Source organism: Thamnophis sirtalis, unplaced genomic scaffold (genome assembly GCF_051295495.1).
Source record: "Thamnophis sirtalis isolate CommonGarterSnake01/CBP01778 unplaced genomic scaffold, rThaSir2_p1.2 scaffold_1, whole genome shotgun sequence".
In the NCBI taxonomy this organism is placed as follows: Eukaryota; Metazoa; Chordata; class Lepidosauria; order Squamata; family Natricidae; genus Thamnophis; species Thamnophis sirtalis.
Genome location: NW_028261381.1, coordinates 18,409,585 through 18,553,763, shown reverse-complemented (window position 1 = coordinate 18,553,763; position 144,179 = coordinate 18,409,585). Strand labels below are relative to the sequence as shown.

The 144,179-nt window shown below is 38.5% G+C and overlaps 2 protein-coding genes across 2 annotated transcripts; one reads left to right on the top strand and one right to left on the bottom strand.

Annotated features, from left to right (window-relative positions):
• The first annotated feature begins 30,186 nt into the window (after nt 1-30,186).
• Nucleotides 30,187-83,481, top strand: ITGA4 (integrin subunit alpha 4). The gene is made up of 28 exons (XM_087708297.1): nt 30,187-30,353; nt 31,587-31,708; nt 40,444-40,550; nt 40,802-40,928; nt 42,080-42,147; nt 43,411-43,540; nt 45,483-45,568; nt 46,758-46,820; nt 46,922-47,059; nt 48,751-48,862; nt 49,724-49,818; nt 51,390-51,480; nt 54,866-54,911; nt 55,942-56,096; nt 57,868-58,025; nt 60,393-60,542; nt 61,982-62,058; nt 67,982-68,132; nt 70,400-70,498; nt 72,401-72,480; nt 72,802-72,891; nt 74,186-74,276; nt 75,133-75,240; nt 77,417-77,536; nt 79,924-80,043; nt 80,338-80,436; nt 80,906-81,025; nt 81,681-83,481. The coding sequence occupies exons 1-28, from the start codon at nt 30,193-30,195 to the stop codon at nt 81,780-81,782; spliced, it is 3,066 nt and encodes a 1,021-aa protein (XP_087564423.1). The 5' UTR covers nt 30,187-30,192; the 3' UTR covers nt 81,783-83,481.
• A 3,528-nt stretch (nt 83,482-87,009) lies between these two features.
• Nucleotides 87,010-128,120, bottom strand: CERKL (CERK like autophagy regulator). Its single transcript, XM_087708287.1, has 13 exons — nt 127,730-128,120; nt 117,107-117,349; nt 108,049-108,180; nt 104,203-104,266; nt 101,961-102,103; nt 98,027-98,101; nt 97,410-97,587; nt 94,416-94,484; nt 93,680-93,705; nt 93,497-93,605; nt 91,015-91,111; nt 89,339-89,511; nt 87,010-87,901 (listed from the first exon to the last, which is right to left on the bottom strand). The coding sequence occupies exons 1-13, from the start codon at nt 128,007-128,009 to the stop codon at nt 87,820-87,822; spliced, it is 1,671 nt and encodes a 556-aa protein (XP_087564413.1). The 5' UTR covers nt 128,010-128,120; the 3' UTR covers nt 87,010-87,819.
• Nucleotides 128,121-144,179: the final 16,059 nt, after the last annotated feature.

Genomic DNA, 144,179 nt, shown 5'->3' with positions numbered 1-144,179 from the left:
GCATCAGAGGTGGTATTCAGCCAGTTCTGACAGGTTCTGGAGAACCGGCAGCAGAAATTTTGAGTAGTTCGGAGAACCGGCAAATAGACTGACCCCATCGCCACTGCCTCCCACACCCCCCCCAGGTGATTTTCTTTTGTTCCCCTGAAAAGGACAACGGAGCTGGAAAGCAGGTTAGTGGGGTGGGTAGTATCCTTCCCCTGCCATGCCCACAAAGCCATGCCCACAGAACAGGGGCGTGCAGTCAGGGGAGGCAGGGGAGGCAGGGCCTCACCACTGTCATCATGAAAAGAAAAAAATGTAAAAGGAAAAAGGCTGAGGTAGTTGCTGCCAGAGTCACAGTGGATGACTCTGCTTAGTGCTTAACTGTTGAAAAAAGCCTCTAAAAAAGTGCCCTCTACAGGGGACAGCAGGAGAACGAGGTTCCTCATTTAGTCTGACTTTATGATCACTTGAGCAGAGCTAAGCAAGGGTTAAAAGCCAAAAAATTCCTTATGTAGATGAGGCACGTGGTTCTCTCGCCTCCTGGGGAGGGCGTTTTTTAGAGGCTTTTTAGAGGCTCTGGGATCAACTAGCTCAGTCTGACCTCAGAGCTCGTGCCTTTCTCCTTTTACATTTTTTTTTCTTTTCATGATGGCAGGCAAGAGCAAAGTTGAAATCCCCTCTGAAACAGCTGGAAAAGGTTTGTGTGTGGGGAGGGGGGAGGAATTCAAAAAGTTTGATTGCATGTAGAGCCACATTGCCTTTTCAAACAGACACACACAACTGGATAAAAGTATATAAGCCCAGCTTCACTGATTACAACTTTGAAAAGGCAACGTGGCTCCACCTGCAATCAAAGGCTCGGATCAGAAGGCAGCAGGGGAAGGGTGGGGTAGGGCAGAGGAGCTGCTTTCAAGCCATTGGAAAATATATCCAATCCAACTTCTGTGTTTGTGTTTGTTTGAGAGTGAGTGAGTGAGAGAGGGATCCAACTTCTCTGTGTGTGTGTGTCTGTTTGAGAGAGGCGGGAGGGAGGGAGAGAGGAAGGAAGGTGGGGGAGAAGAAAAAGAATGAAGGAAAATTTATTTTGCAAGGGGGAAAAATGCTGTCGCTTTAAATTGGAACTTAGCATGCCTGGCTGTGGAATTCTGGGAGTTGAAGTCCACAAGTCTAAAAAAAATTGAAACCCCTGTGTCAGTGCCTCACCAGCTATAAACCTCACTGCACGTCACTGCCACAGAACCGGTAGTAAAAAAATATTGAATCCCACCACTGGCATCCTCCCTACTCATTGCTAACATTATGCTGCTGTACAACACTTTTGACTTTTTCACTAGTTAGGTGGGCATTTGAATTGTTAGTATTTTGCAAACCATAATGTCTCTTTCTTGCGATTGGAGACACAAGCTTCCAGCCTTTGTTGACCTATTTGCTTGAGAGCCACCCCAGAGGCTTAGAACCAATAGTCAATGAAAGGGAAATTGAAGTAGAGTTATAGTCTTTGCATGTCAATATGCTGCTGCAGAAAGATTTTTGAACCAGTTCTCATTTTCTAACAGCTTTGCAAAGCTGCCTTCATATCAAACACATACAATGCATACTTGTTCAGCATGTATGATGATGGCCAAAGTGATACCACGTCACATTTTATGATCCAATCTTGGGTTTGGTTCTTTGCCTATGTTTCTCACATGCAGACATGCCATCATGACATGGGATTTAATGCAAATCAAAATGTCCAATGTTTCTGCCAGTGATTTGCACAGGTAACATAGAACAGGTTTAATTCTTCTTTCATTGTACGGCCCCTTTTCTGTCCAAATTCAGCCACCACCTTTGGAGGGATATAAGTCTCTAGGGGGCCAGATGTAGCATCTCTGCTCAAAGGAGGTGCCAGATAACCCAAGTTTTGGCTTAATAGAAAGTTAGATGATCCAAGGCCACAACCATTTCATCCAGCTGTAGGGTATAGTGAGAGAGAAGTGTAGCTGTTCCATGGACTCTGCTAGGACAGAGTAACTAACTAATTCCTTTTTTCCCCTCTTTTTCCTCTTGTCCCATATGCTTTTCTTGTCCTGGCTTTTAGATTGCAAGGAAGAGACAGGATTTACCTTCCTGCTCTTATGAGTAAGCTATTGAGACAAGCATAGAGGAAAATTAGTTAAAACAGGGGTGGGCTTCAAAAATTTCAGCAATGGGTTCTCTGCCCGTTTGCTAGCTAGATGTGGCCATGGCGGGCATGGCCTAGTCGGTCTCCTCTGCCATGGCTGGGGAGGAGCGTTTTCACCTTCACCAAACTGAGGAGGCTTTCCTCGAGACTCTGGGAGGACAAAAACTGCCTCCCCGCTACAGAGGCTCTCTGGAGACTGGAAACGGACCCATTTCCGTCCTTCCAGAATTTTTTTCCCATCCCCAAGCGCCCATGTGGGCTCTGCACTTAACTGGCATCCAAAATGGGCCGCATGGACTTCTGGGAGGGGCAGGAGGGGTGGGCCAGGATGGGAGGGGCAGCCAGGGATGGGATTTGGAGGTTCTCTGAATCAGCTATAACATTAGCTGTGTGTTCTCTAGAACCCGCGCAAACCTGTAGCAGTCTACCCCTGAGTTAAAGGCTCAAGTTACTGCTGTTTAATTGACATTATAAACTAGTGGTTTTAATTTTCAATTTATGTTTCATGGTGTACTATTACAAAATAACTGTACAGTGTTTAGAATATCTTACAATGGTCTTATAAATAAAAAGAGTAGCCAAAACATGTATTTTGTCTCTCTTCTATCGTTCCTTTACTATACCTAGTAAAGACTTTATTATTGCAGTAATCCCATCAGAATTATACTGTAATACTAAATAGTTGTCTGCATGTAATTTTATTTATTTTCCACACTTATCAATACTTTTATTTGTAGTTTCTATTGCATTGCTTTCATAGACATAAATTCAAATGAAATGGTCCTGGAGATACCTTAGAGATATTGTAGCTTGCTAAAGCGAAATTGGTGTTTGTTTGTTTTCTGAAATATTGGTTTTCTTAAATACTGTTTCTTGGACCACATTTCTAATCCTCCTCTCTATTTTTAAATGCTTGCCAATTCAAAGTGTTCACAGAACTTGTCTTATTGAAGAGAGGGAAGCTTGCACAAAGGTATCTTATTAAATAATGTCGCCAACATGAAGTTCATTATTATGCATAAGCCATCCTCGGAACAGATTTGTTAATTGCTACACATTTGCATAATTAATGAACTCTCTGATGAATAATGCCTTTGCAGATTTGTGCAGCATTGTTTTAAAATAAATTATAAAATACATGTCAAATGAGGAGTGCTTTTTTAGAATCCCATAGCATTCTTGGAAAATTAATTACCAAGTGCTTGTCACATTAAAATGAGTTTGTAGTTTTTGTGCTCTTGGTCTAAAATTAATCACAAAATGAAATGTCAGTTAATTAAAATACATCACTGTGTTGCTTTAAAAACTAAAACTGAGGAAAGTCTGGCAAAACTTTGAATACTTTTGTTGGTTATATGGATTTCAGTTTTTATTGCACTACAACAATTATAGCCTTGGGAGTTGTTAACATATTACTATTTCAGCAAATGAAATTTATTTTATTTCATTGCACTTTTATTCTTGAATAATGCTACTGACAAATAAAATATACAAAGGAATGATATGGGAGAAATGCTACTTCAAGTACTGTTGTGTTTTGCATTTGATCTTTTTAGCTAATAAAAATATAAATTTTTAAAAAGTTCATTAGAATGTAAATATTTCTTTGAATATAACATTTCCTCTCTCTAAATGCTCTGATACAGTCTCAAAAGCCATAATTCATGCACAGAGATCTTCGTGAAATTTGATCAAGGAACAGATGGGAATTATTCAATGATACAAATAAATGACATATTTATTGCTGTCTTATAAGTTCGTTCGACCTCAGATTTTCATACAGTAATTCTCTTTCAACATGATTATGGGAGATGTAATCTCTATGTATCCGGAGGGCACCAGATTAGGAAAGTTTACTCTATTAAAATTTTTAACAGATCTTTAAATTTATTTTTTAATGAACACCTAAATAATCATCAAACCGATATAATTTTTGAAAGCATTTTCCTGGCTTCTTGTCTTGAAAAAATAGGTGTAATTTAGCATTAGTAGAATTGATATGATAAAAAATAATTATAGCAGCAGCACTCCAGCAAGCATTACTAATGCACATTTCAAAGTATATTAATGTTATAATGCTTGAGATGCCTTTTAAAGTCACGCAATTAACATATCACATGGATGTTACTGACTGCTGCATAACTCCATTCAGTGTTTTTAGGATTAGAGATTTATGGTCCAAAGCACTTTTTGGTTAAATCCATGAAACCAGATCTTACCTTCTTGGTTGGTGAAGGACCATGCAGGAAAGCTCATGCACACACATGCTTTTGGATATTATTCCAGCAGCATATCCATCAGGCAAGGAATGGAAGGGGGAGTTTGAGTTTGAGTTTTGAGTTTGAGTTTATTGGGATTTATAGGCCGCCCTTTTCCCTGAGGGGACTCAGGGCGGCTTACAACCACAAGGGAGGGGGGTGCAGTGTCAACAAAACAAAACAAAATGTGAACAAAGAAAAATAGTAAAAACACAACTTTCGTTCAGCAATCAAACACTCGGGCGGGTGAATTGGAAACCTATCCCCAGGCCTGCTGGGAGAGCCAGATCTTGAGGGCTGCGCGGAAGGTCTGGATGGTGGTGAGGGTACGGATCTCAACGGGGAGATCGTTCCACAGGGTCGGAGCTGCAACAGAAAAGGCTCTCCTCCGTGTGGTCGCCAGTCGGCATTGACTGGCAGATGGGATTCGGAGGAGGCCCAGTCTGTGCGATCTAATTGGTCGTAGGGAGGTGATCGGCAGAAGGCGGTCTCTCAAGTACCCAGATCCACTACCATGGAGTGCTTTAAAGATGGTCATCAGTACCCTGAAGCGCACCCGGAGACCAACAGGTAGCCAGTGCAGCTCGCGGAGGACGGGTGTAACGTGGGCGAACCGCGGTGCGCCATCACTCGCGCAGCTCCAGGGGAGCCTGGAACCCCCCCCCACACACAGTGTGTCCCCGGGTGGCAAAGTGGGAGGCCCTAACTAGTTTAGCTTTTATGCTATAATGGTCGTTTGGAGGAATCAAATACCTCCTGTGGAACATCAGGCCTGGTGAGTGGCAGCTGCCTCATCAGTATCGACTGAAGGCGGAGACCTCATTGGTCAGAACGACTTCAGAAGAACAGCACATGATGTGGTGGCAGCCACTTGAACAGTGTGTGCATAGCGGTGTAGAAACCAAAGGGAAGACTACTATACTATATATTTCCCTGGAAAATCATGTTAATGGTGGCAAAACCTAACAGTGGCCCCTAGTACGGGCACCCCTTAAATGGGGCAGGGATGCTAAGAATTTCCCGGTCCGCTTGGTTTGGACAAAACTCAGCAGCACTTTTTCATGTGGCTGTTGACAAAAATAGGATTGTCAACATGATTGCTAATGTCCAATGATGGATATGGCAGAAGAAGGAGAGGAGGAGGAGGAGGGGGGGAGGGGGAGGGGGAGGAGGAGGAGGAATGGAAAGTCTAGATTCATAAACCTGCACTCTTTCCTCAATGTTCTTCAGTGTACATGGATTCACTGGAGTTTGCTTGTTGCACTAAAACTAAAATAAGCAAGTTCCAGAATAAATAATTTTGTCACAGGGATAGCAGGCGGTGGTCTTAAGAGGGAGCTGAATAATGCAAGTATACGGCCTAGCTATTTAATTCTTCTGCAATGCTCTGGGTTCATTGCCTCAATCAAGCACTATGGATAATGTACCATAACAAAGAGTTGCAACATTTTTCATATCAGCACATTGTAAAACATTCATATGGGGTTGTTTCAAAGTTTGAAGCATTTTTGAACATTTAAAATGGGTTGCTCTGAGCTTAGAATCAGGGTTCTTATCATTCAGGAGCCATTTTGTTCACAATTTCTTTCTTTTACAGCCCATGCTCAGGACACTCTCCTCCCTCACTTGTCTATTTCTTGGAAAATCGTTACCTCATCTACTCTCCTGCTTTTGACATCACTGGGTCTACCAACTGAAGAATAACCTTACTTAATTCTCTCCATAGTCAAGGCTATGGTTTTCCCAGTTGCAATGTATGGCTGTGAAAGTTGGACCATAAGAAAGGCCAAGCACCAAAGAATTGAGGCCTTTGAACTATGGTGCTGGAGAAGATTCCTGGGAGTCCCTTGGACTGCAAGGCCATCAAACCGCTTAGTCCTTGAGGTGATCAACCCTGACTGCTCTTTAGAAGGCCAGATCCTGAAGATGAAACTCAAATACTTTGGCCACCTAATGAGAAGGAAGGACTTACTGGAGAAGAGCCTAATGCTGGGAAAGATTGAGGGCAAAAGAAGAAAGGGGGACAGGGAATGAGGTGGATGGATGGAGTCACCGAAGCAGTAGGCATGAGCTTAAGTGGACTCCAGAAGATGGAGAGGACAGGAAGGACAGGAGGAGCATTGTCCATGGGATCGTGATGGGTCGGATACGACTGTGCAACTAACAATAATTCTCTCCTGTCTTAATCTGCCATGGAAATATTTCTTGTCAACACTGAGTTTAGCATCAGGGATTGTTACGCCCACCTTACACCCAACTGCTTCATCTCTTTCTGGCAAGTCAGTTGGAAGAATTTTGTCAGCCATCGACTGCCTCCCTAACCTCCCCCCACATCCAAAAATCCCCACTTTGCTGCAGAAAAGATTCATCAGGCCTGTTTTATTGTTTGTCCCAGTGATAAGTACCTGCCTGATTGGAAGACTAGAGCAAATTCTCAAGATTTTTCCAGTAAAGCTAGGAGCCAGAAGTGATACCCATTCTTTCTGACAGGTTCCCCTCGCATATATGTGCTAATTGTTCCCGACTCTAGGGGGCGGTGCTCATCTCTGTTTCAAAGCTGAAGAGCCATGTAATCATGTGGCCGGCATGACTAAATGCCGAAGGTGCATGGAACGCTATTATCGTCCCACCAAAGATGGTCCCTATTTTTCTACTTGCATTTTTTTAACGTGCTCTCGAACTGCTAGGTTGACAGAAACTGGGACAAGTAACGGGAGCTCACTCCATTACGTGGCACTAGGGATTCGAACCGCCCAACTGCTGATCGACAAGCTCAGCGTCTCTACCCACTGAGCTACCGCATCCCACTTTCATGTAAGAAGGCTTTAATTCAAACAGACACATTGAGTTCAAAACTTCTGGAATTATTGAAACAGCCTAGGAACAAACTCTTTGGAGCTCCTTTTATTTTGAATTTGAAACATTTTGTACATCCCTACTACCATAGGAACAGATGCAGTGGCAGATGTCAGCCATGGAATCTGGCATAATAAATGGCTTATTATCTGCCAAAAGATATTAAATAGATACTCTTGGCCTGTTCTAAACAAAGTATGCATGAATATAACTTGAGGTAATCCTTAATGAACATTATATAACAAACTCTATTTATTTTAACATAATTATACTTCATTTCATTACAGCAGACTTTAGCCTTTTCAGTTCCCATTGAACGCTGGCCAAATTATTTGTTTTTTTTTTTGTTGTTTTTTTTTGTTTTGTGTTTTTTTTTTTTTTTGATTTAGAAATATTTTTACTGATGCAACAGAATTACACATTTTTATTTTCTTTAAAAAAAAAACACAAATATGTCATCATTTGTCAATCATTAAAACATTGAAGTACATTTTTTTTTGTGTACCCCTCCCTCCCTCCACCCCCCCACCCCCCCTCCTCCTTCCCCCCCCCCGACTTCCCAGAACCCGTACACGGTATAGAATTTTAACTAACACAGTCTAAAATCTATTGAGAAAAAAGAAATAAAGAAATTAATGACATTCTAGATTGACCTTAGCTTCTTCTTACTGAACTAACTTTAAACAATTTAAATCATTTCTGATCTTAAGCATAGGCTAACTGGAATTTCTTAGTCCCGTATTTATTTTGTATATAATCAATCCATTTTTTCCAGTCTCGTTTATATCTCTCATTTGAATGATCTTTGAGATATGCCGATATTTTAGCCATTTCAGCTAAGTTTGTTACTTTCAATGTCCATTCTTGAATTGTAGGCAAGTCTTCCTTCTTCCAATATTGCGCCACCAACAGTCTTGCTGCAGTTATCAGGTGCAGAGTCAAATTGGTCTCTACCACTGTAAAGTCAGTACATATACCTAGTAAAAATAACTGAGGACTAAACTTTATCCTTCTTTTAAAAACATTTTGCATGACCCACCATATTTTTATCCAAAATGCTTTAACCTTTTGGCAGGTCCACCATATATGATAATATGTAGCATCGAGAGAACCACATCTCCAACATTTAGGCTGTACATTCGGATACATAGAAGCCAACTTTTTAGGATCTAAATGCCATCTATAGAACATCTTGTAAAAATTTTCTCTCAGATTTTGAGCTTGTGTAAATTTCACATTTCTTACCCAGATTCTTTCCCATGTATCCAACATTATTGGTTCCTCAATATTTTGAGCCCATTTTATCATACAATCTTTAACTAATTCTGTTTCCGAATCCATCTGTATCAATACATTATATATCCTCTTTATATGCATTAAGCTTTGATCTCTTATTTGTTTAAACAAATTATCCTCAACTTGAATAAAACCAATTTTTTGATCTATTTTCCACCTAGCCTGTAATTGCCCATACTGGAACCATGTTTGAACTACCTTCTCCTCTTTTAATACCTCTAAAGATTTTAATTGTAATACCCCCCTTTCCGAGGTAAGAAGCTGTCTGTAGGTAATTCTGTCCTGTTTTTGTGCTGTATTCATATTTTCAATTGCGTGTCTAGGAATTGCCCACATGGGTATCTTGTCATTTAATTTATATTGATATTTCTTCCAGACCCGCAATAAAGCATTTCTTAAAATATGACTTTTAAAGTTCTTATCCAATTTTTTGTTGAATAACAGGTAAGCATGCCAACCAAATACCAGATCGTGTCCCTCAATGTTCAATATTCTATCATTGGTTAAGTGAATCCAGTCACTAATTACAGATAATACCACTGCATCATAATATATTTTTAAATTAGGTAGTTTCAGTCCTCCTCTCTCACGTACATCTTGCATTATTTTCATCTTTACCCTCGGCTTCTTTCCTGCCCACACAAATTTGTTGATACCCTTCTGCCATTCTAAAAGGTTCGCATCTTTTTTAAGTATAGGTAACATTTGGAAGAGAAATAAAAATTTTGGTAAAATGTTCATTTTCACTGCCGCTATCCTACCCAGCAAAGATAAGTGCAATTTCTCCCATTTTTTCATCTCTGTCTGTATGCTATGCCAAAGTGGTTCATAATTATGCTTATATAATTTCCCATTTGAAGTTAAAATGTTAACTCCAAGATATTTAACTTTTTTAACTACCTCACATCCTAGCATCACTCCTAATTCTTCCTTTTGTTTAATATTCATATTTATAGCTAATATTTTGGTTTTTCCTAAGTTTATTTTAAAGCCCGACACTTGACCATATTGATTAATCATATTCATTAAAACCATACTAGATTCCTGCGGTTGTTCCAATATTATGACCAAATCATCCGCAAAAGCGCGGACTCTATATTCTTGCTGCCTAATCTTGATCCCTTTTAAACCATCCAAGCCCCGTATTTTATTCAACAATACTTCCAAAGTTATAATAAACAATAATGGGGACAAAGGACAGCCCTGTCTTGTACCTTTTCCAATTTGAAAAGAGTCTGTTAGACTTCCATTGACTATAATTTGTGCTGTTTGCTGTTGGCCAAATTATTGTAGTTCCTTAGCAGCTAAAGTGTCAATGGGTCCCATGATAGGTTTAAAAACGAATAAATATTGGAACTTTATTTTTTTTAAAATCTGATCATAGACTATTCTGAAAGAAAGAAAGATAGTAATCTGCCCAGATTTCATCTATGAATTGACTCCGTGCTTCTGTGTTTTCTTTGACAGCAGTGAGAGCCCAGATTTTGCATTAGCTATCCATTAGTTTAAGAAACAAAAATTAACTTAATGTTCCATATTCACAGATTATTATTGTGCAAGGAACGTGTTCTCTCTTTGTTTTATAAATCCAATAAATCTTTACTAGAATATTTCAAATAATTTATAAGAAATTTCTTTTGCTGCCCTATGTGTATTTGATATATCAATTCCAAAAGAATTTTTATTTAAAGTTTAAGAGGCATTGCTATTATTAAAATCATATAAAAATAACTCATTACATAAAGTCTCCTCAAACTAGGAAATGTTAGGACCACAATACGAATTGAAATAAATAAATCTGTCTTTGTAATGTTGCACGTAACAATAGCAAATATAAAAAGCTTACCAAGGACTTTGTTTTGTATTAATCCCCAATTTATTATAATTTAATTTCTTTTGGATTAGACTCTTTCCATTTCATTAACCTGCAGGATGAGTCATCATCTCCCTCACCACCGCTGTCCTTATTCTTTAATCCACTCGAGCCAGATTGGCAGAGATTACTGTAGATTGACATTCCTAAAGCCTACATATCTAAGTAGAATATTCAGCCTTGAAACAGATGATACAAGTTATCAAAATCTTTTAGCTTTATTTAAAACAACAACATATACTTTAATTTTCTTGAAAATATGCTCTGTATATTTTCAGAGTATTTATACTCTGTAAGTATAAATGTAAATCCTTGCAGAAGTAGGACAGTAAATTCTCCAAATTACCTAAAATAGGAACCATGAGTTCAAAGAGAGTTTGTCCACTCCTTTCTCCATCTGGCATTTTAAAAATATTAAACTTACCTTGCCTTTTACTTGTCTTTGACAAGAACTTTGTATTTTTGCTAGCTTATCTGAATGGATTGGAAATGAAGTGTATGAGTGTAGTCCCTTCAACAGTTCAGAATTGTATCAGTGACAAAGAGCTAGAGATAATACTAATGAAGGAGGATACCGTATTTGGAGCTCAAGGTTGAACTGTGCGGTTCTTGATGATCTCTGAGCTTGGTTCTTTTCTTGCAGATGTTTCATTACCAAACTAGGTAACATCATTAGCTTGGCAACCTAGTTTGGCAATGAAATATCTGCAAGAAAACAACCAAGTTCAGAGAACATCAAGGACCCCACAACTAGAGGTAATGCTTGTTAAATTGATAAATGACACAAAGTGGAATGGTAATAGCCATTGTAAATTAACAGAAGACAGAAATAAAAGTAAAAAGAAAATTGATTGGTTGGATAAATGTGCTGGAAAAAAACGGAATGAAACTCAACAGAGACAAATGCAGAATTCTTCAGTTCAGGCAACGAAAATCAGATCCTCAGTTATACCGCAAGACAGGAGATATCAGAGTCAGCAATAAACCTTTGGGATAAAGATCTCGGATTAATTGTTGTTTGCAAATTGAATATGAATATGTAGCTGCAAGAAAGAGGAGCAACAAGAATTATCAGGAGATTAGAAATTAAGTCCTATGAAGAGCAATGAAATATCTGGAGAATGTTTACTTACTGAAGACTGATTAAATAGTAGAAAACTTTCCTAACAATGAGAGCAATTCAACAGCAGAACTAGTTACCCAGTGAGGTGGTGGGCTCCTCTTCAGTATATGTGCTCAAGCAAAAGCTAAACAATTGTCTTTAGGGGATGCTTTAATTGGAATTACTGCAACTAAGCAGCCTTTTCCGCCATTATGGTTCTATAATTCTATGAACAATGACTGATACAGTATATTAAGGTATCAAGAAAGGTGACAAAGGAAGAAAGCATAAAGAGAAACAAGGCAAACAGCAATTTTCATTGGTCTGTTAAGATAATACATTTATTTGTCTCCAGGTTTTAATGACACACTTTCCATTTTGTAGGAGATTTCTAAATATTTCAATCTAAAAATATGGAAAATATAAGCCTTCTGATTATGATTGGCATTCACTATTCAGTGAAACTAGGCATTTTACATTATAGAGACAGAGACAGAAGAAAAGGGGGTGGGGAGACAGAAAGATAAGGGAAGTATGGGACCTTTTTCATGTTTGGACTTGCAAGAAATTGAATGACACTCCAAATCTCTAATAATAAGGGGAGACTGCGGGGTTAGTTTGCCCAGGCAAATTATTAAACACCACCACCCCGCTATCAGAGGATCCTGGGGGCTGCGCTGCAATGGAAAAATGGACAATGGAGCAGCTGGCACAAGGGAAGAAGGAAGGAGGGAGAAGAAAGAGAGAAAGTAGCCGCCTCATTTCCTCATGCCGGCCACCCCACCGCCCATTTCTCCATTGCACTTAGATAGCAGGGGTTCGCTACCAATTTAACAACTGGTTCACCTGAACCTGTGCGAACCGACTGAATATCACCACTGGTTTATTTGCTATGTTTACAGATACAGGGGGAAATAGAAATGAAGGAAATTCTGAGATTATTGACTTCTAATTCCAAACCATGCAGAACTCTTAAGCTTTTCACCCAATCAGAATGATTTTAGCTAAAAAAATTTCTATCTGCCTTAGAAATCGCAATCTTTCCACAAGCAAAAAGATGGCTGCTTTTGTCCAGCTGTAGTTTTGCCACAGTGGTTTTTTGACCATGGCTACGTCCTTCCATTCCCAACCCAGGGTGAGAAATGAGGAAGATTTTGACCTGAAGTCAAACAAACACAAAGGCCACCATATAGAAAATGAAGGAAAGTTGGTAATCAGGCCTACAACTGATCACAATCATTCGTTTGGACACTGGTCTGCAGATGATACCCTCGCGTTCCTTGGTTTCCCTCCCCTGAAATTAATTGCAAAACTTTCACAGATGCCAGCAGCAGTTGACCAAAATTCTTGGGTTATTGCTTGTCAGACTATTAATGGATTTGGCTAACCATGACAGTCATTCCATTTCTCCCTCCTGTGAGTTACTTTCTGTGAAATTTATGCATAGGTTTTGCCAAGATTTGACAACTTTCAGGGCATTAACATAAAATTAGACTTCAGAGCTGAACAATGGGTGGCATTAAAATTACCAGCAGGGGAAACCAATTGAAGAGAATTGATTTCCTTTTGCTCTTTTAGATTTTCACTTAGCCTTTTAAAATTATCTTGCTGTTATACTTTCATAAAGATTCCCTGTAGAGTAAGGTAAAAAAAGAGAGAGAGAGAGAGAGAGAGGACCATTTGCCTGGATGCTAGATTCTTCTCTGCATTTGTGTAGCGTTGGTGAGGCGTGTGTATTGGGGAGGGGCAGGGAGGCATGATAGTCTCTGGCAAAATGGTTGACAGCACCTTAAACAAACGTAACTAAACAACAACTATCCCTGCAAGGTGCCCGAGGGAGGGGAATATTTTCTGAGAGACCTATTTTGCGGAGGATGAGTCTGCTTCCTCACAGATTGCTCGCTGAATGCCATTACAGGATACGACTCGTGTGTTAATAAGCTGGGACATCTGGTAACCAGCTTTTTTTTTTCTGATTCATTAACTGACTCCATTTTGATGACCAGAGGGTATAATAGGGTGGAAGCTGGAAGGCCTCTTGGTCTTCACAAATGGGGGGGGGGGGGTTTGACCTAACTTTGTTGGCTCAAACGTGGCCTATTTCATTTTTGCCTCATGTTTGACATTATTAATCTACACATTTGAAAAATGATCTGTAAAAGTGCAACATGTTGAGTGCCTCTTTTCCTCTTCTGATTGTCGAAAGAATGATGTTGGTTTGATGCTCCAGCTTTGTTCAGAGTTGAAATGGTTCAATTTGCTGGTGAGGAAATGACTTTGTTCAAATGAGGTTTACACGTTTTGGACCAGAACACATTAGCTTATTCTCCTCTGAGGCGCAATAAGGCTGGCTTTAATGCATTCCAACAAAGTAGAATTTAACTTAAATTGAAGCTGGGAAATCAAAGCAGCGTCCCCGCTTCTGTTGAGCTGCCTGCTTATCCCTTGAATGCATACAGAAAAGGCTCCAAAGGGCTCCGGAGAGAATGATTGAGCAAAAAAAACCCTGAATTGATGGTACATGTTGAAAGATGAAATGGACAATGAAGTTTCCATATGTTCTCCTGATGCAGTAATTAGGAACTGTCACATACCGTTTCATTTTTTTTTAACCTTCCTTGGAATGAAGTTTTCTTTAAGGCACATTCACCCTGCACCCTTAAGCTGCTCCTCTTCTGTGCTGATGCCAGCTTGACACTCCTCTATATGGACAGAGGTGCTTGGAAAACAGTTTTCAAGGTATTCAGTTTAGACTGTAAGCCAAAATACTCTTGCAAGCTAAGCTTGGATAATTTCCTGCTGCTGTGCCCATCCCACTTTGTGTTAAAAAAAAAAAAAAGCAATTGTCAATTGCATTCCTTTCTGCACGTGGCTCTTCCTGGACATGCGTACTTTAATATAGATAGTCCTCGACTTATGACCACAATTGAGCCCAAAATTTCCGTTGCTAAATGAGACATTTGTTAAGTGAGTTTTGCTCCATTTTATGACCTTCCTTATTATTAATAATAATAATAATAATAATAATAATAATAATAATAATAATAATAATGACCTTCCTTACCAGAGTTTTAAGTGAATCTCTGCAGTTGTTAACTTAATAACACGGTTGTTAAGTGAATCTGGTTTCCCTGTTGTCTTTGCTTGTCAGAAGGTGGCAAAAGGTGATCCCATGACCCCGGGACACTGAAACTGTCATAAATATGAGTCAGTTGCCCAAGTATCTGAATTTTGATCACATGATTCTGGGGATGCTGCAATGGTCATAAGTGTGAAAACTGGTCATAAGTTACTTTTTTCAGTAACCCCAAACAGTCACTAAACAAACTGTTGTAAGTTGATTACATTTATTTTGGGCTATTTGGAAATTGAGACAATTAAAAAGAATCTCAGTGACTTCTATCTCAAGTGACCATAACTCAAGTGATTGGGGGTGGGGGGATCAAATATTATACAATTAGATTTATTTATTTTTTAAAGTGTGGGGGAGAGTGGATGGCTCAAAAAAAGAAGAAGATAATAATCCAACAAAACATAGTGCAATAAATTCATTTGAACTTTTAAAATTTAAGATAATTTAATCTAACATATTATAATCATAAAGCATTCCAATAATTGGATCTAAATGCCTGAAGACCTTGAACCATCAATTTAATTGCCTTAGATCAGGGTAAAGACATAAGCAACCTGCATGGTGACAGAGCAATTTGTCCAAAGAGCAACTTCCACTGTAGAGAATCATAGATTTCCTACTTTCTCCTGTATCTCCCATAAGGAAGAAATCCACATCATATCTACCTTGCTAGGAATTGCTTCAGGCATATAATCTTCCAGGTATCCTGATCCAACCCATATACTTCATAGGTCAAAACCAAAACTTTAAACTGTACCTGGAAACCAGGGGTGAAATGAACTTACCTTTGCTAGCGGTTCGCAAATGTGAGAACGTGCAGGACCTTCTGTGCATGTGCAGAGCATCAAAACGGGACATGCCTGCTACTGAGCGCACCTGCAAAGGTAAGTGAAGAGGGGAATCTGCTGTGCCAGATGATTTAGATGAGCTAGAAAGCAAGAAATCTGACGATTCTAGCTAATATAAATCACGTGTCACAGCTGATCATCAGAAATACCGGTTCACCTGAAATGGTAGCATTTTTTTTTCACTACCAGTTCGGGTGAACCTGTAGCATTTTTAGTACTGGTTCAAGCAAACTAGTCTGAACTGATAGCATTTCACCCCTGCTGGAAACCTAGTGGTAATTAATGTAGAGCCTGCAGCCCTGTCAGAGTTGGGTTCCTACCAGTTTGCACCTATTCGGTAGAACCGGTTCGTCAAATCTACCAAACCGGTTAGAAAAGGTTCCACCAGTGGACCCGGAAAGCAGGCCACACCTACAGAAGAGGTTCCAAAAAATTTTGAAACCCACCACTGGTCCTTGGATAGGATTATTCTACACTATCATGCTCATATTTATAAAACTCAGTGCCTCTGTGAAAGGTAAGGATGACTACTGTGTTTGTGGTGCAATCAGAACATTGCATGTGTTGAAGTTGTTTTAACGCAAACCAAAGATGCCTTTTAAAAAACAAGTTTACATCATCTTCTTATGCATGCCAGTGCTGTGTGTGAGGTAATTTAAGGTGGTTCTGACAAGTGTCGTCGGCATCTTCATATCCGGTCACATGGGCGGCAAGCCACTCTCATCCGGTCACATGGGTGGCAAGCCACTCCCACAAAGGAGGCCACACCCACAGAGTAGGTTCGAACAATTTTTGAAACCCACTACTGAGCCCTGGGGTGACATGCAGGGGTGGGTTCCTGCCGGCATTACTACCGGTTCGGCGCCCGAAAAAATTTGCCCAACACACAAACCAGAAGTCCGTTTCTGAACTTCCGATTTGAACATTGGGCTTCAGGGAAGCTGAAAATCAGGGCCGAAAATCAGCTGGCTGACAGGGCAACGCCTCACATGCCCTCAAAAATGGCTCTGGGTGCCACCTGTGGCATACGGGCTATAGGTTCACCATCCGGGGTCTAGGTCTTGGTTCTTGCAAGTTTTACCTAATGTGAAATTCTGGGAAGGACTTTTATGTTTTGGATATCCAAGCTGCAACAATTTAGAGGAAGTGTGTTATAGAGAGAATTATATTAGAATTGATTTAGAGACTACAGCTTTATTGGTGAGAACAGGAGAATGGCATTGTCCTGGTTGATGGCACAGCTGTTGGCGGTGCCTGTTCTGGTATCCGTAGCAGGTTGATGTGCAGAGGGCAAAAATGAGCCACATTTCTCAGGAGGACCCTGCATATGTCAAATATATTGTTTCATTAAGCTGATCCATTTATCACACAACTGAATGCCAATTAAATTGCACAGGATGGCTCAGGTATTGAGCAGGCAGTTGGTGCCAAACTTCATCACACCTGAGCTTCCTGGCTTAACACACTGAGCCACCACACAGAGTAGTAGGCACTGACCACACACTTAAGGGAATTTTTTTTAGTAAAACCACCCCCTTTTTAAGAGGAGGAAGAGGAGGATGAAGAACAGGCTATTAGCTCAGCTAGACAACTGGTTAACGTTGTCATCACTTTTAACATTTCGATGAAGATGTCAAGGCTAGCATACAGCTTGTGCCAAATATCTCCATAGCGTGCAAATTAGATCAGTGTAATTTCATCAGGTTGATCACCAGAGTTATGTAGCGAGCTTTTCACAGCTTCTGCTACAGGCAGCCAGCACAGCTGAGCTAATATTTTTTATTGTTCCTTCAATGTCAAGGTTCAAAAAGCACAGCCAAGTTCTCTGCACAAAATGTCCATGGCATTAGCATTAGTTCCAGAATCCCATCCTTGGAGCGTTTCTCTGGCTTCTACAACAATTATCACTAAAAGTAATAATTGAAACAATGTTTTAACATGATATGTATGATATTTCCCCCAAGTGTTGCTGTGCTACCTAATCATGACAAGGGAGGAATGAACAAAGAATGTTAGGAGCCTACGACAAGAATATACAATCCCAGTGAGTCACACTGTTTATATGGACATGAAAAATTGGCATTGCTTTTGTAATTAACAAGGGTATAGTAGGAATAGTACTAGGCTATAATGTAATTAAAGACCAAATAATATAAATTACATGTCATGTAATATGCTCGAAATATTGATAAGAGGAAAAGAGGAGGTTGATGAATTTTATGATCAAGGTTAACTTGAAACTGACAGAACATTCATGCAACATGTGTTGTTTATGATTGAAGACTGGAATGCCAAGTTTGGATTTATTAAGGAAGAAAATGTAGCTGGACTGTACGGCCAAGGCAACTGAAATGTGGCAGGAGAGTGACAGATCAATTTCTGTCAGATCAATGCTTTCCGCATTGCTAACACAGTCTTCAAACAACCAAAATAGCACCTATTTACATGGACATCACCATATGGAGTTCACAGAAATTATATTGACTATATATTATTGGTAGAAGGAGATAGAGCTCAGTTATATGATCAAATACTGGTAAAGATAGAAGAAATAGATTGAAAGTCTGAGATGTCAACATCTAAGATACTTTAGAAAATATTCCCTATTAACGTCCATTACTAGAAGATGAAGTTACATCTGGTCCTTACCAAGTCAAAGGCTATAGGAACTGGCATTATACCTGGGAATATATGGTGAGCAACAGAAGAAGAATCAGCAAAGATCTTAATCAAGCTATGCCAGAAAAAATTTAGAAACCAATACAGTGGCCAATAGATTGGGAAAGGTCAATCTACATATCTAACACCAAAGAAAGGAGACTTATCAGAGTATGCAAATTGTTGCACAACATCCTTATTTTCATACACTTGGAAAATAATGTTTAGGATTATCCAACACTAAAGCTCCACATTTCAGATGTCAGATATTCAAGATAGCTTTTAAAAAAGCTACGGAAGATGAGAAATTATAATTATAGCAACTATGAGTACCTTATTGGAAGACCTGAAGGATCAAGTTGGGAGCAGATCCTCCTGGAGAATATTTATCTATGTGATCATTAAGAATCAACATTGACTTAATAATACACAATCAGTTGATCAATAGACCTTCATGGAGAGATCTTAGGTTTCTTAAGAATTAAACTCATAAGTCATTACATATCATCCCTACTCCTGCAATTAAATTATGATCCCTACTTCTGCAATTAAATTAAGTATTGAGTTTAGATTGCAACATAGATCTGGATTGGAAGGAGAGATGGGAGAATGACAGAGACTTTTTTTAAATAAAAATTTACATCACTGTGTTGTTACCATCCTTCAAAAATACAAAAGGGATGGAACTGTTAGCTGTAGTTATTCTTTGCCACCAGGCTGAATCTGCAAAATTTGGAGTGCCAACAAAATATATTTTACATCATTCTTTCATTCAGTCATTTCATTCACTCCATCCTTTAAATCACAGTAAATGTATAATTGTATAGCTTAACAATATTTTGTAACATTCAACTTACATATATCTCTTTGCTATGGATTGTTTTATATCAGTAACATTTATTGCATTAATTTTTTTAATTAAGCTTATGGTAGAATTCAGCTCTTACTCTGTGATTTCATCAGATGCTTCTACACCTACATCATGAATGAGGTTAGCACCTAAGGAATTTCTACAGGCATACTGGGCCACAGATGCCAAGCTTCAGGAAGGCTGTGGCAACAGCATCTGGTATTTGAAAGCGATGTAGGCATTTGTGCTTATGGAACAAAAATGCCTCTGGGCATATCACAACTCAAACTGTTCATCTGATGTCAAGGAGCTCTTGTTCTGCTCACCTTTGGATACATCGGATGGGTATTTTATTTTGCTCCATCAGAACCCATCAAAGCTGTGCATAAATACACAATGCTGTATTGTGAATCTTCTCACATAATAACCTTTACTTTTATTAGATAGCTAAGCTGACCCTGATTATGTGCAGCAAATCGTTTAAGGGAAAAATAGGTTAGCCTTTCCCGCCCCCCCTCAAAACCCACCCAAACAGCAGATGCTGTTTCTAAGTGTTAAATATTTGCCATACATTGTTATAAGGACATGGTTTTTATTTTCAAGTGCCTGAACACTATCTTTGTGCGTGTGCTTGCATGTGTGCGCATGTGTGTATGTATGCTATATGTGTATGTGTGTGTATGTATGTATATTTATATATGTGTGTGTATGTATACACACAGAGAGATACATACACACACACAGACATCCTGTTTCCCCGAAAATAAGCCCTCCCCAAAAATATTGCAGCACAGCAGCAGCCATGAGGTGACCACGTTCGCCGCCTCCTGCACCTCAAAATTAATAAGAACTCCCTCAAAATAAGGCCAAGAGCTTATTTCGGGGGTCAAAAGAAAATAAGACCCTGTCTTATTTTGGGGAAAACATGGTAGGTATTTTATATATATATTCGAATCCCAGTAAGGATATGGCTAGCTGATGAGAGCTAAATAGCTTGAAATAGATCTATACTAGTCTTCCTTTATTTATTTATCAGCACAAATAAAAACACACACACACACACATATATATATATATATATATATATATATATATATATATATATATATATATATATATATATATATATATATATATATATATATATATATATATATATATATATATATATATATATATACTTAAAGTCACAACCCCTGGTATGCCCAAGTGTGGGAGGAAGGTCACACTTCCACTCTCTGTCATTAGGCTCGTCACAAGAGTCCATCCAGACAGAAACCCAATATTTTTACTGTTGCCTTTGTTATATTTGTGTTTTTATTTGTGCTGATAAATAAATAAAGGAAGACTAGTATAGATCTATTTCAAGCTATTTAGCTCAGCACAGGTTCGAATCCCAGTAAGGATATGGCTAGCTGATGAGAGCTAAATAGCTTGAAATAGATCTATACTAGTCTTCCTTTATTTATTTATCAGCACAAATAAAAACACATATATATATATATATATATATATATATATATATATATATATATATATATATATATATATATATATATATATATTACACGCATACATACATACACACACACACACACACACACTGTACATATATATATATATATATATATATATATATATGTGTGCGTGTGTGTGTATGTATGTATGTATGCATGAATTAAATTTAACAGGATTTTTAATGCTATGCTTCTAGAATACCATGCTAGTATATATCATTGAAAAGTGAAATGTACGGTAAGTCCTATGCATGTAAAATTGTTATGGAACACCAACTTATAAGAATCATCCTTTCAACTTGTGTAATTTCAGATAAATTTCAATCAAAGAATTTTTTTTTAAATGTTCCAAGATCATATTGGAAGCTGGCTCCTTCTTTTAATTGTGGCAGAAACAGCAGAACTTCTTAAAGCAACTTGGGGTCCTAAACACGGTGGGGTTCTAGGTTAAGACTGCGTAGGCATCAGCCTAAAAGCACCAAATTTTAGGGGGCGCCAAAATTGAACAGATTTTTGGGAAACACAATTAATAGCAAAAAGCAGTAACAGTACGCTTTGTGAGCTACCATGCCTGTTTGAGGGTTAAATATATTTTTTGCAGTGTAAATAGAGTGAAAATATCTGTGAAAAGAAAAAAAATGTAACTGGACATTACAAGTGCAAAGCTAAAAAAAACTTGAAGGGAAAAAAAAAAGAAACAAGAGGCACCTTTTTGAAATCAAAATCAAAAGATTAGCTAAAAGGGTAAAGCCGGCCTGGTTCTCAGGATACATTTAGCCCTTGAAAGCCATGGATGCAGACCTCCCAATGTTTCCAAAGTTAATTTTTAAATACGTGGGGAATAATCATATTAATTAAGAACTTTTGGCTGAGCTCCAGTTCACACAATCAGTTGTGTCCGAGCCACATGGGATCACACAGTAAAGAGCAAAGCTATTCTTGTATTCCTTTCTCTGGAGCGTTGTAGTAATCCCAATCCATTTTCATGTTCTTTTTAGGTAAATTATCACAGTGGTCTAATTATATATAAAAGCAGCTAAAATATTTCTCCCAATTGTATCAGCTTTCTGCTCAGAAGTTTCAAGATGTTATATATGATCCATCATTTTTTTTTAGCCTCCCAGCAATCCCACTGAGGTAGACTACGAAAGATTGGATGTGATTGGATCAAAGTGAGCCAAGAAACCTCATCTTTACTGGGTACAGGTCAGTTTGAGCTTCTCTATGGTGTTTGATGCTTTAAGTGCTGATACTCACACTAGCTTGCACTTATCAGGTTATGCTAATCTTGAACATGGAAGAATAGTATGGAAATGGTATAGGGTCTAACAATACCATCAGATTAAAATGGTATAGGGCAGGGGTGTCAAACTCATATCATCACAGTGGTGTCATATGACATATCGGGACTTTTCCCCTTTTGCTAAATGGGGCATGGCCAGCATGTGACACATCTGGCCCGCGGGCCAGGAGTTTGGCAGCCCCGGTATAGGGTCTCCTGCTTGAGCAGAGGGTTGGACTTGATGTCTTCCAAGGTCCCTTCCAACTCTATTCTGATTGACTGAAAAGCAGGATCCTATATTATATATTTATATACAAAGTCATATAGTGGCCTGGAATCCACGAAGGCCTATAAGCAGCTCACAAAATAACAACAATGCTGGATGCAAAATAAGGAAAATAACTTCTTGGCACAACATAGCTCAGCAAACAGCAGGTGGGAGAGTGTCCTAATAAATTCAGCTCAAATCCAAGGAACTGTTGTAGCCTTGATCAATGTAATGCCCTCTTTTTAATTAATACCATCTGTGGAGCACAGCTAACTAATTAGGCTCTGGGGCATTTGACTGAGATCTAGTATGCCCCCATTTTTGATGAGTGTTGAACTGGCATATCTTTGTCTTACTGAACTGGTTATATCAGAAGGTGACATGAGGGACAATGAAATGTTCCCGAATACAATATGAGAAAGAAAACAAATGTTTGGAACATATTTCTAGTCTGCACTGACTAACCCTCTCCCATCAGTATATGAATAGCGTTCCTAAAGATAGCTCAAGTAAATGCTTTATTAAATTACATCTTTTCCTACGTTTCCACACTGAACTCTTATTTTCTGTCTTCTCTTCTTTTATCAAATTGTAACCTCTCTGAGATTGGGAATTTTCCCTCACTGCTTGTAATATGTTTGGTGGCAGGTTGCAGCTTTACAACCAATCTTTCAAACAGAGTTTGTGTGCTTTTTTAGGTCTGAAAAAGATTGTCAATAATTGGATCATAATCCAGGTGTCCTTTCCCTTGTCTTCCCTTTTCAAAAAGCTACAGGAATAAAATTGCACAATTCTTAGTCTTACTATTAATAATGCCACCCTGCTGATTGGCATATATAACAACAAAAGTATATTGAATTTTAGCGTAGCAGTGAGAAACCTTGTATGCAATAAAGCAATTTATTTTATCCACTATGGCAGAGGTGGGTTCCTACCGGTTTGGACCGGTTCAGCTGAGTTGGTAGTAATTCGGTTAGACTCGCGCCTGAACCAGTTCTATGTTCGGTGGTGCCATCTTGATTGTCTGTTCTGCACGTGCACAGAAGAATCTTCATTGGAAAAATGTATTTTTTTTTCCTTTTGTAATGTTGTGCACATGTGAAGACCTTTTAAGGTGCCGATGCGCACATATGCAGAGCAAACATTTTTGCGCACCGAACCAGTAGTAATGCCGGCAGGAACCCACCCCTGCACTATGGTGCTGGCTCTCCCCAAAATTTTATGTGCAACCTCCCAATGTTGAAGCCACTAGCCTAGAAAGAGGGAGACTATGAGTGCCTGAAAGCCACCTGGGCAACTTTGGGTCAGTCATTTTCTCTCAGCCCTCACACAATTGTTGTGGAAAAAATAAAGGGAAGGTGTGTTGGATATGCTGGTCACCTTCAGTTATTTGTAAAAATAATAAAAGGTGGGATATAAATAAATAATGAAAATTGTTGAACTGATTGCAGTGCTATCCAATGCAATTTATATGTAAATAGAAGATTGCAAAAGGGAGTAACTAGTATCTGCATATAAAACGGCAAATGAATTCCCTACCTTAAAATTGGGAAAAGAGGTTTTTTTAATTGTTATCTCCCTGGAAAGGTAAATGGCTCCTTCCCCATTGGGTTTTAGAAAGATTACTTTACACTTACCAGCATCCCCTTGATGTTGGGATTTTAAAATTTGTTTAAGGTAATTGATAGTCCCATTGTTTAGCTACGCAGTTAACTTCAGATTTTAATTTTGTAATTATGTCATTTTTTTCACTTGATTTACAGATGTAGAGCATCAAGCTTAAAGTTGTCTGTAATTGCAGCAGTATATAAACTAAGTAAATAAATAAATCTCAAGATAAGATAGATGTCTTCAGTGTAAACTGAAAAAAATGACACAATCTGGGGGTATGAACCAGTGGTGGGTTTCGGACTCCGTTCCAAGCAGTATGGTTGGAACGCCCCCGGCGTCTCCCACATGAACTGGGGCCGCCCACTGCTTGGTGTTTTTTTTGCATCTTTCAAAGCACGAAGGATGGATGCTGCTCTGAGAGTACACTCTATGGTTGTGGGCTGCAGAGCGTACAACCATAGAGCGTACTCCCAGAGCGGCATCCGTCCTCCATTGCTGCTTCCAAAGCACGGAGGTAGGATACTGCTCTGGGAGTACACTCTATGGTTGTACACTACCATAGAGCGTACTCCCAGAGCGGCATCCGTCCTCTGTGCTTTGAAAGCCAAAAAAAAAAAAAAAAAACCCAAGCGGCAGGCAGTGCCAGCAGCGGAAATGCCCTGGATCTGCAGGTACTGTAGAGTTAGTCAAGGGCATCGTGAGCCTGTGAGTCGCTCACACAACCCCCCTCTCCAGCCATGCAGAGCCACATTCACTCACCTAGGGGCATTCTGAAGGAGCCAAGCTGTGGGAGGGGGAGGGCAGTAAACAGGCGCTCGTGTTGCTTGGTGCCTTCCGGGTACTACTAGGTCAGTCAGCGGCGCTGTGCCCAGCTGGAAAGAGGGGTGGCTGGGCGGCTGTTCGCAAGCATGGTCACCTCATGGCTGTTGTGTTGCTGCTGCAACAGTGCAACACAGCCATTCGACCCTGAGGCTGTGCCCGGCTCTTTGGGAGCCCGGTTGCAAGGGACCGCCACCCCCAGCAACCCAAAAACAATAAGCCCTCCCCTTTAATAAGCCCAAGGCCATATTTCGTGGGTCAAAAAAATATAAGACCCTGTCGTATTTTCAGGAAAACACGGTATAACTAAAAGTAGTTGTATAGAAATTCACATCGAAAGCCCATATTAAAAACTAAAAGGTGGAGTGCAAGTATTACAGAGTTTAAATAAAACATTCAAAATTATTTTAAACTCCTTTCTCTCCTTCTCTCAAGAAACTAGATAAGTGTTTTCAGCTTCAAGAGGCATATACTGCTTAAATTTTGTAGGGTGTAATGTGTCCAAAAATTAAAAGAGAAACTGAAATATCTTCATGCATTATATAGTAAGAGCATGTCCTTTCAGAAATACTCAATATGTATTTTAAAATGTTGCTTAACAAGTTTTACTTGCAATGTGAAATATTTCCAAAATAATATCCTTGTTTTATTTATTTATTAAGTTTATATGCCACCCATCCTGCCTCGAGATAATTTCAGGCAGCTTACAACCAATGAGAACAACAAGAAAAAAGATTTAAGCATTGAAATAGTAAATATTAGCACTCAAATTGACTTTAAAATTAATGAAGATGGCAAACCAGGCAGTAAGGTGCATATGGGGGAAGCTGGAGTCTTATCTCAGTCCATTAACCGCCTTCACTACGGCGCACCCCCATCAAGGACCTAGGCCAGTGATGGCTAAGCCTTTTCTAAAGGTGTGCCAAAATTGTTTGTGTGTGTATGCTATTGCGTGTGCGTGCCCAGACCCACAATAAAATGTGCCCTATCCACCTCCACATGCATGCACACACACACACACACACACACACACCCCCGCACATGGGGGGAATTTTCACTCTCCCCAGGCTCTGGAGGCTTTCATGAAACCTGGAGAGGGTGAAAATGGCCTCCCTTCCCCAGCCCCCTGGAGGCCTTCCGGAAGGCAGAAATGGATCATTTTCAAACTTCCAGTTGGCCTGTTAGGCCCATTTTTTGCCCTCCCCAGGTTTCAGGAAAGCTTCCAGAGCCTGGAGAGGGCGAAAAATGGCCCAACCGGAAGTTTGAGAACGATCTTCTGGTTGACCCATTGGGCTTCTTTTTCACCCTCTTTGGCTCCGGAGGCTTTCCTGAAACATGGGGAGGGTAAAAACGGTCTCTCCCAGCCCTCCAGAAGGCCAAAAATCAGCTGGCTGGTGCACGCATGCACATGGGAGCTGAGGGCTGCGTGCCAGAAAATATGGCTCCGCGTGCCACCTGTGGCACACGTGCCATAGGTTTGCCATCACGGCCCTAGGTCAATCATCAAATCCAGGTCTGCAGACCATTTTGGAAGGCCAAAAGCGAGGGGGTGTATCTCACCTCAGGAGGCACGATGTTCCGGCATGTGGGAGCCATGGCAGAAAAGTTCTTCTCCTGGACCTTGTCAGCCAAAATTCCTTGACAGGGTCTTTAGCATTCTACTTCTGTTGGTATGGGTGGAGCATCCTAATCTCATCGGGATGAGACAATTCCCTTAGTTAACCTGTTGGCATGGGTGGAGCATCCTAATGGGTGGAGCATTCTAAGAGCCGAGGTGGTGCAGTGGTTAGAGTGCTGTGCTGCAGCCACTTCAGCTGACTGTTATCTGCAGTTCGGCGGTTCAAATCTCACCGGCTCAGGGTTGACTCAGTCTTCCATGGATAAGAACAATCTTATTGCAGATATACAATATCTAGCATTAACTATCAACCACTTATGGCTCATGGCACCCACAACTGGTTCACAGGATGGCAGGTTAGAAGTGGAGGGAGCTCCCTTTTCCTGGGACAGCCAATCTGACACCTCCAGCCATATAGCCCTCAGCCCAAACTACAAGGCTACTCCTCCTCCTATCAGGGGCAGCTAGGAATCATTTCACCAAAAGATCTTTCCCAATCAGAAATTTTAAAAAAGAGAAACCTCCCCCCAACTAAACTTCCAAACCAAAAATGTTCTGTAAAATAACTGCCCCCTGATATCTTCCCACTAGTATCAGGAAGCCACAGAATTTCATCTCACCTAACTTTTGCTTCTGTTGGTCTTGCCACTTGTCATGTTATCTTGCCGCCATCCAAATCACATTCCTCCAGTTGATGGGAAATAAGAAATAAAACCACGTTTAGGGAAGTCCCTAGATTAATTACAGATTAACTAAGAATAGAGGCATTCAAAATGTTTTGATTCAAACTGCTTTGCTTTGTGAAATTTTCCATTTTGCATTTAAAACAACAGTTTCAAACGTGAACAGGCTACTTACATTTTGGAAGCATTTTAAGGTCAAAACACCTCTTAATTCAAGCACAAAATATTTTAAGTTTGGAACACTTCTGGAGTGCTCAGAAAGTGATTTTCCGTGCTGGATACAACTGGTCCCATACCTGGAATGGGAGGCTTTGCAGTTTCATGAAGTTTTGTACTCAAAAGTGCAACACATTTAAGTGTTTTGCATAGCATTAAGAATTGCAGCATTCAGTTAGGATCACGGAATCTTACAGAACATTGTAATAGAAAGATGACAGGTTGAGCAGTTACAAATAAATGATGGTTTATTGTGCGTAATGGGTGTGTAATGCCATACATCTGCACCCAGAAATAAATAAATGTGGGAAAACCGTAACATTCTTCTCATTGAATTCTGAGAATCAGTTTGGTCAAGTGAGTAAGCCACCAAGGTAGAAACTGGAGACTGTGAGCATATTTAGGCATAAAATTGAATCTGGGCATAAAAGCTGGTTCTGGGCCAGTCACATTCTCATAGCCCAACCCTTACAGTGTTGCTGTGGGGAAAGTCAGAGAAGGAAGGAATATTAGATATGTTCATCCCCTTGAATTCTTTATAAAAATAATAAAGGTAAGATAAATATGTATTATTTAAATATGTATTTATTTAAATTTCTATGTAGTCCATCTTGCTCTTCAGATAGCTACTATATATTAATAAATAAATTCTGCTTGCAACGTGCTGCTGCACTGCTTAGCTTCCTAAATAGTTAGCTGTCCAGAATGGTAAGTACTTCTATATCTTATAAATCCTGAATTCTGCATCTTGGGAGTTGCTCTAGTTCCACATTTGAGGTTGTCCCAAGTGTTCATTTCACTGCACTAATTGGATGATTTATCTTATATTCACTAGTGTTCCTGATTATGGATATCACCAGTAGAAAGTCTATTATCCTTCTTGTCTTTCCCTGATGCAGAAAGTTTGGTTCTGCAATGCGCCAGATTCAGCAATCTGAACACAGTGCTTCTTAACTCCTTCAATTCATAGATAGAATGAATTGGGAGTTGGGAAGAACAGACCACTAACAAGGACTTTTTTTTAATTAGACGGTTCATTTTGTTCTGTTCCTGAAACCAGCTTGCTTGTTGCACTGTCAAAAAGATTCATAGGACAAAAATATTTATTGATTCCTTGACTTGAGGGACGGCAGCAAAGCTTGATTTGTAATTGTTTGATTTACTCTGGGCTGCCTGTGCAATTGTATGTTTTTAATGCTATTTAGTATTGTGGGTTTGTAGAACATATAGGAATGGGAGGCTGTATAATAAATTTAAACAAACATCGATAGAACTAGAGTTTATTGGATCATTAGGACAATTGTCTGGATTTGCACAACCAAACCATAAATTTATTGGTTTAAAAAATGAAGTTAGCAGAACATAGTAACATTGTAATCTAATGTATTTTTTATGATTTCAGATTCTGATTGATCAGGGTTGTTAGTAAACACAACTTTTTTCTGTGTTCACTCCACAGTGGTATGACATTAACCAATGTTTCATAAACCTGGTAACTTCAGCTCCCAGAATTTTCCACCCAATACGACTATTGTTGAAAATTGTAGAACTTCTACAATTTTCAGCAATGAAAATTGCTGAAACATCTGGAAGTTGCTAGAGTTAAGGAATATTGATACAGACATTCTAATCCTAATCTAATTGCTTTTTATACCACATTAGCAATGCTTGGATAACAGTATGAACTGACAGCCTTTTTAAATGCTATACTTCACATATGTGAAGCCACATTGTTGAACAAAGGTTCGAGTCACACACCAAATTAGCCTTCATCATTTCTGGCAACCTTTCAGCGTGTTTATGGAGCTATGTACTGAGAATTTTATGTCACTTCATTTCAAAGCGATTTACAATTCTGCCCTGTTCTGAATAGAATCGAATTCTTTATTGGCCAAGTGTGATTCGACACACAAGGAATTTGTCTTTGGTAGCTTTCGTTAAGTTAAGGGGATAGTAAGTCTACCATGCAAAGACTTTCCATTCATAAGCATTGTTCCCATTCATCTCCAAAGATACCCAGTTGGTTCCGCCTCAGTTTTATTTTACAAGCCCTTTACTCCTATTTTATTTTTACACATTCCCCCCGAGTCCTCAATGGGGGTGTTGGGGAGCAATAATCTCGATTAGACACAGCCAAGAACATGTTAGCAACGGACCTCTGGATCCTCTTAACTTCTTTCCTGAGGGTTTACAAATTCGCCCGGACCGATGGACGCCTTTGGGATATATAAGGGAGAAATCATTTGCTCGCAGACGCTGACTCACGACTTTGGAACTTAACGTCGCCCGAGAGAATTTGGAACCCCCTGGCCGCTTTTCGTGGCCTCTCCTTGGCACATGGTTTGGGGAAGTCCGTGGGCTGAAGGAGCTTTCCCCCCGGGTGGAGTAGCCTCAAGTCTACCTGTGGCGTAAATATGGGATGGGGGGGGAGAGGAGGAGTGCCACGTGTAGAGTTGCCCCCAGGTACTTCTGAAAAGATTTTCCCTTCAGTTTAATTTGCCGCCAGTTCCCAAGACCGCAGACTTTTCCCGCCTGGCGCCGCCAGGTCATTCTCCGGGGCAACCCAAGTAAGTTTCATACACACATATACACAAACCTCCCCCCCTCCATCTCTCCCCCCCCCCCTACGCCCGACCGCCCGCTTCGTTGACATCCGCAGAGCCAGGCAGGCATCGGCTCCAAATTGAGAGCAGCTGCGGCGGCCCCGAGAGCTCGGACTCCCGCCCTCCGGGAGTCAACTTGGCGCTGTGTGTGTGTGTGTGTGTGAGGGGGGGAAAGGGTTGCGAAGCGCCCCCGGAAACTCGTCGGAGTCGGCCCGCAGAGCCCACCCCACGACTCGAAAGCTGCCGCGGGGAGGCGGGTGGTGGTGGTAGTGGAGGAGGGCGAGGGCAGCTAAAGCGCAGCGTCAGCAATAGTAAGTCATGAGAAGCCATCCCGACTTGGCTTTTTGGTAAGGGCGGAGGGAGTTTCTCTGCCCCCCCACCTCCCCCGTCCCTGCCGTCCGGGCTTAACGGAGCGAAGCGGCTGGAGGCGACCGATTCATATATTTTTTTCCTGGATAGTTTGAGCCCACCTCACTTCGCCCGCCCACCCTTTCCCTCCCTCCAAGAACCCCAAGTTAAGTGATGTGGGCTGCCTGGGACAAGCCGAAGATGGGATTTTCCTCCGCCCAGCTGCTGTTCTTGCTAAGCTGTTGCCCGACGGCTTGCCGCCCTTACAATCTAGATACTCGCAGCCCCCTGGTCTTCGAAGGGCTCAATGGGACGTGGTTCGGCTATTCGGTGCTGTTGCACAGCTTTGGCACCAGCCGGTGGTGAGTAAAGGAGGAGGAGAGGGGGGGGGGCTTTTTCTCTGGAGGCTGCTCGCTTGTCCCGTGGGACTGAGGATTTTGTGACTCCCCCTCCCCGCCATTCAGCCCCCCCACCACCAAGCGCATCTTTTTGAGCATGCCTTGCTTTGGACCAGTGGTCCATTTTTTGGGCCCATGTCCCACCTAAGCATCTCTAAAATCCTGATGCCACCCCCCCCCCTCCGTGATATATAATTCTTACTTTAGTGAAAAAGTGAACTCCACTCAAGGGGAGGAAGCCTAAAAGGCCATTAACTTGGTTTAAACAAGGTTCAAATTTCCCCTGTTAAAAATATAACACCCCCCCCCCCCCCGGTGGGGCGTAGGCCCCACAGTTTATGGTTTTATTCAACGGTGGTTTCAAAGCAGGAGGTGAGACCTCCTGTTCTGAGTCAGGCTAGTCTGGGAAAGGGTTTTTTTTGGTTTTGGGTTTTTTTTTTTTGTTTCAAGCAAAGTTTGGTGGGGAGTTTTGGCATCGCAGCCTTTCCAATATCCTGGTGTGCCTTTCAGATGACTTGGAATTGCCATTCCTAGTGATCTCTGGAAACCATTTGGAAGACGATGACAATATTCTCTGTTTTATTGTTTGAAGGAAAGCTGTCCCTTTGGATGTCCTTACTGTTCTAAAACTGGCTTTTGTCCCTATCCTACAGGCATTTTTCTTAATACATGATATACAAACGCAGGTCGGGTGTGAAAAATCTGGAAGCTGAATTAACTTTTTAAATTAAATTGACATACACGGTTTGATCTTTTTGTAAAGGTTTTCTTGTTTTTTTGTCCTTGAATTTTCTTTGGCAAAGTGAAGTTATAAACATACAAAATGATTTATCCTTATGGACCTCTTTCAGAATTTCCCCCCTTTCAGATTTGGCCATTAATTGTTCCAAGAAACTAAATTCCCCATAATCTAGAGGTTACCAGCAGGAAGACAAGTTACTTCCTCACATCAAATTTGAGTTATGGCTTCTGTGTTCTTCCTCATGTGCTGTCCCTTCCACACTTACCACAAACTAAGCTATTAATGCAGAGTGGGGGAGTCTTCCAGTTTTATAAGTGGAAGCATTCATTTCTGTTTCTTTCTTGCTATCTCTGTGAGTCCCAGGCACTGAATGAATGCTTGGTTACTCAAGTCTGGACTGCTTTTGTATGTGAGTGAGAGAGAGAGTTTTGAATCTTTTTTCTTTCTTCCTTCAGGCTTATAGCCGGAGCCCCTAAAGCCAGCTGGCCCAGTAATAGCTCTGTGGTGAATCCAGGGGCAATATTCAGATGCCAAATTGGAAATAATCCTAAAAGAGATTGTGAGATTCTCCAAGTGGGTGAGTGGAAACTGAAAAATTGATCTTGTCTTTTGGGTTGTCAGATCACTTCCTAAGCAACCATCAGGCCCGGAGAAGAAGAGCAAAGAAAGACTTCTCAGATTTGATAAGCTTTATTAGGAAAAATGTTGCTAATATAAGTATTCAAGCACACAACTTTGCTTCCAGAAAATGGAACCTATGTATAAGCAATTCTGTGTTAGAATCTGCCCATCGTCCTCCTGTGCATTCATTGTAAGGACAAACTCCCTTCTCTGTCCTTGGGGATTTTAATTACTAACCATATCAATGAAGAATCTCTTGCACTGGTAGTCAGTCCTGCTGACCTGAATTTCGAAGTTCTTTGCAATGCTTCAACCACGATCAGTTGATCAGATATATTAGGTAAACTCTTTACAAGAATGTTCTGCATCACCTTATTTCATTATTTATAACATTTATATACCAAATCTACATTGTCTTTTAGTAATTTCCTGGTGCCACTCTTGTCATGATGAAATGATAAAAGATTAAGGTCAGCACATAAAAGTTGATTATTCTGGAAGAAAACAAAGATTTATTAGCTTTTTAGGTAGTGCTTTCCATGGTAAACATGCTCTCTGATGCTTTAACCTTGGAATTTTTTTCTTTATTTTAACATATCTATTAATATTTACTAAACTGTAATATATATTTATATAATATAAATAAATATATAATACTTCAATATAGTTTCTTCAACAAGACATCCAAAGCAGCATGTTTTGTTAATTACAAACTAAATTTGAAAAAAAAATGCATTCCAAATTGTATATTTTGTCAAAAGTACAGTTCAGTTTCTTTTACCAAATGCTTATTTTAAAAAATACACTGAAATCACAAACAAAAGAAAAGTTTCATAAATTGAAATGGAGTTAGAGGCCATAAACAGCAAATAATTTCTACACATCCACGTAGCTCTGTAATGGCTTGCACCTCTTTGAAGTGTATCCATACACTTTTAAGAATATAGTTAAAATATTCAAGACATTGACTTCCAACATAATTAAGATTCAAGGCAATTTGCAGATTAAAATCACTTAGCTGTTGACTGAATTAGTTCTTGAAGCTAAAACTGTTCTCTTGTGTAGTCTCAATTTCTTCTTACAGACAAAGTTTGAGGAATATTTATTCAGAAGCTTACGGTTATGAGAACTCTTAAAGATTTATAGAAATAAGAGTGTATGAATTTCAGAGACAAAGTTTAAGTTTTCATTTTAGCCAGTAAACAAAAAGAGGAGAATAACCTCTAGAATTTTAAAATTAGGCTAAGTGGGCATTGATTTTCATTTCAGTTACTGAAATGCATTTTACTCAATGAGTAGATGCTGTAACTAGAAGACTTCATGATAAATTGGCAAAGGAATGCTCTCAGCACTGAGCATCTGTCTGTCATAATGTGTAGCTTTATGTAAAATACAACCATTCAAGGAAAAGGGTCATAGTGAGTGCTATATATTCCCTGTAGGCTTTTTGGGAACATAGTAAAATCTCTGTGTTGATGCACTGAAGACTAGGTGAAAGATCAACCCTTTTCTTTAAATCTTAAGAATCCCTGTGGACTGGATCACATATCTCTGCTCATTACTTCATAGCTGCAACTTCAAATGGCAGTATTTACAGTATGTGTGAAGGAATTGGGCCAAAGAAAGTTGTTGCACTATTTTACTACCTTAGGAAATATCTTCATATCATTCAATAATTGATTCACAAATCATGCAAAACCATGATTTACTTGCCAAATAAGTCACAGATCACTTGGTTTTATAATTTGTAAATTTTGTACTGCAAAAGTTGATCAAGTTGACAAGTTGATGTCATGCTATATCAAATCAAAACAAAAACTATTGTAGCTTAGTATGTTGTGTGAACTTTAGCAGTTCATACAGGAAGTTAATTGACACATTGCAATGTAGTATGTATGATTTTATATGAATGTGTTATAGGTCTTATGATTGTAAGTGTATGTTATAGTTTCCCCGAAAATAAGATAGGGTCTAATTTTTTTTGACCCCCGAAATAAGCACTTGGCCTTATTTTCAGGGAGGTCTTATTATTTTTGAGGTGCAGGAGGCAGCTAGCGTAATCACCTCATGGCTGCAGCTGTGTTGCAATATTTTCTGGGAGGGCTTATTTTAGCGCATGCGTTCAAAAGTCCGATTGGGCTTATTATCTGGGGAGGTCTTATTTTCAGGGAAACAGGGTAGTGTAATATAATAAAATAAGTTGTCTGTTGATTATAAGAAGAGATGCATTATTGTTTGTTTAGTTATGGCTTTCTTTCCCTAGCACACTATGTTCAAACAGTCCGTGGTAGGTTTATACAGTATAATAAAGCAAAGAGTTTCATGTAGAATTATCATTTAACTTTGGACAGTAACAATTCCATTAAAACCACCAAGGTATTGACAAAACAGACCTTCATTGGTTTCCTTAATTTAAAAACAATTACAGTATCTCTCATTGCCAGCCAGTAAATTCATTTAAACATTGAAGTCTTGCATCCAGGTGCAGCAAAACTAAATCCGAAACTAAACTTCCAAGTCTATCAGCCTGGAACTAAAAATACAGCTTTGAATAAATTGATTTTCACATCGAGGAAAGATATGCACTTTGCACTTTCAGCAAAGATGCACTTTCAGATTGGCATGTCATCAGACAGGTCATGGCATTTGAAAAGTACTTTCAGAATGAATCACCACAACCGGTAAGATTTATCATTTATTACTCTCTGTTTTATAGATAAATCTTATGGTTTTTAGCAGTGAATTAAATAAATTGACTGCTTAGAATTTGCTTTAAGAGTGGAATTTGCATTGTCTGCTAAGTACAGAAGCAATTACTCAGAAATGGAGGATAGAGTCATTTCCAAACAAGTTGTACAAAAAAGCTGTTGTGATGCTCAGCTCAGCACAGTCACGTAAGTCAAAGTATGTACAGTATAGATTGGTACAGAAGTAAGCAAATTAACTGTAAGGGAGATTTTTTTTTGCCTTTGATGGCTTTGTCATGCCGGTAAACTTTGTTTCAACTTTGTTGAAAACTAAAACATGAAGAAATGAAATTCGTTTTAAGGCAGATCAGAACTTGCACGATGCTACTCGTGTTTCTTTTAGCGGGACAGTTGGAACAAGTATACAAACCCTGCTTCCCTTTGGTTCACGCTTTACAAATAAGAGCCTCTTCTCTACTGAAACTCATCCTTTCTCATGTTACATAATAATTTATGGAACGTGGCAAACAATTTTGATGTTTTAATTTCTGTTGTCTGATATTTTAATGTTTTGATCCTGTAATTGTTTTATTCTATTATTTATGGTATTTTAAGCCACCCAGAGTTCCTTGGTTGAGAGATGAGCACCATATAAATTTAATAAATAAATAAATAAAATAAGACCTGGGACACAAAAATTGGGCCACTGGTGAAATCTCTCCCAAGTATCAGACAGAGCAATATTAGCCATACTAGAGAGGACCATGATTAGATTTGGACCTGCTAGTTATACAGCATGTGCCTTTCCAATGAATTGCAGTCCCACTTGCTAGATGTGCTAGAACAGTCACCTCCAACCACAGACCGGTTTCATGGAGACAGTTTTTCCGCAGACTGGAGGGGAGTGGTTTCACATGGATCCAATGGAGGAGCTTTGCTTGTTTGTGCAGCCCGGTTTCTGCCATCCCGCGAACCAGTGCTGGGGGTTGGGGACCCTTGAGTAGAATGAGGGAGAAGGCTATGATCTGATATGAAGAGTGATTGTTTTTCTGGGACTTAATATCCTAAGCTAAAGAAGGATAATTATACTGAAATATGCTCATAAAATGCAGTGTGGTTTTGAGGGGCTGCCATAAGTTTCAGTTCTAGGCCTTGTACTTATTAATATTTCTGTTAGAAACTTGAAGAGGTAGAAAAATACCAAATTTGCAATGATGCATAATTGGATGGGATATTTATTACTCCAGAAGGGAGAAATCAGATTAAAAAAGAGAGCCAGATGGTGTTTGGTTAAAGTGTCGGCCTAGAAACCTGGAGACTATCAGTTCTAATTCTATCCTAGGATGAAAAACGGGCTGGTAACTTTAGGCCAGTCACTCTCTCTTACTCCAACTCACATCACAGAGTGGTTGTTATAAGGGAAATAGGAGGAAGAAGTTGTATTAGTATGTTCGCTGCCCTCAGTTGTAAATGGAAAAAAAAAAAAGGTGGGAGTAAAATCTAAAAAAAAAAAATCCAATGTTGATAGGAATATTCTTTATTAGCCACGTGTGATTGGACACATAAGGAATTTGTCTCTGGTACATAAACTGTCAGCATTCATACAAACAAAAAAGTAGTAAGTCATAGATTATAATTCATAAGATACAAACAAGTGATAAATAATAAGATATTTATAGGAGAGGTTAATAGGAATTAGGTTTATATAGGTTTAGCAATCAACAGAATTAAGTTTTGCATAAAAGCAAAATTCTGCTAGAAAACAACTAAACATTGGATGATGCCTATCTGGTTTAATAATACTGTTTGTCAGGAAGATCTTAGAATATAGTAATTGGGCACTGCATTGGGCACTGAGTATGCATCAGCAATGTAAATACCAAAAAATGCAGTTTTAGGCTGTATCAGCAAAAGTTTAATTGCCATATCATAGAAAGTTATATGTTTGCCACGTTCTGCATTGTTTAGAGTCACCTCAACTATTATAACCCATTCTAAGTACGACACTTTAAGAAGGGTTCAAAGAAACTGAAACTGATTTAGACAAAAGTAACAATGATCATGAAGGAACTGAATACTTAATCTCCGGAGAAGCTAAACGAATTGGGATAGTTTAGCCATGAGAAGAGAATAGATATGTGATTGAATTCTCCAGCTTCTTGAAAATGGTCTTGAAGTTCTCAAAAGTTTATCCTCTTAAGAGTTAATCCATATGAGGCTGTTTTTGGTTTTCTGAAGCATTTTTGTTCATTTTCATTTGCAACATTACATGCTCATAAACTTGTTTTTACATACATTCCGTTTTTCACTCTTCAATACAAGTAGTAAAAAGGAAGAACCTTTGACATAGTTACATATAGTTTTATTTTAAAATAATTAACTCTCAAATGCAAATCATGTATTGGCCAAACTGGAAATATGTTGGAGTAAAAAAAATACTAATTGCTTTTAGAATGGTTTTGTATTTCAAAATAAACATTTTACCTAATTTAGGAAATACAATCCCACGGTTTTACAAAGAATTAACATTTTTGTTTTAATACAAAGTACTTGTCCTGTGCTAGATCATATATGTTTCTATATCTAGAATATTTATTTTGAAAATGAGCTGTGCCTTATGGTATGCTGTATTTTACTTTTTACTTTTAGTGTATTGTTTTAGAAGGCTTATGAGGGAGACAGTTATATAAACAGCTAAATAGTTCAAACAGGGGACTAAGCTTAAAATCCAGAAAAATCATACTTCTGATCCTAAATACAACTATTGATGAAATAGGGCTAAGCAGGTTGGATCAGATGATTTGAAGTAATACACAGCCTAACCATTATTTGGGGACACATCTACTTCTGTTTTGTGCATTTATTTGTTGATAGAATGGCAGTTTTGTCAATGGAACCTGTTTTCCATTCCTTAGGATTCCCGGTTCTTGTTGGGCCTGGGAAGGAAACCTTTGTTTAAAAAAAAACTTTATTAAATTTTAAGAAAAGATAAAATATAAAGAAACAGAAAAATGGGAGTTAGAAAAAGGAGTCCAAAAAGCACAAAATTTGGATTCCAAAAAAGTGTGTAGGGGAAAATAAAACAACTTCCAACTTTATTTGATACATACAAATATAAAATAAAATTTATCTCTTACTCTAAAATCAATAATATACAGTATAATCATAAACAGTTGCAATCTTCAAATCCTGGAACGAAATTTACTGTATTTTATGATGCTGCTGGAATTACAGAATGTGGCTGAGAAACATTATTATAAAAACTTTGAACTGAGATGGTGTTATGGATTTTCCTTAAGTTTTTATACGAACACCTATGAATTTCCAGTGAAGTTATCAGTTGACATGCAGAAATTATTTCCAAGCTCTCTTATGAAAGAATTATCTTGAGAAATCAATGATTAAGGTTCCTTGCTTATACCATAGTTTTTCCCCCCCAACCTTCAGATTTCTGAACCTTTCCAAATTTGACAAGTGGTAGTTCTAAAATGCTGAGCAAGGGTGAAGAGAGAGGTTGAAAAAGGTTGCTGAACCTAGTGTTGGATGTGACTGAACTTATAGCCAGTTTTAAATATATGTACTTGTACAATGTACACTCATCAAAATCATAAAAGATTGAGAAGTAGAATTCTTATTTTTCAGCAAGAAAATACGAGAAGCTATGAAATATGGACTTAAAAGCAAAAGCTATCTGATAAGAGCATTTTAGCATGTGATAGAATAATGTATATCTGCAATAGTTTATAACCGCATAGCCCGAGATCACACTAAGGAAATTGGTGGCCTCCTATGTGGTTTATATGTGGCAAGTGGAAATTGCAAATTCTTATTTACAGCTGGGTGTAACAGTCGTCTTTGTTATTCTGGTTCTGAGGTTTTATTTTTGCCTAGGTTGTGTGGTTTTTTTTTCTCCCTGTACTGGATTTGCTATGAAACTAAACTGTTGTTGTTTATTAAATTTATAGGCCGCCCAATCCCCGAGGACTCCGGGCGGCTTACAGAAATAACTAAGAATTCTGAGCACAAAGTTTTACTTATCTACCCTGCCTTTTTCACTTCTCTTTTGCTGGGTCACCTGCCAAATGTGTGTTCTTTCTAATATGGGCACAGAGATAAATCTAAGTGCCATATTTTTCGGCGTATAAGACGCACCGGAATAAAAACGGGCCCATTGTTTTTCCCAAAAAAGGCATGAATACCGTTTAGGGGGCTTGCAGAGTGCTCCGGGGGTGTGCCCCCCCCATGAGCAAAAAATGGATCATTTTTCGCAAAAATGGGCACATTTTTTGTCAAACAAATTGCATGCATAGCCTTTAGGCGGCTTATAGAGTGCTCCTGAGGGCTGGGGGGGGGCAAAATTGAGTAAAAAACAGCTCATTTTTTTCACTCATTTCTGCCCTCCCCAGCCCCCAGGAGCTCTCTGAAAGCCCTCTACAGGCTCTGCATGGCCATTTTTGTGAAGGGTTGGGGCTTCAGGAGGCAAAAAAATGCTGTATTTGATGTATAAGACGCACCCAGATTTTCAGCCTCTTTTTTGAGGGGAAAAGGTGCGTCTTATACTCCAAAAAATATGATATATAGAGTTTATATGGATAGCTATTAACTACTTTAGTAGGTGAATTATGTTTACTGACTCAAACTTTATTTATGAACACATACAAATGCATAATAAACACAGGTGCAGGCAGCTTGGGTGAGTGTAAAAAATCTTTTAATTGCATTGTTACAATAAAGCCATCTTTTCCAAGGTTTCATTGTTTTATTTTCATTATTCCGCTTGTGTTCATTTTGATGTTTAGGTTTTTAGGAGAAATTTTTACATAAAGATTATATTTAGGATCAAGATTAAACTAAGATTACAAGGACATGTGATGGCAAAAGCTTCAGAGCCCCTGCACTAAATGCAATGTCATTTTCTTTTAGGGTGTCTCCATTATGGTGTAATTTTGAAACGTAACCGGTTTAATTATAATTTTATTTTCACATAGACAAAGCAGAGATAGGTTGCTCAGTGACTTCAAAGTTCTGAAAAAGGGGACTTAAAACCTAGCACTTGCAAGCATTGCAGCATCCCCGTGGTCACGTGATCTATATTTGGGCGCTTAGCAACCAGCCAGCATTTATGACCATTGCTGCATCCTGCTTCAACTGTCTCTCCTCACCTATCTCCTCCCTCTCTCTGTCCTTTTGGCTGTCAGAATGCACAGCACGGCCAAAATGAAGAGGTCTCTGTGTTCTGTCACCATAGCCTCCCTGCAGCAACCAGGGGCAGTGGTGGTGGTAAGCCTAGTGCCCAGAGCATGCACGCTGCCCAGAGCATGCACGCACGCACACACACTCACACACACTTTCTCACACACACACACACACTGGGGCTTGAGGCCAACTGGAGCAGCAAGCCCAGTGGAGGTGAGGAGAGGTGAAGACAATGAAAGTTAGCTGGGAGAGCAATGGGAAGGAAGTGGTGGGAAGGCACTGCTTTCTGGTTGCCTCTTCATTTTGGCACTGCTACGCAGGGCAACCAAAAGGTCAGATATGTTGGGAAGCTTGGTATGTAGAGAGAGTTGAAATGGAGACAGTTCACACAGGGCAGGAGAAGCATGAGGTCCTGGCCTAATGACTACAACTGGGATGGCTGGGACAGCCATATGCTAAGTGGTGCGTTCACATGATATTTCATTTAACAATTGCTTTGCTCAGCGATGGAAGATTCAAGATTTAATGAATTTGTATGCCGCCCAATCCCGAAGGACTCCGGGCGGCTTACATAAAAACAGTTTTTAAAAAAATACTATAAAATTTAAAATAAGGAAACAAAGCAAGTTAAAAGAACCCAACATGCACTCAACTTTAGTGGGGCTGGAACTCAATCAAGGGTCAACAGAGAAATTCCAACACCGATTAGGATCACAATTTGAAGACTGCCTGTAACTAAAGAATAACTCTACAAAGTTACTGTTCTTTGAGTACTTTCAAACCTTTTTTAAAATTATTATTATTAAAGGTGATCCAAAAGGCGAAAGGTGTGGAAAAACCTGCACTGAAGAAAGAGATAATCAGTGGTTGGGAGTGAGCCTAGCAAGGCAGCCAGGAGAAAATGGCTCTATTGTTGTAAGTATTATCTTGCATTTCCATGGGTAAATGAAGTATTTGGGACAGGTCTTTTGTTCGATAACAAATTAAACAGAGGGCTGTAGCTCTACAGGCAAAAATACTGCATTTCTGAAACAGTTTTCTTTAAAATCCTATAGTAGGATTTGATTGATGGATTAATAGCCTAACTTTGTGGCTCTGAAAGTAGTTTTATCCTTTGTCAAGCTATTTTTTCCCCAATCGCATTTTCCTGTCTCATTTTTATCTAGGTCTGTGGGCACAGGTGGAAAAATGTGTATTATATTTCAGAACACAAACTTCCACATGGCATTTGTTACGAGGTACCTCCCAATTTTCGAACCTTGTTAAGTCGAAGAATATGCCCTTGCTATAAAGGTAAGTAAAAGATCTTGCTATTGAATAATAGAAAATAGAATTGTAAACAATTTGGAGAAGAGGCAACCAGTAAAACTTCATGTTCAGCCTCATGTATTTTGAGGCAGCTTTGAATGCAGTCTGTGTTTATCTTATTTAACAACATGGTTGGAAATCCTGCAAAGGAATTTTATAGTACATCTCTCTGTGTGACTGCAAAATGTGCATTACAATTATTTATATAAAAGGAAATGTTAAGGCTGTGTTGGAAAGAAAGCATGATTGGTGTCTCTTCTAGTATTTCCTGCCCGATGTATCCATAGGAAGACATGAATAGGAATGAAGCAAAAAAGGTCTTAGGATTCCTTGAACTTAGGCTGAACTTAGCCCAATACAGCTGGGTTCCATCTATGGACAGAAGCCCATTAAAAATGACAATAATAATAAAATTTCATCACATTGCTTAGTTTTTCCAGGATTCCTCAAGATATTGGCCATTATAACTTTAAAAAATTCTTTTGGTTTCCTCTTTGCTAGATTATCTGACAGCCTTCCCCAGGCTGATTTACACTAAAAGTGGAAGTTAGTTGGACCAAGGCAAGCTGGTCTTCATTTGAGGCAGAGCCAAGGCCTGGAAGAATAAACAGAGTTTTTAGAGAGAGAAAAATCCACTTGAACAGAACAAGTTTTCTGTAATGAGATCTTTACATCTTGATCAGGGATCCCAGAATATTTTTGAACTTTACCAAGCTGGAACATTCTCATATTCTTTTTACCAGATTGTGTCTGAAATTGTAAAGGGAATGGAAGAAAACAACAATTCTTGTCAGTGAAGTCTAAAATGGAAAATAAACAAATAAAAATCCACATAGCATATGTACTTATTAGGAAAATGTTTTCCATAATGTGTCTTTTTATTATTTAAATTATTTGAACTAGAGTTCTGGAAATGAAACTGGGTAGTGATGGTTTCTTTTGAAAAATTTGCTTTTTTAAAAAACCTTTATTCTTCTGGCATTTGTAAGGATAATATCTTGCCATCAGGTAATAGTTTAGCTAATTTCAATTTGCTTGTCAAAACGTAGAAAGCATGTGATATTTGTGAAGAATTAATTCTTTTAGTTCATTGGCCTTAATATGTTCTTTTTCTGAATCACATGGTGAATATCCAGATTTTTGGAGAAAATATGGAGAAAAATATGGATCTTGTCAGGCTGGGATATCAACATTTTACACTCAGGTGCGCAAGTTAAGATTATTACTTCACTGTTGAAGCTATTTATTTTACTCATGAAATAAAATAGGTTTAGTTTGGTAATATACAGGTAGTCCTCATCTTACGATAATTTAGCGACAGTTCGAAGTTACAACAACATTTTAAAAAGTGACCTATGACCATTTTTCACACTAATGCCCTTACAGCATCCCCATGATCACATGGTTTACATTTGGATGCTTGACAACTGACTCATGATGGTTGCAATGTCCTGGAGTCATGTGATTTTCTTTAGCGACCTTCTGACAAGTTGAACTCAAGGGGGAAACTAGATTCAATTAACAACCGTGAGACTAATTTAACAACTGCAGTGATTTGCTTAACAAATGTGGCAAGAAAAGTCGTAAAATGAGGCAAAACTCGCTTAACAAATTTGTCACTTAGCAACATAAATTTGGGGCTCAATTGTGATCATAAGTTGAGGGCTACCTGTATTGGGAAACTCGCAGTTATTGCATGCTAACTCAAAGGTCTGAAACGAGACCTTTCTGAGAAGCTGCTGCTTCATCTATCTGCAAACTGGAGCTTCTCCTTTATTCTCTTCAAGACTGAGCTTTCTCTCTCCCTTTTTAACCCCAACCATCACCTCCTTCCTTGGCAAAAGATGAGTGGAATGAGCTGTTGAAAAGAGGTTGCTTCAGGTTGTCCTCTCTAGAAGATGGGGGTCTCCAACCATGGCAACTTTAAGCCTCATGGACTGCAACTCCCAGAATTCCCCAGCCAGCAAAGGGAAATTCTAGGAGTTGAAGTCCTCTAGGCTTAAAGTTGCCAAGGTTGGAGACCTCTGCTCTAGGCTGCTTGCTGCATCTTCTTCCTGAGAAGCAGATGTTTTCACAGTGGCACCTTGGAGTTCTAAGCAAAGATGGAATATTGTTGTTTAGTTTCAATCAAGACCAATCTGTAATCTTGGGCTGCGGTTGCAAAGATAGTAAGATTGTGGCAAGGTTTTTAATAAATAAAATACCCTGTATACGCCCAACGTTTCTATTTTGAAATTAACAGAACATAAATTAAAATGCGATCTGGGATTATTCACGCAAAGCAATAATAAAACTCACCCCCTTCCCTCTGAGGTTGAACTTTTTTTATGCTTTACATGAGAAAATACATTGTATAGTGTATTGCTCACAAAACACCTTTTTTCATTTGACCTGCTTGGATGTATTTATCAATGGAATAGCTACTGGAGCTTCTATTAAAGGTTTACCCTTTTTGTTTTTCTCCTAGGATTTAATTATTATGGGAGCCCCAGGATCAGATTATTGGGCTGGTTCCATCTTTGTGTACAATAAAACAGCAAACATATTTATCTCCTATCTGGATGTGAGTCATCAGATAAAGTATGGAAGTTATTTAGGTAAATGTTTTTTTATTTAATATTTGCATATGAACCTTCAGCTTAACACACCTCCTTGACACTATGCTTCCCGGACCAAAAAAAAAAAGGAAGGTGGTGATCCTCTAGGGCAGTGATGGCTAACCTTTTTGCCATTGCATGCCAAAAGCAAGGGGAGTGCGGGGGTGGTCATGTGCATGCGTGCCCACACCCATAATTTTATGCGCTCTCCCCCGTATATGCGCACACCTCCCCCATACATGCGACCACTGCCCTCCCCCGCTTTTGATGCGCGATGGCACAGTGGACCCATTTTTCGCCCTCCCCAGGCTCCAGAGGCTTTCTAGGAAATGGTCTGTTTTCCGACTTCCAGTTTGTGCGTTGGGCTTTTTTCCGCCCTCTGGAGGCTTCAGGGAAGCAACCTGAAGCCTCCAGAGGGCGACAAAGGGCCAAACACGCAAACCGGAAGTTTGGGAACGGACTTCCGAGTTGCCCGTTAGGCCATTTTTCTTCCTCTGGAGGCTTCAGAAGGCGTCCCTGAAGCCTCCGGAGGGTGGAAAATCATGGCTGAAATCATTTGCGGGCTGGAGCTGACAGGGCAATGCCTCACGTGCCCCCAGAAATGGCGCCGTGTGCCACAGGTTTGCCATCACAGCTCTAGGGAGCAGTGCACTTCCTGACAGGTTTCTTAGTGCCCTACCTGGTTTAATTTTAACTTGTACGTTTCACTCAACAAAGTGAGTGAGAAACAAGCATGCTGTGGAGTAAGCAGAAGCTTCAGGTATGATCAGCATTAACTTTGAGTCCTCAAAGTTCATATTCATTCATATTCTTAATAAAAGAAAAGGTTAAGGGACTTTGTTGTCTTCCTGACATAGGGGATTTTCCCTTTTAGCGCTGAACCTACAACAGGCCACACAGTTTATGGATTGTAATTGTAGTAGAGTTAGACCATGTATAATTGACAAGACTGGATTTTATTACAGATTTTAGTTATTTATTATTTTATATTAGAATTTTTAATTGTATATTTACTGAATGCTTTTATTTGTTCTGGTCTCTGGTCTAAGACTGTAATAAATTGGGAGTTGGGGAGAGAAACAACTTTGAGCCCTCTGTGGGCTTCATTCGTATTCTTAGAAAAGGAAAATGTTAACGGACTTAGTTGCATTCCTTATATATGGGATTTTGTGGGGTTATGCAAAATATTTTGAGAGTGAGACATTTCTTGTGCTGTGCTTTTCGTTTAATGTGATGAGGGTTGCAAATCAGATTCTACCAGAGCTGATATTAAGATACTGAAGTTTCTTCCGTTTTCCCCAAGAATGTAGCATGCATTACTTTATTGCACTCTTTATGTAGAAAATCTATTTATTTTAATTCTAACTCAAAGGATTATTTCATTTTCTTTAAAAAAATTATTCGCCTTTTAGATTTTCAACAGCACATATGCAAAGCAGTTCTCAGTGATTGCACTGCATATATATACACACCCAGGAAGTTGGTTTTATAAGTCAAACTTACCAATTTTAACTTAGGTGTAAACAAACATTTGAGCATTCCCTTGTTCAGTCATTCTGCTCAGTAAGATATGTTGAATGTGCCAATTCAGCATATAGTGCCATGTATTCCCATCCATGTTGTGAGATAAACAACAGAGTCACCTGATTGCCCTTTGGGCAGTGTAAATGGGAATTATTCTATAGAAGCATATGTCCACATTCTGTTGAAATATCCTAATAGTTGTATCTAAATAGATTGCTAAAGGGATTGGATATCCACCTTTTGGACATACAAGCACAGACTTAATATGTTTATTTGTATGCAAACACACTCATTCCCAGTTATGGGAATCAGTGCTCAAATAAAGAATTCCTCTAATCTAAAATTTCAGATTATTTGCAATGAAACAATGCTGCACCTGAAAACTCACTGCTTCCATTCACTGTTCTTTTATGCATAGGTTATTCTGTTGGAGCAGGTCACTTCCTTTCTGCAAGTAGTTCAGAAGTAATTGGAGGTGCTCCCCAGCAGGAGCAGACTGGTAAAGTAAGAGGTTTTTCTTTAAAGTGGTAGATTATGAAAATATTTCTGTGTAAAAAATAAATTTATAGCTTGCAAAATGACATGGAAGAACTAACTGCCAGGGGTTCTTTGATGATAATGTAATAACACGAGGCTATTTTTTCCCACAAATGTTTTCCAAGGACATATTTTTCATGTATACTTATGCTGCTTGTTTCAGTGGGTGCAACTGCCAATGTGTATTTGTGCTAGATATGGTCAATGTTCCTCAGACTTTTCTCCACCTAGTATTAATAGAAGGTTCATTTTTTTCGTTGCTAGAAGACTTGACGTGTCCAATTCAGACCATTTGTTTTTTTGTTTTTTGTTTTTGTTTTTGTTTTTTGTCATTTATAGGCCGCCCTTTTCCCTGAGGGGACTCAGGGCGGCTTACAATTCGTGGGAAGGAGTGCAAGACAAAACATAAAATATGTGAATAAAATAAAATAAAACAGTAAAACACAATATTCATTCAGCATTCGGGTGGGGCGGATTAGGATCTTATCCCCAGGCCTGACGGGATAGCCAGATCTTAAGGGCTGTGCGGAAGGTCTGGACGGTGGTGAGGGTACAAATCTCCACGGGGAGATCGTTCCAAAGGGTCGGAGCTGCTACTGAGAAGGCTCTCCTCCGCGTGGTCGCCAGTCGGCACTGACTGGCGGATGGACTTCGGAGGAGGCCCAATCTGTGCGATCTGATGGGACGGAGGGAGGTAATCGGCAGAAGGCGGTCTCTCAAGACCATTGCCAAGAGATGTTCCTAAGTTGATCACTCTTGCACTTTAGTGACCCAAGACATTTTGCTGCTTGAAGTGAATTCCTACTACTGGTCTGTATGGAGAAGCTGGCTGGATCAGTGTTGAACCCTACATTATAACTGATGAAGTAACTTCTCCTATTTCAGCTAAGACAGCAAGCAAGATTAGGTCAAATTGTGCAACATAATCACTTTGACAAAGGAACAGGAAGTTCATGAACATTGCTATGGCTTACTGCAACCCCATTGCCTCAGGCAGTTGCTCCATTCAGGCCATTTCTCATTTTTCACCTTGTTGAAATATTGAAATATTGAAACACAATCTTTTGTTAGCTTCTTTTACTGATGAAGAAACTTCTGGGGTTTTGTTTGTTTGTTTAGGGCCTCTGATGCAGCTGTCCTCTGTTGTTTATTTCAGGTTTACATTTTTAAAATTGAACCCAAACAACTATCAATTTTAAGTGAATTAAGGGGTAAAAAGGTAATAATACTTCTGCATTTATAAAGTTTGTTAAATGTCATGATACATTCATACACCTTTGGTGATTTCACGGCTAACCATTTTCTCTTCTGTGTGGGTAGTTTGGTTCTTACTTTGGAGCTACTGTTTGTGCGGTGGATCTCAATGGTGATGGCCTTTCAGATTTACTAGTTGGAGCACCCATGTATAGTAAAGTCAGAGAAGAAGGAAGGGTTTATGTTTACCTGAACTCAGGTTCTGTAAGTATTCCTTTATTCTTGTTGAAGAATGTTGTGGAGTTCATTCAAATGGATAAAAGATTCATTCCTAGGCCCAGCTTTTTCAAAACTATTATTATTATTTCTTTTATTCATTAAACATGAAATTCAGTCATTATTATTATTATTATTATTATTATTATTATTATTATTATTATTATTGCTTCCTTTGCAGGTAGAAATGATTAACATGTTTTAACATGGAAATGCAACAAATGTCTAGATAAAGCATCTATTGTGAAACTGTCAGAATATAGTTATGAAATTTTACAGTGGTCCAAATATTTTAACTCTTCTTCCATACTATTTTTTTTCTTCTTTGCCACACATCTATAGATAAAAGTCATGTTCTGACTGGTAGTGTTAGAAGGAGCCTTTACATCTGGAGGCATCTAAGTTTTTTCTGACTAATTTCTATCTTGCACCAGGTTTAGCTTAGAGCAGTGATGGCTAATCTTTTTCATCACCAGGTGCCAACCTGTGTGCTGGAAATGGCACGCAAAACAATCCCACAAAGAATGTGCAGCCTTGCTGGCCTTTGCGGGTGTGGGAGTGCCGAAACCCAGAAGAGGGCATTCCGTCGCACATGTGCGTGCCAGAACCTGAACTTCCAGTTTCTGGCACGTGCACCCAACAAACAGCTGGCCTTTGCCCATGTGTGCAATGAAAACCTGTGAGTTTGAATGCCGGCGCGCATGCGCAATGGAGCTCTGCTCTTCCGGGTTTTGTCATTTCCATGTGCATGAAAGCAGGCTGGGCAGTGCACATGTGTGCACAGCAACACAGAAGAGGAACCAGTGAGGCTGCGCATCCCGTGCAGGATGGCTCTGCATGCCGTTTCCAGCACACGTGCCACCATATGCTTAGAGTGATGCAAAACAGTTCTTGGATGTCGTGTCCCCCTCCCTCTTTATTAAAAAAATTGAAAGATAGTATCGAAAAGCTAGGAAGTACAACTACTTCTTTACATTTTTATAATGCTGTTGAAAGATCATTCATGGAAGTAAAACTGGGCATGTAACTTTTTCATGAAAATGGTTAGCTACAATGGATGGCTTCTTTTCCTTCAAATGTTGTTTGAACATTTGCATAGTCCCACTTTGAAAATGATTGGCAGGAACTCTACTTTTTAACTTCTCAGTATGGATTTTGATTTCTCAAAGTTATATAAACATACGACACTTTAAATGAAAAGGCTTTTTCATCTTATACTTGTAATTTACTAAAGTACCCTTTCACCCAGAAGCCAAGTCACTTACAGAGACTGAATGCCTCTAATTTAGGTTTCTCCTTTGTTAAATGATCCTCTAAAGGAGATGGCAATAAAGAACTTTGTAGAGTACCATTAAAGTGTATTTCTACGCTTCAAAAGTTGTTTTCTTCAGTTGAAGATTTAATCAGTTACTTGTGTGATTATTTAGGGTCAGGTGAGGTATGACTTCCTTAATCAGTTTTCAGCCTTCGTGATTTCATATAGAAAGTGTGACTGAATGACTCCGATACGTAGAACATTTTAATTTGGTAACATGCCTGGATATTTGTGAAAGGTACACTTAATGGAAGCTGCCTGTGGCTTGCGGGATACAAATTATACACCTAAAAATAAAAGAGAACTACTCATGATTGTAATATAATACCTAGAAACTCAGGGTTAATCAAACTTATTTTTATAGGGAGCAAAGATGATGGAGCTACAGACACCTCTAGCTGGAAGTGATTTGTATGCAGCAAGGTTCGGCGATTCCATTGCCAATTTAGGAGACATTGATAATGATGGCTTTGAAGGTATTATTTTTTTTAAAAAAAATCTGTAGTAGTGTAAAGGGAGGATGCATTGCTCAGCATTACCTGTAAGTGCAGCTATTCTGAACCATACCTAGAGATGCATGTAATTATTTTAAGAGTGCAAAATTTTGATTCCATGGTTATGTCTAGCAGAATATTTACAGTACAGGCAATCAAAACTGATTATTTCTCATCTATCACCCCCTTTAATTGACAGTAGCAAATTTTGTCTCGAGTTATGCAACTTTCAAGATGATGAATTCTGATTTAAAAAAATAATGTTGGCAGAGGAGCCTGGGTAGGGGTTTCCATGCAACATCCTTTCCCCTTTCATCCCTTTATGTCCCCCAGATCCATTGTGATAGAACTTTTAGAGAATATTCAGAGAGCGTGGGACCTATTCAGGAAATGGAAATCTATTTTGCCCGAGAAATCTATTTCCCATTGGATTTTGCTTGGTATAATTTATAATTGACTGAAACGAATTGTGTAAGAATGTACAGCAGTTGAAGTTTCTCTGCTTGACTGCTTCCCCATATGATCTATGAGAGCAGCTTAATAATTTTTATATAGAGATAGAGCAAATGATAAGTTCCTGCTACATCTTTAAGTTCTCCAATAGTTAATTACAAGATAATTAGCTTATTGGAATATCCCTCCCTAGCTCTGAGGGTTTATCCCCTAATACCGACCTGCCTTTTTCTTCTTCTTACTCTGTCCAGATTTCTCTTGTGATTCCTCTTTAAAAAATAATTGAAGGGAGGGATCTATAGTAGTCATAATTTTGTTTTTATTTAAAAAAATAATTGTACAATGTAATTAATGCATGGTTAATTTCATTTTCCTTTTTTTAAAAAACAGATATAGCCATTGGGGCTCCACAAGAAAATGATTTAGAAGGCTCGGTTTATATATACAATGGCAGAGAAGATGGAATATCACCAACCTTTTCACAAGTAGGCCTATTTAAATTGTTCTTGTGACTACTATTTTTAATATCTCGCTGTTACAGATTAGCTGTTCATTGGTTTAAGCAGGCTCAATTGTCAAGGACCCCAGTTTAGTTGTTCAATGTTTCCAGATAGGTTTGGATAGGTTTTCTCCGGCATGGAGTTCTGGAAGACAATTGCCAATTTGGACTAGATAAGCTAGCATAAATCAGTTTCTCATATTCATATTTTTTATATTAAGCAGAACATGGAAGTGGAAAGCATGCAGGGTAGGAATTCATTGACACAATAGTTCCCCAGTCACAAATTCTGTGTTACACGTGCAAAGTAGGAGTAAGCTGGGGCAGAGAAAGAGGAAGGATTGAATACCTAACAAAGATCTTAATTGTCCCAATTACTTGGTGCTGTCAGTGTTAATTCTTAATCGAAACCCTCATGCATACTAACTGTATTTTGCTACTTGCTTAACAGCCCTTTCCTCTATCAGCCATTAATGGAAAAAAACACTTTGTATCAACTCTTTTCTATTAGTATTGAATGGCAAATCTAAGTGAGTCATAATATCAGACTTAATGGTTCACAAGTAGTCCAGCTCAAATGTAGAAACAAGCTGCTTGTGTTAACAATATTTTAAGGTAGCAGCACAAAAGTATTTGTAGAACAGAAATGCATATGCTAAGTTCCAAAGCCACCTGTAGATGTTGAAAATATTTTACATATCCCATCCCTGTCCAAAGTTGTTACCAAATTGTAATATTTAATGAGACAGAAAAAAGACAAAGTAACTAATGTTACTTATAACCAGTGTAATTATAATTAATTATATCATGAATGCATTCCTTTAAATGTGGATGGTATGAAACCAGTGCAACTTTTCCGGTGTCGTTCCCCTGCTCCTCCCACTTAACTTTTAAGAATATGGTCAATTATGTGTTGGCCTAATAGACAATCTGAGGATGCTCTCAGGCCAGTTTACCTAATCCTAAGAAGATGTTTGGGATATTGAAGGTATCATCATTTATTCTTGGGACCAGGGGTGAAATGCTCTGAAATTTGCTATCGGTTTGCTTCACGGGTGCATGTGCGCTTCACCCACATACATACAATAGGCGCTAAGAAGCCTTTTCTGAGACTGCAAAAATAAGTAGAACAGCAAGGAGGTGGGAACAGCTGTGCTGCGGGATTTAGATTCGCTAGAAAGCAGGATTTCCTGCTTTTTAGCGAATATAAATTGTGTGGCACAGCTGATTGCCGGAACTTTTTAAAAACTTTTATTTTAAAGTTTTTAAAAAGTTCCAACGATCAGCTGTGTGATAATCAGCTATGCCACATGATTTCTAGTGAATATAAATCGTGCAGCACAGGTGATTGTCGCACAGCTGATCATCGGAACTACCAGTTCTCCTGAACTGGTAGATATTTTTACTACCGGTTCGGGCAAACGGTAGTAAAAACCAGTAGCATTTCACCCCTGCTTAGCACTGAATACAAAGCTCCCACAATGGAGGAAGGATGATTTTATTTTCTGTTATTTCTCTACTGCAGCTTTTTTATTTTTGTTTTAATAATAATTTTAGAGAATTCAAGGACATCAAATCAGCAACAGTTTACGCATGTTTGGTCAATCCATATCTGGGAGAATTGATGTAGACAGCAATGGGTATTCAGGTGAGTTAAGTACTTTTTGTGCTTTAAATCACTTGGGCAATGTTTTTTTTTTATTTCTTGTCCACCTGTCTGGGACATAAACCTAAATGAATAAATAAAAATCATTATGAAGCAAATAATAAAATACAATAGAACTGGCATGGAACACACAAGTTCTAAAAAGCAATTTAAAGACAGCCTGTTTATATGTAAATGAATTAATATGCATGGTCCCATATGCATCTACTTAGCATTGAGTCTTATTGAATTAAACAGACCTTTCTAATACTTTAAAATTGTAGCATTGCTATGCTAATTTTTTTTTCAGACTAATGTACTGGAATTTGACAACTTGGAAAAAAGAAAATGGAAAAATAGAACCAGACATATAATTTTATTAGAGGTCTTTAGTAGTGGGGTAAGAAGATCAAAACACATACAAATGTTAGTGCAGTATACCTACATGTGATATTAGTATTTTGCTCCATTCTGTATTAGTAAATCAAATTTAAGTATTCTCCTTTCATTGTAATCTTTAGTTTCTTCTGGCTCCTCTAATGTCTAGCCTTCAAAAGTTCCATCCTATCATTTTAAGAATTCAAAATAACAGCTTATTCTCAGGGGAAAGAGTCTTATAATTAAGAATGAAAATTATGTGACCTTTGAAAAGGCACTAACCATGATTTGAGCAAATATGACTACTCCCTTGTCTCCAAAGCTTTAAACTCACCACTTGTCTTGTCACTGTAAGGAGCAGCTGTAAGGGCACTTGTGGGCGATCTCAAGTTCTCTCCTTGTCTGGAGAGAGCTGGTGTAAAGTTTCCAAAAGATGCCCTAATTAATTTATGAACCGTGAGACAAAGTTCAAAAGAAATCCAGTCATTTATTAGGAGCAAAATTGTGACATGTTCTTCTGCAGAGCTGAAACTGATTCTGGTTAATGGTCTCTGAACTTTACCCCTTGCCAACTCGTCATTCAACTGCAATTGTCAACCCCATTTTTAGTGGAGCAGTCTCTAGTTTACCATTTGTTCCCCAGAAGTTGTGCAACATAATTCTAGATGGACCTAGAAGATAAGCCGCATATTTATTTTTAGTTTATAACCAGCACTTTGAATTGTAATCAGAAGCAACTTAGCAGATTAGTAGGGAGACCATCACATTTTGGAAGAGTAGTAGTTTCCAAATTATCAAAGGCAGTCTTATGTAGAGTGCATTGGGGTCCTAAGGGAATGAGTCATAGTTGTCAAAACTTCCTGATCAAAAAAGTGAAAAGATCTGGTCTTTCAATTAATGCACCAACTGAAGTTGGGCAAAGCCTCCCAACTCTAATGCTCCACTAGCTTCTCTAGCAGGCAACACCAGGAAGAATCCTAAACAATGAAGCACTCCTTTGGGAGAATTGCACCTCTCTCTACAGTGAACACTGAAGTCGGGATAGAGCCAGCATCATAGCTGACTACACAGCTTCAAGACATTGGGCAAGGATTTCCACAGTAACCTTATATAGCCTGGACTAGCAGTGTGCAGTATCCTTCCTCCCAGACTGGCTGCTGACTTTGCCAATGGTATCATATAAATGTTAAATTGTTTAATGGAGAGAACCAAGTCCTCTTGCACTTCACAGCAGAGCTTGGCTGTTTGTATCCTTGGCTGGAACAAGAAAGGAGAAAAGCCAATGTAACAGGGTGATTCCAATCTACAATCTTCACTGGTGGGGTCCAGTGGAATCCACTGGTCCAGAAGAACACCATGATAATAAATAGGATGGTCATATCATGAAAAACATGTTAGGTATTGATGAACAGGACTTGTTTGTTCTATTGCTCCTTCTCTAGACCACATGCAACTCGAGAACACTGTTTAATTTTGTTCGTGACTTAGTGAAATGTGAAATCTGCACTCTAGAAGCTTCTATCCAATGAATATCACCCCTGAGAAGCCCAGAAGAAATCATGAAGATGCTCTCTGAAGTGTTCTCGCCAAATGGCATCTTATGTTGAAAATAGAAGCATGCAGGCATATTCACTGATATTTTAACAAGTTGATTTGTCACATTGGGGAAACAGCCTCTGCATGCAGGATTTTACCTGAGAGAAGTTATAAAGAGACGATTCAAAAGAAGAGTGAAATGAAAATAAATCATTATTATAGTACTCATGTTAGCTACTTTGACTCTTAGGAAGTGTGAGGTGAACATTTAGATGTATTGTGCCAGCACAGAGGCTAATGATGTTGACAACATTCTTTTTTTCCTGTATAATGTTGGAGGTAGTTTGTAATCCAAACACATTTGCAGGCAGAACAAGTCCTTCAACAATTCTAGTAAATATTTCCTAGGAAAGCCGGGAGAAATAAGAAAGTGGACAGAACACTTGGTACATTTACACCACAACTGAAATGTATGTCATTCTCTTCCAATGCTTCCTCTCAGATGTTGTGGAAAGTGCTTTTTTGACAAGAATATTTTGTTGTAACTCCTTCGTTAACTGAGTGTTTCCCGGAGTGATGCAACAGACCCCTTTAGGCAACCAACAGAAGGACAGAGGGACCGTATGTTCTATGGTGCCAGAAGAAATTAGGACGCATGCACTAACTTTATCCGCACATCCCTAGAGGGGAAATGCTTTTTCTTTGCCCATTGAAACTAGGATATGCTTCAAGGTTTCTTGACTTTTCCATATGTTCTTGATTGCATATGAAATTTGAAGCAGCAGCATGTGTATGAGAAGGAGTCAAACTGATAAAAGCGGTGCTATGGCATCATGAGGCACTTCCTGCTTTTTTTCTACATTGGATATTGTATTGTACAGAGGCCCCAGAGAAGTGGAATTTGTGCCATGATGCCACAATACTGCTTTTCTCATTCTGATGAATTCAGTAAGATCCCACAGATGTTACTCAGGCAAACTACCTAAAGAACCTTTTTCAAAATGTGAAGGCCAGGGATGTCCAAAGAACCCCTTTCCCCTGCACATATAATTGAAAAGAAGGCTGCAGAAGCAGGGGGAATCGTAAATTACTACCTTTATATTTTGAGCAGTTGTTTAAATTTTTTTTGCTACAAATAACTGATCTTGCATTTAGAGGGCTCTACAATTTACTTTCCTCCATTTCAGATTTCTTGTGGATTTGGAGCAGAAGTAAATAAATTAATTAAAATAATGAAGCCATATAATTTGATAATTTATGATTTTAAACATGCCTTAATGTATCAGCATATTCTTGTAATTAATGATGTGCAAACAGCACTTTGATGTAGTCTGGAGATGAATGTGCAATAAAAGAGAAGTGCCAAATAGAACATTTATAATGCTTCAGTCCTCAAACCGTATTCCTGATTTATTTATTTATTTATTTATTTATCCAGTTATTTATTCAGTCATTAATTCATTTATTTTTACAGATGTAGCAGTTGGTGCTTTTTTGTCAGATTCTGCTGTATTACTGAGGTGGGTAGAACATATTTTAGGGTTAGAGGCAACTGAATCGTGTGTGTGTGTGTGTGTGTGTTATATTTGTGCTGATAAATAAATAAAGGGAGACTAGTATAGATCTATTTCAAGCTATTTAGCTCTCATCAGCTAGCTATACCCTTACCCTTAATCCCAGTAAGGGTATGGCTAGCTGATGAGAGCTAAATAGCTTGAAATAGATCTATACTAGTCTCCCTTTATTTATTTATCAGCACAAATATAACACAAATGTAACAAAGGCAACAGTAAAAATATTGGGTTTCTGTCTGGATGGTCTCTTGTGACGAGCCGATGGACAGAGAATGGAAGCAGTTGTCTTCCTCCCATGTTTGGGCATACCAGGGGTTGTGACTTTAAATACATATACATATATATATGATTTCATCACTCTCTATTAAATTCTGAACTTAATCACTAAACTAGAGTATTAGTATATCACTTAAATCTTTAATATATGGGACCATTGGAAGTTACGGTCTAAGCAATGGGAGCCTCAGAATTTATATATCTCACAGTCAAGTCTTGCATACTAAGATATTGCCATTAGGTGATCATTAACAATCAGAGGATGATTTGAAGGCAAAAGGAAAAGTAGCATTGCTTCATCAAACTTTCTCAAGTTAAAATATTTATCTGTACATAGCACAAAACTCAATCTGTTTTCAAAGTAAGTATGGTACTCTGATCCAGATAGAGATTTTAAACTTTCAGAAGTGGCCCAATTCTTTCATCCCCATCTATGCCTTTCTATAAATTCTCTTTATGTTATCACACAGAAAGGCAAATGGCACTTTGAGCAGGAAAGACAAGCAAGGAAAGAAAAAGTCAATCTCTATTTTCAGCTCAGTACAATTCTGATCTTAAATAATAAATTAGATGTGTGCTATTTAATTAATATGTCATTTGTTAGAATCTAAATCCTTGTGTATGTCTTTAAAAAAATGAATGCCCGTCATTATTAATATTGAGAGAACATTTTGTGATCACAAAATTTCCCCTTTTTTAGGACGAGGGCTGTAATTATTGTGGAATCATCCTTAAAACACCCCAACTCTGTAAACCGAACCATACTGGACTGTGTGAGAAATGGACAACCAGCTGTGTGCGTTAATCTAATGCTTTGTTTTAACTATACTAGCCAAACCATTCCAGGTTACATAGGTAAGCCTCTAGTGGTTATCCACTACTATTTTATCAGACATTTAAAATACTTATGAGGGTTCTATGATCTCTAAGTTCCTTAGAAATTGTGCCTCTAAAACTGGCAGCAAGATTTCCTGTCTTTTTTTATTTATCAGAAAGCAAGAAGGTAACGCACACCAAGTTGCCAGAATTATTCTTCCCTTCGGGGGGAAAAAGGGCAGCTTTCAATAGCAAAAAATCTTGGTGATACTCGTTTCTGGCGGCAAATTGGCATGGTAATATTTAGGGGGAAGGCGCTCATATGGCAAGAAGTTCCAAAGACAGAGAATCCAAGGCAGAGAGTTAAAGAGTTCATTTCTACAAGAGTGTTTTAGGGTGAAGGTTCCTAACTCTGGCAGAAGGCAATGTCTGGCGAGGATGAAACCCAGGGATTACAAGGGAGTAAGAAAAACAGCAGAAAGTTGGTAACAGAGCAATAACAGTTCCTTCAATATCTGTCTCTTTCTTGAAAATTACTTGCTTGTCCTAAGTTTAGAAATGAAGCCCTGTGTTTTCTATATGTAAACTATATACATATGTACAGAATAGTTTAGTATAGTATAGTGTATAGTGTAGTATATATGTGAATATTTTATATTATAATATAGATTGTATAATATATGCAGTATAACACACACACACACACGCAATACTGCATGTGTGTGTGTGTGTACATATGTCAGGGGTGGTATTCTGCTGGTTCGCACTGGTTCGGGCAAACTGGTTAACGGCAGCGTGAGGCTCCGCCCACCCACCCAGACGTCATCAAGAAGGTTCTGTGCATGCCCAGACGTACCACGTGCATGGGTGTACGCACTCCCGCTACCGAACCGGTAGTGAAGATAAGAGGATACCAATACTGATGCATGTATATATTCCAAATATGAATAGTGGAACTTTTTTAAAAAAATACTAAAGTTAATGTGATCTAAGATGGTCCTAGAGAGCAAGTTAAGTTTTTTTGGTTAAAGGCATTAGGTTAGAGAGAGGAAATTCTGAATTCTGGTCTTGCCCTAGGCATGGTAGTCTTTAGCCAGTTGTTCTCTCTCAGAAAAAGGAGACTGCCAGCCATTTACAAAAATGTTGCCATGAAAACAGTGCAGAATTCTCCAGACATCTCTCAAAGGCATGGGCATGCACGCGCACACAAAGAGACACAATGTTAATAATTTGAAAGTAATTTATCCTGGCATGATTAGCCCACAATGTTCTTCCTTAGGGGGTTATGATAATAAAGAGAGTGTTTTGCTCATAATCTTGAGGCTATGTTCCCCTAAAACATATGCATAGGCATTTGTACTATAATTTACTTTTCAAACCAGAATAAAAAGGTTAAGTACATAGTATTTTATGCATATTATTGTGTCCTGGTAAATTACAAACTTGGAGCATGCTCCGGAGAAAAGCTGCATATTCTTTAAGCAGTGTCATATTTGTATGAAGACAGAACTATGTCACACTAAAAGACATTAACATGTCCTCGTTATTTACATGCTCGCGCACGAGCACATGCCAGATTCTGAATACACATTTTGATTTTATTTTTTTCCCTTTTAAGATTTAATAATAAAAAGTGATGTTCCAAAGATTGGACCAGAAAATCCTGAAAATGTAGAACCACTTACAACTTGCTTCCTTGTTTATGTTAACATAAGTACTGTAGTAGCTCACCATCGCTTTAATGAATATGGAAATGTTTTCGAAGATTTCTTTTAATCCTTCCTCTTATTTATTTTTTTAATCTTTACAGTATTGCTTTATAATCTAAGCCTGGATATTAATAGAAGGCCAGATACGGCAGCGAGGTTTTATTTTTCCTCTAATGGAACCTCTGAAGCCACCTCTGGAAGTGTCCGGATCTATGGCAATAACAATGTCACATGCAGAACCCATCAGGCATTCATGAGGGTAAGATGGTCTTCATAGACTTGTTGGGATGGAAGTATTCACTGAAAAGGCTATACAAAAAGCTCCAGCTGACCCCTGTCAGAGGGTTCCACTACAAAACCACGGTCGACTAAAGCGTGCTCGACGAAACCGCGTACCTGATGTCATCACAGCGCGACGAAAAAAGCACGCTGTGAGCGGTAAAGCTAAAATTAATGCGTAAACCTAAACCTAACCCCCCCAAACCTAACCCTAAACCTAACCCTTAACCTAACCCTAAACCTAACCCTTAACCTAACGCTAACGCTTAACGTAACCCTAAACCTAACCCTAAACCTAACCCTAAACCTAACCCTTACCTTTACGTGAATTGGCTTGTTTTTAAAGCGCTTTTTAAAGCGCCATTTTTTCTCCGCAGTCGTTGTCGCGCTGCTGATGACGTCAGCGACGCGCTTTAATCGGGCACGCTTTAGCGGACCGCGGTTTTGTCGTGTCACGTGTCAGAGAATCTACAGCAAACTCTGACCGTGGTCATTTGTCAAGATTTATTCAAGTCATGAAAATAGACACTTTTGCTTCTTACATCACAATTTATGTTTCACATCAGTGGTGGGTTGCAGGCAATATGCCCCAGTATGGGCGTACCGGAGCACTGGGTACCGCTCCGGAGGGCCCGCCTGCCCGCACTCCTCACCTGTCTTTAAAGTCTTTGGTGCTTCCGCGCACAACGCATACAGTGCCTGCGCAACACTCCGCCAAGCAGCTGGAGCATTGCGGAGGCATCGCTGGACGCTAAGATGCATGTGCACGCTGCGCGCATCCATGTGAATGATGCCGGGCTTGTTACAACCGTACCGGTTGGAACGGGATCTGGAACCCACCACTGTTTCACATCTATCACAAGTCAACTATGGAGATTTTCAGTCATGCAGATCATGGTTGTCCCGAAGGTGGTTTTTCAAGAGGCAACTGGACTTTCTTGGTTTTCTTTAAAGACCTTTTGCTTCTCATCCAAGAAGCTTCTTCAGCTTTTTTCTTTCTCCTCCTGCAGCTTTTGACCTTGTAAGAAGACACTAAGGTTAAGTGAATTTGGTGTCAGATACCAAACTTTCATTTTCCAATTCATGCTTTGTTAATACCTGAGAAAAAATAATGATAGCTAATTTGTGTAATGAAAATAATATAGAGCAGATGCAAGGAAACCTTGTGGAAAATCAGAATGAATTGGAAAACATATGAACTAATTAAAACAAACTTGTTATTGAAAATTAGGGCAGGGAACCTCCCATATCAAGGAAATAATTTAGTCAACTTTAATATAATCTGTGATACTTTATATAGATTTATTTTCACAAGCACTTAAACACAATATAAAAACTTCCATACTTAGTTAAATGTAAAAAAGTGTACTTTTTCCAGCATAAAAGTGTAGTAATTATGTAGCATACAAGAATTCATTTCTTGAATTTAAACATAAATTTACTGTTTAGTTAAGAATGACTTCCATTATGCTCAATGGGACTTACATCCTAGTAAAATCAGGACTGCACCATTAATCAAAGAGAGAAATAGAGTATCAGCTTCATTGCTGTTTCAAGATTTATGCTCATTCTTCCACTATCCTTCCTTAGTCCTTCAATATAGGCAGCGCTTCAATCTGTATTACAGTACAATAAATCTAATGGGCTGAAAACATTTAAATACGACTCAGGGTGAGCTTTATAAATCGATCGAGTAATCAGTGTGGGCCATAGGGGGAAAGGGTATCTTTCTTGATATTAGGTGGCTAAGACACTGAGCTTGTCGATCAGAAAGGTCGGCAGTTTGAACCGAGTGAGCTCCCGTTACTTGTCCCAGCTTCTGCCAACCTAGCAATTCGAAAGCATGTAGAAGTGCAAGTAGAAAAATAGGAACCACCTTTGGTGGGAAGGTAACAGCATTCTGTGCGCCATTGGCATTTAGTCATGCCAGCCACAGAGATGTCTTCGGACAGCGCTGGCTCTTCGGCTTTGAAACGGAGATGAGCAGCGCTTCCTAGATCGGGAACAACTAGCACTTACTTTTACCTTTACCTATCTTTCTAGAGCAATAAAATCTCGTGCTCTGTGTTATGAAGAATCTTAATAAAAATTATGCTAAAAACATTCTTAAATATGCAATGTTCAAGCTATTTGGACTTCATTTTTTTGCATACCGCTGCCTGGGGTTTGCTTTTGAGTGGATTTCCTTAGAAGCATTATAAGAGAGAATTCAAATTGGGGGTGTACGCTGCCGTGCAAAACCTTGTTTCAGGATAAATGATGAAATCTAGAAATAGCTTATATTGTTGATTGGTAAATATTGTTTTCCGTTCTATGCAATTCATTTATTTGATTTCGCCATGCTTAGAAAGATGTAAGGGATATTCAGACTCCTATTCACGTTGAAGCTACCTATCACCTGGGGCACCACGTTTTGAAGAAGAGAAATGCTGATGAACTCCAACCACTCCAGCCAGTACTTCAGCAACGGAAGGAGGATAATATTGTGCGCAGCAAGGTATGTCATGCTGGCTTGTACGATGGTAAATGAAGTCTAACAAGCTGAAGTTGCAATGGGCTACTTTTCGGTTTCAGATCCTCATCTGAAGGATTTTTCTACTTATATGGACTTGATGGCGGGGCTGACTTTGAAGTAGTATTAACTAAACTAAATTATGGATTTTATAACATTATCACACATAAAACCATAGAGAAAGCATTTTCTCATGCAGAAGGGAAGGAGAACTCATGTTTGTGCTAAGTTCTGTAACTATTAAAACCATATGGAACCTGGATCACCATCAGCTGTTGTGATTCATCCATTCTTTTAATGTAATTGAGACATAACAAAGGCCTATAGCTTTGTGTATACTTTGGATGGCTCTAAAAATGTCAAACTGTAAACAAAGTCCCTACATATTAAGCCAAATGACTGACTTATTGCCTTGATCTCCAGAAAACACCAGGCAGTAGTCCAGACATAACAACATAGGACTTCTGCTGCTGGCATAGTTTTCTGGATCAAGGCAAATATTTTTATTTTCTGATACACAGTTTTTCAATATAAAGGATAGAAAAGCAGTTGAACATAATAACAACTGCTGTAAATTGATACACGCTCTCTAGATGCTGTTGTGAAAGGTCAAAGGGATTTGTTTCCACATGAACTTTCCTAGTGGCACCCAACAAAAATGTCAAAAGTAAAGCACCTTCTGTTCTTCTCTTATCACTTTGCTTTGGAAACTATTTTATTTAAAAGAAGTATTCTTATCATCATCCATAATTTTGCTGGATCTTGCCATAAGGCAGCGTGATATGACTGTCCCAGAAATTGTTTTTTAATTATTTTTGTTGAGAAATGGCAACAACTGTCTAATTATTTAATTTATTGCTGTATTGTTAGGCAAGTTAGGGGAAATATTTTGCTTCTTTCTAGGGTTTGGCACCTTTGCATATTTGTGTGTCGGAAAGGACTTTTGTGGCTTTTTTAACTGGATATTCTTATAAGAACACCCTGTGTTTGAAGTTGTGGTATGTCGGAAGCTTTATGTGGTGATAAGGGCTGCTTTGAACTTTTGGTACATTGATTATAAAAGACAGCCTTTTATTTCAGAAAGGTGCCCTTTAGATTTATTTAATGTAATTATTTCTTTTCTTGGTTTTGCTTTTGGATTTTACTTCATAAAGTTATAAAACAGTTTTTTTATCCTTATGAAGCCGTTTTTTCCCCCCAAGAAAATATAGCCTTTGTAATTATTGATTTAAAAAGCTGCCTAAAATGAGCCTTCGGTACAGACAGAATGGTATTAACTGAAATAGAGGGTGCCAACTTTGTGTAATCTGAAAGGCAGACGGTGACATTTCCTTATTGGTTATTTTGGATTTCATGGTAATAATGTTTTTGAATACATATGTTCAAAATGGTTCTAAAAAGTTGTTTCTGTTCTTCTTTCAAAGTTTGTCTTTGCAAGATTTTGTACTCAAGAAAACTGTTCTGCAAACCTTCAAGTTTCTGGAAAAGTTATATTTCCAAAGTAAGTCCATTATAATTGAGAGAAAGTGAATAAGGTTCGTGAACTTAGCTTTCTATCTAAAAAAGTTCTTTTTAGAAAGATTGGAATCAGGTACCAGAAAGTTCTGCAAGGCATAAAGAATCATGTCTGAGTGGAGTCATAGAGGAGCTGAGTAAATTGACACAAAGATAGCTGAATAAACATGTGGAGCCTTGGCACTGTATGAGAAACTATGTTTATATGATTATATTCTGCAATTATTCTTCTGTCCTCAAAACATATTTCACTGGTCTTGTTTATATATACTGAACTATTATATACAGTAGTTTGCTTTTTTTGTTTAGCACACTGTGCAGACTGTTTCCAGTTCAATGTTATTTGTTTAATCAGGTCAAACTGTCCCATTCAACAAACAATGGTTTAAAAAACCTGGCTTGATAATAACGTGTGAATGCAACAAATGCATTAATGTCCATGTAGAGCATTGCACTGTAATTTAACAAAATAGTACATTGTTGAAATAGCATAGCAACTCCCTAAGATTAGATAATATAAAATATTCTTATAATCATTCAGTCAGGTGGTACAAGATCACCTTGTTGCTGCCACCTGATTATATAAAACAACGAAATTCCACTCATGCACAGATTTATAATATCTTCCCAAGCTATTTTAGGCAGAGAATGAATGCTCTCCTTTTTTTTCTCTAGAAAGCATAGACTTATTAACCGTAGTCTTTGCATTTACTAGTGGAAAACATACACCTTTTCCCTGGATCTTTGCATACCCTCTGTTATAAAATTGTACCTGCCACCTCATGCTGTCTTTTGCTTCCTAGCCTGTAATGATAATTGGAGATCTGGCATTAATGAGAGTTGATTCAAATTGTGGGAACTCCAAGGAGTTTATAAGGGGCTCATAAGTGGTTTCCAGTCACTGATAAATGTAGGCATTGATCTTTCTCTAAGCAAACAAGTTAATTTTGTCATCTCTGCTGTTTCTGTCATCTTCACCACCCATTTTTTCCGTTGTGATAGTTCACAGTCTTTCTATTTTTGTGCATATAATAGTCTCGCAGGCCAGTCTTATCTATCATGATGTTGGTAAAAAGATATATAGACTTCAGTGATACCATCTGCAAACCTAGTTTTCAGTTTAAAAAAAAATATTTTCACAATCATCGTGCATAAATTAAAACGAAAAGTACTGGATTTTTCGGAGTATAAGACACACCTTTTTCCCTCAGAAAAGAGGCTGAGAATCTGGGTGCATCTTATACACTGAATACAGCATTTTTTGCCTCCTGAAACACCGCCCCCTTCACCAAAATGGCCATGCATAGCCTTTAGGAGGCTTTCAGAGGGCTCCTGGGGGCTGGGGAGGGCAGAAATGAGCAAAGAATGGGCCCTTTTTTCTCATTTTTGTGGGCCCCCACCACCCAGGATCTCTCTACAAGCCTCCTAAAGGCTATTCATGCCCTTTTTTTGAAAAAAAAAAATGGGGCCATTTTTGGGAGGGCTGCAGAATGCAAAAAGGTTTTTTTTTTAATTTGCCTCTTCAAAATCTTGGTGCGTCTTATACTCCAGACTGTCTTAAACACTGAAAAATATGATAATTGATTTTCACATTCAAGCAGTGGTTCTGCTGAACTGCAAAATGCGTTTATGGTTTACAAAGACTAGAATTTTTAAATTACCTTTTTATAAAAGCAAAAGTTGCATAATCTGTTCTTCTATTGCATGAATTTACCTGGCCTTCTTTTCAGGGCTGAATTAAAAATTTTCTCCTTCCTAAGGAAACAAGCAAAGCCGTATCTTAGAAACATTTCTCTACTAATCTGATCTGCTAATCTGATTTCATTTCTTTTTGTATTGTCTTCTTTCACGGCCACAGCCATTCTGCATGATGTCAAAATCATTCATTTTAAATCTTACTTAGACATTTACAGTCATTCAGTTCCTACTGTTCGTCTCTTTCCCTTCTCTCCAGGGACCTGTTTCCTATAGAGATGAGTTGTAGCCTGTTTATGCCCTTCTGAACCATCCAGGAATTCATAGTGATTTGGCCTGTTTTAGAGGACTTCTGTTTCCTCTCAAAAATCTCCTGGAGCTTTCAACATCTGCCCAATTTGAGATTCATCAAATTTTCCTGGGTATCCTATTTCTTAGGGTTGGGATAGAATAGGCTGAAGATTAATGCCACTTTAAAAAATATTTAATTCATTAATTATTTTTTTCATTAGTTTATAGTGATTAGAATTATAGTGCCAAGCCTACTATAAGAATGGGAGATCAATCTGTTTAAATATATAAGGTAAAAGACGGAGGCTTAACTTTTATGGCAAAATAGTTGGGAAGGGGGACATCTCCTTATCTTTACTGTTTTTATTTCCAGTCCTCTTCCTACTCTGAAAGTTTTTCTTTTCAATAGATGAAAACTACAAGAAAAAAAACCCTATTCTAATCATGTCAACTTTTGCTGGTTTAAAAAAAGCCCCCAACTTGAATCGTGGCAGGCAGAGGTGTAAATAAATGGGATTGGTTCTATCACATCTCCCTTGTTTTGCTTTCCACAAAGTGTGAAATGCCAAATTATTTTCTCCAGATACTTATTCTTTACCTGCGAACAGCATTTCCCCCCCCCCCCCGGCTACTAACTTCTTACAATCAGGAGACTGTTGGTGTCGTTTTCGACTAACAAATGCTATTAGGAGGCATAAGAGCAGTTGCTTGTCAGATGCATAAGATCAGGTTTATGCATTTCATGCGGCAGCTTGTGAAAACTTATGCCTATTAATAAAATTTGTCAGTCAGAAAGACACTATCAGATTTCTTCTGACATTTTGTTACATTACACTAACATGGCTCTCCTCCAACTGTCTCACCTAAGAAAGCCAGGTAAGAATATTTATGGTTTACTTTAGTGTACACTTAATGTCCATCTGCCCTTTCTAAATTACTTTAATCAGATAGCTTAATTAGTTTGAGTTGACAGGTATATAGTTCGTATAAATTGCATGCACTGGGTGAAAGGAAGAACAAGAAACTAGTGAGCAACTGTTAGTTTTGCTTTATGGATGCTTATAATCTACACATCACTCTGCTAACAAAGCAGAACACTATAAAAGTAGAAAGCAGGAAAGGAAAGAATATCAATTATTTATATTTAAAGAAATGTTCAAGTATACCATTAACCAGAGGCCCAGCCACTGAAATATCAGCATTTGTATTTCACATTTTCATTTGAAACTTACTGCTTATGTAGTACTTTTACCTTCTGTTGCTTGTCTAAGTGCCAATTTTCTCCCCGAAGGTATTAAATGACTAATGTATTGGTCTCAAGCCAGAAAGTTTGATAAATGCCTATTTCAAGGCAGCTCTTCTGCAAGTCTTAATTAAAGTTTAATGTCAAATTGAAGTTTACTTTCAAATCCTCTTAGGTGTTTCTTTTTTTTTTCCTTTTTACTTGTTAACATCATTAGAGAACACTGGGTGAAACATAAGATAGACATGTTCACTCGTGTGCATAAGTCCTGCCCAGTGGTGGGTTTCAAAAAAATTTCGAATCTACTCTGTGGGTGTGGCCTCCTTTGTGGGAGTGGCTTGCCAGCCAAGTGATCTGGTGGGAGTGGCTTGCTGGCCATGTGTTTTCTTTCCCCCCCCTCTCTCTCCTTCCTTTTGTCTCTGTCCTTTTTTTCTTTCATCTCTCTCTCTTTTTCTTTCTTTTTTTCTTTTTTCTTTTTTTCTTTCTTCCCTTTTTTCTCTTTCTCTTTCTCTGTGTGTATGTGTGTGTGTGTGTGTCAGTAGTGGGTTTCAAATTTTTTTGGAACCTCTTCTGTAGGTGTGGCCTGCTTTCCGGGTCCACTGGTGGAACCTCTTCTAACCGGTTTGGTAGATTTGACGAACCGGTTCTACCGAACTGGTAGGAACCCACCTCTGGTCCTGCCTTTCATTTACTTTTGATTGAGAGTAAAATGACAGGCACTCTTGTGCAACATAAGATAATGTATCAGCTGCATTAAAAGGGGAACATTTAACCAACAGTGATAGTGGGAGTAGCACACATAGAAGGTATGTCTTGTTAATTATAGTTATATAGAGGGGAATAGATTTTCTAGAAAGGATAAAGAACTAAAGAATCAGTGTTTGAGTAGAGAATGAGGATAAACAAAAGTTTGTTGTGGTGTTTGATATGTGGTTACGAATCATTTGCTCAGCGGTGGGTTTCACATTTTGTTACCACTGTTTTGCTGCACATGAGCCTGGCCTTCCGTGCATGTGCTTTGTTCACATGCGCACCATCCGCGCATGCGCCCGGCCTCAAAAAGTGTGCCTAAATAGGATGGCATAGAGCTGGGGTGGGGGGCTGGCCCACCCACGATTTCCGCTAGGCAAATCTGTCCAAACCAGCTGAATACCACCTCTGCATTTGCTATTATACATGGCTTAAATGGTAGGGAAAATTATATCACACACATACCTAATCGGCTGAGGAATGGAAAAATCCTCAATTTAGCAGGAAAGTAGACAACAGTTGTGTGCTGACTACTTCAAATGTGTAGTAAAATGTTTTTTTCATTCCATGGTAGAAAGACAGAGGCAACTACTTACTCTGTCTTGCAAAAAGATCAACGGATTCCTAGTACAGAAACTGAATTTTATGCACTTTTTTTCAGCCCAAAGACCACCCTCCAAAAAGCTGAATAAAAGCTAAATTGGGTCTGATATGAGCTTTAATTAAAATGCATTTGTGTTAAGTAAAGTTAACATGCATATTCCCAGTGCATTTTTTTTTCTTTTTTGTTACATTGACTTTTGCAATTCAATGACATTTGCTGGAGGAACTAAGAGCTTTGGGAGATGCAACATGTGGGCTCCAAATATAGCTGAAAAAATATTTGGTTACAACTATTTTATCTTATCCTTCATCTAGACAGCTCAAAGTATCACACAGGGATTTTCCTTTGGCCCAGTGAAACCCATTTGGTGCTGTTATGATATCTCTGATCTAGTTAGCTCTTGTATTCCTCTATTACATACATTTGCGTAAAGCACATAAATCCATAGAACCTGGTTGATATTTCCTCACTTTTTTCCAGGATCTCATTGCTGGTCTATCCTGGAATGAGGTGCACCTGAGATTATTTTTTTTAATGCTTTAAGATGGACATAAACAACCAGCTTGCTAAGTGAACAAATATATTCATTTGGTAAATTATCACTAGACAGTTGGCTGCTTCTCTTCATTCTTGAGATCAAATCAGCTTGCAGGAATTCATCTGAAAAATATAAATATGGGTAGTATACTTCAATTGTCCACAGGCAGTGTTTCATATCAGATACATTTCAGAAATGATTACTTGCCAAAATGATAGCATAGGTAAAGGTTCCCCTCGCACATATGAGCCAGTCATTCCCGAATCTAAGGAGCGGTGCTCATCTCTGTTTTAAAGCCGAAGAGCCAGCGCAATCGGAAGACGTCTCAGTGGTCATGTGGCTGGTATGACTAAACACTGAAAGCACATGAAACGCTGTTACCTTTCCACCAAAGGTGGTTCCTATTTTTCTACTTGCGCTTTCACATGCTTTCGAACTGCTAGGTTGGCAGAAGCTGGGACAAGTAACAGGAGCTCACTCCGTTACGTGGCGCTAGGGATTCAAACTGCCAACCTTTCTGATCGACAAGCTCAGTGTCTTAGCCACTGAGCCACCGCGTCCCAAATGATAGCATAGTTAAGAGCAAATTCCAGTTTTTCTAATGATAGGATGCACATATTTAATTTTGCAGTGGAAAAGCCAAGTCTAAACTTCTAACAGTAGGATGCAGGACTAAAGAAGTAATCTAAAATTAAATACAATGTTTCCTTTTCTGTTGTATTAAAATTGCAGGTCAAAAAGAAGTGGTTTAAATTATAATGATGTATATTCTTACTCATTTTGTATAGGCCTTATGAAAAGAAACCTTACCTTTCAGTGGGACATGTAAAACAGTTGATATTAAATATCAGCTTGTACAATGCCGGTGATGATGCTTATCAGACCAGCCTTCATATCCAACTGCCTAAAGGTCTCTATTTCACCAAATTTGTAGCACAGGTAAGAAACCTATCTTCTATATCTTTGTACAAAATAATTTGTCAGACACTTTTTCATTCGCTCAGCTAAAAATAAACAAAAGTTTCATTTTAAAACATTTGAAACTCAATTCACAAGACAAACTGAAATAAAACAGATTTAAACCAATGTACAAAACTACAGTCATTCTTCCAGACTGTTTGGTCCTCTTAATATTACTCATTGAATAAGAAGAAAAAGATGAATAGATTAAAACAAAAGGTTTTCCTTCTTGTTTCATAGAAATCAGTGGAGTTTACTGCAGAATAAGTTAAGGACTATATAGTAAAGGTGTTTATAAAAACCGTATAATTTTTCCTTCCAAAATTTCCCTTTCTTTGGGGAAGACTACAGGTACAATTTTCTAGCAAAGCAAAGTATAATTATAAAGAGAAGTGTCCAAGTATTATTTGATGAAGCTGCAAGCAAACTATATGTCAAATACCACTTTTTGCCCAAAACAAAAAGGTGAAAAGCAGAATTTTAACATTAAACACTTTGCTATTTAGACCTATAAATTGTCTCCTCCATGTGGCCAGTGACACATGACCAACACAAAGTAATTTACACTGTGTTGAACGTAAGGACTTCAGTTTTCAATTTGCTTAGAAAAAGTTGAATTAAGTTTATAGGAACTGTCAGCCAACATCATCCCTTGTGGAAATCATCCCTTACGGAAATCACTTTTGTTGGGCCATACTACAGACTATGATTACACATGCAACAGAAGATTGTGCCTTCTTCATGATGGTCCATTTCTTTTCCACTTTTCTCTATCCAAAATAACAATGTCCCATCAACTTCATAAATCATAAGTTTTCTTTATAATTTGAAAGATTTAAAACTTATCAGTAGACATAATGTAACTGGAAAGATAGAATTCACTCTTTTCTCTTTGAGTGATAAGCCTAATCAGTGTTTTCTGTAAAAATCTGTGGTTTACATTGAAGTGAATTAAACTTTCAGATTTTTTATCAGTGGTAGTGCTGGTGGTATTATTGCCCTGCAAAGTTCCCAGGCAATATGACAATGATTACCACCATAGAAGTTCTGTGTAAATGTTTCCCGTTTTCTTGTTTTATTCAATCTTCCAAATACCTCTGTATTTTTTAATAAAGAGCAACTGGGATGTAGGATTTTGATTTGGAGAAGTGGGATTGCTGTTAACCTTTTCTCCCTAAAAAAGATAAAGGAATCCCTGCAGATTTTACTCCACTGGGCATTGCCCACCATAGAGGATGGTGCTCATTTCTGTTTCAAGGCCATTGAGCCAGGGCTGTTCAGAGATATTTCCGCAGTCATGTGGCCAGTTTGATATCATGGAGAGCTGTTACTTTTCCACTGAAGTGATACCTATTTATCTACTTAGATTTGCATACTTTTGAAGTGCTGGTTTGGCAGAAACTGGGGCGAGGATCGCTCAGGTCTCAAATACGGACTGTCAGATATTCAGCTGATAAGCCCAGAATCTTAATCACTGAGTCACCACACCCCATTTCTCCCTAAATCATTTTCTGATTATTATTTTTTTATTCCTTCAAAACTGCTATTTTTGTTTTGGAAAGACATATTGGTACCCTTTTCTAGCAAAGCAAACCCTTTCAGAAAATAGGGAAATTTTTTAGTCAGGAAAGAAGCATAATGGGAAAAGGTTAGATAGCATTCCGTTTTCAGTCTTCCTTATAATCAAAATCTCACAGAACATGTAGAGTTTGGCCCACTACCAGGCCATAGCCTATTTGGAACCAGGCTGCACAAGGTAGTATAAAGGTGGCTGAGTGGCTAAGACGCTGAGCTTGTCAACCAGAAAGGTTGGTGGTTCGAATCCCTAGTTACGGGTCTTCTGCGTGAGCAGGGGGTTGGACTAGATGACCTCCAAGGTCTCTTCCAACTACCGTTACTGAATTGACTGTTAAGTTGCGGGCTAGCATACTTTGCGCGTGCAGCTTCACTTGCGCAAGTGGCGAGCTGGTTTGCATGCAGTTCCACTGGTGTGAGTGGCAGACAGGCATGCAAGTGCATGCACACTAGTTTGTCACTCACACAAGTGCATGCATGCAGCCCACTCACAGAGCCCAGTTCCCCTCTCTCTCGTTCCCCCCACCACCACAAGCCGGGCCACCAAGCCGCAAATGTTGAGGACCTCTGATCTAGATAAAGATTTTTGTGGCCTTGTCAATTTGAATTTTTTTTTTTTTTGCAAAACTTTCACCTTCTTCTGTCTTACATATTATTCATTTGTACAATAGGAAGAAACACAGATACAGTTACAAATATCAGAAAAGGAAAGTCATGGAGTGACAATTAACTGTAACATTGGATATTTATATGTTGATCATCTTTCAAAGGTAAGAATAAATATGAAAAGTGACTTGGTTAGTATATAAGAGCCTATACCCTTCATTGCCATCATATTTGTTTACCAAGGAACTATGATGGATCGCCCCAAGTATATGTTTTCTTACCAGAGTATTAGTAATTATTAACCAAAGATGGTATCCATATGCATTTTCTAGTATGTCTAATAATTGGTTAAAAAAGATTAAAATAGATTAGGTTAAAATGTCAAACTGCAGCACAGGGGTGGGTTTCTCGCCCCGTTCCAACCAGTTTGGTTGGAACGGGGCCGGCGGCGTCCACGTGCACACGCGCAGTGCACGCATGCATACTAGCGCCTGTGTGATGCTCCAGCTGCTCCTGGAGGATCGCGCAGGCGCTGTATGCGTTCTGCGCATGCGTGGAAGCGCAGAACTCATCAAAACAGGGTAAGAAATGCGGGCGGGCGGGTGGATCCTTCGGCGTTCCCGGAAGTTACTTACTTCCGGGTTCGCAGACCAACCGGTTCACGGGGACCGCCGCGAACTGCCTGAAACCCACCCCTGCTGCAGCATCTCTTAGGTATGAGAACAGTAGTATGACTTATGATAACAATTTGGGGCTTCTTTGATGTAGTTGTTTACATGTTCAGTTCAGTGAAATGTTTGGAAATCATAAAAATGGAGCATGGCTAGCCCTTAAACAGGGTCAAGGGTATATCTTTATAGACAGGATTCCTATGATGCTTAGTACCGTATTTTCACGACCATAAGCCGCACTAAAAATCCTAAATTTTGATCCAAAATCGGCAGTGCGGTTTATAACCCGGTGCGCTTTATATGTGGAAAAAGATCTCCCAGCTGCTTTGCTCCTCGCGACTGCAATAGATGTCCAGAGGCGGCTTTTGGGGCTGGTGGGGATTGGATTTCCGGCTCGGTGGCCCCTGTCGCTTCTGGACGTTGTGGGGAGCCGAGGAGAGTGTGGGGGGGAGCGCGCGGCGGTTCTTGGCGCTCCGAGAGGCGGGAGAGGCGCGCGGTTTGGTTTCTCCTCCCTGGGCGTCGCGGCGGCGGCCCCGGGCGCGCCGATCCCCGTGTTTTTCGCATCGGGGCATGCTCTTGCAGCACGCCCCGATGCGAAAAACACAGAGATCGGGCGACGTCCAGGGAGGAGAAATCAAACCGCGCGCCTCTCCCGCCTCCCGGAGCGCCAAGAACCGTCGCGCGCTCCCCTCCACACTCTCCTCGGCTCCCCACAATGTCCAGAAGCGACAGGGGCCACCGAGCCGGAAATCCAATCCCCACCAGCCCCAAAAGCCGCTTCTGGACATCTGTGGCTCCCGGCGCTCCAGGAAGCACCGAAAGCAGCTGGGAGAGGCGCGCGGCTTGGTTTCTCCTCCCTGGACGCTGCAGCAGCAGCCCCAAACTCACCGATCCCAGTGCCTTTCGCATCGGGGCGCGCTGCAAGAGCATGCCCCGATGCGAAAAACACAGAGATCGGTGAGCCCGGGGCCGCCGCTGCGACGTCCAGGGAGAAGAAACCAAGCCGCGCGCCCCCCCCCAGCCGCCCTCGGCGCCCCCCGGAGCGCCAAGAACCCTCGTGCCGCTCCTCGCGATGTCCAGAAGCGTCGGGAAATGTGCGGCTTATAACCCGGTGCGCTTTATATGTGGAAAAAGTTAAAAAAATTAACGCTAATTGATACTGCGGCTTTTAATCCGGTGCGGCTTTTGGTCGTGAAAATACGGTAGTTAAGTTAAGTCAAAGATCTGCATGTTGAGAACTGTATTGATAGTTAATCTACACGCTGCCTTTATAAGTGAATAAGTTATAGACTTCAATAGTGTAATTACAGCTAATTTACTGAATACAGTGCCTATTATGCATTCTGATATAATACAGATTGATTAATGGAAGCTGAAAAAAAATCATTTTTTCAGGTGGACATTAGCTTTGTGTTGGATTCAAGTTCACTCAGCAGAGCAGAAGATGACTTGCACATCCACATTAATGCAACTTGGTAAGTGTTGCTTACTACATGTTGTTACCTTAGACCTATATTTGGGAAAAAAAAGAACTGCATAATTATACATTTCATAATTTGCACAAATTTCACAGAAATCTAATGTAATGGGGCCCCAATATTTCTCTTTGGGGTTGGGTAAATAGGCTATGGATACAGTCCTCAAATGGGTAAAACTCTTGTGCCGAAATGATAGAAAATGTGCTTGCTGGCATTTGATCATGCTACCTATTGCCAAATGTACTATGTAACAAAGAAAATCAAACAGTACCTCAGGGAAGTCAGTAAACATTGTGATGCATTTCTTTTCTTCTGTAGTGAAAATGAATTAGACCATGACCTGCTGTCCGACAACAGTGTAGTTTTAGCTTTGGCTCAGAAACACGAAGTCGAACTGAACATTTATGGGTAAGCGAAAGCATTTGGAAATGTGTATAGAGCTGTTGCAAAGCAACATTCAGAGGTCTGCTGATTTCTCAGTGTTTTGATGCTGTGGATGTTCTTGTATGTTCTTTTAATTGCTTGGCCTTTGCTCATTTTTATGAAAAGATGGTATAAAAGCTTCACAAATGCTGTTTTAACAGGATAACCAGGTAAATTCAGTGTTTGGGCTTTCAACCTTATAGAGGCTTAATGTTGTCCTTATGACTTATAAAGATGGATAGCTGAGATTTATTTGACCTACAAAAGCCCCAATTTCTGAAAAAGATATTAAAGTGCATAGTAGCTCTTGATCCTCATACAGCTTTTTAATAAATGAAAATGTGTTGAGATCTGTGTATATAAAATATGTGTTTAACTTAATTGTAAATATGTATTTAATTGAAAACACACACACACACACACACACACACACACACACACACACACACATAATATTTCAAGCTATTTAGTTCTCATCAGCTAGCCATACCCTTACTGGGATTTGATGAGAGCTAAATAGCTTGAAATAGATCTATACTAGTCTCCCTTTATTTATTTATCAGCATAAATACAACACAAATGTAACAAAGGCAACAGTAAAAATATTGGGTTTCTGTCGTGATGGTCTCTTGTGATGAGCTAATAGACAGAGAATGGAAGCAGTCTGCTTCCTCCCATATTTGGGCATACCAGGGGTTGTGACACTAAATACATACATACATACATACATACATACATACATACATACATACATACATACATACGGATGATAACGTAAAACTCAAGGAATAGGAAGGGATATATACCAGCATTATTATTATTTTTAAAGTGCCATAAATTTGGTAGAGTGCATGCATTTGCAATTTAAAATGCTCCTGTCTTCTTCAGAGAAGGCTGGAATATATTCTTGTTGCAAATGTTGCAGAGATAAATACAGTATTGTAGATAGAACAGTCATCCCAAAAGAGATGAGTTCTTTTTTGGTATGCAAAAGCCAGCTGGATATGTGACTGACTCTACCAGGACAGACAGTCCCCGCAGATGAGACTTCTATCTCATCTGCACCTTCACCTCCTCCTGTACTTCTCAGAACTTATTTGGAAGGTCACATTTAGGTTTAAAGGCCATATAGGAAAGCAGGAGGAAGGACTGCAATGAAAATTATGAGAGTTGAGTTGGATGTAACTAAGTTTTCAAAGAAGCTATCATATGATTGTTCCAACCTTTAATCAATGTTTTCTCTGTCATTTGTTTTTTGGGGGAAACACATTATTTATAGGTCTGTGTCTCCAGCATCATTTATTTATGGACCCAGTGAAGAAAATTCACCAGTTTCTTGTATGGAGGAGACAATCAACGCCACTTTCTATGTATGAAAGTTATTCTCTATTTTCATTGCCTTTTGGAAACATGAATTAAATGAAATTAATTTTTTATAAACAAGAATGCTTTCTCATGAACTGAGATAGATTTGAATCTAGGTCTTTCCAGTTCGAGTCCTAGACATCTTCTACAAAGCTGCTTTCTTAGCCACTGAAGCTCCATCCATATTGAACACTCTCTGAAACATATTCCTTTAATTTTACCCATTATGTCACAGCTACTGTCTTTTCACAATGAGGGAAGTCATCTCAGTTTTTGAACTATAAGTGCCATTGTGGATTGCCATGTTTATTATAATGTAAATATCCGTTTTCAAAAACGGGGTTTAATTTTTGCTCCATATATTCATTGTTTCAAAAAGATTTCCTTGCTGGAGGAATGGCAAATAAGGGCTATTTTTGGCTCTTCTACCACAGTTTTAATTATTTAATTATGCTTTTCCTATGGTCTTGCACTGTCCTTTAATGCCATTTTGTCTACCTTAAGTATGCTTTGGATACAGATCTTTTTCTCTGTGTCATATAAGATATGTTGGTATATGCATAATTTTGTATTTATTTTGTCATGTTTATGTAGTGTATCTTTGGAGGTGGTAACCCTTTGAGAGCCGTATGCAATATAATTTCATTTTAATGTATGCCGATTAGTTTACATTCAAAGTGATGACAAAGTTATTCTAAGTTCTAATCTGCAAATATTAAAACACACAGACGCTTTAGCTTGTAGCATCAGGAACTATGTGTTCAAAATAAGATTTACCTGGAGGACGGTGATAGGGTGCAATAGTTCTGATACCAATTGAGATAAACTACTAATTCAACTCTTGTCTTCTGTACACCAAAGGTCAGTAATCCTGGAGTAAGTCTGGCTCCTGATGTAAATCTGCTGATACAGATACCCAATTCTTTTCTACCAAGAGATAACAAGCTCTTTAATATACTGGATGTCAAGGTATGCTTAATTTATTTTCTGGGTTTGGAACATGAAATGGGACACAGCATAACAAATTATGCAATTGTTACCTTCCCACATAAATCTGCAAGCTTTATGAACGATTGTGATATGCTGTCTTTGACTTTTATGATTTAAGAGGACGGCTAAACCAGCAGTGCCATTGATGGAAAAAGGTGTAAAGCAGCATAGAGGAGAGTATGTTACAACAGATTAAGACAGGCGGGCGCTTAAGGATCTTTGTGTGTTGATGAGTTGCTTTGCCTGCAAAAAACATCATCAGAGAATACTGTGAAAATATAAGAATAGATGAATAATTGAATTTCAACACAAGGGATCACAATCTACAAGATAGCAGGGATGATGCAAGACCCAGTCCTTTTGTACATGCCTCAAGGTCACACAAACGTACAAAAAGAAGGGGTCTGGGTCTCATGGACGTGTCGTCTTGCAGATTTTGACACACATCCCGTAGATGTTCCTAAGTGTTGTATATGTTGTGTGTTGTGAGGGAAAGACGCAGGAGCCATGGAATCAGAGAGTAAGATGTTTATTAGTAGGTGACAAGCGATTCAGAATGTGTTACAACTGTCACAGTATTTATACTCTCAGGCACCAACTGTCATTTAACTGTCATTACAACCACCAATCACAGGCTGTGCTTCGCCCGACCAATTAGAACGCAGTACAGGCTGTTGCTGGGCTATAACACTAAGAAGGCGTTTGCCTCAAGATTGATGCTGCCTGCCTGAAATGTTTGTGGTTCCCTGATGTGGATTTACACTGTAACTGGCATCTTGCCTTTCAGCTGTCCTGTTCAAAATCAGCACATAATTTTAATTCAGAAGTAATAAGTGATTTATTTCTACGCAACTTCCATAAGAAAGGGGAAAGAGGGTAAGTCCCGAATAGTTGCTTTGAGTTCAAAACAGCTGGTTTGCATTGTTTCAGTCACTTCGGAAGTGTTCTGAGGTCAGGGCGATGGTTTCACACTCAAAATACTCTCAGCACAAGTGACACAGCTGTTCCAACTCAAAACAGTATATTTGGAATTTGAAGCTTTTCTCATGGCTTGTATTAGGAGAAAAGACTCAGTGATGCTGCATCAACAATAAAATGCGTAAGCCAGTGCAGTTGGTTATAGAATATTTGGGGTTCTTTTTCCCAAACAATCATCTTTTTCCAATATGGGCATGACTTGTGATAGGTACTGTTGAATATGCAAATACCAGCTGTGGCCTGATTGGCTGGTCATTTTGACAGTTGCTCTGAGTTCGCTCTCTCTACGCGGCCACCGCTTGCCTCTCGACCCAGCGAGAGCCATCCGAGACTCTAAAACCCAACGAGAGCCTCCCTAAAACACAACGAGAGCCTCCCCCCGCCGCAAAGACCCCAAAGGACCTGATTTCTATCCTGGTTCCCAATTTTCGCTACGTAGGACTCACCAGCAATCCAGCAACAACGACGCATGCGCAGAATGGGGGGAAGGAGAGAGTTTGAATATGCAAATAGTCTGAGTTTGAATATGCAAATAGTCTTTAGAACTGGGGGGAAGGAGTGTTGAATATGCAAATACCAGCTGCGGCCTGATTGGCTGGTCATTTTGACAGTTGCTCTGAGTTCTAGTATAAATACCCTGGCCGTTCAGGGAAAGTTCGAATCGCTGTCATCTCTGTCATAATAAAGATCTGTCTTGCATCCATGGCTCCTGCGTCTATCCCTCACACTACATTTACAATAGGTACTACAAGTGAATTGTGAATTGTGAGCACTGCATGCTTCCCTATCCTGTGAAATGCCTTAAGAAATCTTGCAAAGGGTTGCAGTTGTCTAGATGTCACTTCAAACTGTTGAGATGGACAGCAAATAAATTCAATAATAAAAATATAAAACAACTGTCCTGTTATAAAACTATATCCCCTTTTCTTCACTGTATCCTCATGCCCCAAGATATTTAAAGACCTGGATTAAAGTATGGGTCAAATTTAGTATTAAAGCTTAGCTATAAGCTTGCTCTTCCCAGTATTACTTCAATTTATTTCATTTTAATTTAAGAATGTTTTATTAAAACGGGGTAATCTTCTACTGAGCTGATTTGTTTATGTTGTTATATGCAATGTCTACAAATTTCTTTGGTATCAAAATGTAAGACAATTATGATTTTGCTCATTTGCAGACCTCTGATGGACAATGTACCTATGAAAGTCATAGGAGAGACTGTACATTACCAGAAGAACAGGGAAATATGGTGCAAGATCTTATTACGTTCCTCACAAAACTTGACAATAGGCCACTGGTAATTTCACTGGGTGTTTTTTTTTTTACTGATTTGTTAAAGCTGTAATATCATCCTGTTGCATATTTCTGCCTTATAAGCAAGAGTTTTCAGAACCACAGAGCAGCTTGATTATGCTAAAATAATCTAATTTATGCCTCATTTCAATGTTAAGCTATCTGGAGAAAAGTCATATTATACACAAGGGTTTTTATTTACCCAAAGATGCAGGCAGGTTATGCTGTCAGGAATTCAGCAGTTGGCAATAAACTTACAAAGAGTTAAGGAGGACTCTGCTGAGGCTTCAGTACTATTAAAATCTGAAAGCTTAATGGCTCATATTCAAAACAGTTGACAAGTGCGTCCTTCTAAAAGGCCTTTCCTGATATGAAATAATACTATCAAGGCTTTACGCCATGTAATGCTTACATGTGAGGATTTTCCAGAAAGCAGAATAACTTGCTTTCTTCCAGACAGGAGTTTGCACAAGGTAGCTCAGCAAAACACACATTCTGTCTACACAAAAAATACCATCTCTGTCTCAGGGCTACTGTCCTAAGAAACAATGTGCTCGGTTGATAGGTTTACCTATAGCCTTACAAGTAGAGTTTTCAGAACCACAGAGCAGGTCCTGTGAGGTGGCGCAGTGGTTAGGGTGCAGTACTGAAGGCCACTATAGCTGACTGTTATCTGCAGTTCAATGGTTCTAATCTCACCGGCTCAAGGTTAACTCAGCCTTCCATCCTTCCGAGGTGAGTGAAATGAGGACCCAGACTGTGGGGGCGATATGCTGACTCTGTAAACCACTTAGAGAGGGCTGAAAGCAATATAAGTCTAACTGCTATTGCTATTGCTACCTACCCAGCAAAAAAACCCTACTACCTATTACTCTCCATGGAGCAAAGGTTATAATGCTGAGTTTGTCAGAACCTGATGAGCTGAGAGGGAGAGTTCTGGTTTACTGTGGCTATGTGGATCTCTTGCATCCACTACAGTCACCCAATCATACTGTTAGGGTAATATTTGCAGCAAAACAAAGCAAAGCATCTATGGGGAGGGCTGTCAAGTAGCATGTGAAATCTGAAGTAGTGCCTTGCTAGTCTGCCCCTGTCTTAGAGCACTTGTTGGAGTTCATGAGTTGGAGTGAACCATTATATTGAATTCCTAGATCACTCATGCAACCTGTTAACACACCGAAGCAGGAATATTTGCTCCTTGCCCATCCTTCTGATCCCAAATCCAGCTATCCCAGGTAGCTGTAATGCTACATAGAGATGACTTTGGGAGGCAGGGCAATGAGATTCAACCAATAGAACAGTCGTATAAAAGTCAGCTTATCCCACAGTAGGAATGTGTGGGGCAAGAGGCTTACAAAAAGACCCTCCCTAATTTGGGGGCTGTAAAGGAGATGGAGGAAGAGAAGCACTTTCAAACTTGCAAGATTATGTTAACGTAACCTTATAATAAAGTAGAACTAAGTCACCTGGTCATGGTTTCCAGTCTGGTATATCTCTCAAGGCTAACAGTAGTGTAGATAGCATTGACTTCAGCCAATTGCCATATCATGCAATCTGCCAAATGTTAGGTGAGGGATTGAGGAAGGAGTAAATAGGACTTCAAAAAATCATCCTCTGTCCATTGTACAGTTGTCTGTCAGCTACTACAGTAGAGAGGGCCGATAGATATGTTATTCAAAAATCCTCAAGCTGCATTTAAGGGGACATGTAAATGTGCTTATATTAGCTGTTGCCTATGAGCTAATGTGATTTGTGGGATAAGAAATGAATCCCCTATTCTCTTCTAATTTGAGCAAGCCTGGAGTAAAAAATTATTTATATATTCCAGTTGGGGTACAACAGAGGTGGGTTCCTACCAGGTCGCACCAGTTCGGTAGAACCGGTTCGTCAAATCTACCGAACCGGTTAGAAGAGGTTCCACCAGTGGACCCGGAAAGCAGGCCACACCTACAGAAGAGGTTCCAAAAAATTTTGAAACCCACCACTGACACACACACACAGACAGACAGACAGACTCACACAGAGAGAGAAAGAGAAAGAAAAGAAGAAGGAAAAAGAGAGAGAGATGAAAGAAAAAAAGGAAAAAGGGACAGAGAGACAAAAGGAAGGAAGGAAAAGAAAGAAAGAAAGAAAGAAAGAAAGAAAGAAAGAAAGAAAGAAAGAAAGAAAGAAAGAAAGCACATGGCCAGCAAGCCACTCTCACCAGGTCACATGTTTGGCAAGCCACTCCCACAAAGGAGGTCACACCAACAGAGTAGGTTCGAAAAAATTTTGAAACCCACCACTAGGGTACAAATATACTTAGCCTCCATTTTGCATGTATATATATATCTATGTGTTGCACTAATTTTACTCTGTATAATACATCTTTATATTCTTTCTCTCCCAAAGTTTTGTATGAAGAATGATCAACTGTGTTTGCAAATATTTTGCAAATTTGGAGACATGGAGAGTGGAAAGGAATCGACTGTTCACGTTCATCTTGAGGCAACACCTTCACTATTAAGCATAGTAAATATTTTAATATTTGTGCTATCATACTGAAGGCTGTGTAATCGTATTCTTAAGTGTCAGAGAACCACAGACAAAAAATCATATTTCAATACCAGATTATGTAGTTGCTTAATATTGTTCCTCTGAATACCCTCAGTTGAAAAGCATTTAATTTTGAGTCGGCTTGGTCCTATGAAAACTCTCCATCTTACCTCCTTAGCCTCACTTATTATTTCTTATTATTTATTATTTGAACTCTTAAAGAGAGTTGATTTAAAATAGTGGTTTATTTTTTTTACTTCTTAACAATAGGAAGAAGCTTCAGTGCTTACCTTTGAGATAAAAGGAGAAGTTTCAGCAGATCAAAATCCCAGAGTTATTGAACTCCACAAAAAAAAGCAAACCACTCATGTAAGTATCAGACAGTGAAGGAGAGAAGACATTGGACAATTTGAATATTAATTCAGATCTGCTTGGATTTATTTTCTAACCCAGAGCAGGCATGGTTTATCATTCATTTGGTATTAGTTCTTGCATTATTTCAGCATCCAATGCCTATTCTGCTACATCTAAACCAAGGACTGTTGTGAAGAAACACATTATGTTGTTTGCATCTATTTGCAAGAAAGCCTAATTTGCAGTGTCTTTATTGCATGATTATTTCATCAAAAATCGTGCTGTAATCAGAATTAAAGCATACATCTGAAATCAGTGGCATTTGACTTCCATGAAATCTCTTTTTGTATATCTACCTTGACGGTAAACAAGTCACAGCTCGAATCCAAATTGTACTTCTGTGAGAAGTGAAACAAAGGCCTCCTAAAGAGTATTTGGAATACGTGTTTGTACCTGCAATAACTGTGTGTGTTATTTTCTACAGGTCATTTTGGAGGGACGTCATAACCAGAAGACAAAACAGAGTGTCAGTGCCCTGCTTATTGTAATAGGTTCCCTATTTGGACTTTTTTTGCTTTTGCTTCTTGTATTATTTTTATGGAAGGTACGTATTTCAATATTAATCTACACATCGGTGCTTTTTAATGGGTTGGCTAGATACCCATCCCAAAGGAAAAATATAGCTTTTCTAAACACTAAAAGAAATCTGCAGTGTTCTCTAGAACACACAGCTTTTGCTATGATTTTTATTTGGCATTCGGGAATAAATGTGGTTTATATGTAGCCTGTTACATTTTAATGTGATTTGGGGAAATTGACAGTATAAATTGACAGCAGAGAATTCCAATAGCCATTTGGACAGATGACAAGGGGAAGGAGAAATGAGGCTTTGGAATTTATAGGGGAAAGTGGTAATCAGATGTAACTCGAGAGATTTTAGGTTGCCTGACTTCCCAAATAAAGAGCTCTTGCTTCGTTTTAAACACTTTACAATTTGGGAAATGATACAGATTTAAACATTACAGGAAGAATGCTTTTTACTTGGTTCATGGGATCCTCCTGCTGGATGAAATGTGTCTGGGTTTCTTTTTAGTATAAAAAATAAGTTTTTATTCAGGATATTTAAACTTTTGAGTATAGTTGAATCTTTGTATATTAAAGCAATGGGCAATCTTCTTTTTCTAAAATATAAATATGCATATATATTATTGCTTTGAAATTGCAAACCTTGTAACTATTTTTGGAACTTTGTATTCCAGATGGGATTCTTCAAAAGAAAATACAAACGTTTTCCTGAGGAAAAAAATGGAAGTGAAAGTTTGGAGTTTTTTAAACATATTCACAATGATACCTCAGAGTAGGAAGTTTGGTAGAAGTTAAGAACTATCTGCTACAAGAACTGTTAAGTCTTAAGCCCCCAAATCATATGTGAAAGAAATAGCCATCAAAGTGGGCTTCCAAAAGCACAAATCATAGAAAACTCTGAAGGATATACATTTTCAAGAGTTCTGATCAAAAGGAAAGAAAAACTCAAAATGCAAGAACAAGGAAACACTAGGAATTGCTCCTTCCTTTTTAAAAAGTACTTGAGAAGGAGTTAATCATACTTGAATTGCGAATGTATAACTTCGCTTCCCAAGGCATTCCAGTGTTCAGGAGGATGCTAAACTAGGCCAATTTTAGTCTCCACACAATGTAGATCCATGTTCCCCCCTTCTAGTTCCTAAAATGAAACCTGTGACATTGGGTTTTTTTTTAGATTTGCCAATTTAGTGAAAGCTGAAATTTTTTTATTCTACTTGCTCCACCTTGCTCTGGAAATACTGGGAACATCCAGATAAGAAGAACAATTCAAAACGCACTGATGATGTCTCCTCGGATTGTGATGAAACGTTTGCAACCAAATCGCCAAGCTCGGAGCTCAAACCAACAGCCTAATTACCAACCAGAGCTACTAATACTCAAACACATTTCAAGAAGAACTATGCTTGTATGTAGGATCTCTCCAATGAAAGGAGAGGCAATTTTTTTGTGGAAGGGGAGCAACATGCAATCTTGGATGTTCCCTCCATTGTATCTCTTCAGACATACCATGCAACTAACCTGGAATATTGGCACTCTATTAGTAGGGACCCTACTAAGAGAAAAGGCATCCTTGGCAGAGAATGAGGGGTCAAGCCATGGAGAGGAAGAAACTAACTTGGTTTTGATCCAGTGGTGGGTTCCAGATCCCGTTGCAACCGATATGGTTGTAATGGGACCTGGCGTCCGCTACATGAATGCGCGCATGCATCCTTACCTCTTGCAATGCCTCCGCGATGCTCCAGCTGCTTGGAGCATCGCGTAGGCTCCGTGCGCAGAAGCGCTGAAGAGCTCAAATACAGGTAAGGAGCTCAGGTGGGAGGGTGGGCCCCCCCAGAGCACCGTACTGGAACGGTACCCAGTGCTCCGGGCAGGCACCGGTGCACCCGTACCGGGGCGTACCACCTGCAACCCACCACTGTTTTGATCTCTTCCTAGGTACAGTACCTTGAACTGAAAAACCAAATGGTAGCATAGAGCTTTGGGCTCAAGGTCTGTGTGATATTTTCGTTGTTGTGTGACTCTCAACCATGTTTTAAGGGGTTCTACCTGGCTGGATGGGAGAAGTCCTCCCATTGTGTAAAATCAGGGAAATGGCAGTTACCATTTCTTATGCAATCATTTTATTTATTTTTGTATTTTGAAGAAGAAATACAAATCTTTTCCTAATATCTAATGTCTAATCTTTAGACAAATGTACTTTCTTGCACACATTATACAGGTTCAGAATGTTTTGCATAAGACTTAAGAAGATGGTAAAGTACTGCACTTTAACCCTAAGGTGATTATTATTTGAACAAAACAATCTATGGCATCAGTTGTACCTCAAATGCTCTAAAGCATTAAAGCATTAAAGACTCTGATATTTTTTTTTAAAAAAACCAATCTGTTCTATCACTGTATAACCCTACACTGTAAAAAGGAATGATCACCAACATTGAACTAATAACATATTAAATAAAATGGATCATGAAGCTATCATATAATTGTAGATATTTGAATTCATCCCTAAATGTACAATTTTTGTGACATGGGTATTTTTAAAGTGAATATTTACAAACATCAAACTTATTAATAATTAGACTTTCCCTATATAATTTACTTATGAAGGCGGGTATTTACAATGTTGTGTCATTTAACTCTTTGGAAAGCCTAAGAAAACTTATATTAAAATGAACGGTTTATTTTCTGACAATCTCTCCCATACCCTCCATGTTAACAATGTAAATGTATTACTGTAATTTGCTTACTAATCTTTTGTACAGAGGCTGCAAACATCTGTATTAGACATAAATGTTTGTATGGTATTTTCCCATCTTAAAAAGGTATCATGTCCTACTGGAACTACTGCATTGTGCTCAAAGCCTCCTTGAGAAGCACTTGGAAGCTTCAGCTGGTACAGAATGCAGAAACACAGGTTGTAAATGATGTTGGCTATTTGGCACATGTGACACCATTGCTTCAGGGACTGCTAGTGTGCTTCTGTGTGGAATTCAAGGTGCTGGTTATCACCTTTAAAGCCCTTATGAGATTTAACTGAAGGACTGTCTTCTCCCATTGTTTCTGCCCAACCAATCTGATGCAGCAGGATAGACATGCTCCCTTCAGCCAAGGAATGTCACCATAAGGTGTACCTTTTCTGCCATAGCACCTGTCCTCTGAAACACACTCCCTCCTGAGATTAGGAAGGCCTTGAAGACATGGCAATGTGCCTGGATTCAGATCCCAAGTGTGTAGCAATGCTGACACTGACAGATTATATCATCTCTTGGTTTCTATTTGTATTTCGTTTATTTTGGTATCTTGTTTTAATCATTGCTTGCCATGCAGAGACACTGGTTTGAGATAAGCAGCTGTACAAATTGAATAAATAATTCAATTTTCAATTCAGAATAGAGCTGGAAAGGATATTTGAGGTCTTCTAGTCCAATCCTCTGCTCAAGCAGGAGACCCTATGCCATTCCAGACAAGTGGCTATCCGGTCTCTTAAAAAACCCCAGTGATGAAGCACCCACAACTTCTGATGGCAAGTTGTTCAACTGGTTAATTTCTCTCACTGTTAGGAAGTTTCTCAGTTTTAGGTTGCTTCTCTCCATTGTAGTTTCCTCCATTGTTTCTTGTCCTGCCCGCTGGTGGTTTTGAAAATAAGTCGACCCATTATTCTTTGTGGCAGCTCCTCAAATATTGGAATATTACTATCATGTCCCCCCACTTAGTCCTTCTTTTCTCTAGATTATCCATACCCAAATCCTGCAACCATTCTTCATATCAGTGACGTGTGGTGAGCTTCATGGCCGATGAGGCAAGCGCCAAAGCCCCGGCGGCAGCAGGGCTTTAAAGTGGCAGCAGGGCCCCGGTGGCAGGGCTTTAAAATCCCGGCGCCATCCGCTATAGAGTGGGACTTTAAAGCCCTGCTGCCCGGGACAAGGCAAGGAAGACTTCCTCGGTCGGGCCCAAGAGGGATGTCGGGAAGAGCTACATGTGGCGGGCGGCCTCGGGGATGCTTCCGCTCAGGGCAGGGGCCCCCTCTAGCCTGCCCCAAAACTCCTGGAGCAAAGCAGAAGCCGGCCCACCTGGTTGAGTTCCCAGGGAGCCGCCTCGGGCGCCGCGAGTCATCCTGAAGCTGTCCGGCAAGACGACCAGGCGAGCGACGGGCCCCACATCCAGCGTGAAGCAGTGCAGCACTTCCTCAGTGAAGAGGTCCCACCAGACGACACAGGAGTCCCGGCTCCCAGAGAGCAGCCAGCAAAGCGCTGGCCGGCCGGGCAGCACCAGCAGAGCCATTATGCCGCTGGCTCAGTGCCACGGCGGTGTCTGCAAGAAAGTCGCAGCTGTGTCTGCAGTGCTGTGACGGACCCAGGTGTGGCCTTACTAAGGCTGTATAAAACAATAGTAATACTTAATGTGATTTTGATTCTATGCCTCTATTTATACAACCAAGGATTGCATTAGTTTTGATTATTGCCAAAAAAAACTGACTCCTATTTCAGTGATCATCCACTAGGATTCCAAGGTCTCTCTCACAGTTATTGTTTTTGAGCCAAGTACAGCTAATCTGTACTTGTACCTTTGGTTTTTCCAGCCTGAATGCAAAACCTTGCTTTTCTCCACATTAGTTTTCATTTTATTGGATAGAGCCTATTGTTCAAGTCTCTCAAGATCCTTTTGGAACCTGTTCTTGTCTTCCAGGGTGTTGGCTATTCCTGCCAGCTTTGTGTGATCTGATAATTTGATGAGTTCCTTTCTACTAACATTTATGTCATTTTATAAATACTAGGGCCCTGATAAATCTGTGAAAGTCTTCCCAGTGAATGGAACCATACATGAAAATCCTTTCTTGAAATTATTAAAGCAGGCAGGTCTTTCAGAAGCTGATCCCATCTTACTTTGCATTTGCATGAAATGGATGTTTATGCACAGAGACAACTGGGAGCAGCTGGATGAAAAAGGCAGCTGAGTTAATCATTAAAAAGGAGTGCATTGAATGCAGTCCCATTTATTACAGAACCCCTCTTTCAAAGAATCAGCACATCCCCAGTGATGTTAATAATTGTGCTAGTCAGACAGCCAGTTTGGTGGTGTGGTAAGGCACCGGGGTAAAAACTGAAAGACCGCAGGTCCTAGCCCTGCCTTTGGATACAAAGCCAGCTGAGTGACCTTGGGACAGTCACTTTCAACCCTAGGAAGGAGGCAATGAGAACCTTCTGAAAAAAACTTGCCAAGAAAACTGTCCAGAAAGTCCAAAAACTGGACACAATTGGAACAGAAAAAGAAAAATTCTAGCCATATAGCAAGCAGGGAATAGACTTTGTAGCCCAGAGTAATGCACAGATAGTTGTAATAACAATCAAGATATATACTCTAAGAGTGAAAGAAATTGCAATGAAGACATCTTATTATGTTTCCAAGATACAGTCATCTTGGAAATAGGTGTACTTTTTACAAAATGAAACAATGCAAAGAATTAGGTGCTTTTGCTGGATTTTTTTTACGAATGAATTATATAAGGAACAAGTTTAATATAAGGCCACAATGTACAAATACACTGATTCCTGTTTCAAAAACCAGCCAAAATCTGCCTAATGATTGCCAGTAAAACTATGTTGGGCATGTCTAGTTGATGTGCCAACTTCAACTTTTATTTTATCTATTCACATAAAATTATAATTCAATTCATAGCTAAGTATTTTAGTTGTTTTGCTTTAAAGAACAAACTGAAAAATGTTTCACAGTGGTATGCAGATATATTTCTTTTTCAATTAAAAACTGGGTAATAATTTTATATATTAACCATCCTGTAATTTGTGAATTATTAGAAATGAGTTTTTAAGATGTTCTAAAAAGGTCAGGTGAATGCCCAGTTTAATGTAATGGGTTCATTCATTATAATCAACTACTAGAAGACCTGAACCAAATCTGGAACTCCTGATCGAGAGGCAAAGCTGAGTGATAGAAAACTGGCTGTGTTAAAATGAATTTTCATTTCGCCTTCGGTACAATAACTTTTCCCTTCATTACCTCAAAACTCTTTATCATAAAGGGTTTTGGTTTATTTTTTACCCAATGTAGGTTAAAACCCTTTTAATTTATTTAAATGTCCCTGTTGTGATTGGGTAATGGGTTTATGGGTTACCCAAAGGGGGAGAAAATACTTTGATCCAATTTGGGCAGCAATGCTTTAGTCTCTTGTGGAACTATGACATAGTACATTCTTGCACATTGCTAGATTTCCATGAAATACAGTTTGAAAAGCCCTGGTATAATACAGGCAAGTCAGATCATTCCCTGTGTACAGGACACCATCCACTCGGGGGCAGTCAGTGAATGTTTTCCTCCTTTCATCACTTTGACCTAGCTGTCTAAAAAATGATGGTGCAATTTTAGGGATAAGTACCATCTAGTTTTGTCTGAAAACAATGAAGTTACACACAGGAACTTAAAATCATTTTAGAGCCAACTTCCCTAACATAGAATAAATGACTTCTACATTATTATTTTTAAATTGGGCAGGTATTGTCCCGTAATTATTTAATATTCCTGAAAATTTGTCAAAGTTATAGGTGTGCGATTTGCTTACAAAACCCAAAATAGGAATCACAAAATACGCTTTCACTTTCACCTGAAGGTGAAAGCGACAGCATTTGTCCCAATAAAGTGGGTATTTTCCCATGACTCTGAACTTTGTTGAGTTGAATCTGGAGATACACAGCATACGTCTAATTTGAATCATCTGGGCTTCCGTGTCCTTATGCAATTTTTGTCATATCAATATGATTGGGGTAGAAAGTAGGTAAATTTTCTCTTCATAGATTATTTCTAAATACAACTGCAGGATTCTTTCGGATTATCCAAAATAACAACGTTTCCTCCATATAGATTAATCAACTGGGGATGTATCCTGAAAATGAAAGAAACACAGAAAAATTATGATCGTATTACTGCTTTATCTGAAAATGTACTTTTGTTCATGTGCTTTTGAAAAGAAATACTGTAGATAAATAGAAAAAAATAGAAGAAAAATAATTTCCCCTATAGTCCTCTTCACACAAATGGAAATCCAATTTGGGGAAATATTTGTGTGTAATTTATTTGTATAACAAATAAGTTGAGGAAAATGGAACTGATGGCGCCAAAGCATGGATGTATTGCTGAGTTCCAGAGAGTTTGATTGTTATTTTGTGTGCTTTTATTTTCACTTGCAAGTCAAATTAGCTTCAGCCACATTTCTCAACTTTTTGACAGGCTTTAAACAGAATGCAGCAAGTACAGGTTGTGCTCGACTTCCAACAGATCATTCAGCAACCACTTAAAGTTACAACAGCACTGAAAAAAGTAACATGACTGTTTTTCACAATTACAACCTTCGCAGCATCCCAATAGTCATGTGATTAAAATCCAGCTGCTTGGCAACTGGTTCATACTTATGGCCATTGCTGTGTTTTACAGTCATGGGATCCCCTTTTGTGACCTGACAAGCAAAGTCAATGGGGAAGCCAGATTCATTCAACTATCAGGTTACTAACTTATTAACTGCAGTGATTCACTTAGCAAATGAGGCAGAAAGGTCGTAAAAACGGGGCAGAAATGTCTCACTGAAGAATAGAATGTTTGGGTTCAATTATCATAATTCGAGGATTACTTGTATACATAAAGTCTAACTAAAGAATATACTTACCTCCTGATATAACTCCAGATTCCAACCAGCAAGGATATACACAAACACATAGTGTTTGATTTAAAAAACTTATTGACTGGAAAATAGCACTGAGATATTTGTTACCTGACATTAAACTCTAAACTGACTTTTCAATATGTGTGTCATAAAGGATTGGCATGCCAGAGTGTCTTGCCTAATCCTGTACACTTTGCAGCTGGATATACTGGCATCAGACAATAAAAAACATAAACACTAAAATTCAAGTCTATAGATTACAGATTGTATTTGGATGTATCTGCTTATATGCAAATATGGCATATAAATGTCAGGTAGAGATAGGCATGATTATGTTTTCCCATTACGAGATGCTCTTTGCGTCAAATGTAAGACTTGGCTATGGTCCAAGAAGAGAAGTAGGCCATCATACAGCAGTGGACAGAAAAATATATTACTGTGAAACTTTAAAGGGACAAGCCACTTAAATACTCCAACTTTCCCATTACTCCTAGATCATCTTAAGGCAAATATCTTTTTGCAAGAATTAGAACCAAACACTGGCTCAATGTGAATTTTCTCATTATCCAGTGTAAAATGTGGAAATATACCATACAAAACTTATGCTAAACTAAAAGGAATTACCAACACTTTTTGTTCAAACATGACAAAATGTAATCCTACCGGATATGAACTTCTGATGCCCATTCCACTAAATCTCCATCTATATTCCAGGGAAATGTATTTTCTTCAGAATCTATGCAATTTAGATTATCTGCAGGGATATGTTTCATTCCAATTCTTGGACAGACTTTTACTTCTTCAACAATGTAAGTATCAATAAAAGGAAAGCTGAACTAAAATACAAAGCATAAACAGTTGAACAGTTTGATATCTGCAAAGGTTTGTTGTACGTCTGCTTCCATTACAGAGTGGAAAAATAATGCTAGAAGATGAATATATCACTGAACGTTTTAGAATTCTTAAGAGGAAAATTTGAATGGGCTTTGGAGAATGGAATTTGCAAAACAAAGTTTCAATTTTAAAAAATTATTCTACATTTTGCTATGTGATTTTATTTTATCTGTTGATTCTGCAGCATTGGTAAAATCAAGAAATAAAACTTAAATGGTACTCTCACCCAAACACATCTTAGGAAAACATGTATATGCTTAATTCTGCATTGGATGATTGATCTTCCTTAGTTCATCTTTGGATACCAGGCAGATAGTATTGTGTCATTATTGTGAACCTTGCTGAATACCCATAAATCCTAATCTATATTTCCCAAACGATAAAGGAACGATCCTTGGTACTTATTAACCAAGTACTATGATACATCCCATTGTGAAAATAGGCTCAGATTCTTCCCTACCTCTCCCCCATGCAATCCAAACCAAATATAATGTGTTGAACAAATGCTGGATAGAAGTGTTTGCTATCATATTTTGTATCACTTATCTGAAACGTGTTTACATGATTGTGGTAAACCATAATCTCTTGAGAGTTTCTTGGTTCTTCCTATCACTGGCAGCAACTTCAAAAAATATGGAATATCAAACTAGTTTTCATCACAATATAGCTACCTACATAAAGCAATCCAATAACCAGAAGTCAAGAACAAATCCCATATTTAAGGGGCCTAGGGGTCGATCTCTGCCCTCCAACCAACACCGACTGCGACCTGTCCGAGAACGCTGTTGGGAGGCAGGTACGTTAACAACAAGGCTTCTGTTTTGATTTGTTGTGAGAATGATAAGCTGAAGTACTGTACTTGGTTCAGATATCAAAATAAAAAACTATGGAAAGAAATACAATGGTTATCTTGTCACTTTCATTGTCAGGAAGAGCTATACACTATGTAGGACTTGACTAACTGTGAATATGTAAGTGAAAATAAAAATAAAAAATGATCTACAAAATGTAACAAGCTTTCTCTTGCCCTAAATACAGCACACAATATATTTAAATATAGCATTTGGGATTTTTTAAAAAAAATCAGTTTAGAAGATTTGTACTGTAGTACCTCCTGCATATAAGAACTGTTTGTAATAAAACTGCAACAGATGGGCAGAAATAGGCTAATCTGACTTAGTCTGGTGATCTTCAAAATCAGGAAAAGGTAGGCTAATGTATTCTGACAGGAAGTTTAAGACTCGTTATAAAAGCATTAAAATCTTATATCATGAATTTTTTTCCACCTTAAATCTTTGTCTGGTTTTATTACATTATCTTTTAAAATGTGATTTTTTTTTTCCTCCTCCTCCTCTTATTCCTTTCTCTAACTTTTGGTGAATGCAGCTGCTAAGAAAATTTAAATCAAATAATGTCAGGTTGCAAACACAAGAGTAATATTTTACCTGGTTTTTCAGACTAGCATATCTTTTCAAATGTTTAATGAATTCTTGCCGGGAAGTATTCCTTACAGTTATAAGAGCTATGCTTCCATCATCCAATCTAGAAATGAGACAGTTCAGTTAAGCAGGCATTAAATAATGCAATTAACAATGAATTAATCAGAAGATGATGCAGTATAATCAGGAATCTACCTTAATAACCCAAGTAATTCATCTCTGCTTTTAAAAATAAAATAATATCCAATGCATGACATTGTCAACCTTAATGTTCCCAGAAAATAACTGCATAGATCTGCATATGATAATATTTGTAGATATAGCTTTTCTCTGGACAATTGGCATATTGGAACAGTAACCAATGACTGGTAGGAATTAAGATGCAAGTAGAAGTGTGTCTAGTCCAGTGTTTCACAACCTTGGCAACTTGAAGATGTCCGGACTTCAACTCCCAGAATTCCCCAGCCAGCAAATGCTGGCTGGGGAATTCTGGGAGTTGAAGTCCGGACATCTTCAAGTTGCCTAGGTTGAGAAACACTGGTCTAGTCCTAGTTTTTTTTTAACACTGTAAGATTTCTTTCCCCATTTGTTCAATCATGTCCAATTCTCAAGATTGCCTGTTTCTAGGCAAGATTTTTCACAATTGATTTACCATTGCCTGTTTCTTAGGGCTTTGTGCCTAAAATGGGACTAAAACTCATAGTCACCCAGTTTCTAATCTGGTTTATTCAGAAGGAACTACAAGTTGTGGCAAATCTTGACATTACACATTTTATCAATTTTTGAGTTGTCTTAGATATCACAAGTTGTACGCCAGGGTATTAACTGAACCCATTCTTTCAGGTTTTGCAGCCAAAACAATGCCAGTGATTGTACATTATGTATGGAATATTTATTATAATTACTAGTAGTCATATTACCTGTATATTTTTATGAGGGAATAAAAAAAGATGTGAGGAAAAAAAGATATAAGCATAACTGGTATATTTTCCTCAAACAGAGATGGGCAGTATATAAATTTAATTAATAAATAAAAGTAAAAATATTTTATTACACAATTAAAATTTATTCCCTTACTTATTTTTAAAACTTTTTTCTGTAATCCCAATTTCCTTTGCACAGTTACCCTCATCCATAACATTTAAAGGCTGATGCAGTTTTTAGCCAACCCAAAGTTACACAACTCTTAAGGTTTGCAACTCCAAACTGGAAACATTAAAAGGCTTCTATTTATTTCATTTTGCAACGTGCTCTACATGGGGCAGCCCTTGAAGAGTATTCGGCGACTTCAGCTTGTCCAGAATGCAGCCGCGCGTGCGATCGTGGGTGCACCTCGGTTCACCCACGTAACACCTATCCTCCGCGAAATGCACTGGCTGCCTATTGGTCTCCGGATACGCTTCAAGGCGCTAGTCGTCACTTATAAAGCCCTTCATGGTATTGGACCTGGGTACTTGAGAGACCGCCTGCTGCCAATTACCTCCACCAGACCGATTAGATCCCACAGACTAGGCCTCCTCCGAATTCCATCCGCCGGCCAGTGTCGACTGGCGACTACTCGGAGGAGAGCCTTCTCTGTGGCTGCTCCGACCCTCTGGAACGAACTCCCCGTGGAGATTCGCACCCTCACCACCCTCCAGGCCTTCCGCATAGCCCTTAAAACCTGGCTGTTCCGACAGGCCTGGGGCTAAAGAATCGTTGCCCCTATCTCGAATGGTATGATTGTTGTGCTTTTAAATTATGTATTATTTTGTGTTGTTGCCAAATTGTTTGTATCCCCCTTCCCTTGTTTGAGTTGTGAGCCGCCCTGAGTCCCCTTTGGGGAAAAGGGCGGCATACAAATGAAATAAACAAACAAATTTTTGAAGGGTTTTTTTTAGCCTTCTTCCCTTATGACTATGACATTTGGAGTTGCTAAAAGCTATACTTAGTGAAGCCGAGAGGGCCACAGATTCTCCCTGCTGCTGAGGTATTGGTGAATCATAAAATTAACAAGAGTCACAGTAATCTAGCAGTTGAACTAGTACGTTTAGCAAATGTCAATGATCAAAAAAAAATAATAACAAGGTTGAAATGAAATTCTGGTCTTTCACTGTCAGTTCCTTTTGCTTTTCCTTATGCATGCAGGTTTTCCTTTTAGCACTTATATTTAGCTTTCACAATAACTGAATTTAATCAGTGAAAACCAAAGGTCTAGATTTCCCCATTAACAAAGCCCAAAGGAGATTATTACTTGTGACTACCACTTAAGTCAGACTTCTAAGATAATTTAATCACCATAATTATCCAATGATTATTCTAGATGGATGACCGCATCTGCCTGAACAAAAACTGATTACAATTCCCAAAGATGCAGAATCAACTATCGGTCATTTTTTTTTCATGCTCTCCCAACCCTGAGGTTCTAGATTGCGTGCAATCTGAAAAAGCCAAGCTTCTACAAGAAGGTGTTAAGGACATTAGTTTAATTCCACAAATCCTCACTGACCTGGTATTAGGAGCCAAGCCTCTTGGTGCCACTGAACAGAGACAAGGGATCGCCATAATGCTCACGTTCAGGAAGTGACCCTCGATTCTCTGCCATTCACCTGTGTGGTCTAAATATAACATATTGTATTAACTTCAAGTAACCCTAATTATGTTTGATGAATGATTAAACTTGCAGACTTACCTGATTTAAGTCTCCCTTCCTTCCTTCTAAAAATAATAACAAATTAAAAGTCACTAAAGGATGACTAAATAAATAAATCACAGCTTGCTTGTCGTGAAAATAAGCATCTAACACTGAATTAAAGCAAAATTGTCTTTATGAAAGAACAGCTTTAAATCCTGTATTAATTACATAATTTGAGAGTTCACTTCATTGTTGAAGTAAAGATCATTATTTTTTATTCATGTTTTAAGACAAAATATACTACCATAATGGAAAACTACTTGCAGCACAGCAAAATCTAAATGAAACATGACTCCCTCATATTTCCTTCAGGTATATTAAATTGGTCCTTTTAGGAAAACATTGAGTGCAGAATGCAATATAACGAACATTAGCAAATTAGTTAAATGATACAATTCCCCCCAAAAAATAAGACAGGGTCTTATTATATTTTGACCTCCCAAAATAAGTGCCTGCCCTTATTTTGGGGGAGGTGTAATTATTTTTGAGGTACAGGAGGCAGAGAGCATGGTCACCTCATGGCTGCTGCTGTGTTGCAATATTTTCGGGGAGGACATTTTTGGGGCAGGGCTTATTTTAGCACATGCGCTCAAAAGCCCAACTGGGCTTATTATCCAGGGAGGGCTTATTTTCAGGGAAACAGGATATGAACCCTCATAGTTAAATTAATCAGAATTAATATTATGGACAAAATAAAGTTTGGCATTCATTAACCTCTGACTACTTTACTTACCTATCATTTTCTTGTGCATCTTGCTGTAGATGCTTCGATGAGAGGAATGATATTTCACAATCTTCTGGTCTATGGACAGAACAAGATTTAGTTTCATACAAAGAAATATACAAAATTAATATCAAGGCTAAATATTGAACGGTATATCACAGAGTTTATACTAGAATAACTGCAGGAACAGAAAGTATGAATCCTGTTTGAATAAAGTATTGAGAGACAGACAGAGGTGGGATCCTACCAGTTCGCACCTATTCGGTAGAACCGGTTCATCAAATCTACCGAACTGGTTAGAAGAGGTTCCACCAATGGACCCGGAAAGCAGGCCACACCTATAGAAGAGGTTCCAAAAAATTTTGAAACCCACCACTGGTCCTTGGATATGATTATTCTACACTATCATGCTCATATTTATAAAACTCAGTGCCTCTGTGAAAAGTAAGGATGACTACTGCATTTGTGGTGCAATCAGAACATTGCGTGTGTTGAAGTTGTTTTAACACAAACCAAAGACGCCTTTTAAAAAACAAGTTTACATCATATTCTTATGCATGTCAGTGCTGTGTGTGTGGTAATTTAAGGTGGTTCTGACAAGTGTCGTTGGCATCTTCATATCCAGTCACATGGGCGGCAAGCCACTCCCATCTGGTCACATGGGAGGCAAGCCACTCCCACAAAGGAGGCCACACCCACAGAGTAGGTTTGAACAATTTTTGAAACCCACCACTGGAGACAGACTAAATCCTCAAAAGAATGAATGAAAAATGAATGTAAGAAAAGAAGAATTTGAAGTTGCATGGAATAGACTGAACTATGTCCTACTGAACAGAAATATGAAAAAGAACACTTGGTAGAATAAAGAAGTGAAAGAGGCTATGGATGAAAAATTAGGCAACTAAGAAAATAACTTCCAAAAGACAGTGGAAAAGAATGGAGTCTAAGAGAGCAAGGAACAGTAAAAAAAAAAAATTAAAAGAGACAGAAAAATGCAAAACAAATTTAATTCTTTTTAATGGAAACATCTCAATGCGCTAAACAAAGAGCTCCTGGCAGAATAAATGTAAAACTAATTTCATTCTATTTAATCATTTTTGATATTTAAGTAAAGTAATGGCAAAAGAAATTTTTAAAGAGAGCTACATACTGAAGAGGGGGGTTGAAATAAATGCTACATTAATGCTTTAAAAAATGGTTCAAAGGAAATAATACATTGAAAAATTATAAGGCATTAATGTTTTTCAGACTACAGGAAAGAGAGTAAGAGTTTTCAGAGGAAAAAAGTAATGGAGGATTGTTTGCTAAGTGTCCCTGAAAAAGTATTTAGAAGAATTCTGATTGAAAAAGTATAAGGTGGAATAATGAGAAAATTTCAGAAATGCTGTGTGCCTCTATGTTATCCATTAGGCCAGAATTGCATTCTTTAGCAAATAATTGAAAAACATACTGTACGAATGGTTAAAAAGGGAAGTTTGTATAGTTGCTAATTTACAGAAAATGCATGGTAAACTGAATAGTCTTGAAATATACAATATTTTTCAAGAACAGTATACAATGGAAATAAATAAATACGTGAGAACAAATGGAATGCTTAGTGAATGATTCGGTTAAGAGTAAGACAGAATAATCTGTTATTTAATATATTTATGAATAAATGTACAACAAATGCCTGTGTATTAATGTTAGAGATGTTGTTGATTTGTTATATGAAGCTATAAAGTTGATGCTGAACTGTGGGCTGGAAACACAAATGATTTGCAGAAAATACTAGACAAGAACAAAGCTCTCATGTATAGAATAAATACTTGTTAAAAGTGGCTAAAATGACTTTATATAAAAATGTGTTTCTGCCTACTTTGTTCTACAGAAGTAAAAGAAAATGGTCATGGCAGAATAAAGCATTTTAAAAAATCAGCAAATAGGCAATTAAAAAGCGTATATGGTGAAAGAAGAAAAGTTATTAAATAGGAATTGACAAGATCCTTTCAGGGGAGGGAAGGAGACGATTGAAGAAAAGGCAACCATTTTCTGAATGTGGGGGAAGGAAGGATGGGCTGCAGAGAAAAGTATGGAGTGATATAGTAAATAGTTCTGTAAACTACATTTAGTTTGAATTCCTTTTCTTTTTTCTTAATTCCTGCCTTTAATTTCTTTAGCTCACTACTTCTCACTCTACATAACTGCACTTACTGAAAAGGGAAGAGTGTGATGGGCATGAATGGACAGATGGGTATAGAATTACTCCTTAACATTAGCCATTAACTTGTGTGGCAGAGACCCTTGTAGACAGAGAGGTAAAGAACTGACTAGCGAGTAACAAACTCTCCAAGATATTGGGAACATATACTGACATTTACTCTTCCCAATCCCTTGAGCATTCAACGAGTTGAAAACATAAAGAGATCCAACCTCATCAGTCCAAACCAATAACTCACGGTAATGGTCAAAATAAAATATCTAACCAAGAAACTAAGTGGATCTGACAGCAGCAGTTTGAGGATTGGTCACCTGCTCACACCAGCAGTGTCCTTATTGGAAACAGCCTCTGGTCCCTTCTTTCTCTCTAAGTAAGGCTTTCCAGCATGAGGAACCAGCCCTCTTCCCTCTGCCTGGGCGGTGGGCTGAGTCCCAGCCAGGAAGCACAGAAGGGTGGGGGAGTTTGTTTATGGAGGGCCGATAATCCAGCAGGTGCTTTCTCTGTAGGCTTCTCTTTGTCATCCTCTGGCATCTGCCATCTCCCTCAATCTTCTTCTTCTCCAACCCTCCCCCTTCCCTCTTTTCTTCAGAGCAGCCTTATGCTTAGCAGACACTGAATCTCTAGGCACTCTGGTTTCCTCACAAGAAGTCTGTTGTTTTCTCTTCACCACGATGTAAAAACTGTCTCTTTAGATTTTGGGGAATTGATAAAACTAGAATGCAAATAATCTAATTTGTATAGCATAATTATTCACTTAAAAATATCCCTACATTAATACCATAATGATTTCAAATTCATCTTACCTGAGGCTTGCTAGGGTCTTGATTACAGCAAAATCTTTGCGCTGATTTGGTGGAATCCAGCGATGCTTTTCAGCCAAGGCTAGAGTCCTTGATCCAAAGCCAAACATAGAAGAGAATCCAAAGCGAAGGAGCTTGATAGGGCTACTGAAGCTGCACATATCCACTGACTTTAGATGCCCTAATATTGTAGCATTAATACAAACATATGTATACATATGTATATGTACATTTTATTAGTGGACTCATTTCCTAACGCTATTGTATGTTAATTGGAAAGGGGCTGGAGGATCAAAATCCTAGAACACAATTTTGTACAAGACACAAGAGTGCATTCCTGTGTTTGTAAAAGTCAAGAGGAGTGTGCCTTGGAGTGTGCCTCCAAGGGACAGCATTTAAATGGGACACACACTTCGTCAACGAAACCGTACCCAATACAATTGTCACATTGCAATAAATTAAAAATAAATTCCAGAAAGCATGTTTCATCCCACAGAAGATCTGAATCATAATTTAGACAAATGTTAGATAGAATCCTGTTTATTCCATGTATAAAAATCAAGACCACTGGATATTTATTATTCTATTCCTTTCTAAAATTTCAGGTGTACAATACTTACCCAATATTATATGCAACGTTGCTGTTTGTGTATGTTGGATTCCATTCAGAGTATGTGTCAAAATATTAGTGGAACCTGTAAAGATAGAATAATTAAAAAATATTCATGGATGAATTCTCCAAATCAGCATGAAGAATTGTTAAACAAAATTTACAAATGTAGAATGATCTCCAAATTAGAGTAAAGAAAGAGTTAATAAACTATGGTTAGCTTCTGTTTGGAAACACACATTTTCAACATTGGCACAGTTGTAAACTCAACAATCAGATTAGGTTTATTGACCATATCTTTTCTCAATCTTGAGCATTTAATTCAGGTGAGGATCCAACAATTTAAAAGGTAACATTGAACTCATTCTTCATTTATATCTTGATTTTGCAGATGGCACTATTATTCCATTTCTGCACTAACTGAAACCAATGAAATACAATAGATTTGGTTTTCCTGATTTTTAAATAATTACTTGATAGGATTTTTTTTCTTCTAGTTAAGATTCTAGTCTCTTAACGAGACTAAATAGAATAATGATTTTGCTTAGTATACAAATAAGAGTGCTTAATAAGCTCAGGATAATTGTACTGAAGGAGTTCCCATTTGAGTTTTGGATTCAGTAAACTATGTTGGTAAGACCCAAGAATTCCCAATTTAAGCAATTTTGTCTATTTATTGGTTTGACATATTGTACTATGTGAGCCAGCTATTGTTCACCAATTAAACAAATAACACCTTATTGTGATGTATGAACAAAGTATTTGTACTTCTGATTCAAACCCTGCATAATTATTTCATATATTTTTCTTCCCTCAGCGAAGTTTGAGAATTATACATTACTAAATATTCCTTGCCCTATTAAGTTATCATATCTGACTTACCTAACAGAGAAACAAAATCATCATAGGTGAAAAAGCAATTGGAACCAAGGGACTTTTGCCTTCCTGCTAGCTTCCCCATTGAGTTTCCTTGTGGAAAGCTGTGGAAAGAATTCCTTCCTTCCTTTCCTTTCCTTTCCTTTTGTTTCCTTTCCTTTCCTTTCCTTCTCTCCCCTTCCTACCCTCTGCATTCCCTCCCTCCCATTCCTGTCAGCTTCCCCATTTGTTTTGCTTGTGAGAAACTTGTCTTTCCCTTATGATACCACATTTCACAGATTTAAAGTTTACAGGAACAAGAGTTTTAGTAGTGCATCAGTTCTATTTATCATTACAATGACTATTCTCTTCATTAACTTTTATTTGGTATTGAAAAGATATTGGTATATAATAAATGTTGATCAAATGTTTACAGTTGCAAGTTTTGACAGGCAACTGAAAGTAAAGAGGCAGCGGAAGTAGCCTGTAGTACTGCACTCTAACCAGTCACTGTGGTGGCGCAGAAGTTAAGGTGCAGTACTGCAGGCTACTTCCGCTGCTTGCTAGCTGCCTGCAATTTGGCTGTTTGAATCTCACCAGGCTTAAGGTTGACTCAGCCTTCCATTCTTCTGAGGTAAAATGAGGACCCAGATTGTTGAAGGGCAATGTGTTGACTCTGTCAACCGCTTAGAGAGGGCTGTAAAGCACTATGAAGTGGTATGTGAGTCTAAGTGCTATTGCTATGCTATTACTCCTTTGGAGAATTAAAATTTCCTATTTCCCTAGTGGCGGCTTTGGGTAGCAGTATTAAGAACTACTTATTAATAGCTATCATAGAAATATGTAAATTGTGGCATTCTTTTCTCACACCATGTTCAAAACACATATTTCAAGACGTGATAAGAATCTACTATCTTTTCTGCTTAACACTAATATTAACTTGCTAACCAATTTTCATTCCCAAAGAATACCAAACAGCAAGAATAAAGACAAAAGTATCTATAGTTTACGCAAAGCATGACTGATAAGGTACCAGACAGAAATCGTGAAGGGAAATGTCCTTGGAAATATAAGCACTCCTGCAGAACAATTAACTTAATTAACCAGACGTCATGAATATTCATAAGTCTGTTAATGTGTCCCTCATCCAAATAGATAAATGTGATGTAATGACTTCCTAGTCATGCATATCTAAGAGTCTCATGAAAACTGCACCAACACTGTGATGTTTTGCCCAAGCCATAATGGAAGCTAAGTCTCATAACAATATTTTACACTCCACAAATTAATTGGAAGCAGAAATACATTGCAAATGACTGATTTAAGACTGTAAGATTATATAGTCAATATATACATTTCTTTTGTTTTATAACAATTACATTCCTTTCCCCTTGTCTTTCTAACTTTTTTCACTCCTTATTGTGTTCCTTAGCTATCATTCATATTCATATTATATGTGAATAAAAGCTAGGGAACTAACTAGAGAAATAAACACAATTGTAATATAATAATTACAGCCATCCTTCATCTGATCTCTTTTATTTTATCCAAACTATAAATTATATACTATAAATTTATAGCATAAATTTAGATCTCAAACTCATACAGAAACACATTTGCCTAAATAAGTATGATGTATGTGAGGATATACATACTGGAAACAACAGTATACACTCCCTGTTAAAATTTAGGAAATGGGTCACATAAAACACCTTCCTTAAAATTCTATTCTTACAGTTAAACTAAGATGTAGTCATTTAAGTTTTGCAAAAATATATGAAATAAACAGAGAGTAGTAAGAACAGCTGAGACGATTATAGGAACCTCGCTTCCTATTATTCAGGATACTGCTTATAAGCGCCATGGTATGTGCTTAGAGCTAGAAGTATTGTTACAGACCCCACACACCCACTTCAGGGTCTGTTTCTGTTGCTCACCTGTGGGAGGAGTTTAAAGTTTGGTCAGTTACTTTCTTTCTTTCTTATAATTTACATAATTCCATGTTTCTCACCTACCAACCATTTTATTCCTACTCAGAAAATACCATTATTTATCATCTGGAAGTGCACAAAACAGAGAAAGATGTGTATCATCTCCAGGAACACTGTTTTCTTTTCCCCTTATGTACCATAATCTACTCCAGAGAGCTTTAGTCTTTCAGAGAAGATCTGGTGACATGTAGGGAAAAGGAAGAAAGAATGGCGTTCTTCCCTTTGTGTTAAAAATGTACTTTTGAACTGATGAAGTAGCTCATAAACATTGACTCTAAATAACTATTATAGTTGATGAGTGATATGAATTATCTGACCCCTAATGATAGATTAGGCTATAGAGCAGGGGTGGGTTGCTAATCCCGTTCCAACCGAACCGGTTGGAACGGGGCTGGCGGCGTCCTCGTGCACGCGCGCAGTTTATGCATGCGTCTTAGCGCCTGCGCGATGCTCCAGCTGCTCGTAGACTCGCGCAGGCGCTGTATGTGCCATCCAGCTGCTCATGGAGAATCGCGCAGGCGCTGTATGTGCCATGCGCCTGCGTGGAAGCGCAGAAGCCTTCAAAGACCGGTAAGGAGCGCGGGCGGGCAGGTGGGCCCTTCACCGTTCCCGGAAGTTACTTACTTCCGGGTTCGCCGACCAACCAGTTCGCGGGGACTGCCGTGAACCGGTTGAAACCCAACCCTGCTATAAAGGGACCTTCTCACTCAGTTGCCATCTCTATGCACATAGATCTCTCAACAATTAACCAAGATGATTCAGGTTTGCTATCTTTTCAGCATTGTTCATTAAATGACATAGGGACCAGTACATTTGCTATACAGTACTTCCATAAATGGTTCTTAAATTAAAGGCAAGGTCTGATTTTATAGGAACCACAATTAAATGTGTGGGAATGACAAAGAAAATAATTCCCACAGCTAAAGACTACTGGATTAACAAGATAAGACATGTATCATGGGTTCATCATAAGCAAAGGGTACAACAATAACAGCAGAACGATATGTATTTTTTTAAAATAATTATATCTATTATAAAATCTAGTAGAGATTCTTATTCATGCAACCTTCTTCATATTAACAGTGTATATACTCTAACCTGCTGGTATTATCCCAAGTGGAAGTTGTGATTTGACTGGTACAAGTGCATTATCACAGTTCTTTCCAGCATCCATCTGGGCTCTAACCAAAAGACCGTGAGCAATCTCACTGACAGTGCCATCTCCACCAACACAAACCACCCTGCAAAATAATTAAATAATACATGTAAGACAATTTAGAGTCAAGCATTAGATATTATCAGAAAATTATTATCTTTTCCAGATAGCTTATTAGCCAAGTTTAATTTTTATCTCTACAGAGAAAATAACTTCCACCTTTTTCTTTTGAAAAGAATAACTGTTTCCTCCTTCGCAATCCTTTTTCCCATTTTTCCCACCATCAATCTTCATTGCATCCTAATAATGAATTATATAAAATACCTTTCTCGTTGTAATTAAAAATCCATCTCATTTGTAACAGTAATTAATTTTTTTCAAAAACTCATCATTATTCAATATTTGTAAAAAAGCATGAATTCTATCAGATGAAATGCCTTAGACAATATATCAAAAAAGATATACTTAGTAAGATAACTTTCTGACATCTTTTATTTCTGGAACAATTTTCCTTTTCATAATTTGCCAAAAGGACATGCAAACTATATGGCACACTACTGAAAACATTTGCAGATCTAAGCAGATGATAATATAAATAAGAAGGAGTCAGATTCTGCCCGCCTTTCACTTCTGCAGACACTTGCTGCATTTTTTTGTGAACTAAGTTCTAATACAGGTGTCCACTACCGGGCTGTGGCCTATTCAGAATTGGGCTGCATGAATAGCTAGCTGTAGCATGCCCATACACACTCATGTGCATGCGCAGCAGCCCGCCGCTCACGCCGGCCCACCTCTCATGCAAGGGCTGCATGCACCCTGGCCTACCACCCACGCAGCGCAGTTCCCCCCTCAGCCAGGCTGCCAAGGCGCAAAGGTTGGGAACTGCTGCTCTAATACGTTGTTCAAAAGACTTTGTAATTCTTCTCAGGAGACTATTTGATGTAATTCTTTTTGCATACTAGAACTTCTGTATCAAAAATTGGTTTCCAACCAATTATGACTTATAATAGTGACTACATGGGGACATTCACGTGAGCCCACTTTTATTATTGCATGTGTTTTTAACATTACATTTTATGACTATAAATTACTTTGGGAGAACCTCTGCTCTTAAAAGCCAAGTTAAGGCCTGTACTGTTGTGATAAAGGCAGCAAAACATCAGTGCTTCTGTAAGAATGCAGAATGTAATCTAGTGCCTCTGTTTAAGGTGGGCATCATTCTATTGGAGAAGGATGGCTAAGATGACCCCAACTCCTTAGTAGCTCTGATGCTAGTCCTAGATAGGATTGTTTTCTCCCTCAACATGCAGAGCAACAGCTTAAGAGTCTCCCAAATTCATAGCTCTTATCTGACTACTGGATAGATTCTTTGCCAGGCTTCAATGGCTACATCAATTTCAGTCTTTGTTAGAGGGGGATAAGACCCTAACAACAGGTCCCTCAGTATTTCAAGATTGCATTACTTGGGGCAGCTTCTGAAGACTACCAATATAGGTAGTCCTTGACTTACAACTAGTGTCTCAGCAACCATTCCAAGTTACGATGGACCTTTCAAAAGGCACTTACAACCCAGGTCCAAAATTCTGAAGGCTGATTGTTTTTGATGAGCCCTATAGAGGTTGAATCCACAATATCTATGAAAAGTCCATTCTAAATGAAATGTTTCTGTCCTGTGTGATTAGCCCAGGAAGGCATGCTCTGTGGTTTCTCCCCTAGGAATGTCAGGAGGATGACAGGCCAAAGCAGGCCAACTCTGTGGGAGCCCTGACTCTTTGGAACAACTTATCTGGTCCCCATACTTCCAAATATCAGGAAAGCTATAAAAATTGTGTTTTCCTTCAAGCCTTTAGGATGAGAGATGTCTTTCTTGCAGGTTCTTTTAAATTTAGGTTTTATTACACTTTACTAAATTGTTCTACGGTAGTACAATTTTATGAGACACACAGAGTCTGCGTAACTTGAACAGGGTATAAGCAAAGAGACAAATGCACGCATTCCACAAATTATATGCTGGGATTCAAACTTGAGCTGTTTTAACTGCCTAATATGTAAAAACAGGCCAGGTTCAAATCCCAGCAAGGATATGGCTAGCTGATGAGAGCTAAATAGCTTCTTCTTTAGCCTTTTGCTCAAAGTAACAGCATCCTTACAGTAAAAAGCAGAAGGTTTTTAAAAAATTCTTACCCATGGAAAGAATTTAGATCACATTCCTTGAGCAGTGTAAGAGCATGACCTTCATATTTAGTAACTATGTAAAAAGAAAGACAATAATTCATTGTAAAACTAAAACAATTAATGCCCATTTAAACAGTATTGAACTTCTTAAAGGTAAACAAGTCTTAGAAGATCCAATCTAGTTCAGTCATCGGGTAGTTTCTTCCAACTACTTCTTCCAAAATTAGAATTATGCTACTGAAATGTTGAAAATTTGAACTGACAAACTTTCTCAGATAATGAGTTCAATTTAACTCCTGTAATATATAAGAAAACACATTTCTAAATTAAAAGAACCCTAAGACATTATAAGCTTCCATGATAAATACAACTTTTTGCACCTGCCTCTTGTTGTGGACCTTATTTTGCTCTTTTGTAACAAGAAAAAATAGATGTTATTTCTAATAGAAACAGTTTTATTACTGTTAATAAATCCCATTATCTTAGTTATTAGTATATAAAATAAATCTTTGCCTCAATTTGAACAAATGAAGTATGGAGGGAATAAAGCTGGGAACCTAATAACAAAATAATATAACATAAGAAGCTGACGGATCACATACACATCAGAATCTGTGGCCTCAGAGGAAATGAATTTTTAAATGTATAATGCTGCTGTTGGTTGCTATTATGTGCAGTACAATAAACACCAGCAAATAAAGAATAAACTGGCATAATGCAGATGGTATAAAGTATTATAACCACATGTACAATTTTCTGGGCCATGGTTGCCAGAAGAGGCAGCCCAGCTGTATCCACTCATCAAAGGTTTCTGGTGACTGATACGACAATTCCAGATGGATTTTGTGTGTGTGTGTGTGTGTAACAATGTACATTACTATATCCACGATTACATTAATATTTCATGCTTAGCTGTCTTTGGTGTAGCATGTTCCATCAGTTCCAGTGCTTTTGTAGATGTTTAAATTCACTGGATAAATGACGCATCACTGTAAAATCCCAATGTTAATATGCTTTAATATTTTTAAGTTGCTATACTTTAATAAATTTAATAATTGAATATTATTCATTTTTATGGCTCATTATAGGTAAGTAAAAATGTTCTTAAGGGTTAGAAAACAAATTACTGTATAAAATAACGTCAATTAAATTATGCATGTGTCACACCATATCCAAACCTTATTAAAGGTCAGAGTAATGCTGCGCAAAGCCCAGAAGCAGCACATTCTCTGTGCATACTTCAAACCTGAGGAGATGAATTGATAGAACATTGAAATAACAACACAGTGATTTTATGTATCACTGGGATACATAAACATTGAGAAGATATATTCATAGCTCAGCCCCAACCTTCCAATTACCTGTATGTATGTACCATCAAATAAGTGTTGATTCCTGGCAACTGCTTTGACTAGTCCCTGCAGTGTTCTTGGCAAGATTTTTGCCATTGCTTGTTTCCTGGAGCCCAGAGAGAGGGATTGGCCCAATGTCACTCACCCATTCTAACCTAGTGCCTTAACTATGACAAAGGCTTAGTTGCCTAGATAACAGAACTTAATGGATACAGTAGACTGAATGATACACTCCAATCTATTGACTACTGAATAATGAATATAACAAAGGCATACATCCTTTTCTTTTGCTGAATCAAAGAGAAGAAATGGGAAGCAATACAAAGCAAAGAGTTTTTGACTGCAATAAGATGAGAGTATGCTGGAACATGGTGCTTTGTTGCACTTTAAAATATAAGTCCAGTAGTGCAATAAGATGATTTGAAGTATTTGTTCTTTTTTCAACTCTCTGCTTTGTTTTTGCATATGAAGCAGGAAATAATTTTAATGATGACTCATCCTAGGGGAAGCTCCAGGAAGTAAAAGTAATCAAGTCTGCCAAAGCTAAACTGCCTGGACTACAAAGCGTCTGAATTGAGTTATTTCCATGGTTGCATGCTTTACAAAGTTCTAAACCACAGACAGTTATTATAATCTAGTTAACCCTAAAACTACAAAAAATAATAATTGTAGTCTAGTTAACTTATTTTTATTGTATAATTGCACTCAAATATGTGAAGCAGGCGTGACCCGTCAAAACCGCGGTCCACTAAAGTGCGCCCGATTAAAGCGCGTACATGAAGTCATCAGCAGTGCAACAAATAAAATTAAAAAAAAATTTAAAAAAAATTAAAGCAAGCCGATTCACATAAAGGTAAGGGTTAGGGTTAGGGTTAGGTTAAGGGTTAGGGTTAGGTTTAGGGTTACATTAAGCGTTAGGGTTAGGGTTAGGGTTAGGTTAAGGGTTAGCGTTAGGGTTAGCGTTAGGTTAAGGGTTAGGTTTAAGGTTAGGTTTAGGGTTAGGTTAAGGGTTAGGTTTAGGGTTAGGTTTGGGGGGGGTTAGGTTTAGATTTACGCGTTAATTTTAAGTTTACCGCTCACAGCGTGCTGTTTTCATCGCGCTGTGATGACGTCACGTACGCGCTTTCATCGAGCGCGCTTTAGTCTACCGCGGTTTTGTGGTGGAACCGAAAAAGAATTATTTTAAATTATGTTTAAGTAGTCCACTTTCCTGTTTATTTTTTGGAAGAATATATTCCTGTGTGATTGTCAATGTATGATGATCAAATTATACAGTTGCAAAAATAACTAGTTCAATAAACCTGAAGTCCTTGTAATTTGGTGAATTATCCTGAAGGAGGAGTGCTAGCCAATAAACTCAGCAGTATTCCTTGAATTATGATTACATATCACTGAATTTTAATATATGGCATATATTTAATGTGAACATTTCAGTTTAAAAATATTAATTCATTTCTACTTTAAAATTAGTAATTAATGTTATCCACTACAATAGATTAAATCAGCTGTAACATGAGACACAACATTTTTGAACCAAGGTACCTCAAAGGGATTAACTTACAGAATGTGTCCAGAACCTAGGACCCGCGACCCCCAAAGGAATGAAGTTTGGACAAGTTGTGGCTGCTTTAGTGTTGCTGCTTTAGTCACGTGATCATTTTCAACGTTCCACGACAATTTCCCAGCCCCTCACACAATCCCTCACTTCCTCCCCATCCAACTACAGCCAGAGGTGGTATTCAGCCGGTTCTGTCCGGTTCGAGCAAACCAGTAGTGGTGGCTATGGGAGGCTCTGCCCACCCACTCTGACATAATGCGTGAGCACTGCACGCACATGCACTCACATTTGTAGGGAAGGTAAGTGAACCCCACCGCTGTCTACAGTCGTTTACCTTCCTGATGAGAAGGGAAGGGAGGGAGGAAGAGGGAGAAAGGAATCCCTTCACACCATTCCCAATATATGCCATCCAACCAACTGCCCCCGGAGGGAGGCAGGAATGGAACATTTCCAATGCTGTCCGCCAGCTTCCTACATGATACTTCAATGGGGAAGCTGGCAGGAAGTCAGAAGTTGCTTCCACTCCCACTGCTTTTTTACCCATCTGTGGTCACTCTGTTTCTCTGTTTATGTAAGGAAATATCTCTGATGACCCAAAGGAACATGACTTGTCTAACATTCAATAAATATTGAAAGCCAACATCATATTTCCAAAATGAAAATATTTAAAACAAAATCAGGCAAAGGGACTTTTATAAAACACCAGCCCCATCTCTGATAAGCAATGTGCTCTGTTCAATAGGGCAACGAACTTGTACCTCTGGATTGACAGGCTGCTTTCCTACTGTCGGTATTATCATTTCCTCTCCCCAAATAAGCCCTAGAAAATTCAGTAGGACATACTTTGTCACAGCCTGTACACTGAAACACAAATATCCCCAGTATTAGTGAGTCATGCAATGTACAAATGGATTAAACCGAAGTCTCTAAACTAAAGCATCTTACCAGTAACGTCAGTCATGATGTCAGCCAGTTTGAAGAGGGGAGCAACTTGCTCATAATAAATCCGAGTAGCTTCTTTTTTATGGCTAGTTGGATTGATAAATACTTTTAATGACTTTGGCCGATTTGGAAACCCTAAAAATCAAACAAATGTCACAGCACATTTAGTAACAGGTAGTATAGTTTCATGGATAACAGGCAAATATTTATGCATTTTTGCAACCATACCGCTTTCAGAGTTGGCAGGGGGAGGAGGGAGCTAGCATGCTCATTACTTATATCCAACTCCAATATAATCCTGATACAACTAGAGCACTGACCCACTTGTGGGTTTGTAGCTGACAATACCTACTTTAAATGAGTCACCATCAAGAGCATTATGCAGCAGCTATAATAAAAAAAGATTTTAGGTCACAGTTCAAACCTGAAAGAGGGAGAGTGATAAATTGAGAAGAGAATTGTCTCCTGGGAGAATAAGAGGAAGTGCCTAACAGCAAGGATTTGATAATAGTACTCCTTCACAGTTGGTGTAGAGATTTGATACTACAATTTTCAGGATTTGCAGATTATGTATCATGCCACACAGAAGGAGCAGGTGCAAAAGAAATCTGCCCCTGATTAAAAGATGTTTTTTTAAAAAGGGCACAAAACAAAAGGATATGAAAAAATCAATCCAATTTCATTCACATTTGAAATAAAATTTGAGATTATTTTCCTATTTCATTTTTTAAAAATAAACTACTAGTTATCTTTTATCTCAAAACTAATTCCATTCATCACAAATTCTATTCGTGTTTATTTCTGGTGGGATTTCACAAAAGCAAAAGGGCATTTCTTCCGCAGTATGAAAGTTAACTTTCCAATTTATCCATCCTAACCCAGAAAAAAAAAAACCCCATAGAAGTAAACAAACTATAATGACACAATTTCTTCTCTTTTGTACTATAATTTTAATAATACAATAGCAATAGCAATAGCAATAGCAGTTAGACTTATATACCGCTTCATAGGGCTTTCAGCCCTTTCTAAGCAGTTTACAGAGTCAGCATATCGCCCCAACAATCTGGGTCTTCATTTTACCCACCTCGGAAGGATGGAAGGCTGAGTCAACCCTGAGCCGGTGAGATTTGAACCGCCGAACTGCAGCTAACAGTCAGCTGAAGTAGCCTGCAGTGCTGCACTCTAACCACTGCGCCACCTTGGCTCTTAACACAATATAATATACAATACTATTAGAGTTCAACTAAAGTAAAATTGGGAGTCATGGAAAAAAAAGGTGCCCAAGTAGAATAGAAATGTTCATATTCACATTTTGAAAATGTCAAAATTGTTGATTCGTGTACAATAAGCTCTGAGAAAGCAATCTTTCTCAGCTACCATGTCATCCAATTGTGCAGACCTGCCCAGGATTGTCACTGCCTGCTGTGCTAGCTGGGAACTTCTAGGAGTGACTGTTCATACATATCTAGAAGGTAGCCAGACAGGGAAAGATTGTGTCAAGGGCATGTAATTGGCAAAGTTTATTCTTCTATACACTAATGTTGGTGCGTTCTGGCTACCTGTTCTTCTCCAAGCATTTCTCTGAAAAGATACACTGCTAAGTGCATTGAACTATCCAGTATATACCACAGTGTTTATGTGATCCGAAGTTCATCCTTCACTTTTATTAATTGCCAGGACAAGTTATAGATGTATAAGAAACTGTTGCCTTAGAATTATGAGAGGAAGTGATGTGACAAAGAAATTAAATCCAGTACTGAAAGTAATACTGCATATATCTAGATGCTTTCACCGCTATTTAACTTGAATTCTATACTGTTTTTTGTCCAGCCACTACTTGAAATTGTGTCCAATACATTAATCTCGTTTGAATTTTTGTTTAAAAGTATCACAATTGCACCCTTCTTCAATTTGGATGGATGTGATGAAAAACGATCCTAACTTGAGAACCTTCTGTAACCTAAAGAATTTAAGAAATTCTAGTTCAATCATTAATATACTTATCAGAATATATTACAGGTAGTTCTCACTTATAGCCACAATTAAGGCCAAAATTCCCATTGCTAAGCAAGGCAGTTGTTAAGTGAGTTGTGCCCCATTTTATCACAGTTGTTAAGCAAATCACTGCAATTGTTTATTTATTTATTGAATCTATATTGCTGCCTATTCACACATGGCGACTCAAGGCAGCTTACAAAATATAAAACCTCATTTAAAATAAGAAGACTAATAGAAAAGAATCAAAGGCTTTCCTGAAGCGGGTGGAGGGCAAAAAATGGCCCAACGTGCCTCCTGGAAGTCCGGAGGCTTCAGTGAGGCCTGCATACATGTGCCGGGGGTGTGTGTGAGCACATGCATGGGGTTGTGCATGCATGCGCAGGGGGAGGGCATTACATTATGGGCACACAACCCCCCCATGTTCCCCACGCTTTTGGCACGCCTCGACAAAAAGGTTAGCCATCACTGCACAGATAATCCAAAAGTATGACCAATGGCATTTCTGTCCCAAATCCAGGCCTGAATCCTGACTGATAGGGATAGGCAGGAACGACGTGAGAGCCAGGATTCAACAAGAACAGCTTTATTGTGAACAAAAGGAGCTGACAGCGATTCAAACAGGAGCCGATCGCGCCAAGGAATTTATAGTAAGTAATGTAACTATATACAACCAATCAGGGGCCGAGTACTGGGCAGCAACCGCTGATGCAGTACCTCGGCCAATCAGGGAATGTTAGCTGGATAGCAACAGTCTATGCTGCGTCCCAGCCAATCAGGGCGCAGCATAGACTGTTGCCGGCCCTTTAGGAACAATTAGAATATTCTGGATATTTAACAGAGATAATCCATTTCATCCAGAAACCTTTGGAGCCACAGCACAACCACCTTCTCAACTGTTAAGGAAATCATATGGTCATTGAAGAAACCTGGCTTCTCCCATTGATTTTGCTTGTCAGAAGCTGGCTGGGAAGTAAGAAATGGTAGTTACATGACTCGGGGATGTTGCAACTGTACAAAATACATGCTAGTTGCTAAGCAACCAAATTTTGATCACGTAGCCATGGGGATGCTGCAACAGTCCTAAGTGTGAAAACCTGTCATAAGTCACATTTTCAGTGCCACTGTAACTTCAAACAGTCACTAAATGAATAGTTGTAGACTACCTGTAAGCTTCTTCAATTATTTTGCCTATGCACTATAACAGATTATACTTGATCTTCTCATTTTTGTAAAGATGACATGGCTTGTGGTGCATCGAGGTTTATTTTCTAAAGAGAAAACCTCAATATAATTAGGAACAGAACTGTTTCTGAAGAACTGGGAGTTCTGTTTTATTTTGGGATTTTTTTCAGAGTAAATTTTTGAAGTGATGATGAATTTTAAGTCTACATCATTTGACTAGCTCCAACTGAAGAATCTCTCTTTCGTTCCAATTAAACAAAAAATGAATCCAAATAAGAATTTGCAAGTCTAAAATTGCCCATTTCAGACAAGCATTAACCAGTCAGACAAACTTGATTAAGCTTCTTCCAGTACTATGAAAAGCACTGAGAATTCCACTTTGCTCCTTTACCTGAATGACCTGTATCAGGTAGGTTGTTTTATCTCTTGAAGTGGCCATGTTTCCCCAAAAATAAGACAAGAGTCTCATTTTCTTTTGACCCCCGAAATAAGCGCTTGGCCTTATTTTGGGGGAGGTCTTAATATTTTTGAGGTCCAGGAGGCAGTGAACGTGGTCACCTCATGGCTGCTGCTGTGTTGCAATATTTTCAGGGTTGGCTTATTTAAATGCATGGGCTCAAAAGCCCGACTGGACTTATTATCCAGGGAGGTCTTATTTTCAGGGAAACAGAGTTCTAGATTTGGGAACTAAGGTCCTTACACCATGGTGGCGAATCTATGGCACGCATGCCCGAAGTGGCACACAGAGCCATGTCACCTGGCATGCATGGCACCAGTGGTTTCTGGTGTGCCTGCACATGTGATGATCAGCTGGCCTTTGCGCGTGCAGCAATGCTGGAAAGCGGAAGAGCTGGTCTTCCATTTTCTGGCATGAGCATATGCGCCGGCTAGTACAAGCGGAAGACTTGCTGGCTGGCGTGCATGCACACACCAGAAACTTCATTTTCCGGCGTGCGCATGTCCCCTGGGCAGCTCCTCTTCCTGGTCATGGCCAAGATGAGCACGTGCACAAAGCGCTCCTGTGCGCATGAAGTGCTCTCTTTTCGGCACTCAGTGCTGCGCATGCTCCCTTTGAAAAGGTTCGCCACCACTATCCTAACACAATAATCAGTGCATGGAGATGACAATGGAGGAGTGCCCTTCTCATTACTTGTGTAAGCTCCTTCAGTCATTGCATTTAATAACCTAAATGGAGGGCAAGGGAAGGATTTTGCAGACACAAGGCTTATTCTTAGTCTGATGAATCATAATAGCTAAGGCTGATAGCACTGGACTTTAAATCAGAAAATACCTTATCAAAGTATCCATAATTACATTACGCTGAGCATTTCCTAATTTATTTGCTTTCTACAGCTGCCCATCTCAAAGGTGACTCTGTGTGGCATACCCCATAAAATCACCTAACATATTTTCCTCTTCCCCAATGAGATTATCCGGCCAACTTTTAATAAACAATTTCATATGTTTAAATATTAAGTGTTAAGTATTTCAACTCTCACTACAAACATATAGAGGTGACTTGTACAGCTTTGGCAGCGTCATAACCTACATTTAATTTAAGAGTTTATTGTAGCTTTCTTCCCCAAACCGAAGTAGTGCTTTTATAGAGAACAGCCAACTGTTCCTCTGCTGGTAACAAATGTGCCAATATGCACTAGTTTAAACTTGATCTATCAGTGAATGAATCAATGAACCATGAAAAGTAGGGGTTAATCAGGGTGGTCTGGAAACAAAGGCTCCGAGGGCAGCAGGGACGCTATCCTCAGACACACATCTGTGCTGCTTTCAGTATTTAGTTTTATGGCAGCAGGTTTATGTTTACCAAAGTTCGGAGCCCGAAATGATGTCACTGTCATATATATTATTAATCTTTTATACCACCAGCAATAAGAAAATTGCTACATAGAGACAGTAGTAATGACACGAATAAACATTTTTCATGCTAACGAGAGATAAAACATAGTTGATGCTACAACTGTTAATGTATAACATTAATGGGATAATTAAGTCTTCCTGCAGGAAGCTTTAGATACCCGCATTAAAGCTTGGTGTGGGAGTCATCCTGTAAAAAACGATTCAATAACACTGTGCTCATATCAATAACCATTCCACTTTGATTCTGAAAAGACCGATATATATTGCAAATATGTTTTGTTTTAGAAATCAGATTTTAAACGATGGGACAAATGATGTCGTTTCGTCTCAGAAACCCTTATCATAGATACAATGAAAGCACTGAAACTACCCTATTCTGGTTTTAAAGTTTTATAGCAGGATTTCCTAAAACAAGCAACATCATCTTTCCATAATATTTTTAGAATTGTATCCCAGTGAAGTGAAAAGTCTAGTTTTAATTTAAAAGTTTTGAAAACTGTTAATGGGACATATCCATGTGCACTACAGTAAGTATCAAAGCATAATCAATGAAGATTAAATCATAATAAAGTTCAACACGATCATCTTCAATATATTAAAACCTGTCATCTTAAAACAAAACGAATATTACCCAAGTAGACTTTTATTCATCAGCAAAAGTATTATTGCTGTCTCTGTATAGTTTCAACTTTGGGACATGTGATGAATATTTAAGATACAATAGATATTTTAGGTTTTTTGTAGGAAACTGGTTGTGAGGTATAACAGAATCCTTAATATTCAATTTTAATTACAGAACTTTCATTTTTATTTTCTATGTCTTTTAGTATAAAACAAACATTTATAACAATCTGATTATATGCAGATATAGTAACATCTATTTTTACAATGCCATTAGACAGGCATGGAGTTAGTAAGAACACTATGAACAATCAAATTAATAATCAGTCTTTTGATACAAAATGAGATACTGAAGGTAATATAAAGTACCTATTTATATAACTATGTATGATTCTGTTTCAGTACTTAAAATACTGAAAAATGAAGAAATTAGCATAAAAGAAGAACTCAATAAATGAGAACACAATCCTGTGTATTAAAGCAGGATTAATAAGGTTCAACCAAAGTACCACAATCACAAAATGCTATCAAAAATGGCAGGAGTGATCAAGGATGCTGAAGAGGATTTTGGTACAGTTCCCAGTCATATAATTCCCTCCCTTAGGACTATAAGCCTAATCACTTTAAAAAGCAGGTAAAAACATTTTAATTCTCTCTGACTTTTAAAAGTATATAATTTGCAACATAATTTTAAACTTTGCTTTTTCATATTAATATTATCTTAATTTTATTCCTAAATTTGCTTTTAGTTTTTGGACCAAAGGATAACAAAAATATTATCATATTTTTCTAGGATATCAAATTACTGTTGTCAAATATTTAGGGCATTACAGATCTTGATTTATGGCAGTAGAGAGAAACATTTGAGAAAGACAATCATTCCACAAAATTCATCCCCAATTCCTTTACTTCTCATATGTAGAGGTAAAGAAACTGTCATGTCAATGAAGAAATAGACCCCAGAAGCAAACAAAAGTAATCCTGATGAAGACCCTGACAATCTTATTCTCCCAAACCCGTGACCCGACAAATGCGCGCACGACAAAAGCGCGCCGAGAAAACCGCGGTGAGAAAACCGCGACGTCGAAATCGCACCCACAACAGCGCGCCGACAAAATCGTGCCCACAAAAGCGCGATTAGGGTTAAGGTAAGGGTTAGGGTTAGGGTTAGGTTCAGGGTTAGGTTTAGGGTTAGGTTTAGGATTAGGGTTATTACGTTGTTTTCGCATTTGTTGAAGGTGCGCTTTTGTCGGTGCGCTGTTGTGGGCGTGATTTCGACATCACGGTTTTCTCGCCGCGGTTTTGTCAGCGCGCTTTTGTCGTGTGCGCATTTGTCGGTGAACCTCCCAAACCTTGGATGGAGGAGATGGAAACTCCTTATTTGAGGTGTTATAATATTTTGCATGTATATTGGTGTGTTGTCTGGATTTTTGGATCGGTAGTTTTAGTTATCTTTTTTAATAATTATTTTTCTTCTATTCCTACTTATTGTGTTTTAGTCCTGTTTTGTTTTTTTGTTTTTAGCTGTATGGAATCACTTGGAATAAAGCCGCATCCAAATCGGATGGATGAAGCAGTATATAAATAAGTCAACACTGCACAAACTCAGTTATAATAGTGAACTAGTTATTATAAGGATAGCTTTACAGTAGCAATTAATTCACAGGGAAACATGGTTTAGAAAATGTTGCCCAAGTCAGATACAATCTCCCTTATCATTTTAAAATAAGTTAAGGCATTCATTTTTTTCAAAACAGAAAGGGGGTTTGCAAATCAGCTTAACCCATTTTTAAAACAGTTTAAAAGATTAATTCTAAAACGGTAGCATAAAACAAATGCAGAAATAATTGGAATAAATTTTAAAAGCCACAAAAGCACAGCACCTAAATAGAATTCACTAAAAGCCCACCCTAGCAGCATCAAAAACAACAGAATTATATCCAGTCTTTTCCCCTGGGTTGGCAATCCTTCTTTGGGAACATCCATTAAATGATAATCCATTACCTGTAGGTAAACCATGAGTACCAATTTTAGAGCAAGCCAAGATAGTTTGAGACAAAGTGATTATGTACATGGACAAAAGATTTTTGCATATATTGGACTAATTTGATATGGCATAATAATATGAACACAGTTGATTATCATTAAACTACAACTTATCATTACTGCTAAACTATAACGTAACACTCTGGGAATAGGTGATCAGAAGCCACCTCTCGTCCTACCAGTATGGCTGTTAGGAGACTGGAAGTTTTTCCACTATAAATTGCTCATTCTATTTAATCTGAGAAGAATGAATTCTGGATGCGGCTTGCAGGTCCCTTTCCTAAGCAAATTTTTTCTGCCCATCAGACTGGTACGAAAATTAGGGAAGAGCACTCCTAACGATAGTATGCATTGGCTAGGCAGAAGGGGAGATGTATAACAACCACATGTCTTCTCGTCCCAAGCGCCAATCAATCTGAAGCAAGTCTAGAGCTGCAGTGCACATCCAGGGGAGAATGAGAGTCTACTTGTATTTGTGAGGTCAGAAATACAGACAGGTAAGTAGAGGCACAGTAAATCTTGAGAAGTAACCTAAATCCCATCAGGTGTGACCACATCCATTGCCACAACTAGTATTTTACTAATCAATGCAAATAAATTGAAATGGAGTAAAAGGGTTGGTCACCCATGGGTTAGGAAAACAAGCCAGGAATATAATTCATAACCTGATGATATAATTTTACACGATTAAGAAATAACAAGTAATTTCAGCTAATGAAACAGAAGGAAAGGTTTCTCATCTCCTGTTGAACACAGGGATGGAGAAAAGAGCTGAGTTTCATGCACACAAATTAAGAGTTTAGTATTACCTATGGACCAAATACACAAAATAAAATCTGTGTAATTTCACCATGTGAAAAGTGTATCAAGGAAACAACAACAGTAATAATAAAAAACATAATAACTATATCAACATGAGAAAATTATTGACATCTTAATTATTCTTATCTGGATATAACCTCTTTTAAAGTCAGTAGAATATATTGTCCCAAAAGTATTTTTTGCAAGAGGCAACTGAACTTTCTGGTTCTTCTTTGAAAACCTTTTGCTTCTCATCCAAGAAATTTCTTCAGCTCTGACTGGATGGTGGGAAATGGAAGGATTTATTCAATTTCCCACCATCCAGTCAAAGCTGAAGGAGCTTCTTGGATGAGAAGCGAAATGTCTTCAAAGGAAAATCAGAAAGTCCAGTTGCCTCTTCAAAAAGCACTTTTGGGACAACCATGTCCTGGATGATTGAGAATATCTATAGACAGTAGAATGTATTGTTTGATAAAACAGTAACACTGCTGTTATATCTTTTATCACAAAACGTTTTGAAAATGTGAAAATTACTTACCCGTCAAAATGGTCTTCACAGATCTATACCATAAGTAACAATGGTCTTCACTTATGTTACCTAGATTGATGGTGGCATCTTTAAGTTTATTGCCTTCTTTTTTTAGACACACAAAAATAGCAATTCCTAATAGTGTGCCTCCTTTTACTTGCCCAGCAAAACGACGACGTTTCAATTTTACGGAAAATACATCTTTCATTTCAACAGATTCTTCCTTACGCTGTAAACCAATGCTGGAATGTCCTGCAAAAAAAGGAAAATAATAACTACAGCTTAATCTTGTATAGTTCTTAATAGATAAGTGTTAGAGAGTATTATGTATTTGTGCACATTCAACCACAATTGGATTGCTCACTAGAAACATTAGGGGGCTATTTATTCTCATAATGACACAAGCATAAGTTTACAAGTAGTCGTTACTGATAGTCTATGGAGATTCTCAATTATGCAGGTAAGGTGCTTTTTTCCCAAAAAGCAGTTGGACTCTCTTGGTTTATTCCTTTGAAAATATTTCGCTTCTCATCCAAGCTTCTTCAGTTCTGAAACTTCAGTTCAGGAAAAAAATAATCAAGAAAGTCCAGTTGCCTTTTGGAAAAAGCATCTTTGGGACAATTACTGAAAGGCAATCCTTGTGAAATGATCTCCATCAGGTCATGAAGAAATGAAAGTAACTGCAAACAATATAAACCTCATTAATTCAGGAATAAGCATCTGGGACACCACAAACTGATTCTACTTCAAAGGATTTACTTCTTAATAAAGAAGGTTCAACCTCATTCAGAAGAGGAACAACATTTTTCCAAGTTTTCTCTGAATGTTCAGTTCCCAAATCAGTAAGCTTTGCACATGTCCAAGTTTCTCACCAATGCTAAATAAACAGTATCTATAGAAACATATTCCCTAATTAATCTGATTTTCACACATCTTTTTAGCAATTAAGTAAGACTCATCTAGGTGCAGGTTGAATCATATAGCCAAAGGCCTACAGCCAACAAAACCATGATAGGAAGAGATTTTTGAAAAAAAAATCTCCTTACTACATGAAGTTCACAGAAACATTGAATGTCTCTTGTGTTATTTTGTATTGCTGACACATCCAAAAAAAACCTAGTGCTCTTGTTTGTCAGCCATTACAAATAATAGAATGCTGATCATGGTTAGTGTATTACTGTGATCAGTGACGTGTGGTGAGTTTTATGGCTGGTGAGGCAGCTTTTTAGACTTGTGGACTTCAACTCCCAGAAATCCACAGCCAGGCTTGCTCAGTTCCGATTTAAAGCGACAGCATTTTCCCCCTTGCAAAATAAGTTTTCCCATTCTTTTTTTTCTCCCTCGCCCTCCTTCCTCCCCCTCTCTCTCCCTCCCTCCCCCCTCTCTCAAACAGACACACACACAGAGAGAACTTGGATCCCTCTCTCACTCACTCACTCTCAAACAAACACAAACACAAAAGTTGGATTGGATATATTTTCCAAAGGCTTGAAAGCAGCTCCTCTGCCATACCCCCCCCTTCCCCAGCTGCCTTCCGATCGAAGCCTTTGATTGCAGGTGAATCACGTTGCCTTTTCAGTGAAGCTGGGCTTATATACTTTTATCCAGCTGTGTTTGTGTGTGTGTGTTTGAAAAGGTAAGTGGGTTCTGTATGCAATCAAACTTTTTGAATTCCTCCCCCTCGCCACACATGCACCTTTTCCAGCTGTTTCAGAGAGGATTTCAACTCTGCCCTCATGAAAGGCCAGAGCTCTGAGTCAGACTGAGCTAGTTGCTCCCAGAGAACTCTAAAAATTCCCTCTATAGGAGGCGAGAGAACGCGTGCCTCATTTGCATAAGGAATTCTTCGCTTTTTAACCCTTGGTTAACTCTTAAAAGGCGAAAAATTCCTTATGCAAAAGAGGCCCCTAGTTCTCTGGCCTCCTCCTATAGTTAACACTAAGCACTGTTCCAAGTCACTGTGACTTAGAATCTGGTAGCAACTACCTTGGCTTTAATTATTTTTTTTAAGTTAAGTTTAATTATTTTTTAAAAGTTCTTTAAAATTCTTTCCTTTTCCTCATGATTGGTGAGGCCACGCCTTCCCTGCCTCTAGTGACTGCACGTTCCTGACTGTGATGATGGACCACAGCACGCGTGTCACATGTGACACGCAGAGCCCTCTCTGTGGGCACGCGAGCCATCGCTTCAGCCCAGCTCCACTGCGCATGCCTCCTGATGGCCAGCTAATTTTTGGGTCTTTGCCGTGCCTGTATAGGGGGCGGGGCACATGCAGGAGACACACATGCATGCGTGAGGGAAAGGGTGCCCATTTTTGATCCCAGAAGTCTGCAGGGATGCCTATTAGGCCCAAAACGGGGTGCTGGGCTTTTTAGCACACAACGACAAAAAGGTTAGCCATCACTGGTATATTACAAACACTTCTTTAAGTTCTAATATGCTTGGTCTTATGGAGACTACTACATGGAATTGACAGTTCTCCAACTTTTCTGTAAAGGAGGACATCATAGTGTTAGACACAATTTCAAATGGTTATACAATGTTATTTTAAACAATTATAAATAATTTTAATTAGAAGGAAATTGCAAAATTTTAACCTGAAAGAATGGACTTCTACCATCAATTTCTCATCCAGTTTTTTTAAAAAATGAAAACTTGTACATTTTTAATTAAAACTGGCTTACAAATTTATACTGCAAACTTTTCTTTTCCATTCAAGAATTGTCCATTCATTAGTATGATACTGATTATTGCTAGCTGTTTCAAAACATTAACTCTCCTCTCATATTACCTAGAAGGATACAGGGTGCCATCTGTTCTTACAGGGGATTTAAGTACACATTAGATATCATGCTATTTACTTGATTCAGCTCCCACTTCCCACTGTATTTTTAAAATCAATTTAATTACAAGGAACAAAGATAGTCTTTCCTGCTATTGTTTTCACCGTAAGAGCAGGCCAAAAACCTTCATAAAGTAGGTTACTCTTGTTAGGTTTTCTTCTCTTTTTAACCACACTTAACATTAAGAAAGGCCTCAGCAAAAACAATACTACATAGCTCTTTGAAATATTACTGTAAGCCAAGAGCTTGTCTACATCAATTTTGGCACATCTGCCTGATGTAGAGCATAAACAGGATTAGAAGTGGATTTATCTGCTTGACACTAATTGTACTCACAGTTTCTGCACATGTCCAGTTCTTCAAATACAATGCAAAAATAAGGTTGGCTATGGTATTAATTTCTATCAGCATGTGTTAAGCACTTTAGTTAAGCATATCACATTCATAAGAAACTGAACCTCCTCAAACTTTTCAAATTTTATTTATTAACCAAACTTATTTGACAACTCATATTTTACTTCTCTGAGATCTGTTCTCTGAGATAAAAGGGAAGGAAATATGTTTTTATTCTTACGTATTATTTTGCTTTTTGATATTTGGGATGCAAATATTGGACAGAAGAAAGGAAACTAATCAGAAGAAAACCATTTTAGATACATATCATCTCAAACAAATTACTACCTCCAAGGACCATTTATACAGATAGATAAATTTTCTTTCTTTGTGGTTTAATATATATTGGATCTGTGGGTAGAGAAGCTTAGCTTCGGCCAACATGGCACAGAGACATCTTATTTTTGGTTCCAAAAAGACTATACAAGTTGGCAAATCTTTGCAAGTATCACCTCTGCCAGGCAGAAAAAAATCAACGAAGCTACATGAATTCTGAAAAATATTGGGGCGGGGGAGTTGTACTCTACACTTTTTGAGACATTGGGGGGGGGGGGATAGGAAGAAATATAATTCTGAATGTACATTGTTCTTATAAAAGTGAACAAACCTAAACAGAATACATAATCCAATACAGTTTGTTGGCATTCTTAGTAGTTTGTGGAAACAAATGGGCATTCAATTAGGCAAGCCATTGGAATCAATACCTTCCATTACATTGGACTGCATATTTGGATATATGAAAAGATTTCAACAACATACAGAATCCTATTTATTAATGGATTACTAACTGGTATTGTTAACAAGACGCAAATCATAGTTGTTGAGAAATTGATTTTCTCTCTTACTTTGAATGACTAGAGAAATTTAGTTTACTAACACCTATAAATATAGATAAAACATTAATTATGTAATTAATTTTGTATTACTTTATACTTTATTGTATTTAAGTATTTGAATAAATTGACCGTGAAGTTTCCAAAAGATGACCTAATTAATTTATGAGCCTCGAGACAAAGTTCAAAAGAAATCCAGTCATTTATTAGGATCAACATTTTGGCATGTTCTTCTGTGGAGCCTAGACTGATTTCCCCTTAATGGCGTCTGAACTTTACCCCTGTATCCCCTCCCTTCTGTCTGTGTCATAAATCCACCAACAAGGTGCTGCGGCAGGCTATGAACATGCACATTTCACATGCCAGCTGTAGGAATATGAGACCTGACTCTGGCCAAAGGCATGCATGGAATTCTCCTCCCTTTTCTCCCTTTTTCTATGTCAACTTGATAGTAGTCATGGAAACGCTTTACAAGTTGACATCGACTTTTACATTTTTAATATCTCAAACCTGTAAATTTATACTTGCATAGGAATCAAAACATGTCAAACATTTTATAGAGAAATCAGATAACAATATCCGTCTAAAGCATCTAAGGCTACTCTCTGTGACATTCATAGCAAGCAACTGTAATACTGGTACCATTCAGAATTCCACAGTACAAAAGAATGTTTCCTCTCAAAGTATCTTCTATATAAAGAATATAGAAAGAACTACTGCTAGTGCAAAATCTATTAATGTTTCAAACTATGTAGCATTAAAAGTAAACTAAGCAAAGATACTTATTTACTGATTATGCACATTACCTGGCATTTCCTAGCTGTATGACAGAATTGGTAAAAAACAACTAATGTCAGCATTTTTATCCTAGAATGTGAGCTGCTTTACATACATTTAGATAATGCAGTATATATTACACATGCAATTAAGGATACATAACACTTCGGTTTGTGTTAGAGGTAAAATGCAGGCGAATTTGGTGTTCACCTTTCTTAGATCAAGCACAATTTATGAACTTACTTTTTAAAAACTATATACTGTACAGTACTGGACATCTCATATCACAAAATGTATACTACTATTATTTAGACAACAACAAAAATCTTTCAGTTTAAATTTTGTGTTCTTTTCCCTACAGCGTTCCATATTATGTCCCACTGGAAGGTACTTGCAATATTACAAAAGGATTCATTAAGAATAAAATTATCCATAAATTTGTTGTTGCTAGCATTAAATGTGTACTTTTGTTTGTTTTATTGTTTTGTATGCTATATGATAAAACAATAAACAATAATAAAAAAGAATAAAATTAAGAATGGTATCAGAAATATAACTTTTAAAATGGATAATCTGTTAATAGATATATAAGATGCTGCATAAATGAAAGTTCATTAATAATAAAAAAAAGTAAACTCAATAATTACCATAGTTACATTCATCTATGAATACGTCAGTTACATATAAAGTTATGCAAATTTTATTTTCACTGTGCAGCTTTCAGGTTAGTGTGATAGAAATTGCCATCTTATATTAAATCTTGGGTCTTATTTGTATTATTTGCTATACACACACCAAGAAATGAACATTCAAAATTGTATAGATAGTCCTTGTTTACTCAGCTGTTCGTATATATGAAGGTGATTCAAAAGTAACTTTATGATCAATCCTTGCATTTGCAACTTTCACAGGTCTGTAAAGCAAAGGAAAGCTGAAGCAAAATCATAAGCACATTCATGATTTCACTTAATGACTGCTTCACTTAACAACCAAGTTGTTGGGTTCTAAACAAGGATTATCTGTATATTGGCAAAGCAAAGCAAAAAAATATTTCATGTCTTGCCCACAAGACATCCAGGTCTCTGGCACAATCTTGGCAGGTAGAAAGTCCAGCAAGTAAAAATCCCAGCCAATTGTTCCAAATAACAAGCTGAAGCTCAGACATATTTCTACTGTATTGTCACTGGTGTGACAAAAGAAACTTGGATTAATAAGTACAGCACATTGTGACATCATGAAGTAAAAGAGCTGATAGTCCCCAATAGACATATTTATAGTCATAACTATAGACAAGCTTACTCAGCTCCTCCATTTTTTATAATCTCACAGCTTCCTATTAAGCAGGACTTCCTTCTCCTTTTGGTTATTAACCTATAACAAGGACATGGCTTTATCTTGCTTATTAACATTTGTGTATGAACCTTAGACTCCAGTCCATAATCATTAGCACAGAAATATCAGAAAACTAGCGGGGGGAATATGCATTTGTTATAGCCCATCATTTCTTCTCCAGTATTTCTTTTCATAATTTACATAATATTGTTTCTCCAAAATATCATCATAACCAAAATATATCAGTCAATAAATAACAAATATGTATTCTTGGGTTCAATAATTATGTCATTTCTTCATCAATTATTTCCCTGGGGGGGGGGGGGAAATCACTGTTTCCATGATACACATTGCTAGATAGGACTAACATCTGTTGTTTCGGAGATTAAAAGGTCTGCAAAGTAATCTAAGCATACTTTTTTTTACACCACAGATGCTATCACCACTTAGTGAATATAGCAAACTAATTTCAACGCTACCATTTTTTTAAAAAAACCACATTATCAATTCCCATTTATTTTTAAAATATGTTGATATAATTACACACTTGGTAAGCATAGGAGTAATTTTTAAAATCAGTTTTACCCTTTTTTTAAAAATAATAGCCAATAAGGAAGTTTACATATAATACTGTATTAAACAGTACATAAAGGCATAAATTAAAATTTTCAAACTCAATGGGGCACAGAAATAATTGTATTTATTACATGTATTAAATGTATATGTCACCCATCTCATGATTCAAGGCAACTAGAAATTGGGTTGCATACTGCATAATTATGCTAATTATCATAGTATGTTTTTACAAATTTAGATTTCCTCAAAATCTTCGCCCTCAAAGTATCAAATACTCGTTTATAAAAGCTATCATGGCGTCCCTACTAGTAGTAAATTTAAAGCACTGAAATATTACATTAATACAGAATTTTTCTGATTGTAGCATTGTAGTCTGATCCAATTATTATTAGTATCTCTGATTTTTTAAAAAAATACAATTTTATAATTATAATTAAAAATATTTGAAATATTTTATTATAGTTCTGGGAATTGTATGGATGTTTATAATCTTACAGTTGTTTTAAAAATGGAAAAAGTATAATTTTTTTTTCATTAAAGCTGCATATATTCCAAAAGTTATTTTAAAATATTTCAGGCTACCTCTCTCTATTCATTAAAGTAGCCAAGTATCAGATTTCTATGCAAACTTGGGGAAAAAATGATACTGCTTTAAGACTTTCCTTTATCTTTAATGAGTCAGCTTTTTAAAGCATCTGCATCTATTTTAGGCTCACACAAATACCATTCAAACTGTGGGCTACTTTAATGAATGATATGCTCATGGAAGGACTGAAAAACTAATTTCCTATTTTTTTCTGAAGTGTACACAATCCTAATTTCTGATACTTCGGATGTTTCCAATTTTAAAAAACCCGAATGATTAAATATTAAATATGCAAATGTTACTTCAAGGTTAGTAAAATTCATTTCTGCCCCCCTCCAAAGAAACCCATAGGAGAAAAACACTAAACATTTTGCAGATTGTTAGCTATAATTAACCAAAAGGTCAAATACTGAAAGGAAGCAGCAGATACCACCACAAAAGTAACAGATGTTCTTTGAGTTCATCTGGACAAAACAAGCATATGTGAAAGAAATCTGATACTATCATAAAATCAGCTGGTGTCTAATATAATAGCAGACCCTTATGGTAGAGCAGTGTTTCTCAACCTTGTCAACTTGAAGATGTCTGGACTTCAACTCCCAGAATTCCCCAGCCAGCGAATGCTGGCTGGGGAATTCTGGGAGTTGAAGTCCAGACATCTTCAAGTTGACAAGGTTGAGAAACACTGTGGTAGAGGACTAATGTATGTATCAAACACACAGGTAATGTAACACATTTGTTTCAACAGAACATTGTCATAAGAACATAAAAGTAACTCAAAAGACTAACAGAGTTTATTCAGCAAAAGCTGAAAATACATAAAAAGTTCAGCACATTTTAAATTACGTAAGCTATATTTCACAGGATTCACATTTTCTGTAAATAATACACTGATTAAAGTTGCGATATAAATAAAAATGGAACAAATTGATTTGCCTATAAGTTGCTATGCTGACCAAGTCAGGAAAAATAACTGTCATTTTACTATTTCAATTTTAATATATAGGTTTTTTACATTACAATATTTTGGATAGGACAGTCACACATATAAAATATGGCCCAATAACCACAATGCAAGATAATCAGGGGCATATTTTAAATATTTTAATATTCTAAAGTATCCTTAATTGGAAGAGCCTTATTTCCATGAAAATGAATTTACTGCTATTATTTTTAAACTTTGAAGATACAAGTTTATTCTATATTCTGATGTTAATTGTTTATCAAGCATAATGTAGAAAAAAGCCTACATCATGCAAATAAAAGTCCAATTCACATGACAGGAATTCTAACAGAATCTTGGTAACACAAGAGTGTGGATTGCATGCAGACTTCCATGTGTAATTCCTTCCATACAGAGCCCCATTCGTTTACTTTGAATAGTACACATACTCCATTGTTAGGGGTGGAGCTTGTAGTTAAGAGGCTGATTTGCTTTGATTTCATCAAATCCCTGAATTCCCTACTCTGGCTAAGGGCATCCTGTGGCATGTCTCCATGGGCTTTCCTCTAGTACTCTAGCCCTGCAGAGTAAGTTGGCAGTGTCCCATAATGTCTATCACTTATCTCAGTTCTATGCAGGCATATTCTGGGAATTAGGTTATCAAACCACGTATTCCCTTCCCCATTCACCAAGCTACTAAGGAACACAAGAGTGAGGATTGCCACAAACTCTGTTCTGAAGTGGGACGTCATGATGTTTTGTTTTTTCCACCATAATTTTAGTGTATTGTACTGCTGTTTTATTTGCCTCCCAACACCCATTGGGAACTGGGTGGCCTAGAAATGCTGTAAAATAAATAAATGATCTTCTATTGCTGTAAAATAAGTCATGCCCTATTGAAAAGCTCCAAGTTTCCAAAAGCTCCAAGTGGTGATGAAAATTTGCGCTTTCCTATTCCAGGAGAAAACACTGCATTTCACGATCAGCTCCAACCACACCAACCTTGGCATTATGCAAGAACAGCATGATTTGCATAAGCTTGCCTAACACAGCAAATACCTAGAGAGACATCTATATTCCCTCTACAGAAAAATGGAGCAATGTTTTTTCTTTCAGCCACTAATCTGCCATCCTCTTTTTTTTTTTTAAGGTTTAAGCAGGGTTAAGACTAAGGAAAGGAAGCTCAACTGGAAAGCAGAAAAGAGAAATGTCAGCCTTTACAAGTAAAATAATCTTTCCTTTGCTGGCGGGGTCTGCGTGAGAGGGAGTTGCATGTCATACAAGACTGCAAGGCTTCATTGGGTAAACTAATTGAACTCAAACTAAGATTCTTTCAAAATGGCACTTTAGGGCATCACTATGGAAAGGCACACCTGACTTGAATAGGTCTTTATAACCCCCCTCCTTTTTTTTGCATTGGGAAAATAAGCAAAAGTGGTTGCAACTTAACACAGTAAAGATGCTTGTATTTTTCCTAAACTTTGCATTGGAAACAAGGTGTTCTTTAGGTAAAAATGCAATTTGTAAGTGTGTGCTCCCCACACACACACACATATCCCTTTGCAGATAGAAAAGAGAGGTGGAACAAACTGAGATCCTCACTCCTTGCAAGTACCATGTGCAACCTAACATTACATTCTAGATAGCCCATCGTTGGCAAACGTGTGTTAACCAAACTTTCTTTTGTCTTTGCTGCTACTACCGCTCACCCCACACTCCCGTTGACCCCCCCCCCCGGTGAAAAGGGACTGGAGAGAAAACTAAGACAGAACAATGCCCACAAGGCAGTCCACTTACAACAGTTCATTCAGTGACCATTCAAAGTTACATCACTGAAAAAAAAAATCAACGTAGGACTGTTTTCCACACTTAACGCATCCTCTGTGGCCACGTGATTTGCATTCGGATGCTTGACAACGACGGGCTCACACGTAAGACGGTTGAAGTGTCCCGGAGTCCCAGTGATGGCCTTTTGGTGACCTTCAAAGTCAATGGGGAAACCAGATTCACTTAACAACCATGTGACTAATTTAACAGCTGCAGGTATTCCCTTAGCAACCTTGTGGCACAAACGGTTGTAAGTTGAGGACTACCTGTACTTCTGAGGCAGGGAAGAGGAGTTCAAATTTCATTAAATCAGTGAGTATGACAGAGAGTTAGTAACTTATGTAGGGATCTAGTCGCTGGGAGTTTTGTCCCAGATGAGGGGGGAGGGAATGGGGGGGAGAGAAGGGGGGAGAATGGGGGGAGAGGAGAGGGAGGGGGAGAGGGGAGAGAGGGAGGAGAGTAAGGGGACATTATACACTCTCCCTTCTCACTGACCCCCTCACAGAGAGGCGCAGCCCTCACCTAGGGGGCTCTCAGGCGTGATAGGGCTCCAGCTAAGCCTCTGGGCGCTCAGCACCACGTCGCAGCTCTTCTTCTTGATCTCAAAAATCCCCCTCAGGAGCGGCTGGTCCTCATCGTCTCCTGCCGCCGCCGCGTCGTTCCCTTGGGAGGGTTCTCCTTTTTCATCCCCGCTGGAATAGGCAGGGTTGGCGTGCCCGGCGCCTCCTTCGGCTTCCTCCGGAAAGACCTGCGGAGGGCTCTCGGCGCAGCCTATTCTCCTGGGTCTGTGCAGTTGGGGCATCTCGTCCGCTCCTTTCCCTGCGAACAAAAGATGGGGGGGGGGGAGAGGCAGAAGCGTCCCGGCGTAGCGTCGCGGCCGCTGCCAAGGGAGCGAGCTGCTTTCCTCCTCCTCCTCCTCCTCCTCGGAAGCGGGAGGGCAGCCGAATGAGAGGCCTAAGGCGCGTGCCTGAGTAAGCGCGCCACCGCCGCCGCCCGACTCTCGCCAACTGGGAGAGAAAAGTTTTCTGGCGTTTGCAAAGCGGGGGTTTGGCGGAGGGAGGAGAGAGTGAGGCGGAATTCTAGTTGATCTCTGGAGGCCGGAGGAGGGATGGAAACCGAATGCCAGCAAAACGGCGAATGAAAAGCTCGTTTCGTGGCAACGTGGTCAAGCCCGCGAAAAGCAAGACAAAAGCAGAACTTTCTCCGGTTGCCAAACAAATAGTTGTCCCAAAGGTGCTTCCCCCCCCCCCCGCCCCAAGAAGCAACTGGACTTTCTGGTTTTCCCTTGAAGCTTCTTCAGCCCACACACCCCTCCCCACCAAATAACAGCTTAGCTTAACAGTAACAAGAGTTGGAAGGGACCTTGGAGGTCATCTAGTCCAACCCCCTGCTCACGCAGGGAGACCTATACTAGGGATTCGAACCGCCGAACTGCCGACCTCTCTGTTGGTTGTGCTGAGTACTTCTTTCTGAGTAAATGTCAAAAGCCTGGCTCCAGGTAGGTCGGATTGAGTTTCTGACAGAACCCAGGTGAGGATCTGCAGATGTACGGCTCTTAATTTCATCTGTAGGCTTACGGTCATTGGGAGCAGGTCGCAAAGGGATGTAGTGGTAAAATGTAATCTCAAGTTACATTCCCATGTAAGGCCATATACAGTATGTGCATGTCAGTAAGATACTTTATATACATGGGATTGGTGGTCCTTCGTATTATTTTCATTTCTGGTTATCTGGGGGAAAGTATCTGAAAATGCAGGCTTCTCTGTAAACCTGTGCCCTAAAGAAGAAGCTTAATGTCCTACAAAAAAGCAATTCTTGTGTGAATAAATAAAATCAATACTGGATTTGGCCAGTCATCAAATACATCTATTTTTTTCATTAGCTACTTCAGGTTTTTGTAGCAAAGTGTGGAAAGAAATGTTCTGTGAAAAGCAAACAAAGCAGAAAAATTGTCCTCAGTGCTGTATACTATAATCACAAATCATTGGAAAGTGGCACTTGAAAAATTCACATATATTTGAAACATATAAAAATTAAGAATGGAACATTTTTGTTCTTAAATCGTTTCTCCATATTTTTACTGGGAGTAGAGAAACACTTCTGTTTAATTTTTAGAAGTCATTCTTGTTTAATGCAGAGACAGTATCTGTGGGCATAGATGATAGATAGATAGATAGATAGATAGATAGATAGATAGATAGGTAGGTAGGTAGGTAGGTAGGTAGGTAGGTAGGTAGGTAGGTAGGTAGGTAGGTAGGTAGGTAGGTAGATAGATAGATAGATAGATAGATAGATAGATAGATAGATAGATAGATAGATAGATAGATAGATAGATAGATAGATGATAGATAGATAGATAGATAGAGATAGATAGATAGATAGATAGATAGATAGATGGTAGGTAGGTAGGTAGGTAGGTAGGTAGGTAGGTAGGTAGGTAGGTAGGTAGGTAGGTAGATAGATAGATAGATAGATAGATAGATAGATAGATAGATAGATAGATGATAGATAGATAGATTGATAGATGATAGATAGATAGATAGATAGATTGATGATAGATAGATAGATAGATGATAGATAGATAGATAGATAGATAGATAGATAGATAGATAGATAGATAGATAGATAGATAGATAGATAGATAGATAGATGATAGATATGCTTTTAGAGATGGTATTACAATTGACTTGATTTTTTTGTAAATACTTTAGAAAAAAGGAGAAAGGGACATACTACAAAGCAAGGGACCCATTTTGAGTGTCGTTGTGAGTAAAATAGTTCCTTAATCCCAATATGGCCTAGAGGCATTCTTAGAAACCAATATTTATTTTGTAAATAGCCATGAACTCTAGGAGAAGGGGAGGGAAAAGTAGTAAGATTTACAATAATTAAAAGAAGCTAAAACATACAAACAACAGTATATAGCCATAACAAAAGTCAGCACAATGATTAAGTCAAATCGGCAAGGAACAAAATGTTATGAAAGATATCTGAATTTTACACTGTGCACAGAATGGTGGGATGACATGGAACAAGGCACTCAATAATTATGAAAAACAGCTGTGAAAAACATGATAATACTTTATTAAGTAGCCATTAGGCCATATCACAGTAAACAAAATGTAAAACACAGAACATTAATAACATCATATGCTAAAAGTAGAAAAGAAATCAATAAAGAAAATGGAAACCATATTTCTTTGTCACCCTTACAATTTGGCTCAATCAGTTCAACTGTTTCTCAATTGTACTGTTTTGTTCAAATAAAGGGTTGCTATATATATATATATATATATATATATATATATATATATATATATATATATATATATATATATATATATATATATATATATATATATATATATATATATATATATATATATATGTTATATTTATGCTGATAAATAAATAAAGGGAGACTAGTATAGATCTATTTCAAGCTATTTAGCTCTCATCAGCTAGCCATACCCAAGTTTGGGAATCGAACCTGTGCTCCATTGCCTCCAAGGCAGGGAGTTAACCATTTGAGCTACAGAGAACGACTCCTTATCAGCCAGCCAGGGTGGGAGGTATATACTTAAAGTCACAACCCCTGGTATGCCCAAGTATGGGAGGAAGGTCACACTTCCACTCTCTGTCATTAGGCTCGTCACAAGAGACCATCCAGACAGAAACCCAATATTTTTTACTGTTGCCTTTTTGTTATATTTGTTATATTTATGCTGATAAATAAATAAAGGGAGACTAGTATAGATCTATTTCAAGCTATTTAGCTCTCATCAGCTAGCCATACCCAAGTTTGGGAATCGAACCTGTGCTCCATTGCCTCCAAGGCAGTGACCTTCCTCCCATACTTGTTGTGACTTTAAGTATGTATATATATATATATATATATATATATATATATATATATATATATATATATATATATATATATATATATATATATATATATATATATATATATATATATATATATATATATATATATATATATATATATATATATATATATTTTGTTGGATTCTGTACATGCATAAAATACTCTGTTTTTGTTATTCCAATAGGTTGTTCATCTACTCTGCAGTCCAAGATTTTCTCTTATATGTCATTCAAATAATAGATTTTCTAACTCAATGGCTTTGCAAATTCAAGTAGGTTCATAATAAGGGACTTGGGTAAATTTTTCATAGTTAGCCATTGAGTCCAAATCCTGTTTGAATAAATAGCTTCTCCAAGGTGTTTGGATATTTCTGTCTTTAAATACTTGATAATCTGGAATGTACTGTTCTAGGGGCTCATCTATATCAATAGGCCAGCCTTATTAAGGATGGCTATATTTCTCTGACCTTCAATGTCCAGGATTCTTTGTGCTCCAGAGGCAGTTGAAAAGTTAACAGGGAAACCACAGATTGTGATATCACTTGTCAATTGTACAATCCAAGAGGTCAGTTATTGATATTTTTTCTGTTCTAACAGTCAGAGTTTGGGATATTGGTTTTGCATCAATAATTGTGTGCCCTGATTTTAGACAAAGAACAAATTGTATAAATTCCCAATTTGATTATCACTGAAGCAGCTGAGATCTTTTTATTTACATTCACTTAACGGGTTATAGAAGGGCCTCATCCATTTCTAATTATCATAGCTGCAGCTAAGAACTTGGTTCCCTGTTAGAAGTTTTAGTGTGGTGATCTTGCAGCGGCTGATCTGTAATTATTGACACTGATCTGTAAGAAAGCTTGTTAATAAGTGGATGATTTGAGATCACAATACCAGGTGTGATATACTATAAGGAGCAATCTAACACTTGCCAGAGACTTGACTTAGGTGTTTGAATAAACACAAGAATGATCCTATAAAAAGAATATTGTAATACTGTATATTCCTCTAGTGAGGAAGGAGCAAAGCATGAAATCACACTAATGTACTTTTCTGTGTGGAACTATCTATCTGGTTGAACACCAAGACCCAAAAATTTCCATTTAAGTTCTACGTGAGCTTTATCTAGAGTCATACAGCATATAATTAGGCCCGCCAGCAGAGGTGTCAAACTGGCAGCGCATGGGCTGGATGCATCACGTGCAGGCCACACCCACCTCAGCTCCACAAAGGGGAAAAACATTGTGATACATCACATGACATCAAGTGACACGATCGAGTTTGACACCCGTGAACTAGGGGAAGATAGTCTACAATAAGACCAATCAAAATCTAGTTTTTTCATATAAGAAGTACAATTGTCCATGAGTCTAGGTTTGGCTAAAACCTCACCCCAGAATGTTTATCCTAATTAATCCACCACTACCTTTATAATATCACACAGTGACTCATAAACAAAACTTCCCAGAATTGCACAACTAGAAGACTTCTTTTTATTTGTATATATCTGGATCCAATTAACAATAAAAGTATACATGACATAGTACTATTAATATTCATTTTAAATATATACTGCTCAATAATAGTTCAATTGGAAAAAAAAATCCTACTACTGTAGATATTGCCCAAAATGTCTCAAAACATCAGAAGAACAGCAATAAATTGAATAATTGAAAAGAAAAAATCATAAGTAGAATTAATATCAGCAAGTTTAATATATTTATCAAACAATATTAAACAATATAAATAAATGACCTAATCTAACAGCTCAAAACCAAAGGGAAAATAAAGCCTAAAACAGAAATAATTACATACAAGGCTAAACAGAACTCCATTTCACAGAGGCAACAGGGGATTCCTGACAATTAATCTAGAAATATTAGTTGGCAGCTAGCCATCCTCCTAGTTCTCACCTGGCTCTCCTCTCTCAATCCATTTTCCATCTCTCATCTGGGAGTGGGGTGGTGGTAAAAAATGTCAATCTTCCTTCTAGCCCCATGTATGCTTACAATTGTGACATTCCCGAGTCTCTCTCCATCAAGCTCTACAGCATTATGTTCAACTGGGTGGGGTGGGGGTGGGCTTTAAAAGCTACCAAGATGGGGATAAGGTAGGTAAAAATGCCCAGCCCTTTGTTAGCATCCCTCCGCAGGTTGCACTGAACAATGAAGCCAGTATTTTGGCCTGTTGTGGAATCATTCTGCTCACAATGGGTAGAGTAGGCCAACATGCAAATTGTTCAGCAGTTATCATTGGATCTGATGCCAACATTAGAATGGTTCCAGTATTTGCAAACGTGTAGCCTGTGTCCATTTCTCACTGATTTACTGAATGCTTTTGCCTTATCTGGTTATATTTTTTGCAGCAACAAAGGTGCTTTATTTTCGGTATAATCCTTTAGCACGTTCATTGGTCATGTTTCTGTCCTAGAATATCCTTATTAATTTATTACCCAGCTTTCCTTATATGTGGCGTCTCTATGTAGAGATAATGGGAAAGAGGCTTTATTTGTTCCTACAGCTTTCTCTCTTTCCCTACTGACAATATTTCTGTAAGCAGAAGGTACCTTAGTTCTCAAGGGAGAGTTTGTGAGCCTGACTGAGAAAGTTGAAGTACAAAAGATTTTAAATGACATTACATCTACAATCTGGCACACTGCTGGTCTATAAATAATTCCTCACCCTATACTGAAGTCTTGGCACTTTCGCCTAATCTTTCTAGTTTAAAATCTTCAAGTAATCAATGCAGAGATCATTAAGTATATTTACTTAAGATGTCGGTCAACAACTAGTGGAAGCTAGTTTTTGAAGGTACAATAAACTTTGCATTTTAAACTAAGGAGAAACATATCCCTTTCTTTTCTCTCTCTCAGAAGATTAATAATGACATTTACACACACAGTAGGGGAAACGCTATTTCATAAAGGTCAGTGGGAAATTTGCCTCTGTCATTAGTAGCCTATTACATTCACTGAGAATCAATATTTTCAAAATCCAAATTGAACTAACAATTTTCTGTCTATACTGTAAAATTAAACATAAACAGTATAAACACATGTTTTATAGATACTCTCTGTAAAAAGAACTCTACTTAAACATAGAATTTGAGCTTCATAAATTAGAATATATTGTTGTTTCACACTTTGGTGCTTGGACATAAGAAAGCTGATTATTTTTATACTTTTTCTGTACATATTGTACAGAATAAGAGCCGAGGTGGCGCAGTGGTTAAATGCAGCACTGCAGGCTACTTCAGCTGACTGCAGTTCTGCAGTTCGGCTGTTCAAATCTCACCGGCTCAAGGTTGACTCAGCCTTCCATCCTTCCGAGGTGGGTAAAATGAGGACCTGGATTGTTGGGGGCAATATGCTGACTCTGTAAACCACTTAGAGAGGGCTGAAAGCCCTATGAAGCGGTATATAAGTCTAACTGCTATTGCTATTGCTATATTGTACCTTATATTGTTCTTCATATTGATCCAGTCCTTTTAATTTATTCTTCACTGCCTAGCTTGATTGCCTTAGCCATGTTAATAGGTATAACTTCTCGCTTCACAGCCATTTAAATCCTAAAGTCTTCTGGAATTAGCCAAGCCCCTGGAAGTAAGCTGATTATAGAATATTTCTGTTCTAGGATCCTCCATTGTCCAGATTCAGATGATCTGTAAGAATCAGAAGGTAATTTCCATGCCAGCAGATTAATGCTTAAAATCATCAAAGGCAGATTAGAGGCCCACATGTAGAAGGCCATGCTAGATATTCAAGATAGATTTAGAAAAGTCAGAAGAATTAAGATACATTATTGATGATACATACTGAGTAATTTAGAAACCCAAAGAATCCCAAAAAGAAGACAATGTATGCTTCACGGCTTATGGAAGGACCTTTAACATGTCAAGTGTGGAATGTCCTTGGGAAATTGGAAATCCCAGAACATCTCATTGTCCTCATGCAAAACTTAAACAGAGGACAGAAAACCACAGTCCTGGAATATGGTAAAGCAGACTGGTTCTAGGTGGCAAAGGATGAGGCAAGACTATATATTCTGTTCTTATTTATTCAACCTTCATGCTAAATACATAAATGAAGACAATCTGCAAGCTCTAGTAATGAAAACCAAGAAGCATTTTTGAAAAAAAAATATAACTATGATTAAATGTAAAGAAACCAAATTAATGCCATTGGGTATGGCAACTAGTCTTAGAATTCACAAAGAAAAAGGTGGATAAATTTTACCTTTTAGGATCAAATCTCAATTAACAAATATGCCACAGACCAGCACTCTATAAGATAGCATTGAAGATCCTGAAAAAGATGTTCAGGTGTTATAAGATGTATAAACCTAGAAGATGAGAATGGCAGGCAATGTTTTGTCCAGTGACACACCATAGAAGCAATCACTGAATTTTCAAAAAGTGGGATAGAAAGAATGTTGAAATTTGGTGTTAAGAGAACACTCCTGAAAACAAATAGATCATTGAACAAATCAATTCCTGGCATGATGCTCAAATTGTCAGATTCTAAGTATACGAGAGACATTATATGAAGACTCCCCGAGAAGTCCATAATGCTAGCAAAGGTAGAAGGAAAGGAAAGAAGACAGTAACCAGCACTGATATGGATGGACTTCATTACAACAGAAATTGATGCCCCATTGGAAGACCTTGAAGAACCAGGTTAGGAACAGGACATCCTGGTGAAGCTTTATCTGGGCTATTGCTAAAAACCAGCACCAGCTCAAAGGCCTATAATCAGTCAAGGTTGATCAAACCAAATGATCTTAGATGGGACATAAGACATTTTGGACAAAAGATGTTTTAGCTTGGGTTTAGCAAAAACTGAATTGTCTCAGGAACATAGATGGGGTTTATGCCACAGCTACTGGGAAAATGCATTTTGTCAAAATACAATCTGAAAAGCAAAGAAACACCTACTACTACTAATATTTTTAAAGGTAGTGCATAAACATGTTAACAAAAGTAGCATCAAATATTTCAGCACAATTGTATATCATTACTGATATTGCTGTTGCCACTGATACATAGTTATTATCAGTGTTATGATATAAGAGAAAATAAATTCTTCCTAAAGGGAAAAAAAACTGGTTTAAAAAAAAGTTCTGGAAAACATAAAATTGATCTCTCTCAATCCAAATATCTCCTTACCATATACTTTGGCTTGTTTGTTCTCTTAATCACTATTTCTTTTGAAATACTGCAAGCACAAACATTTGACAAGACTTTAAAGTCAATTAACATAGGATAGAAGAGTGAAAATGATTAGCTTCAAAAAAGACAAGATAATTGAAAAGCGATTTTTCCCCAATTCCTTCCAAATATTCATTAAACATTTAAGCAACTAAATTTGCAGAATCTGTTCCTGACATTGGCACTGGTTCTGCAGTTTTCTCTCATCAGATGAAAGCTGTATGTGTTATGTAGGGTGCATTCATGCATAAAAAATATCATTTTCATAAATTAAAATCTCCCCTGCAGTAGGAACATCTGTGCCTGCCTTTGAATAAAAGATGGTGGCATGTGAGTTGCCCCTTGACTGACTAGAAGAATCCTTCTATTTGCAATAAAATCACTTCCTGCAAAAGAATAAAACACAAACAATGTCCCCCTCTCTCAAAAATTGTTCCACTTTTCCCCATTTATGAGTAAGTCTTTGGAACAAGTTAAAAACGAACCATAAATGCTCTCTGCTCTGTTGCAAATTTCTTTCTTGCAATTTAAAGGAGTGATGCTATGCTTCTTGCAAGTCTATTTGTATAATTAGTTATCAATTATCTTTCATATATACTTTGTGGTTAATAGATAGGCTTGGTTCCAAAGCACTGTTTTAGACACAGCCTTGGGTTTTGTTTTATTTTGTTCATTTTATCTGTTGTAACACATCACAAACTGCTTTTGAGGGTCCCCACCAATTAAACAAATAGTTCACCATGCAAGATGGCTGCTTTTGGAGAAGCACAAATGCAGAATTCTTCAGCTCTGAAGAAGCTTCTTGGATAAGAAAAGTCTTCAAAGAAAAACCAGAAAGTCCAGTTGCCTCTTGAAAAGGCATCTTTGGGACAACTATGACCTGGATGACTGAGAACCTCCGTAGACATTTAGCTATGAACCTTCAGATTGCTAATTTACATTCAAATGTCATCTTGATTGTTGTAACATAATTCCTTGTGTAGGTGTGGGTCACCCATGGCCCAGTGCATAACGGGGCATGCGCGGCCACACTGAATCACATAGGAAGAAACAAACTCCTAAAGAACATAACATCCTTATAGTACTCCATAACATCCTAATATCCTGATAGTGAATAACATAACCTCCTGAGGTTCACTCTAGATGTGCCTTACCCAACGACTCTAGGATTTGACCATATATAGACAGAACTTCCCTGAGCAGTAGATTAGAAATTGTAGTTTTACAGGCTGTCTTTAATCACATGCTGATTGCTGATTGCTCCTCCTGCCTTTGTCCTATCTCAATAAAAGGGGCTCTCAGACCCCTAATCTGGGTCACTCCATCCCGAGAAAGATTGTGTCCATGTCTTTTCTCCACATTGGCCTCATGGACGACCCACGGGAACATCACATTTGGTAGCAGAGGATGGTTACTTCGCACTTGATAAGAAATGAGAAACGGGAAGGCAGATACATTCAATCTTCCCTTTTCAGTGAACGAACCTTGATACAGGTCTCCTTTCACTTTCTTTGCTAAGTCCAAGGAAAATATGGTCAGGTGCTTCTTCTGTGTTGCCCAAGCACCATACATGTGACATTAAGTCAGTTTTGACTCCTAGCAACTACTGTATATAGACAACTCCATGCAGCTACTGGGACAGGAACGAGTTTCATCTTAGATTAGTTGCCTTGTGTTTACCATCTGCAATGATAATAAAAGAAGGAAATCTGAGATGGCTAAATTAGGCAACTGCAATAATATTTAACTTGTTTCTGCCACTTACTTTATTCTAGTTCTTGTTTGTTTTATTTATACCTACAGTACTGGAAACCTTCAGTATCTTATTTGCCTTCATTAAGATTCTCTTAAATATTTCAGATGTGCGTAGAGAACAACATATTTACCCCATTCCAAATCTAGAAGAAGCGGCTGCCAAAAACAATCAATTTCCGTTGCCAGTTGGGTTAGATGTTCAGAAATTATTGTAGTATACTGCAACCTCATCTGTTCTCCACACTTCCAAAGAAGTGTGTTCTTGTAATCTAGTGGGTTGGACACAAGTGAGCAGTCAGAAGAAGAGACCCGAACTCATTGGTAGCCTTATATTGCAATAAACAGGGACATACATTCAATTTCTTAACTACCAAAATTGTTGGCTGAGCAGGTGCAAAAATAGCCAGGAAAATGATTGAAGCCCAGGAAACAGGCCCCTTATCAGTCAACAGGAGTGCTGATTTACCACCAGCTTGTCAGGTATTTAGGAACCAAGGACTTGGCAGCACAAGGAAATAACAACCAATAATTTAATAATTGACCATCAACACCACAATCAACTATAGAATACCCCAAAGTACATGTTCTGGTGAGAGAGAAGTTCCTTGAGGATAAGCTCTAGCACAAGTCTAAAAGCTCGGAAGACAAAACCTCTGGTCCCGATGACCGACCCAGATTGGATCCTGCAACATTATTCTGGGACATATTTATTTGCCTTCATTTGTAATAATAACTATCATTTTATCAAATTTGCCTTGTATATATTAATACTGCTCTTTTTTCATATCTTCACTCATGTGATAATAAAATCATGAGTTTGATTCAAAGCCCCAGTGAGTCATAAGCTCAGGTGAGGAACTATGATTTTGCTTTGGCATCCATTGATTATAACCCTATGTTCTCTCGGTAGCAAAAACAAATGTATAAGATAGAACAACTAGAAATGAACTGCAACATCGATGTCACCATCAATATGCTATCTATGTGCATTTTTTTATAGAGCCGAGGTGGCGCAGTGGTTAAATGCAGCACTGCAGGCTACTTCAGCTGACTGCAGTTCTGCAGTTCGGCTGTTCAAATCTCACCGGCTCAGGGTTGACTCAGCCTTCCATCCTTCCGAGGTGGGTAAAATGAGGACCCGGATTGTTGTTGGGAGCAATATTCTGACTCTGTAAACCACTTAGAGAGGGCTGAAAGCCCTATGAAGCGGTATATAAGTCTAACTGCTATTGCTATTGCTATTTTTATTGTATACCGATCAGAGTCACTTATGTAAGACGGGCAGCTATATAAATGTGATGAATAAACAAATAATTAAAGGTTGATGCCTCCACATTCACTGGGCATAAAAGGCTCCAATCAACATGCAGTAATACCCTGTGTCCCTATCCCAAAAAATAAACCCTAGCATGTTTTCTGTGTGCACCTAATATAAAACTTACACCCCAAAATAAGCCCTACTTAACAGCCTCTGCAGCTGACTGCCCACCCATTTCATCTGGTTGCTCGCAGTGCCGCTGCCACAAGGCAAAGTGGGCGGGTGTGTGTGGAGCTGCCCCATGCACCCCACACCAGCTTACCTAAGGGTCCCTGCAGCCAGGCCATCCACACCCTTTCACCTGCCTTGTGATGGCAGCACTAGCAGCCATGTGCAGCCAGAGCCCAATTGGCCGCCGGCCCATATCAGCTTGCTCGTGACTGCAACAGAGCAAGAGGCAAAGTTGTATGCTGGTGCCCTGGCCACGAGGTGAGGCAGATGTTGGGGTGTGGATGGCCTGGCTGTGGGCGCCCTGAGGTAAGTTGGTGAGGGATGCATGGGCAGCTCTACTCCCCCACCTCACCTCATGGCTATGGCACTGGCACATTGCTCAGCTTCCTCCTCTGTTTCAGCCATGAGCAAGCAGAGGAAGTGGGCCAGTGGCCATCCTGCTGGATGAGGCTGTCAGAGCCTTCACCATGAGGCAAGGCAAGTGATGGGGCATGGGTAGCCTGACTGCAGGGGCCTTGAGGTAAACCAGTGCAGGGTGCATGGGCAGTTCCACACACACACGCCTCACAGAAGCAGCACTGACACGCTGCGCAGCCTCCTGTCCCACTGTGAGCAAGCAGAATAAGGGATGCAGGGTGCATGGTGCAGGGCACATGGGCAGCTCCACACACACCTTCCTCACAGTGGCAGCACTGACACGCTGCGCAGCCCTCTGCCCCACTGTGAGCAAGCAGAATAAACGGACTCCCTGTACATGGGGGGGGGGGAGACACTCCCTGAAAATATGCCCCAGTGCTTATTTTGGCCCAAAAGAAAACAAGACCCAGTCTTATTTTCAAGGAAGCAAATAGTAATAGCAATAGCAGTTAGACTTATATACTGCTTCATAGGGCTTTCAGCCCTCTCTAAGCAGTTTACAGAGTCAGCATATTGCCCCCAACAACAATCCGGGTCCTCATTTTACCCACCTCAGAAGGATGGAAGGCTGAGTCAACCCTGAGCCGGTGAGATTTGAACAGCCGAACTGCAGAACTGCAGTCAGCTGAAGTAGCCTGCAGTGCTGCATTTAACCACTGCGCCACCTCGGCTAGGAATAGGAATAGGAATAAAATGGCAGCAAATTCCTAGAACAGGGCATGTGGGGAGTGCAGAAGAGCAAGTCAAATGGTTTGAAATAAAAATTTTAAATCTTAACTAACAATGATGTAGACCTGCCCAACAGATGTATAGGCTAAACATGAAGAATAGATGCCAAGCCCAATTCAAGGTACCAGAAAAAGACAGCCCAAGACATCATTAGAACCATTTGCTACATTGGTGGGAGTAGTGTTTAAATGGAGGAAATAGCACATTGAGTTGGCTTTCCTTATGCACTATCCATCCCATTTAAATCACGGATATTTTTTCCCATCATTATCCTTGCTCACTCCTGTAATTTGCATAGCATATGTTGTTTGTGTTCACACTAGATGCTTAACCAATTCAAATAAAGATTTAGCAGATAAAAGGATGCAGTATAATGATACAGTTCTTTGTGGGTTAAGCATATTGTGCAAACCCAACCCATTTGATCATTTTAAAGTTGAGTGGGTTGTCCAAACCCAGAAGATGGGCTTATTCATTAACCAGGTTGTGTGGAAACAGAGAACACATAATATAAAAAGTAGGCATGTGTTCCCCGTCATTTAAAATCAAGTAGACCTAGCCAGTTCATTGGAAGAGAAAAAGGTGATGTTTTCTCAAATAGATTCCTGTGTTCCTTTGGGGACCTTTGCTAGTCCTGGGAAAAAACCAACAACAACTAGAGAATATAGTCAGCTTTCAGGGGGTGTGTGGGTAGATTTGTATAGGAAACAAGAAAAGGGGTATATGGAATTCACAAACCATACCGTGCTTTGCTATCAAATCCCAGTGATATTCATGTAGATTATGAATTGGTTTCTCAGAAGAAAAATTAAAATGGACACAGACACAATAATTCTACACAATAGTGTTCATATGTTTGCAGATGATGTGTATACATGTGTCAGCACAGCAAACCCAGCATGTTATAATAAAAGTGGAAAAAGAAAGCTATGGAAAGCATCATGTGGTAGTTTCTTTTAAGGAAACTCACTACTTAGAGTCTGTGGATTTGAATGACTGCTGGAAGATGGAAGTGAGTGTGGCTTCCCTAAGTGGAATGCAGCCTCTTATTGATAACAACGTAGTAATTTAACTATGATTGCACAGTTTTATTATGCCAGCCGATGCAAGGGGACATTTTATCAAGTCACTAGTCTGCTTAGTGACCCACACATGGATACAAGAACTCTGTAAATTATCTTCTGCAAGTCAATATGCTTTTATATCAACTTTCCATTTACAATTTGAGGATACTTAAACTTGATATGTGTTTTAGCCAGCACCTTTTTTTGGAAGTCAATATGGCTTGAACTTTTGGAAGATAATGATAGGTCACATTATCTCTCACAGGGTTGGCCTCCTCCGGGTGCCATCTACCAGCCAATGCCACCTGGCTATTACCCGGGGGAGGGCCTTCTCTGTGGCAGCTCCGGCCCTCTGGAATGAACTCCCCGCAGGGATTCGGACCCTCACCTCTCTCCAGGCCTTCCGAAAAGCTGTCAAAACCTGGCTTTGCCGGCAGGCCTGGGGGTGATGAGTTCCCTCCCCTCTCGACATGTATGGTTGTGCGACTGTTGTCTACTTTTATTATTTGTATTTTGTCTTTTATGTTCCCCTTTTTTCCCCTTTGAATTGTTCGCTGCCCTGAGTCCTCCCGGAGAAGGGCGGCATACAAATAATACAATACAATACAATACAATTTGTCTCTCTAACTCAATATATATTGTAATATAGAGAGAGTCTTTCTGGGTTAGTGTTATTTTGATTCTTTTCAACTGGGGCTATAACAGGGAGCTTCCTCATGAAAATGAGGTGGTCTATAAATGTTCCCATCCCTTCCCTTCCTCGGGATGTTGAAACTATTCTCTAATTTCTATTTAGAGACATCAGTGCTATCAATGGGCATCACTTTATCTAATTTAAATCCTTGAAAGTCAGACAAATTAAAAATGTACTTTCCAAACTCTTGAGTCCTATACAGGAGCAGGTTTCTAAATACATGAATGAGATGCAAGAAGATACCTAACTAATTTTGTCCTCTTGACGTTGTCCAGTGTAATAATATTACTCTCAAGCTAATGCATTGGACTGGGATACCCTTTCCTCTGTTGTAAAGCCTACTTTTGAGGAACCATCTCTTCACCCACATACTAGTTTGCAAGCATTATTGATATGCATGCATCATTAAATAGAAGAAATTAATTCCAAACATCATCTCTGAGGATTATTCATATTAGTGTGTTCCAAGTGACACCCACTTGGTTTGGAGAAAATGGAACTGGTGTTGAAACTGAGGGGAGAACATGGTTCCAGAACACCTAGGAAATCATACTTTACTCAGATCTTCACTTTTTAAAATCTTATCCTTATTTTCCTATAATTTTTTTCAGATGGAAAGACCTTCACTTTGGTATCAATAATTATTTCACACCTAGTGTTACAGAAAACTTCTATAAATCATTATTTGGACACAAATAATGTCCAAATTAGAGCATAAATTGGAGCAATAATCCTATGAGTTCTTGTCAGTTTAGCTATGCAATCTTGAGATCATTTGCAAAAGTGGAACTAAATACTATCCGCTCCAGAGAAGTGGGTTAACCAACCCTTACTTCAGTTTACTTTGAGATGCATCAGAACACCTTTTTAAGCTGTGTGAAGTCATTCATAACTATTGTTAACAAGGCAAACCTTTTCCTTACTGTTTAATTTTTAATTCCTCTTCCCTTTACTTTGGGATAATAAAGACTGCTTCCAAGACATAGCGTGGGACTTCCAGCTTTAACTACAGTGGGCATCTCCATAATTTGATCTCTGAAGATTCATCACTTGTTGCTTGTATCTACACTGTGAGTTTAGGCACGGGAGACAAATTGGCACTTGGCCAATAAAGAATTCCTATTCTATTCTATTCTATTCTATTCTATTCTATTCTATTCTATTCTATTCTATTCTATTCTATTCTATTCCATTCCATTCCATTCCATTCCATTCCATTCCATTCTACTCCACTCCACTCCACTCCACTCCACTCCATTCCATTCTATTCTTCTACTCCACTCCATTCTGCTCCATTCCATTCCATTCTGTTCTATTCTATTCACCAATATGCCTTCTCATCCTACTACTGTTTGTATATTGTATTGTATTACCGCTGTCAACTATGTGGAACTTGAGATGATACAGCAGTCTGCCTTTTTCATACTTTACTAGGCTGGAACTGAAAACATGGTTCTGCTGAAGCCTCCATTTTGGATAGTCATTTTGTAGTTTAATGTTTCTGCTGATTTACTGGATTGCACCTCGGGATTTTTTTTTCAAACCTCATTTTATTGTACAAATAGTGAATGTTGCATCTTTTAATAACTATTACAATAATCCCATTGGGGGGGGGGAATGGACCAAGGATTTTAGGGAGAAATGCAACATTTGACCAATGGCTCTTCACTACTTCATCACCCAGCTTAGTTTTGTTTTGTTTTTAAACATTCCAAATGTGCATTACGCTGTCAC

What these genes read in the sequence shown, in the direction of transcription:
- ITGA4 (XM_087708297.1), top strand. Translation starts at nt 30,193, where the DNA reads ATGGGATTTTCCTCCGCCCAGCTGCTGTTCTTGCTAAGCTGTTGCCCG. An exon ending in GAGAAAATGGCTCTATTGTT is followed by an intron (nt 40,551 to 40,801) that starts GTAAGTATTATC and finishes ATTTTTATCTAG; the next exon opens with GTCTGTGGGCACAGGTGGAA. An exon ending in GTCGAACTGAACATTTATGG is followed by an intron (nt 72,892 to 74,185) that starts GTAAGCGAAAGC and finishes CATTATTTATAG; the next exon opens with GTCTGTGTCTCCAGCATCAT.
- CERKL (XM_087708287.1), bottom strand. Translation starts at nt 128,009, where the DNA reads ATGCCCCAACTGCACAGACCCAGGAGAATAGGCTGCGCCGAGAGCCCT. An exon ending in TGTGAAGACCATTTTGACGG is followed by an intron (nt 108,181 to 117,106) that starts GTAAGTAATTTT and finishes TTTGATTTTTAG; the next exon opens with GGTTTCCAAATCGGCCAAAG. An exon ending in GATCTAAATTCTTTCCATGG is followed by an intron (nt 102,104 to 104,202) that starts GTAAGAATTTTT and finishes ATTATTTTGCAG; the next exon opens with GGTGGTTTGTGTTGGTGGAG.